This window comes from Oncorhynchus mykiss, chromosome 8 (assembly GCF_013265735.2).
Source record: "Oncorhynchus mykiss isolate Arlee chromosome 8, USDA_OmykA_1.1, whole genome shotgun sequence".
Lineage (NCBI taxonomy): Eukaryota > Metazoa > Chordata > Actinopteri > Salmoniformes > Salmonidae > Oncorhynchus > Oncorhynchus mykiss.
In genome coordinates this window covers 72,347,020-72,485,602 of record NC_048572.1, presented here as the reverse complement: position 1 = coordinate 72,485,602, position 138,583 = coordinate 72,347,020, and the positions used below count along the sequence as shown (strand labels likewise).

At 40.1% G+C, this 138,583-nt stretch overlaps 1 protein-coding gene across 2 annotated transcripts; it reads left to right on the top strand.

Moving 5' to 3' along the window:
• The first annotated feature begins 69,077 nt into the window (after window positions 1-69,077).
• Window positions 69,078-135,468, top strand: LOC110530497 (corticotropin-releasing factor receptor 2). Of its 2 annotated transcripts, XM_021613636.2 has the most exons (13): window positions 69,078-69,533; window positions 72,766-72,859; window positions 77,784-77,903; window positions 113,207-113,292; window positions 115,342-115,448; window positions 115,767-115,884; window positions 115,983-116,136; window positions 122,995-123,055; window positions 125,750-125,822; window positions 126,134-126,219; window positions 130,616-130,751; window positions 131,594-131,635; window positions 132,270-135,468. In XM_021613636.2, the coding sequence occupies exons 1-13, from the start codon at window positions 69,492-69,494 to the stop codon at window positions 132,408-132,410; spliced, it is 1,260 nt and encodes a 419-aa protein (XP_021469311.1). In that variant the 5' UTR covers window positions 69,078-69,491; the 3' UTR covers window positions 132,411-135,468. The 2 variants fall into 2 exon arrangements, with proteins under 2 accessions (XP_021469311.1, XP_021469312.1); XM_021613637.2 differs by lacking the exons at window positions 69,078-69,533; window positions 72,766-72,859 and adding an exon at window positions 77,326-77,677.
• Window positions 135,469-138,583: the final 3,115 nt, after the last annotated feature.

Here is a 138,583-nt window from a genome sequence, read left to right as displayed (position 1 = left end):
ACATTCTTTTGATCCTTTATGATCCTGATATCACTATTACAAAAACAACTACACTATTTAAAATAATAAAAGGCTAATGATAAAGGTTTGCTATAATTAACTGTCTGTTCTATCCTGCCTTTGCATAATGTCTTAGTATGAAATAAGTGTAAAATAGGTATTGTCTTATTGGTCTGCCCATCTTCATATTCATCTATCTCAGTGGAGGCTGCTGAGGGGAGGACATAATAATGGCTGGAATGGAGTCAGTGGAATGGTATCAAACACATCAAGGTTTCCATGTGGTTGATGCCACTCTATTCCATTGACTCCATTCCAGCCATTATCGCGAGCCGTCCTCCCCTCAGCAGCCTCCACTGATCTATCTGCTGTATTGGCCCATCCGTTCGTCTGTCTGCAAAAACATACAATTTCACATTTACTTGCGATTAACCAGGCACCATACACTCCATGCTTCCCTGGTAAGTTTCAGTTCTAAGTTTCGGTTCTAACTGGAGTTATGGTCCATCTCAGCTCTCCTTTGTTATGCATGAAGTGTGTGAGGTTCTCCATGCAGGATGGAGTGCTGGGTAGTGTTACTGTTACCACCTCTGTCAGGTCCCTCTGTCAGGTCCCACATGTGAAAACGTGTTTTTTGGCGTTTCATATTATCACGTTGAAATTTTGCATCCCCATGTTGTCACTTGGTTTTTCCGTATGGGGTGATTGTTTGTCTGCCTACAATGGAATAGAGAGCGCCATGCTCCAACCTAATTCTCCTTAATTTAACAGAGCACCACTTAGGGTTATTTATAGTGATCATTCTGACTGGAGTGAGGCAGAGGTGGTGTCTTGGCATTTGACAATATTAGAAGCAGAGACAATTTGAAGAGTTTATTTCCAAAACGCTATATATGCATTTTCAAAAATGTTGGTAAATAAGCTTTTGTTGTTTAAGTAACTTCTGAATGAGATGGATATGCTTTTTCATGGCACATGAGGTTGTTTAATGACAGACATGTATTTGTTTAAAGTAATGGTTTTTTTTAGCAAAAGCTATATATCTGCCTCACTCTTAGAGAAATAAGTAGTACTGCTAGGTTTTACACATCCAAATGTAACTACATTTTTTATAAAGAACTGTACAAATGGTACATTTGTGACATCAATGTTTTTTTTTTGTTTGTTGAATAATACAGTAATATGAGAACTGTATGTAAAAGATTGTTTTGTACACTGCTGCTACTCGGTGTTTATTATCTATGCATAGTCACTTCACTCCTACCTACATATACAAATGACCTCTAACCTCTACCCCCGCACACTGAATTGGTACCAGTAACCCGTGTAAATAGCCTCGTTATTGTTATGTTATTGTGTTATTGTTATTGTGTTTTATTATTTTTTACTTTATTTGGTAAATATTTTCTTAACTCTTCTTGAACTGCACTGTTGGTTAAGGGCTTGTAAGGAAGCATTTCACGGTAAGGTCTACACTTGTTGTATTTGGCGAATGTGACAAACAAAGTTAAATTTGATTTACATTTGACATTTTAGTCATTTAACAGATGCTCTTATCCAGAGCGACTTACAGTTAGTGGATCTTAAAAATAGCTAGGTGAGACAATCACAGTCAAATATGCAGGATATGAACATTCCATATCAGATAAGCAATGGCATTTTGCACATATACACTACCGTTCAAAGGTTTGGGGTAATTTAGAAATGTATTGTTTTTGAAAGAAAAGCACATTTTCTATCCATTAAAATAACATCAAATTGATCAGAAATACAGTGTAGACATTGTTAATGTTGTAAATGACTATAGTAGCTGGAAACGGCTGGTTTTTCATGGAATATCTAAATAGGCGTACAGAGGCCCATCACAACCATCACTCCTGTTGTTGGATTACCACTTGATTTTAAGATTGTTAAATGTCAGAATAATAGTAGAGAGAATTATTTATTTCAGTTGTTATTTCTTTCATCACATTCCCAGTGGGTCAGAAGTTTACATACACTCAATTAGTATTTGGTAGCATTGCCTTTAAATTGTTTAACTTGGGTCAAACGTTTCAAGTAGTATTCCACAAGCGTCCCACAATAAGTTGGTTGAATTTTGCCCATTCCTCCTGACAGAGCTGGTGTAACTGAGTCAGGTTTGTAGGCCTCTTTGCTTGCACATGTTTTTTCAGTTCTGCCCACACATTTTCTATAGGATTGAGGTCAGGGCTTTGTGATGGCCACTCCAATGCCTTGACTTTGTTGTCCTTAAGCCATTTAAAATAAAATTTTATTTGTCACATACACATGGTTAGCAGATGTTTATGCGAGTGTAGCGAAATGCTTGTGCTTCTAGTTCCGACAACGCAGTAATAACCAACGAGTAATCTAACCTAACAATTCCACAACAGCTACCTTATTCACACAAGTGTAAAGGGATGAAGTATATGTACATAAAGATACATGAATGAGTGAGGGTACAGAATGGCATAGGCAATATGCAGTAGATGGTATCGAGTACAGTATATACAGTGCCTTGCGAAAGTATTCGGCCCCCTTGAACTTTGCGACCTTTTGCCACATTTCAGGCTTCAAACATAAAGATATAAAACTGTATTTTTTTGTGAAGAATCAACAACAAGTGGGACACAATCATGAAGTAATAACACATTAAGTGGTTGTATAAATAAATACAAATCTGAAGTTGTTTCCCATTTGAAATGTGTTGTGCTTTTAAATGGTTGAAAGCGCAGTGATAACATATTTAGATGACAAACCAAAAATTAGACATTGTTTTTCCATTGGAATTTGGTTGTGCTTTTAGATGACTGAAAGCACAGTGATAACACATTGTGAATTCAACAAACTTCTCGTTTTTTTTTAAGTGGGTGAATAAAGATAAAAAATGTCATTGATCAACATTTCAACCAAATATTACCAAAATGTTCACGTTGAAATGACATGGTGGACCCAGTCGGTAGTTACCTGTCCAAAATTGTAATCAGTAACGGAACTTTTGGATTAGCCAAACTCAGAAAAACGGAATCTGATTTACGTTCAGTACATTTTGGATTACTTTCCCTTTAAGATGCATTAGAAGAAGAAAAAAAGGATCCATCAGACATTTGATGTGTCATCATAGTTATCTCTGAAAACGGAAAGATGGCCTGAACTTAGTCACTGCCACTAGCCGGCTACCTCCCAGTTACTCATCTCTGCACCTTAGAGGCTTCTGCCCTATGCACATGCAGTGCCTTGCGAAAGTATTCGGCCCCCTTGAACTTTGCGACCTTTTGCCACAATTCAGGCTTCAAACATAAAGATATAAAACTGTATTTTTTTTGTGAAGAATCAACAACAAGTGGGACACAATCATGAAGTGGAACGACATTTATTGGATATTTCAAACTTTTTTAACAAATCAAAAACTGAAAAATTGGGCGTGCAAAATTATTCAGCCCCCTTAAGTTAATACTTTTTAGCGCCACCTTTTGCTGCGATTACAGCTGTAAGTCGCTTGGGGTATGTCTCTATCAGTTTTGTACATCGAGAGACTGACATTTTTTCCCATTCCTCCTTGCAAAACAGCTCGAGCTCAGTGAGGTTGGATGAAGAGCATTTGTGAACAGCAGTTTTCAGTTCTTTCCACAGATTCTCGATTGGATTCAGGTCTGGACTTTGACTTGGCCATTCTAACACCTGGATATGTTTATTTTTGAACCATTCCATTGTAGATTTTGCTTTATGTTTTGGATCATTGTCTTGTTGGAAGACAAATCTCCGTCCCAGTCTCAGGTCTTTTGCAGACTCCATCAGGTTTTCTTCCAGAATGGTCCTGTATTTGGCTCCATCCATCTTCCCATCAATTTTAACCATCTTCCCTGTCCCTGCTGAAGAAAAGCAGGCCCAAACCATGATGCTGCCACCACCATGTTTGACAGTGGGGATGGTGTGTTCAGGGTGATGAGCTGTGTTGCTTTTACGCCAAACATAACGTCTTGCATTGTTGCCAAAAAGTTCAATTTTGGTTTCATCTGACCAGAGCACCTTCTTCCACATGTTTGGTGTGTCTCCCAGGTGGCTTGTGGCAAACTTTAAATGACACTTTTTATGGATATCTTTAAGAAATGGCTTTCTTCTTGCCACTCTTCCATAAAGGCCAGATTTGTGCAATATACGACTGATTGTTGTCCTATGGACAGAGTCTCCCACCTCAGCTGTAGATCTCTGCAGTTCATCCAGAGTGATCATGGGCCTCTTGGCTGCATCTCTGATCAGTCTTCTCCTTGTATGAGCTGAAAGTTTAGAGGGACGGCCAGGTCTTGGTAGATTTGCAGTGGTCTGATACTCCTTCCATTTCAATATTATCGCTTGCACAGTGCTCCTTGGGATGTTTAAAGCTTGGGAATTTTTTTTGTATCCAAATCCGGCTTTAAACTTCTTCACAACAGTATCTCGGACCTGCCTGGTGTGTTCCTTGTTCTTCATGATGCTCTCTGCGCTTTTAACGGACCTCTGAGACTATCACAGTGCAGGTGCATTTATACGGAGACTTGATTACACACAGGTGGATTGTATTTATCATCATTAGTCATTTAGGTCAACATTGGATCATTCAGAGATCCTCACTGAACTTCTGGAGAGAGTTTGCTGCACTGAAAGTAAAGGGGCTGAATAACTTTGCACGCCCAATTTTTCAGTTTTTGGTTTGTTAAAAAAGTTTGAAATATCCAATAAATGTCGTTCCACTTCATGATTGTGTCCCACTTGTTGTGGATTCTTCACAAAAAAATACAGTTTTATATCTTTATGTTTGAAGCCTGAAATGTGGCAAAAGGTCGCAAAGTTCAAGGGGGCCGAATACTTTCGCAAGGCACTGTATATGTATTTTCTTCTTCTGAAGTTAGAATAGATAGGATTGCCAAAAGCACATTATATGGAGGAAATATCTCCTCATAACACTTTGGGTTAATTACTTGTCTATCAAATAAATCCTGTCAGACTATTTCTGGAAAGAATTTATATCAAAAGGTATGCAATCAAGAGTAAAAAAAACATGTGTTTGTGTGAGAATGTATTGTATAGCAACATACTGTATGTCTCCATGGGCATGTCATGCGTAACGTTGATGGCTAATTCCCTCTGTCACATGCGTGTACTAAATGTGTTGACAGAATGACAAGGGAAACAACATGGCCACACCAGAGACAGAGGTCACTTAACAGCCATAAAACTTGACTCCTCATTGTCTAACTGCTAATAATACATTCCCAAACGTCATCCAGTATATGTCTTACACATCCTCTTTCGTCACCGCACACGTTAATGCTTTAATCAAAGAGGAATACACTGATCCCAGTAGTCCCAACCTTGGCCTCCTCTTGTACATGCTCCTCTGACACTGGCTTTGATTTCCTAGAGTAGATAGTGAGACAGGAAAGACAACAATAGTTGAGCACAGAGGTTCTCTTTTTTTTGTTGCTTCTGATTACACAAAGAAACTCTGGATTTCTGCTCGGAAGCACACCCAGGGCCAAGGGGCTGTCAATTAAATCCCATAGAGTTCCCAGGGTAAAAATAACTTTTCACACCGGGCACATCTTTCTGACAACAGTGGTCTTTGTATGGGACTCCCTATTTAATTTTTCCCTGTTCCATCCCATTCTACAACCAATCCCATTGGGCCCAGATGTCAGTTCAATGTCTAGATTTGATTTACATTTGGTTGACTTGTCAACTAACATGAATTCAATGTGAAATCAACAAAAAATTTCACCATGTCATTGGATTTATGTTAAAAGTTGGGAGGAAAAGACTAAATGCCCTTATGTTTATGACTTTTTGCAAATTCAATCAGTTTTTCACATTGATTCAATGTCATCGCATCGATTTTTTTTTAATTGAAATGTTGTGGAAACAACATTGGTTCAACCAGTTTTTGCCCAGTGGGATTCTACGGGCTCCTTCAGACGGAAGGAGCTTCCACACTATGTGTTTAGATAACTTCTGGAAAATATTTCCCTGAACATTTCTTCAATAGTGTATATGGCATTCACACTCCTCATGTGTTGTCAAAAACCACATGTTTCTCCCACAATGTATCTCCTCAACTCCCTGCTCTACAACAGTATAGGCTACCGGTGAAGGAAATATGATCCACACGTGTTTCTACATGTGTTTAGATATCTTCTGGACAATATTTGTCCTGAACGTCCATCCTATGATATCTTTTCAACATATGGTTTTCACACTCTGTCACTACTTCTGCCGAAGTCAAAGCCTCTCCTTGTTCGGGCGGTGCTCAGCGGTTGACGTCACCGGTCTTCTAGCCATCATTGATCCATTTTTAAGTTTCCAGTGGTTTTGTCTTGTCTTCCTACAAACCTGGTTTCAATCCCATTCATTACCTGTTGTGTATTTAACCCTCTGTTTCCCCTCATGTCTTTGTCAGAGATTGTTTGTTATTTCAGTGTTGTGTTGGTGCGCGTCGGGTCCTCGTACCCACTTTGTTTTATTTGTTACATTTGGTGTTGGAGTTATGTTTTCGTCTGTTGTTATTAAATAACTCCATTACACTCAGTTTGATTCTCCTGCGCATGACTTCCCTGCCACCTATACACACACACGACTCTGACACACTCTTTCATGTGTTGTCAAAAACAACATGTTTATGAAAAAAAAGTTGTGGGAAAAACGTTCACAGAAACAGAAATGCATGCATGAAACATTGTAAAGCATTTGTGACATTATGAGAAGCATAGCATCAGATACAGTGGAACTCGATCAGTTGGATTCTAAGATTGAATGGATTCTTAGTCAAGAGAATTCTCTTTAATGGCCACACAAGCTGACAGAATACTCTAACCACACAAAACCACACAATGTTAGGATTCTTATCTGCAACAAAAAGGAATATGGATTGACACACTTCAAAATGCTTGTCAGACAAGCAAAGAGACATTTGGGATTCCTTAGTAGGTACAGACTCACAAGGGATTTGGTTTAAGATGAGGGTTGTGGTTTCTCATGGAAATTGTTGTAATATTGAAACTCATCTCAAGGAATTGGCATCCCCTCCTTTTCCTAAAACCATCCCCATCCGCTCTGCAGTCATATAATATTATGAGACTTGGCAGATAGTGTCCTTCCATACACCCACAGAGAACGGAGGCCGCCAGCCATATGAGAGCCCATTGGCTTCCCTTCCCATGCCCATGAGGAACAGCCTCCTTAGAAACCATGGCTGGATGTGAGGTGTTCGGTGGTGATCAAACACTTTGATGTGGCCACCCTGTCCAGGAGCTACTGTAACAATGTGGAGAGAGAAACACTAGATGAGTGTTGGGAAGGCCGACAATGAAACATGTCTACCACCTATGGCTTGTGATCAATGGGAAAGCTATGGACGAACTGAAAACAGTGTGAAAGGCAATTTGGAACGCTTGCATCAAATGTCACAAAGTCTCACATGCTCTACACTATCTCATAAAAATGGCCATGAATACCTTGGTGTTCTAAATCAATTTACTCATGCACTTCACAGTTGACGGTTACTCTCAAAGATCTGAGCTATTGATAAAATGGATGACATTTTAATGATGGTGTTTACAGTGAGGGAAAAAAGTATTTGATCCCCTGCTGATTTTGTATGTTTGCCCACTGACAAAGAAATGATCAGTCTAATAATTTTAATGGTAGGTTTATTTGAACAGTGAAAGACAGAATAACAACAACAAAATCCAGATAAATGCATGTCAAAAATGTTATAAATTGATTTGCATTTAATGAGGGAAATAAGTATTTGACCCTTCTGCAAAACATGACTTAGTACTTGGTGGCAAAACCCTTGTTGGCAATCACAGATGTCAGACTTTTCTTGTAGTTGGCCACCAGGTTTGCACACATCTCAGGAGGGATTTTGTCCCACTCCTCTTTGCGGATCTTCTCCAAGTCATTAAGGTTTCGAGGCTGATGTTTGGCAACTTGAACCTTCAGCTCCCTCCACAGATTTTCTATGGGATTAAGGTCTGGAGACTGGCTAGGCCACTCCAGGACCTTAATGTGCTTCTTCTTGAGCCACTCCTTTGTTGCCTTGGCCGTGTGTTTGGGTCATTGTCATGCTGGAATACCCATCCACGACCCATCTTCAATGCCCTGGCTGAGGGAAGGAGGTTCCACCCAAGATTTGACGGTACATGGCCCCTTCCATCGTCCCTTTGATGCGATGAAATTGTCCTGTCCCCTTAGCAGAAAAACTCCCCCAAAGCATAATGTTTCCACCTCCATGTTTGACGGTGGGGATGGTGTTCTTGGGGTCATAGGCAGCATTCCTCCTCCTCAAAACACGGCGAGTTGAGTTGATGCCAAAGAGCTCCATTTTGGTCTCATCTGACCACAACACTTTCAACCAGTTGTCCTCTGAATCATTCAGATGTTCATTGGCAAACTTCAGACGGGCATGTATATGTGCTTTCTTGAGTAGGGGGACCTTGCGGGCGCTACAGGATTTCAGTCCTTCACGGCGTAGTGTGTTACCAATTGTTTTCTTGGTGACTATGGTCCCAACTGCCTTGAGATCATTGACAAGATCCTCCTGTGTAGTTCTGGGCTGATTCCTCACCATTCTCATGATCATTGCAACTCTACAAGGGGAGATCTTGCATGGAGCCCCATGTCGAGGGATATTGACAGTTCTTTTGTGTTTCTTCCATTTGTGTTTCTTTCAATAATCGCACCAACTGTTGTCACCTCCTCACCAAGCTGCTTGGAGATGGTCTTGTAGCTCATTCCAGCCTTGTGTACGTCTACAATCTTGTCCCTGACATCCTTGGAGAGCTCTTTGGTCTTGGCCATGGTGGAGAGTTTGGAATCTGATTGATTGCTTCTGTGGACAGGTGTCTTTTATACAGGTAACAAGCGGAGATTAGGAGCACTCCCTTTAAGAGTGTGCTTCTAATCTCAGCCTGTTACCTGTATAAAAGACACCTGGGAGCCATAAATCTTTCTGATTGAGAAGGGGTCAAATACTTATAGTCCATATACTCCATACAGGTATGGTTTCTGAGTTAATTGAGAAATGATCATCCCGTCGGGTTTAGGGTAATCCATTATTTTGGCTACCATGGCTATGCCCTCATCCACAAGGCATGAGTGGTCACTGAATGAGCATGAAAACTATGTAAAACAGATGCCATGGCCGTCTCAGTCACCAGATCTCAACCCAATTTAACACTTATGGGAGATTCTGAAGCCGCGCCTGAGACAGCGTTTTCCACCACCATCCACAAGACACAAGATTATGGAATTTCTCGTTGAAGAATGGGGTTGCATCTCTCCAATGGGGTTCCAGACACTTGTAGAATCTATGCCAAGGTGCATTGAAGCTGCCCAAGCATTAAAATAGTATATTTTAATATATTTACAAGTGTACTAAAGTATACTTAAATATATGATCAAATAATATACTTTAAATACGAGATGTACTTTTCTAGTATTTTTGAAGTATGCTATGAATATGATATCATCACACTTCAGTACACTTATTAAAAATGTAGTTTAAAATAATAGTTTCAGTCTTTTAGCTAGTATACATTTAATACGCTATCATTACACTTCAATACACTTATTAAAAGTTTACTTTAAATTCATATATTTATTTCAGTCTTTTAGTATACTATAAATATAATATAGTCAACCTTCTATACACTTGTTAAAAGTGTGCTTTAAATTAATAGTTTTTTTGTCTTTTAGTATACCATAAATATACTATCATCAACCTTCAATATACTTATTAAAAGTGTATAACTTTAAAAGTAATTGTTTTTCAGTCTTTAAGTATACTATATGCATACTAGGAATATACAAAAAAAAGTGTCCCAATTTAGATAATTTTAATTGTATTTAATATACTTAAATGCTAATAAAATACAAATAAATTCACATTAAATGCATTAAATGTATTTCAAATTCTTCCAATTTAGATAAATATACTAAATTATATTTAAATTTATCACAGACCTATTTAAACATATTAAAATATATTAATGAAGCATGATTTAAGTATATTTAAATATATTTATTTGTGCTCATGTTGGCCCAACGCCCTATTAAGACACTTTATTTTGTCAGTGACCTGTAGTTTACATTACTGAAGCCAATACCACCTCATTAATCTGAAGTACAAAGCAAAGAACACAGAGTGCACATCCTGAGAAGGACCGTGTTGGAAAGGTTACTGAGTAATCGTCGGGGGAGTGGATTGGGGGGAAATAGTTGTTCAGTAAAAGGCGATGTGATGTATTCGACTCTACCGCCGATGGTGGTGTTGGCTGAGAAAGTACAGGATCTTCTCACACGGATCATCACCACAGGGAAACAGAGACTCATGTCTGTGTCCCTCCTCTGGTGATCACTGCCTTTCCTTATGTTAGGAAGGAAGCAATCTGGGAGCTGCTTCCTTTCATTGTGTGTATTTTTCCTTAAGTGAGAACAGGTCTACATCACTCACTGGTACTGAGACATGGGAATATGCTCCAGTAAGGTAAGCTCAAGGTAAGGCTGTGTCAGTGCCCTGAGGGATATAATCTGTAGAATGAGCGCTGGACTTCTGGAGGTGTTCTTATGGATAAGTTAAGTAACAACTCATACGGATATTTTCATATGGAAACTGAGAGTAAAAAATAGGATTCAATTTCCTAAATGAACCATTGCAATAAAAAACCTACTTGTTGTACCTTAAAGAGCTGCTTTACGTTGACTGACCTTATAACAAATCCATAATGGCAGCGAAAGACAGCTTCAATGCATTTTGGTCTACAGTTGCTAGAGTTGGTGCCAAGGTAATTCTCTTGGTGGCTTCGGCAAGCATTAGTACCAGCCCTGTGTCCTTCTACATGAAACCCATTGAATGGTTGAGTTGTGCATGCGCATAGTAAAAGTCCTGCCCTTTCACTCGACTTGGCAATGGGTTGTGCTAATGCCACCCACTGACAACTTTGCAATAGAACAGAGCACAGCCTTTTAGAGAGTCTTAGCCTGTTTCAACCGTTTTTATACATATACAATACACATTACAATGTCAATCTGAATTAATACTATAAGCCTATCTATCTATTACATTATTATCCTATACATATCCTCCTTATCGTGATATCATCCACAGCTGTGTGGATAAATAGACCTTTATGAAACGGTTAACAATGAGGTATTGAGGTGGTTAGTAAGCTTGCAGCACAATGTCTCTGTATGGTGGCTGCTATGGCAGCTTCTTTATAGTGGCCCCCTCTAATGACACCCTGAGCCACTGTTCTGTTTGGCTGCCTGGCCCTGAATGGGGGCCTAGCTACTGTCTCACAAAACAGACCTGGAGCGCTGTCAAGCCAACACTCACTTCACAAACACTTCCTTGGAAAGCAGCACTACAACATTACTCAGCCTCCCTCCCTCCCTCCCTAATCAAATTAAATCAAATGTAATTTGTCACACGCTTTATAAACAACAGGTGTACTGCTTACTTATGGCGGCCTTTCCCAACAATGCAGAGATATAACATATACATAACAATAGAAATAGTGACACGAGGAATAAATACACAGTGAATAACAAATAACAACAATGAGTAAAAATAACATGGCTATATACAGGGAGTAACAATACCGAGTCGATGTACAGGGGTATGAGGTAATAACATGGCTATATACAGGGAGTAACAATACCGAGTCGATGTACAGGGGTATGAGGTAATAACATGGCTATATACAGGGAGTAACAGTACCGAGTTGATGTACAGGGGTATGAGGTAATTGAGGTAGCTATGTACATATAGGCAGGGGTAAAGTGAATATGCAACAGGATAGATAATAGGCTGATCATTAGTAGCATTGTATGTGGAGCAGTAGCAGCAGCGTATGTGGTGAGTGTGTGTTGGGTTGTCAGTGTATGTATGTATGAGTGTGTGGGCAGAGTCCAGTGTATGTTGGGTTGTCAGTGTATGTATGTGTGAGTGTGTGGGCAGAGTCCAGTGTGTGTTGGGTTGTCAGTGTATGTATGTGTGAGTGTGTGGGCAGAGTCCAGTGTGTGTTGGGTTGTCAGTGTATGTATGTGTGAGTGTGTGGGCAGAGTCCAGTGTGTGTTGGGTTGTCAGTGTATGTATGTGTGAGTGTGTGGGCAGAGTCCAGTGTGTGTTGGGTTGTCAGTGTATGTATGTGTGAGTGTGTGGGCAGAGTCCAGTGTGTGTTGGGTTGTCAGTGTATGTATGTGTGAGTGTGTGGGCAGAGTCCAGTGTGTGTTGGGTTGTCAGTGTATGTATGTATGTGTGAGTGTGTGGGCAGAGTCCAGTGTGTGTTGGGTTGTCAGTGTATGCATGTGTGAGTGTGTGGGTAGAGTCCAGTGTGTGTTGGGTTGTCAGTGTATTTATGTGTGAGTGTGTGGGTAGAGTCCAGTGTGTGTGCATGAAGTCAGTCCTGGGGAGATAGTTCAAAAAGGGACAATGCAGGTAGTCAGGTCAGGGTAGCAATTTAGCAGGCTTGTTTAGCAGTCTTATTGCTTGGGAGAAAAAGCTGTTCAGGGTCCTGTTGGTTCCAGACTTTGTGGACTGATACCGCTTGCCGTGCGGTAGCAGAGAGAACAGTCTATGACTTGAGAGGCTGGAGTCTTTGACAATTTCTTGGGCCTTCCTCCCATCACACGCCTTGTATAGAGGTCCTGCATTACAGGACTCTGTTGGCGTGTGTACCATGTTAATTCCTTAGTGATGTGGACACCAAGGAACATGAAGCTCTCGACCTGCTTCACTACAGCTCCATCGATGTGATTGGGGGAGTATTCTGCCCTCCGTTTCCTATAGTCCACAATCAGCTCCTTTATTTTACTGACGTTGAGGCAGCGGTTGTTGTCCTTGCACCACACCGCCAGGTCTCTGACCTCCTCTCTATAGGATGCCTCATTCGTCGTCAGTGATCAGTCCTACCAGCACCGTGTCGTCAACAAACCTGAAGAAAGTCATGCACGCCCACACGGTCCCTCCGTCTGTGTGTTTGTCTGTCTGCGTTTATCAATCAGTCCCTGGGCCTGGGGACACTGTGATGCAGAGTAAACGTCTCTCTCTCCTCTTACAAGCTCTTTGGCCAAAAAGACAAAGTACCCCATCAGGGATATCCACACAGAGAGCTCCATATGGTCAAAGAAATTAGAAATTCATATTTTAAACCACCCTCAACTGATTTTTGTTGACACCTTTATCAATTGGGTCAGGGAGGTATCTATGTGGTGCCATCTCCATAATTGTCTGCCAAATCTGTCACCAAGCAAATTCGTCTTGATTTAGTCTCAGCGAACATAGCACCTCTAACTCTGTTCAGAATTGTTATCATTGGCAGATACTATTGTAGAGCTAGCATTACGTACCTCACACCCCACATATTCCATTTAGAGAAATCTTTAATGCATGATAGATATAATTTATACCCATATGGACAAATATTTTGACAGTTTTGCAGGAGGGGGGAATACTCTTCTGAGCCAAAAATCTGATATACTGTATCACATTTCTGAATTAGTGTCTCCTTTCAACGGTATATTATCTCAAGGTTTTAGGAATTTCCCTCCGGCGTAGCATAATCTATCTTATTGGTAATGCAATTTGGAGTTCAGAGCAACATCTGGAAATCAGGACCAGATGATCATAACATATTAATACATGTCCTGCTTAATGTAAAGAGGATCTATAGCCACACAAGCTATGGGAGGCAGGTAGCCTACCAGTTAGAATGTTGGGCCAGTAACCTAAAGGTTGCTAGTTCAAAAACCTGAGTCGACAAGGTGAAAAATCTGACGATGTGCCCTTGAGCAAGGTACTTAACCCTTATTTGCTCCAGGGGTGCCGTACTGCTATGTCTGACCCCGTAAAAAAAACACATTTCACTGCACCTATATGGTGGTTGATAATAAAACACATCTATCTATGTATTCTGCTGCATGTTGGGATAGGATAGGAAAATCAAATAAACCTGGTTGCAGTCAATCATACATATGATTGATACATATTATCTTTAGATTTTTATTCAGTTGAAAATGTATCTATCTTATTTCTGTAGTTTAATACAAGTAAATGCTTTATTGGTAACACACACATGCTTGACAAATGCTTGACCTACTTGAAAAGTAAGACTAGAGCATTACTGTAAATATGTTCAACATGTGCACCATAATATAAAGACATAATGATTGATGGACTGACAAGCCTTTTAGAAACCTTTTAAAATACTAACATTTCCAAGTTGAACCTAAATTTAAATTTTGTATCTTCAACCTAGCCACAGATGTTCCTATACTCTACCAGATAACATCCATCATCTAGATATCATGTCTCCAGCTGCTGCTACATACAGTTGTAGGATCTTAATTTGATCACTATGTTGCAGGAGAACATTCCTGAAATTTGTAGAGTATTTGAGGTATAAAAAGGCTTCTGTAGTTTTTTAATTTCCAGTTTAAAATTTCAGACTTGATTTTATGAAAACATTTCCCAAAAATGAATCAACCCCTACAAAAATGTCCATTAATTATAATCTCCATGATAATTCACATTTCCCGTTGCCGCAGGATTATTTTCCTGCTGTAGCAAACTGTCTCAAACTAAGATTCTATGTCTGTAATCCCCTTTCAAAACACAGACCCACTAAAAGTATCTATCAACGTATCACTAAGCAACGTATCACAAAGGCAGGGACATATTGAAAATGTTGAAAATGTCAGTGAAGACACCTGCCATGTTCCAGTCTGTGATAACAAAACAGTCCTGTAGTTTAGCATCTGCTTCATCTGACCACTTTTTTATAGACTGAGTCACTGGTGCTTCCTACTTTAATTTTTGCTTGTAAGCAGGAATCAGGAGGATAGAGTTGTGGTCGGATTTACCAAATGGAGGGCGAGGGAGAGCTTTGTTCACGTCTCTGTGTGTGGAGTACAGGTGATCTAGAATTATTTTCCCTCTGGTTGCACATTTAACATGTTGATGGAAATTTGGTAGAACTGTTTTAAGTTTCTCTGCATTAAAGTCTCCGGCCACTAGGAGCGCCACCTCTGGGTGAGTGGTTTCCTGTTTGCTTATTTCCTTATACAGCTGACTGAGTGCGGTCTTAGTGCCAGCGTCTGTCTGTGGTGGTAAATAAACAGCCATGAAAAGTATATCTGAAAAATCTCTAGGCAAGTAATGTGGCTTGCAGTATATCACAATATGCTCTACTTCAGGCGAGCAAAATCTAGAGACTTCCTTAGGTTTCGTGCACCAGCTTTTGTTTACAAATATGCACAGACCCCCCCACCCTGTGCTGTTCTATCTTGCCGGTGCAGCATATATTCCGCTAGTTGAATAGTCATGTCTTCATTCAGCCACAATTCCGTGAAACATGGGATATTACAGATATTACAGATGTCCCGTTGGTAGGATATTCGTGATCGTACCTCATCTAATTTATTGTCTAATGATTGCATGTTGGCGAGTAATATTGATGGTAACGGCAGCTTTTCCACTCGCCTTCTCCGGGTCATGACCAGGCATCCGGCTCTTTGTCCTCTGTACCTGCGTCGCTTCCTCTTGCAAATAACGGGGATGTTGGCCCTGTCGGATGTTTGGAGAATGACCTGTGCGTCTTGCTTGTTGAAGAAAAAATCTTTGTCTAATCCGAGGTGAGTGATCGTTGTCCTGATATTCAGAAGCTCTTCTTTTGCCGTTAGATATGGCTGCAGAAACATTATGTACAAAATAAGTTACAAATAACGCAAAAACCCCCACAAAATAGCACAATTGGTTGGGCTATCATGGAAGTATCATTTAATTGACATGTTGCATGTAAATACACTGCCTGCCCTCTAGGACACCTACAGCACCCGATGTCACAGGAATGTCAAAAAGATCATCAAGGACATCAACCAGCCGAGCCACGGCCTGTTCACAGCGCTATCATCCAGAAGGCGAGGTCAGTGCAGGTGCATCAAAGCTGGGACAGAGACTGAAAAACAGCTACTATCTCAAGGCCATCAGACTATTAAATAGCCATCACTAGCCAGCTACCACTCAGTTACTCAACCCTGAACCTTAGAGGCTGCTACTTTATTTACATAGACACGGAATCACTGACCACTTTAATAATGGAACACTGGTCACTTTAATAATGTTTACATACAGTTTTACCCATTTCAAATGTACTGTATGAACTGTATTCTAGTCAAGGCCAACCTCTTCAACTATTTCTGTACATACACTATTCTATCCACATGTGTTTCAGATATACTATTTAATCTATCAATATACTGTCTATAATGTCAATACATCCCATCACACATACATTGCATTCGGAAATGTATTCAGACCCCCTGACTTTTTCCACATTTTGATATGTTACAGCCTTATTCTAAATTGGATTAAGTAAAAACATGTCCTTATCAATCTACACACAATGCCCCATAATGACAAAGTAAATGTTTGCACATTTATTACAAACAATAAACAAATACAAAATAAAAAACAATATTCTGGGGAATAAGGACTGACTGACCTTCATGTCTTAAAGTAATGATGGACTGTTGTTTCTCTTTGCTTATTTGAGCTGTTCTTGACATAATATGGACTTGGTTTTTTACCAAATAGGGCTATCTTCTGTATACCACCCCTACCTTGTCACAACACAATTGATTGGCTCAAACACATTAAGAAGTAAAGAAATTCCACAGCAAACTTTTAACAAGGCACATCTGTTAATTGAAATGCATTCCAGGTGACTACCTCATGAAGCTGGTTGAGAGAATGCCAAGAGTGCAAAGCTGTCATCAAGGCAAAGGGCGGCTACTTTAAAGAATCTAAAATATATTTGGATTTGTTTAATACTTTTTTTGGTTACTACATATTATATTATGTATTCTATTCTACTGTATTTTAGTCAATGCCACTCCGACATTGCTCGTCCAAATATTTATACATTTCTTAATTCCATTATTTTACTTTTGGATTTGTGTGTATTGTTTTGAATTGTTACTAGTGCACTGTTGGAGCTAGGAAGATAAGCATTTCGATACACCCGTAATAACATCTGCTAAATATGTGTATGTGACCAATAAAACGTGATTTGAATTTTAAAAAAAATGTGTTAATTAATTAATATAAAGTGTGACTGTTCATGTGTATCATGTCACCAGCCAGAGACTGTAGGGTTGGAATGACATATACATATTTCTGAAGCACCTCCCGGCTAAAGCAACCCTCAGATGTGCGAGTGCTTTTAATTTATAAGAGATAGTTGGAAAACAAAGACAAATCAGTAAAAAAAATAATTGACATTCAGTTGACATTCTGGCAGTCAACAGGGTTATGACAGTGTCATATGAGGTGGACATGTCAACACACTGTACTTATAGTAGATGTCATGGTTCTGTAATGTGTTTAAGACAGATAAGGGCTTCTCAAGCTTTCTACACAACTCTGGAAAGTTCTCTAACTAAAGTACAGTCTGAGCAAACATCCATTCACCAGAACAAACCAGGCAAACAAAGAAATGTATGCATTAGAGAAGTGAAATATCAGGGGCATATTTATTTAGCCAATGACTGAAAGAGTTAAAGGGGCAATCTGCAGTTGCTATATCAATTTCCTGACTTTTAAATGTATTGTATATACTCATTGGTTCTTGATGAATATAACGTATAGATGTCTCATGAGCTTAGTTCAACTGTCTCACCCCATCAGACCACAAAATATATGCTTATTTTACCTCTTTGTTTGTAAAATGTGTAAATGTAATTAAACACTGTATAGTGTTTAATTAAGGGAGACACTCAAGTGTTTTAGTACTATATCTCTTGACACAATGATGAAAATAATCATGGCCTCTAAACCTTCAAGCTGCATACTGGACCCTATTCCAACTAAACTACTGTAAGAGCTGCTTCCTGTGCTTGGCCCTCCTATGTTGAACATAATAAATGGCTCTCTATCCACCGGATGTGTACCAAACTCACAAAAGTGGCAGTAATAAAGCCTTTCCTGAAAGAGCCAAACCTTGACCCAGAAAAAAAAAAAAAACAGCTATTGGCCTATATCGAATCTTCCATTCCCCTCAAAAATGTTAGAAAAAGCTGTTGCGCAGCAACTCACTGCCTTTCTGAAGACAAACAATGTATACGAAATGCTTCAGTCTGGATTTAGACCCCATCATAGCACTGAGACTGCACTTGTGAAGGTGGTAAATTACCTTTTAATGGCGTCAGACCGAGGCTCTGCATCTGTCCTTGTGCTCCTAGACCTTAATGCTGCTTTTGATCGCCACATTCTTTTGGAGAGATTGTAAACCCAAATTGGTCAACACAGACAAGCTCTGGCCTGGTTTAGATCTTATCTGTCGGAAAGATATCAATTTGTCTCTGTGAATGGTTTGTCCTCTGACAAATCAAATGTACATTTCGGTGTTCCTCAAGGTTCCGTTTTAGGACCACTATTGTTTTCACTATATATTTTACCTCTTGGGGATGTCATTCGAAAAGATAATGTTAACTTTCACTGCTATGCTGATGACAAACAGCTGTACATTTCAATGAAACATGGTGAAGCCCCAAAATTGCCCTTGCTAGAAGCCTGTTTTTCAGACATAAGGAAGTGGATGGCTGCAAACTTTCTACTTTTAAACTTGGACAAAACAGAGATGCTTGTTCTAGGTCCCAAGAAACAAAGAGATCTTCTGTTGAATTTGACAATTAATCTTGATGGTTGTACAGTCGTCTCAAATAAAACTGTGAAGGACCTGGTCGTTACTCTGGACCCTGATCTCTCTTTTGACGAACATATCAGGACCGTTTCAAGGACAGCTTTTTTCCATCTACGTAACATTGCAAAAATCTGAAAATTTCTGTCCAAAAATGATGCAGAAAAATGAATCCATGCTTTTGTTACTTCTAGGTTAGACTACCGCAATGCTCTATTTTCCGGCTACCCGGATAAAGCACTAAATAAACTTCAGTTTACAAAACATTTTGATCATATTACTCCAGTGCTAGCCTCCCTACACTGGCTTCCTGTTAAGGCAAGGGCTGATTTCAAGGTTTTACTGCTAACCTACAAAGCATTACATGGGCTTGCTCCTACATATCTTTCCGATTTGGTCCTGCCGTACATACCTACGCTACTGTCACAAGATGCAGGCCTCCTAATTGGCCCTATAATTTCTAAGCAAACAGCTGGAGGCAGGGCTTTCCCCTATAGAGCTCCATTTTTATGGAATGGTCTGCCTACCCATGTGAGAGACGCAGACGCAGACTCGGTCTCAACCTTTAAGTCTTTACTGAAGACTCATCTCTTCAGTAGGTTGAGTGTAGTCTGGCCCAGGAGTGTGAAGGTGAACAGAAAGGCTCTGGAGCAACGAACCGCCCTTGCTGTCTCTGCCTGGCCGGTTCCCCTCTCTCCACTGGGATTCAATGCCTCTAACCCTATTACAGGGGCTGAGTCACTGGCTTACTGTTGCTCTTCCATGCCGTCCCTAGGAGGGGTGTGTCACTTGAGTGGGTTGAGTCACTGACATGATCTTCCTGTCCGTGGGTTGTGCCGTGGCGGAGATCTTCGTGGGCTCGGCCTTGTCTCAGGATGATAAGTTGGTTGTTGAAGATATCCCTCTAGTGGTGTGGGGGATGTGCTTTGGCAAAGTGGGTGGAGTTATATTCTGCCTGTAGGGCCCTGTCCGGGGGTATCATCGGGTGGGGCCACAGTGTCTCCTGACCCCTCCTGTCTCTGCCGCCAGTATTTATGCTGCAGTATTTTGTGTCGGGGCGGCTAGGGATAGTCTGTTATATCTGGAGTATTTCTCCTGTCTTATCCAGTGTCCTGTGTGAATTTAAGGATGCTCTCTCTAATTCTCTCTTTCTCTCTCTCGGAGGACCTGAGCCTTAGGACCATGCCTCAGGACTACCTGGCATGATGACTCCTTGCTTTCCCCAGTCCACCTGGTCGTGCTGCTGCTCCAGTTTCAACTGTTTTGCATACGGCTATGGAACCCTGACCTGTTCACCGGACGTGCTACCTGTCCCAGACCTGCTGTTTTCAACTCTCTAGAGACAGCAGGAGCGGTAGAGATACTCTCAATGATCGGCTATGAAAGCCAACTGACATTTACTCCTGAGGTGCTGACTTGTTGCACCCTCGACAACTACTGTGATTATTATTATTTGACCATGCTGGTCATTTATGAACATTTGAACATCTTGGCCATGTTCTGTTATAATCTCCACCCGGCCACCCCTCATAGCCTGGTTCCTCTCTAGGTTTCTTCCTAGTTTTTGGCCTTTCTAGGGAGTTTTTCCTAGCCACCGTGCTTCTACACCTGCATTGCTTGCTGTTTGGGGTTTTAGGCTGGGATCCTGTACAGCACTTTGATATATCAGCTGATGTAAGAAGGGCTATATAAATACATTTGATTTGATTTTAGTGTAGCCTAAAAACATGGTCACAACTGTAATTATATTATCATGGATGGTCAGTCCTTTTATCCATTGCTTTGTCCATGAGTTTAAGAGTGATTACATTTCTCCAGCCCCATCCCTCAGTGGTGGGGTTGAACAGTTTGTTATTGTTGGAACTGCATAGTTCCCCTTTAAGTACTGCACATGTAATATTTTACTTATTCAAGATGGTTTAGATCCCAAATGTTTAGGTGCAATTAGTCTATAGAATCTGTATGATTTAGAGATGTGTGTATAATCGCAGATTATGGGGAATAACGTTATACTGTAAGGGCTTGATTTCTCCTTCTGTGATGGTTGAACGGCTCAGCATGTCTTTGGTCAAAAATGTAAATATATGGAGTAGCACTTCTTTTAACAGAATCATCTTATAACCTCCTGTGGGGACTGGTGGGAAACACAGCAATATAGTAATCCATCATGCGACATCTCACTATTATTGTCTATGTAAAGACAATTGCTCCTTATCATATTTCAAAGAGAGGCCGGTTCATCTATAGAGCTGCTTCTCCTTTAGAAGTGGTTAACAAGCTGCTTGGGTGGTGGCGTTCTGGTGAAAACGGATGATGGAGGAAACGAGGCTTAAAGGAAACATGACTATTGACAAAAGCTTTCGCATAAACGTTAACATAACACTGAGTCTGAACTCAAAATATGGAAAGTGTACTGGCGGAGTGTTGTTTCAACACGGCATCCTGTCATTGTAAGACTGGACTTGATGGAAGAAAATAGGAAAAGCAAACGGGCCATCCGAATCAGGCTCTAGTTTGGTATCTTCTTACAAAAATACATTCCATATGTTTGTCTTTATTTTCATGTTATAAAACATCACATTCCTATGGGTCATATGCACATACAGTACAATAGCAAAGAAACAACTGTTGCTTAGCGAAACTCTGCTGTTAAAATTGAAATATTATTGAATGTTGAATAAACGTTCCCCTTTAGTCATTCTAGTAATGAATGACCTTGAACTTATCATGCTCATATCAGCAATCAGACATATAGGATATTTATGTCTTTATTTTCATGGAATTAAAAAATGTCACATTCTGGAAACTGTTCAATGGTGAAGAAACACTTAGCAAAGCTTTGTTAAATGTTGTTGAATATATCTTAACCTTTAGTCAGTTTAGGAAAGACGGACCGCCTTGTACTCATCACACTCAGAGCAGCCAATCAGTCAGACAGCTTCATGTGGTTCCAGCGACTGGTTTTTGAAGTAAGAATTCATATAGATATCAGTTTATCTTTCTGGTACCAGGGCATACCTCACATTCATAAGAGGCCACACATGAAGACCTTCATTTATGTATGTTTTGGTATACGTGGTTGGGGGGTGAACTTAAATCCGGTGCACAATACATATATATAGTACCAGTCAAAAGTTTGGACACCCCTCATTCAAGGGTTTTCTTAATTTGTACTATTTTTTACATTGTATAGGAATAGTGAAGTCATCAACATTATGAAATAACACATATGTAATCACGTAGTAACCAAAAAAGTGTGCAAAGCTGCCTTGATGACAGCTTTGCACACTCTTAGCATTATCTCTACCAGCTTCTTAAGTAGCTTCCTGGTAGGCATTTCAATTAACAGGTGTTAAAAGCCTTGTTAAATGTTAATTTATGGAATTTCTTTCCTTCTTAATGCATTTGAGCCAATCAGTTGTGCTGTGACAAGGTAGGGGTGGGATACAGAAGACAGCCCTATTTGGTAAAAGACCAAGGTCATATTATGGCAAGAACAGCTCAAATAAGTAAAGAGAAACAACCTTCATTAAGACATGAATGTCAGTCAATCCGGAACATTTCAAGAACTTTGAACATTTCTTCAAGTACAGTTGCAAAAACCATCAAGCGCTGTGATGAAACTGGCTCTCATGAGGACCAGAACAGGAAAGGAAGACCCAGAGTTACCTCTGCTGCAGAGGACAAGTTCATTAGAGTTACCAGCTTCCGAGATTGCAGCCCAAATAAATGCTTCACAGAGTTCAAGTAACAGACACATCTCAGCATCAACTGTTCAGAAGAGACTGAGTGAATCAGGCCTTCAAGGTCTAATTGCTGCAAAGAAACCACTACTAAAGGACACCAATAATAAGAAGAGACTTGCTTGGGCCAAGAAACCAGAGCAATGGACATTAGACCCGTGGAAATCTGTCCTTTGTTCTGGTGAGTCTAAATGAGAGATTTCTGGTTCCAATCGCCATGTCTTTGTGAACCGCAGAGTAGGGGAATGAATGATCTCCACATGTGTGGTCCCCACCGTGAAGCATGTGTGATGGTGTGGGTGTGCTTTGCTGGTGACACTGTCAGTGATTTATTTAGAATTCAAAGCACACTTAACCAGCATGGCTACCACAGCATTCTGCAGCGATGCTGCATCCCATCTGGTTTGCACTTAGTGGGACTATCATTTGTCTTTGAACAGGACAATGACCGAACACACCTCCAGGCTGTGTGAGGGCTATTTGACTAAGAAGGAGAGTGATGGAGTTCTGCAACAGATGACCTGGCCTACACAATCACCCGACCTCAACCCAATTGAGATGGTTTGGGATGAGTTGGACTGCAGAGTGAAGGAAAAGCAGCCAACAAGTGCTCAGCATATGTGGGAACTCCTTTAAGACTGTTGGAAAAGCATTACAGGTTGAGAGTATGCCAAGAGCATGCAAAGCTGTCATCAATGCAAAGGGTAGCTTCTTTGAAGAATATAAGTTTAACACCTTTTTGGTTACTACATGACTACATGTATGTGTCATTTTATAGTTTTGATGTCTTCACTATTATCCTACAATGTAGAAAATAGTCAAAATAAAGAAAAACCCTTGAATGTGTAGGTGTGGCCAAACTTTTGGCTGATACTGTATATATTTGTTTTTATTTATTTAAAGTTTTTTAAACTAGGCAAGTCAGTTAAGAACAAATTCTTATTTACAATGACGGCCTACCCAAAAAGCAAAAGGCCTCCTGCGGGGATGGGGGCTGGGATTAAAAATAAAAAATGAAATACAAATTTAGGACGTAACACACATCACGACAAGAGAGAAACCACAACACTACATAAAGAGAGACCTAAGACAGCATAGCATGTCAGCAACACATGGTAACACAGCATGGTTTCAACACAAGATGACAACAACATGGTAGCAACACAACATGGCAGCACAACATGGTAGCAGCACAAAACATGGTACAGTACAAACAACAATACAACATGGTGGAGACAACAATACACCACGCAAAGCAGCCACAACTGTCAGTAAGAGTGTTCATGATTGAGTCTTTGAATGAACAGATGGACTGTCCAGTTTGAGTGTTTTTTGCAGTTTGGTCCAGTCGCTAGCTGCAGCAAACTGAAAAGAGGAGCGACCCAGGGATGTGTATGCTTTGAGGACCTTTAACAGAATGTGATTGGAAGAACGGTTGTTGTATATTGAGGTTGAGGGCTGTAGTAGGTATCTCAGATAGGGGGGAGTGAGGCCTAAGAGGGTTTTATAAATAAGCATCAACCAGTGGGTCTTGCGTCCAGCCATACTCCCAAGTAATTGTATAAGGTGCTAAACCCTCAGAGGTAGTAATCACACCGGTGGGGAGAGGGACATTCTTCTTACCAAACCACATGACCTTTGTTTTGGAGGTGTTCAGAACATGGTTAAGGGCAGAGAAAGCTTGTTTTACACTAAGAAAGCTTTGTTGTAGAGCGTAAAATAAATATATATATATATATATTATTTTATCAATTTTACTGAGAAAACCCAGTAATCGCCCTTTTGACACATTTGGGCCTACACTGCAAAATAAACTAAAGGTTACGGACTTCACCTGTCGGCGTGTCTATGGTGATGGACTGGTTTATTCCCATGATACCTGAAATGAACGCAAACTGCACTAAAACTAACAATGCACTTGTGGTTCAGTGTATGTGAATAATCACTGTCTACTTTAATGATAAACCCTGAACCTGGAGAATGTGAAAAAGGTGAAAAGGTCCAATTGTATTCTATTTTTCAACTCCTTTAGTTATCCAGGTGGGTAGGGTTGCACATTCTTGTGACTTAATCAAAATGTACTTGTTTTCGAGAAATCCCGGTTGAATCATTAACCAAATCAGGAGGGACCAAGCGGGAAATCTGGATTCCTCCAAAAAGCATTTCCAATTCCTGGAATTTTGCAACCCTAATGCTGACTGAGATAATCATGTATTTTTCTAGAAAGCCCTGACCAAGAAGTAGCAGTTTAATCATATCTCGGGCCAAAGAAGAATCACAGAAAATGTCCTAGGCTGGATTCTTTGTACAGTAAATAGGAAGTAGAGATCAATTACTGTAAACGTATAATGTCTGGTCAATGTTAAATGCACATATTTTGAAAATTGTTCATCATGGTTTGTGTGCTCCTTAATTCCTATTTTTTTTGTTACTGTGGCTTGGCCTGATCGAACTCAGTGCGTTCTGGGGGAGTTTCATTCGACCAACAAATTAACCATATTCTCAGTGCAGGTTTTTCTTTACCTCAGCAGTTTTATGGACATGGTCAAACACCGGTCACTTTGGCAAGCCAGTATTGACATAAGAACCTTTCCCAGTACAAAACAAGGTTGGTTAATGGTAACATACCCCATTCCTTTCCTGTAGTTTGTGAAAACCCCTGGCACGAATTGATCAACTTGACGCATATTATTATTTTAACAAGAACACAGCTTTTACAGGACGAACCTCATAACCATCCTCTGCTAGAGTCGTAAGAAAGATGATAAGGATGGGACATATTCAATGAAAAAATTCAAGTATATTTGTTGTTTTAATCAAAAAACCTCCTAACAGAAACAGCATCCAGTGCCCAGTGCTAGATGTCTTTGCCAAGAACACCGTCAGAAAGAGTGGGGATCACTGGTCAATTAAAGAGCCAGAGAGACTAGGAGTGTCCGATAGTTATCTGACTGACTGGATGGGAACAGACTCCCTCACTCCTCCCTCCTCACAAACAGGGAGCATGCATAACAAACAGGAGCAATGCACGGAATCCTTCCACCTTTTTTCTTTCTCTGCTTCCCTCCACAAGGAAACGCATAGGAAAGAGCCTTGACCTTCTAAAATGGCACATTTGGGAATAAGCAGAGGGGACTTCCTTTCCAACTAGGTTACAATAGATGGTTCATCCATTTGGGTCCTGAGGGACATTTATAGCAACATGGGTGGGTCGTCTAATGTTTGACCGAGGTGCGAGACGTTGGGTTAAAAAACAATGTGTAGTACAATAAGGGATGGAATCACATGTCTTCTCCACACAACACAGGTCATTCTGACCTTATCACTCTTGTTGTTAACATGCCGTTAAATCTCTTTATTCTGATGTTCTTTCACTCAGATCTGGTCAGTCATGTTACTTTTGCTCTTTGTACACTAGTATGTTGTCGTTGCATCAGTGAATACTGATTTTGTCTGTTTGATGGTTTCTTGGATGAGAGATTGATGTAGAAACAATGATAATTTTTGGTGATTGTAGAATTCTGAAAGAAACAATTTTCAGGTATTTAATTACATGTTACTTTCTTCATAAATTCTACAAACAATCACCAGAAATGACCAATCATCACAATTTGATTTCTACAGGAAATTACTCATTATGTTCTTCAAAACTTACGAGAAGGCTGGGCTGGACATGTCCCCCCCCCCACATTCTGAGATTGCACCACCCCCCCACACAGTTTTATCATTGGAATGTGAAACCGAGACAACTGTGTTGACATGGTGAGTGGGGGAGGGATTTTTTTCTCCGCTCATACAGTAGTAATACAGGCCTAGTGTATCACAGGCTGTATCAGAACCGGCTGTGATTGGGAGTCCCATAGGGCGGCGCACGGCCCAGCGTTGTCCGGGTTTGGCCGGTGTAGACTGTCATTGTAAATAAGAATTTGTTCTTAACTGACCTTCCTAGTTAAATAAAGGTTAAATAAAAATGTTAAAAATAAAATAGCGCACTAATTTGGGGGGGGGGGGGATTTTACAAATTTTGATTCATCAGGCAGCACCGAGGCAGCACCCTCAGCATCCCTATTTCCCCATGCTATGGCTTCATAGGATACATTTCTGCACTTGATCTATGAGTCGCTCAGCTTCCCAAACTTTACACGTCGCTCATGCCCCCTAGTGAATGCAATGTGGAAAAAGTTATACTCAAAAATATGCTCTCATTTGTACTGTCGTAGCCTGAAGTAAGCTGTTTTATGCTTTATGAAGGAGCAGTCGATTGGAAATCAGCACCATCATTGTGAACCTCTTCTCGCCTCTTGTCCACTGGACAGAAGAAGATGTTTTATTCTTATTTTCTGCTGAGATGGGACTGCTATATAGTTTCCTTTTATTCTCAATCTAGCAAGAAGTGTTAGAGATGGCCTGACAGGCTGAGGAACAGATCTAATTTGAATTGGAAGTGAAGTGTTCTGCATTTTTCTTACTATTACTATTTTCTTATTATTCTCTACAGCGTCAGATCCAGCCGAGCTTTGAAAGGTGCTTAAAGAGAGATGATTTACCAGCACAGGAGAGACCTTGTATAATCTCGCCATGTATTATTTTTTTCATGCAAATTGCATGCACTGCAATTTGAGCACTTCTCTTCCCAAACTAAAAGATTAATCAAATCATTCAAACTATATTTTGTAGTGCACCAGTGCTGAATTTAATGAATTACCCTTTCCCTTCCCTTCCTTTCTGGATCCACTTGGAATAATTATTGAGACTTGACATCAATGAGGATTATAATAGTTAACATGTATTGCTGAGTGGAAATCCCTTTCTCAGATTTGTTTAATCCCTTTCTGACTGCCAACCGAGAAACACGAGAAAAACAGAGATAACTAAGACAACTACAAAGATGACCAAATTTGAGGAACAATACGGTTTGATACCGACTAAGGACTACTGATTTCCTTGAACATTCAGACCATGGGATTATGCCCCACCCTCCTGCATTCTCTGTCTGAAAAGCTTTTAATAAAATGCCATCACACACACTTTTCAGTTTGTTACTTCACTTTGCAGATGAGTTGACAGAGGCGCCGTGTTCTTCGAACACAACAGCATCCCTAATCAAAAGAATTCAGAGCATTGCAGCGACAATAAAGCCTGGATCCCCAACACATCACCAGATGCAATATGCATAGGTTTGTATACAGTAAAGGTGTTTGTTTATGTACGACTCTCTGTATTGTATTGATTTTACTTTACCGTAGGAAATCACACAAACTAGTTTGTAACTGTGACTGGTAGTTTCACCTGTCTCTGACTTTGAAGCCCAGTCTTCAATCCAATTTTATGTAACAGATTAGTATTATGCTTCCACTTGCCATAGTTGACTGCATTCCAATTGTCTGTCTTTTCTCCTGAAGCATGCACTTGTTAACTTCTAGAGGAATGTCACGACTTCTCCCGAAGTCGATGCCTCTCCTTGTTCGGGCGGTGCTCTGCAGTCGATGTCACTGGTCTTCTAGCCATCACTGATCCATTTTTCATTTTCCATTAGTTTTGTCTTGTCTTCCTACACACCTGGTTCCAATCCCATTCATTATCCTGTTGTGTATTTAACCCTCTGTTTCCTCTCATGTCCTTGTCAGTGATAGTTTGTTTGTTCATGATCGTGTAGTTTGTATTGGTGCACGACAGGTCCTCGTACCCACTTTGATTATGGTTTTGGAGCTGTGTTTTAAGTTATTAAACTACTCCATTATACCAAGTTTGATTCTCCTGCACCTGACTTTCCTGCCACCTATACACACGTCGATGACAAGGAAACTTTCTAGTCCAGGCTTACATCAATCCAATGCCTTTACTTGGGGAGTCAGCCCCGTTAAAATCTTCCCAACATACCGATTCTGCCCCACCAATAGGTCATGTTATGAACAGGGCTGGATTAATTAAGGGTACAGAGGCTGAAGTCCAAGAGGCAAAATAAACAAATTAAAAAAGAAATATACAGTGTTCAGTGTTTCCCAAACTTGGTCCTCAGACTGAGTTTGGGAAACCCTGGATATTGTATATACACAGAGTCCATCAGCCAGCAGAGGGTGATGATGGACTGAACGTGGCCTGGCTAATGAAAGGCCTGAGCCATCCATGCCAATTTGTTATTGATAGGTTCACAGTATTAGTACACTGCCATTTAGAACATGTTACTTAGTCATTTGTGTTAATGACAGTCATCTTATTCTGGATTTAAAAACAGTAAATTACTTGGCTACATATCATTTCCCGGGAAGTCTAAAGGAAATTTAAATACAACCACAAGTCACTGTAGCATCGCAATAATAATCCATTTGCACATAAATACGGGGATTTGTCTGTGTAGAGGAAGTCTCAAGGATGTCCTTAAACCATCTCAAGTGGTGTTGGTGTTGATGCGTTGGTGAACTATATTCAAAACGTTGACCTCTGTGTGAGTTCATAATGCTGTGTGGTTGCTAATACCTCTTCTGCCTCCACCCTCTTCACAACCCTCCAAGCTGCCTGCCTGCTTGTATGTAGATATCAGACACCAGTCAACCCACAGGAAGTACTGCAGGATGGAGATGAAAATGATTCCAGTCTGACTAGCTGCTCAGGTGTCAGGTTTCGGCAGCTCATCAAAGCGTTAGCAGATCATAAGAAAGGAAGCAGCCAACAGACTGCCTACATTTCCCTACTTTCAAAATGCAGAAGCAGCAGCTTCCCCCAACGGGTCCGGGGATTGGAGGGAGAGAGAAAGTGAGAGAAATAATAGAGAGAGAACATTGTTTAAATGCAGCTTTTCTTCAACCTCTTGAAATGCAGATGACAAAAACAATTTCACAGGTTGTGATGCTTTTTCTGTTACATTTAATGTGGATCCAACATCACAATGTTGGTGTTAATATGGGGCATTGGTGAGGCATAGTTCTCTAATAGGGTAACCATCACCATAAGGGTGTAAAATACAAAATGCTAGAATATTATTAACATTGATTCAGCTCACTTAGAAGGAACCCCAAGACTCTTAATTGCAATTAAAACCATGATTAGAATATTAAATATCCTTGGGAAGGAATCCTTTTTTCTTATTTTAGCCTTGCAGCACATAAAAGCTGTACTGTAACATGTGGGGAAAATAATAATGAGAGAGGAAAAGTTCTCTAATCGAATACTTCCTCTCGATTAGACCCAGAGACACAGAACATTCCATAAGAGAAGGCTGTTTTCTCTCCGTTCAGGAGCCACCTGACTTCTTTGTTTACTCTCTAGAATCCCACCAGGGGAGACCGATAGCTCCTTGACATGCCTCTGTTCCTCCAAGGTGACAATCCTAGCTGTCACCATACAGTATCTCATCTTGTACCCCGCATTTACAGTACATCGCCTGCCAATATGGATGATAGTGATTTAACTTTGAATAGGTTATTCCTGATACTGAGTGAATGCCTTGGAACAGTAATTAAGGTTGTGAATAATAGGGGCCGTTAGGTTAATAATATTTGAACTTGCTTTGAAGGGGCATGGAGGTTCTGACAGGCTTTATAGTGGGGTGATTATTTTGCAAGGAGGGGTCATGATCACCAAAGCCTTTTAATTGCAGTGGTTGGATATGTTTCGGTCGAAACATAGGCTAATACTTAGACGTGCATGTGTGACTCCAGGACAGTCAGAGACTGAAAAAGGTTAGCCTTGAGGCTACTGCTCAATCTCAGAGAAATAGTTGTTTATCAATCTGGAAAAACAGTGGGCTAATCTAGGCTAATCAGTTAAAAATAGGATTCAGTCCCTCCAGCACTAGTAGCCCACAGCTGTGTTCCATACAGTTCCTTTAACACGCTTACAGTTGACATGCTCACTGCATTGTATTGGTTACCCACGTTCTTTCCAACTCATTACATTTAATGTGATTCACTAGATTGGGAACTCCTGACCTGGAACAGGCTGGACAAAGCCACAAATGGACCGTTGGTCATCCGAGGCATGTGCTTGGTTTCACAGAGGTAGCATTGACAATGCAGTATTTGCAGCTTCGATCCTTTTATTTGCAGAGCTCCAGGGTTCTAGTGGGGGACAATTCCACGCTAACAGAGTGATGCTGAGACTCACTTTTTCACTTTGAAATGTATGCCAACCAAAAAACATTGATTCCAAAGTTTGACAATCCATACACCTATATGCAGCAGTCTACGTTTAACAACTGCCCCAGAAGAAAACTGTGGTCACATTTTGGTTATTGAACTACAGTAAGTAAAGTGGATCAATACCCGGTAACAGCTGGTTAACGTGGTCTCAGAGCATTTCGTATTATTCTGTACGTAAATCCGAGACACTCCATTTGTATGATATATTACGTTTCGTATGGTAGATATTAACTTGTGGATGTCCATCATTCATTTCGTATGAATTACAATTCGTATGATATGTTAAGGAATTTTATTATACGTTAGGAATTTGCTATATGTATGATATGTTACAAATTCCAATATGTTAGGTGGCTAACACTAAAGTTAGCTAGCTCTCGGGTTAGGGGTTAGGGTTAATGTTACGGTTAAGATTAGGAATTAGGTAAAAGGGTTAAGGTTAGGGTTAGGGGAAGGGTTAGCTAAAATGTTTAAGGTTAGGGTCAGCAAAGTAGATAAAAAGTAGTAGTAGTTGCAAAGTTGCTAATGAGATGAAATACTAAGTTGTCCGTGATGGAATTCAAATATTCAACCTTTGGATTGTTAGATGTTCACATTATATGACAACCCACCAACCCACCCACCCACCCACACCAACCAACCTCCCTAAGTAGCCTTCTATCTCATGTAAACATACCAAATGTAACAAATCATACTAATTTGAGTGTCCTGGACTTATGTTTGCCATGTTACATCTAGTCTATGAGACCAGTCTGGGTAACATTAAGGTAACAGAATGACATCATGGGTCCTTGATCTGATCTGCTAACTCTTCCCCTAATCCTAACCCTATGTCATTCTCTTCATGGTGATGTATCCTGAATAGGTTCACAATTGTATGAAAATGTAATATCCTCCTTTGCATGTTTAGTATTATTCTACACACTGTTTTTATTCTAATGAGCTCCGCCCCCAAACAAGACCAAATTTGGTTGGTCCGGACCGGACCAAATCTGTATCAATCATAGATGTCTATGTTTCACATGTTTGGACATCACAGTACAGCACAGTAGAGCACAGTACAGTACAGTAAAGTAGAGGAGAGTTCAGCATAGAACAGTAGCGTACAGTACAGTAAAGTAAATGACAAGCAGTATATATTACATTATACTGTACTCTACTCATGTGTGCTCCACTGTACTGTACTGAATTCTACTCCACTGTACTGAACTATACTCTACTCTACTTTTATTTTAATGTACTGTGCTCTACTGTACTGTAATGTACTGTACTCTACTGTGTTTTAATGTACTGTACTGTGCTGTACTGTGTTCTACTATACTATGCTTTCAACTGTGGTTTGTGACTACTGTGATTTCCTATTTCCCATTGTCATTCTGTTACTGATTGTTTGGTAACATAGTGACACAGTGATTGGTAACAGAGTGACACATTTGAATTACTTAATTATTCATACACAAAATTGTTACCAGTAAAAACACTATAACTAATTGGAAGGGCTACCTTTACTTGTTTCTTCTGTGAACTTCCATAATCCTCCCTCCTCATGAGGGAAAGAAATTATACAATATCTAAAGATATGCAAGTTTTGGTAACAACAAGACACAATGCAATATTTCTTAAACGTATAGAAGGCAAATAATTTATGCAAAACTAAATATAAATGTTAATATTAGTTGGCATGGGCCATTATTTCAACAATATTGTGCTTCTATATTTTTTTTTTTATACCTTTAAAGACTTTTTCTAGTAGGTGTTTTTTAACTTCTGTGTGACCAGAAATTCCACATTTTTAGGATGAAATGGTTAAAAAACATATCTGTTCCTTAATTTCCTAAAAATAAAGACTGTTGGCTTTCATTTGACTCCAATTTTGATATGCTCCTATACAATTCACATGTTGGTGCTCATGGGTCACTTACACTTACCCCGGCCAATAAGTTTCTGATACGTTCACAACCACAAAAAAATACACAGAGACAAACACAAAGCAAGACAGCCTGAAGGCGCTTTAGCATTTGTCTGGGTATGTAAATAGCCCCTCAAATACGGATACATTCATGCAACAACCTAAAGGCATCATTGAGGACAACCAAAGCAGGTAGCCTAGTATTTAGAGTGCTTGGCCAGTAACCGAAAGGTCACTAGTTCAAAGCCCTGAGCTGACAAGGTGAAAAATCAGTCGATGTGCCCTTGAGCAAAGCACTTAACCCTAGTTTCTCAAGGTTTGCCGTTAATAATGGCTGACCCTGGCCGGGACAGCACTCTCCAGGGGTGTTTCAGGGGGAATTGGGATATGCAAAAAGCCTATTTCCATTTCACACGTGTATGAAACAGGACAGATTTAAGCACCCACCTTATTATTACATGAATCATACTATGATGTACAGAGTAACTGCTCAGACTCATATTTATTTTATAAAAATAACAGGAGGAGGTTTGGTTCAACCATGTATCAGAGTTTGACCCAAATGGGATTTATTAAGCATGTTTTCATGATGAGCTTTGATGATTAAAGAGCCACTCCACTGTCCAGAGGAGGTTGCAGGGGCACTGTAATGATGTAGAGGTGATGATAGGCCGATTGAATGGTTCTTGAGCTTCACAGAGTGTATGGGTAGAAAAATATCCATCTGATGTTGATGGCACAAGTGGATGCTGCAGTATGGTGATGATGGGTCGTGCTATTGTAAGTAGGTGGACTATGTTTTGAAATGAGAAGGTACTACAGTATCTGGACTTTCTTGTTGCAAAACGCTGTGCACACTGAACATGTCTGCAGCAACCCACATCCCTCACCCACCTGAGAATATGTATTTTTCAGCCATCTATTTCCTGTGTTTGAGGGGTGCAAAATTCACTTGTCACTTAATTCTCGCTGGACTGATTTTACTCCTCTGACTCTTTCATATTCTTGCTTGTTGTGTCTGCCATTTTATCTGTTAACGTTACCACTGCAGAAATGTTTGTAATAACCTGTCAAACACCCCCTGGCTGAAATAGGCTCAATGGGATACATGGGCTTTCCATTGAATCTATACGAACTCTAACGCCATATGTCTAGCAGATGTACATGCGCTTTGCCATATGTTGTTTTTGCTGGGTGTCTAGCCCGCATTTAATTTTCGTACTTGATGCACATGTGCTTAGCAAGGCTGGAGAACGGTTTGCAGCCTGGAGAAGATCATTTTAACCCTGTTTCACCAAAGCTAATATTTAGAACAGATTAAAGTTATTCTCCTATCCATATACTGGTTTCATAAGCTGGCAGAGCAACCAACAGACTGGCGTGCACAAGGGTGCATTTCAATAATTCATCCAGTTTGTTACCATTCTTCTGTCACCCATCTCTAGCTACATCAACAAATTGATCTGGCTGTTTCCAACTGGCTGTTCTCATGCATAATTTAGCATGCCATCATGCAGGGCAAGCTAATGATTTGAAGATTTGAAATCAGTACTCAATTGGGTACTGATTTCAAATCACTAGCTTGCCTGCATGTTGGCAGTTCTGTGCGTAGGAATTTTGCACGGCATACTAGCCAACAGGGCCCACTACCCAAGTGTAGCGGACTGCAGTAATGCAAAGAGTTTGACGCATCTGGTGGACATGAAGCTGACGCCTCGATCTTTGAAGGGTTGGTCATGGCTCACAACACCATTATCCAAGAAACCCTAGACCCACTCCAATTTTCATACTGCCCCAACAGATCCACAGATGATGCAATCTCCATTGCACTCCACAGTGCTCTTTCCCACCTGGACAAAAGGAACACCTATGTGAGAATGCTATTCATTGACTACAGCTCAGCGCTCAACACCATAGTGCCCTCAAAGCTCATCACTAAGCTAAGGACCCTGGGACTAAACACCTCCCTTTGCAACTGAATCCTGGACTTCCTGACGGGCCATCCCCAGGTGTTAAGGGTAGGTACCAACACACCTGCCACGCTGATCCTCAACACCTGGCCGTGTGGTGCCAGGATAACAACCTCTCCCTCAATGTGATCAAGACAATTGAGATGATTGTGCACTACAGGAAAAGGAGGACTGGGCATGCACTCATTCTCATTAACAGGAGCAGGCTGTAGTGGAGCAGGTTGAAAGCTTCAAGTTCCTTGGTGTCCACATCACCAACAAACTACCATGGTCCAAACACACCAAGACAGCCGTGAAGAGGGCACGACAAAGCCTATTCCCCCTCAGGAAACTGAAAAGATTTGCCATGGGTCCTCAGATCCTCAAAAAGTTTGACAGCTGCACCATCGAGAGCATGACTGGTTGCATCACTGCCTGGTACGGCAACTGCTTGGCCTCCGACCGCAAGGCACTATAGAGGGTAGTCCGTACGGCCCAGTACATCACTGGGGCCAAGCTTCCTGCAATCCAGGACCTCTAACCAGGCGGTGTCAGAGGTGTCATAGACTGTTCTCTCTGCTACCACACAGCAAGCGCTGCCGGAGAGCCAAGTCTAGGTCTAAAAGGCTTCTTAACAGCTTCTACCCCCAAGCCATAATTCTCCTGAACAGCTAATCAAATCAAATACCCAGACTATTTGCCTCTCCCCACCCCCTCTTTTACACTGCCGCTACTCGATGTTTATTATCTATTATCTATGTCTTTTTTACTTATCTATTTTTTACATAACATTTATTTTTCTTAAAACTGCATTGTTGGTTAAGGGCTTATACGTAAGCGTTTCACCAATATGTTGGATTTATCGAACGTTAAATTAAACTGTATGCATAGATGGCTTGACAAAATAAATGGTTACAGAAGGTGAATGTTAAACTTTTGATGCACACAGATGAACTTGCACACAGATGAATGCATGTAGGGTATACAGAGCATGTAGGGTATACAGAGCATGTAGGGTATACAGAGCATGTAGGGTAGACAGAGCATGTAGGGTAGACAGAGCATGTAGAGTAAACAGAGCATGTAGGGTTGACATAGCATGTAGGGTAGACAGAGCATGTAGGGTAGACAGAGCATGTAGGGTAGACAGAGCATGTAAGGTAGACAAAGCAAGTGGTTGGTGGTTGCAGCCCTGTTCCTCATCTTTACATTAATGTATTAATATATGCAAATGCACTTGGTGTATTTATGCAAATGGTACCATATAAATGTATTTATTTTAAGACCAAATACATTTAAAAAATGCCTGGTACAATAAGAACATGTATATATGAGTCTGTTCTATGAAAATAATAAGTTACATTTTACAATAAATTAAATACATGAATTCCCACCAAAATCATTGAACTATTTGTCCATGCCAGTAAAATATTTTGCGTGCTATAATTCAATCAATATCTGATGGATTATACAAATTCCAAATGTTTGAATGTATTGTCCAACTGTTGCATTTATTAGAATTGTTTTTAAAACCTTTTATCAATTTTGATGGCCGTTGCTAGAACAAGTGCATTATGGTGGTGATGGGACTTGTTAAGTAGGAGGACATTTTTTTGAAACTTGTCCAATTACATTTCTGTTGCGATTTTTTTTTTGCTACAGTGTATCCACTGAACATGTCTGTGATATCTCTGGTGCATATTTTTTTTTTTTACCTTTATTTATCTAGGCAAGTCTGTAAAGAACAAATTCTCTTTTGCAATGGCCCACCAGGGAACAGTGGGTTAACTGCCTTGTTGAGGTCCAGAACAACAGATTTTTACCTTGTCAGCACAGGGATTCAATCCAGCAACCTTTCGGTTACTAGCCCAATACTCTAACCACTAGGCAACCTGCTGCCCCACAATGATGCCACTGGATGTAAATTACACATTTGTGGAATGGTTAATGATATGTTACTCTTTCTATATGCTGACTGGCCTTAAAGCAAATCACAACAGACTATACACGGAAACAAATATCAGAATGAAAAATGACAACAACTCAGGGTAATATTATTCATTAAATGACTCTGATAGCAACACCTGAAATGAGGTGGGATGAAGAAAATATATTGACATCTCAGACAATCACTGAAACAGGCCTATTAATTCTCTTAAGGCCATTAAGAATCTCCCTCCCTTGTGAATTTTATGAGGATAAACAGTTTGAGAATTTTAGCTTTCCTCTGTGGGTTCTACAACTAAAAATGACCACGATGCAAGTTAAATTGATTTTCGGGCAGCTTTACAGATCATCAAACAAGTCTATGGTATAATCACACAGTTTTTATAGAGATAATGGAAATAGAGCACCATTAAAAACATACACTAGTGGTTAGAAGAGTTCCACTGTTAAATGTCAGGTATTGTCATCCAGTCCTTGGCCTGGTTAGTTGTATTTATTATTATTCGTAATTGTTCATGTCATTGATCGGGAAACGTTGTTTGGGCAAGACAAACTCCACCATTCCATAATGAAAAAGCAATTCCTACACATCACCAGCATCCACCAATCCATACAGGGAACACCAATGAGCACAACATGACATTAATCTGGATGCACACAAATAACAACCATTGGCTTTTTGAAGCAGACTAGTGCGGATTTCTACCCTTCCTCACAAAATAGCAACAACAGTATTCAAATTCCTGTAATGAATACATGATGAATCTGGATATACAAAACATCTTCTTAAAAAATGTGTAGTAGGCTGGAAATGTCCCACTGTGATAAAAATCTAGGCCTATTGGCTATGAATTTAACTTCTGTGACTTCACACCCCAGGAGCTCTTTCGTGACGATTATAAAAATACCTTACTCATACAATTTGCAGAAAGAGGAGTGCTATGACAACAGAGTACACTCTGCTTGTCAATAATTCAACCCACTTACTCTGTCTTGTTCCCCTTTGGAAGTGGGACTGCAAAACTACACTACTAAGCTAATTATCTCAGTGTTGGAGTCGACTGAAGCTGTCTCTGTGTCTCCCTCTAGCTATGCCACTGATCGTTCTCATCAAAGGAAGAGATGTTTCAGAGTGGAAGGTAAAAAATTCATTATCTGACTGACATGGCAGCCTGGCCTCAGACCCATACGAAATATGCTTTACCTACTAATGGTCTAGTTACTTGAGACAGAAACGAGAGTAGGGAGGTTAGTCGGGCATAATCCGCTACAGTCTAGCAATGCAAAGGTTGCATGTTTGAGTTGCATAAGAGACAATTGTAGGGACAATTGTAGCATTTTAGCTAACCCTTCCCCTAATCCTTATTCTAAACTTAACCCAGTTCGACTAACCTGCTACGTAAATTCACCTAATCTTTTGTTGTTTTAGTTTTTCTAACCTTTGTCGTGAATTCCCCTAACCACCAGTGAAAATTCTCCCTGTAATTGTCTTTGTTCTGACTGTGCAACAAGCAACCTGGAATCAGATAAAGACGTGCAATACTATACGTCCTCCAAGTAGTATGATAAGTTTGAAATTCCAATTCGCATGCTATTCCATTCATATTGTCACCAAACGTAATGTAACTTAACATACTAAATGGAGTGGCACAAATTTACATACAGAATAATACGAATTGCCCTGAGACCACATTGGACATGGGGAGGGTGGAGGGTGGGTTGCTTCAGAGGACTGCATGGTGAACTGCAGGCAGTGCATCTGCCTTTGAAGAGAGTTAGAGTCACTGTACAGCAAATCACAATCTACTAGGCCTACATGACAGACAAAAGACAATTAATAGTGATAGTGAATAATTCAAGAATTCTAATAATGGAATGCATAATAATGTGAAATGTGGTTAAATCAGTGCCTTCGGAAAGTATTCAGACCTTTTGACCCAAGAAGACTTGAGGCGGAAATTGCTGCCAAAGGTGCTTCAACAAAGTACGGAGTAAAGGGTCTTAATACTTACTGTATGTAAATATGATATTTCAATTTTAGATTTGTTTATAAATTAGCAAACATTTCTAAAAAACGTTTTTGTTCTGTCATTATGGGGTATTGTGAGCCAAATTGATGAGGAAAAAATTCAAGGGGTCTGAATTCTTTACAAAGGCACTGTATATGCGGTAGAGGTCAATTGAACTGGACCAAAACAATGAAATTGCCATGGAAACGTGTGGGGGAAAGGGCCGTAGGAAAATATCCTGAATTTCCTCATTGCCCCCCAGCAAAATTAGCCTACATTTAGGCTATTGTTTATATGTGTTTTTCACACTATGTTGAGGTAAAAATCTGAGTATAATGCTTGTACTGTATGGATGTCAACCCCTACACATGTCATCTTAACCAATGTCATCTTAACCAAGCAATTGCATTATGGTTAAATCAACTTTGACTACCACCACCGATTTCTGTATGCTAGCTATGCTAACCATCTTATAAAAACAGGAGTTAACATTTAGTAGTCACTTCTTCTAAACATGAAAAGGGACAACTTTTAATTGTTATGCAGTAAAAACAGCCAAATATATCAAAATTGGACCTAAGTAACCACATTGTGGTCCTGTTACAATACGTAAATAATGACACATTTGACTAATATCTACTTTGTTAGGTCAGATTGGTTGAATGTGCACCAGTTCGGTCAATGGAACAGTCTGTACTCCAGTTACCCCTTTACTGCATCTATGTTTGGGATAGTTTCAATGATGGATAGGTCTAGGGATACATGTAGTTTAAATGATATATTGGACCTAACATGGTTGAGAGGAAAGGAGCTTAGAGAGTGATGATAGCAGGTCACGGTTGGTTGATGGCCTACGGTGGCCCATTTGGCAGGAGAGATAATTGGATCGTAAAACAGACACTTAAGGCCAAACATCTTCCTACCAGAGATGCTAATAACACTGGACAAATACAAAGAGGCGCAATGGCTCTCGACCAACCAATCTGTGACCCTTGATAAATCAACAGCTAGTGCTCGTTTCCATAGACACAGGAATTACAAATTCAGACGATATTTACAAATTATAAAAGTAATTACATATTTTCATTGTAGACACTATTTTATTCATATCACACCACTACACAGCAAAATATGAATACATAAATTAATATATTCATAATCTGTCCAGTGCCCAGTGCCCACACAGATCCGGATTTCCAATATCCATTAGCGCACCTGGTTTGCAGGTATTGGCATCTCACTTAGGTATGTATAAAGGTTTGAACATTGATATGAACAATCACTGAGAGTAAACTATAGTTGTAGTTGCTAAGATTTTGAATAGCATGTTAATTAAACATTTTAAAATCACATTGATATGGTTAAACTCAGCTCGTATAAAATAGATAAGTATGACAAATGCATCCTCTACCTTGGATGTGACTTAATGCAGTTCCTTCACAGCCACCTAGGCTAGGCGGGTCTGGTGTTACCAAACAATTTGGTAAGGGTGAGAGTTTCGTTGAGATTATCGAAAAATAAATCATTAGCATGTCATTATCTAGTCTCCAGAGATAGAGGAGAGAAGGAAGATCACTAGAAAATAAAGCATAAAAGAAAGTAAGAGGCACAAGAGAGAACCTGGAAAAAATATGTGTACAGCAACACGGCCCAGAATTCAAATGCTTCATTTACATCTGAGAAACATGCTATGTGCAAAACTGACATTTTGTAATGAGCAAACTACTGAGGATTAGAAGCACATTATGCCTACATGTTGTTAGAAGGGAAATCCAACCCTTTTGTGTGCAAAATACCTACTTATGTTTTTCAAAGTGTTTTTTTCTCTCGATCATCTAAGCCAGTTTGATGAAAGTTTCGTCCATATGTCTAACCTTTCGTTTTCTATTCAACTTACAAAAATAAATAACCCAATTGACACATGATCCCCTGGGGGCAGGAAATCTGTTTAGTGAGTCTCTAGCCATTGCTGGATGCCTCAATTATGGATTTAGCATATTTGAGGATAAGCTTTTAATTTAATTGCCTATCTGGAGCCATTGCCATGCATACCAGATGTTGTCTTGAGATTTCAAGGGCATCGATGATAAAATAATCAGTTGATGACAAAGGATCTGCGATACTATTGATTTAGTAATGCACTGCATTATTTACAGACATCTAGATCTTCTTAATCGAAATGTTCAAAGGATGGAACTCTGAACAATAACTGCTGACATAATTCAATATTATTTTATACATGTGTATTGACACTGTAATTTGCTGTTATATAGTATTTACATTTCCTCCACTGCAGATGTAAGACTACACTGGCTTCATCAGGATTGGAGGCATCCTCTCCTCCTACCTCCATCAGACCACTCTCTCCATCCCTCTTTACTATGCACTGTTGCTTCTATGATCTGCTGCTGACACATGGCACCGCAGGGGGAATACTATTAAGTGCGTCCAATGAGTTCATACAGGTTTGAGCACTTAAAATTCTCCACACACAGTTGCTAATGCAACAAAGCACACGTGGATATCCAACGTTTTACAAAAAAAAGACTACTAGGAAATTAAGTGCTGAGTGAATGACATCCCATCTAAGTGTGCATGAATTGGTAATGATGACCAAATCATCACATTTTTCTGATGATCTTGTAATGACGTTTTTCAACATTTATTGTCATATAATTGGATTCATGCTACTAGTTACAGCATCTGCTATTCTATTTATTTTCAGATCCCATTTGAGAGTTGTTGTTTTTTTTGGGGGGGGAGGGTGTGTAAAATATGGTTATTCAAGATACAGTATATCAGCAATCTCCCTGAGATACAGTAAAGTGAATGAATGTTGACAATGCTGTCTGAGTTTGGATGCAGACTCTATTTCTACTTGTATATGTGGTGTCACAGTGAGATGTACCCTTTAGATTCCTGTCGCTCTGCTTCCTTATTCTCAGGATACAGCACAGAGCTTTTTCCCAAATCAACCCCACAGATGAACATTCCTCTTGCTTCTCCTTTGGTGGACCCAGTTACTCAGACACTTCCCATTATAGAATAAAACATATCTGACATTGTAATTGATAAACTTTTACAGAATCAGAATAGCTTTTGTCATAGTAAAGGAATGTCAACAAATAGTAATTTATGGGGACATTAGTGAACTACTGTCCCCAAAAATTGTGAAACAATGTCACCACTGTGTCAATATATTGTTGCTGTCACGATGACAAAACAGTTTTATGAAGGTACACTTCAAATTGGAGATACAGCAGTTGGTGACAACTGTAAGGGCTTTCAAAAATGCATTTGATTGTAAAAAAAAAAAGGTTTTGATATTCAAATGATGCATGGTTTTGTAATATATTTCAGCTTCTATATACTGTAATGTTTTTGGGATGGCTTATTTTTTGCTGTTTCATGATGGATGCATTTTAAATCAAACCAGCAGTTTCCTGGAGCATGGAGTAAGAGGAATTAGCTGTGAAACTACCCTATTCCAAGTGGCTGTATACATTGTATTATGAGTATGAAAACCAAATCAATTTTGAAAGCATTTTCTAATATTTCCCTTTCAAATATAATATGCATGATGTTATTTTTTTCATGTCCAGACACATTGTCATTAGGCCATGTTAAAACCAGAGACAGATTACACTATTTCTAGGAAAATAACAAAGGTCCAATTTGTAGATGCTTTCAAATCTGTTCCAGGGTTATGGTGAAATATTGAGATTACAGGTGGCAAGGTCAGAAAGAGTTTAACCACTGTACCATGTTAACACAGTTTATTCCCATATAATAACCATTCCTCCTCTCTGTCAATATTAGTTCCCTACATCCTTGTGTTAGCTTTCCCATTTTGTTTGTGCTGGTTCTATCCTTTCAGATCGTCAGTGCCGAGAAGGTAGTGTAAAACGGTTGATTTGGATTTGGGAAAGTGACACTTAAGAGTTGGCGATGTCCCACACACCTGTATAGCTCTGAGATACAGTGTCTTCAGAAAAGTATTCATACCCCTTCACTTATTCCACATTTTGTTGTGTTACAGCCCGAATTCAAAATATTTGTTTTTCTCTAAGCCATCTACACAAAATGTGAATGACAATGTGAATGAAAAAGTGAAAACATGTTTTTATAAATGTTTGCTAATTTACTGAAAATGAAATACAGAAATATCTAATTTACATAAGTATTTACACCCCTGAGTCAGTACATGTTAGAATCACCTTTGGCAGCAATTACAGCTGTGAGTCTTTCTGGGTAAGTTGCTAAGAGCTTTGCACACCTGGATTGTACAATATTTGCACGTTATTCGTAAAAACATTCTTCAAGGTCTATCAAGTTGGTTATTGATCATTGCTAGACAGCTATTTAAAAGTCTTGCCATGGATTTCAAGCAGATTTAAGTTAAAACTGTAACTAGACCACTCAAGAACCTTTAATGTCATCTTGGTAAGCAACACTACTGCATATTTGTCCTTGTGTTTTAGGTTATTGTCCTGCTGAAAAGTGACTTTGTCTCCCTGTGTCTGTTGGAAAGGAGACTGAACCAGGTTTTCCTCTATGATTTTGCCTGTGCTTAGCTCTATTCAGTTACTTTTTATCCTAAAAAAAACTCCCTGGTCCTTGCCGATGGCAAGCATACCCATAACATGATGCAGTCACCACAATGCTTGAAATATGAAGAGTGGTACTCAATGATGTGTTGTGTTGGATCTGACCCAAACATAACGCTTCATTTTTTTCATCCTCAGTTTTCTCCTATCATAGCCATTCAACTCTGTAACTGTTTGAAAGTCACCATTGGAAACTGAGATTGGAAGGATGCCTGTATCTTTGTAGTGACTGGGTGTATTGATACACCATCCAAAGTGTAGTTAATAACTTCATCATGCTCAAAGGGAGATTCAATGTCTGCTTTGTTATTTTTTTTTACCCCTCTATAAACAGGTGCCCTTCTTTGCATGACATTGGAAAACCTCCCTGGTCTTTGTGGTTAAATATGTGTTTGAAATTCACTACTCAACAAAGGGACGTTACAGATAATTGTATGTGTGGGGTACAGAGATGAGGTAGTCATTCAAAAATCACGTTAAACATCCATGCAACTTAATAAGTGACCAGTTAAGCATATTTTCACTCCTTAACTTACTGAGACTTTCCATAAGAAAGGGGTTGAATACTTATTGACTCATTTGACTGATTTTTATTTTGTATTAATTTGTAAACAGTCCTAAAAACATAATTCCACTTTGACTTTATGGGGTAGTGTGTAGGCCAGTGACACAAAATCTCAATGTAATCAATTACATTAAGGCTGTAACACAACAAAATGTGGAACAAGTCAAGATGTGTGAATACTTTCTAATGGCATGGTATAAGCAATAATTATTATAGTAGTGTTTCCACAGTTGTCCTCAAGTTGGAGAGGGAGAAAAAGGCCTGGGGGAGCAGCAAACAGAAATCACCTCCATTTGCACATTTGTAACTGCAGTTCCAGTTTGCCCAACAGTCTTTTTAAATTAGATGACAATTCTTTATTTTTGCATAAAAACAACACCCCTCGGGATATTAAATTCGTCATCTCTTCTTTAAAGATGAATGTACTAAAACATAAGTCTGCAGTATGCGTCCATCTGGTGCATCCTGATCCTGTCTCTGCTACTCTAACATACTGTATGACCAAGCTTTTTTCTGTCCTTACCCTACGTACGTTGTTCCCATTGTTGCCAATTCCATTGCAGTCATTCTGTTACAGATTTTTGCTGTTTGTCCGGGGACCAGCTCTATGAAGAGTGTTGATGGTTCCAAGCTTCTTCCATTTAAGAATGATGAAGGCCACTGTGTTCTTGGGGACCTTCAATGCTGCATAATTATTTGGTACCATTTCCCAGATCTGTGCCACGACACAATCCTGTCTCCATGGACAATTCCTTCGACCCCATGGCTTGGTTTTTGCTCTGACATGCACTATCAACTGTGGGACCTTATATAAACAGGTGTGTGCCTTTCAAAATCATGTTCTATTGTCACGTTCTGACCTTAGTTCCTTTTTTATGTCTTTATTTTAGTTGGTCAGGGCGTGAGTTGGGGTGGGCATTCTATGTTGTTTTTCTATGTTTTGTTCTGTTGTTATATTTCTATGTGTTTGGCATAGTATGGTTTTCAATCAGAAGCAGGTGTCAGTCGTTGTTTCTGATTGGGAGCCATATTTAGGTAGCCTGTTTTCTATTGTGTTTTGTGAGTGGTTGTATCCTGTGTTAGGGTTTTCACCATACGGGACTGTTTCGGTTGTTTGTTGGTACTTTTGTTATTTTTTTCAGTGTTCTGTTGATTTGATTAAATACACTGCTCAAAAAAATAAAGGGAACACTTAAACAACACAATGTAACTCCAAGTTAATCACACTTCTGTGAAATCAAACTGTACACTTAGGAAGCAACACTGATTGACAATAAATTCCACATGCTGTTGTGCAAATGGAATAGACAACAGGTGGAAATTATTGGCAATTAGCAAGACACCCCCAATAAAGGAGTGGTTCTGCAGGTGGGGACCACAGACCACTTTTCAGTTCCTATGCTTCCTGGCTGATGTTTTGGTCGCTTTTGAATGCTGGCGGTGCTTTCACTCTAGTGGTAGCATGAGACGTAGTCTACAACCCACACAAGTGGCTCAGGTAGTGCAGCTCATCCAGGATGCATGTGTCTGCTCAAACGGTCAGAAACAGACTCCATGAGGGTGGTATGAGGGCCCAACGTCCATTTCTTTGGGGGGGGCCGCACAGCCCTCCATGTGCTCGCCAGAGGTAGCCTGACTGCCATTAGGTACTGAGATGAGATCCTCAGACCCCTTGTGAGACCATATGCTGGTGCGGTTGGCCCTGGGTTCCTCCTAATGCAAGACAATGCTAGACCTCATGTGGCTGGAGTGTGTCAGCAGTTCCTGCAAGAGGAAGGCATTGATGCTATGGACTGGCCCGCCCGTTCCCCAGACCTGAATCCAATTGAGCACATCTGGGACATCATGTCTCGCTGCATCCACCAACACCACGTTGCACCACAGACTGTCCAGGAGTTGGCGGATGCTTTAGTCCAGGTCTGGGAGGAGATCCCTCAGGAGACCATCCGCCACCTCATCAGGAGCATGCCCAGGCGTTGTAGGGAGGTCATACAGGCACGTGGAGGCCACACACACTACTGAGCCTCATTTTGACTTGTTTTAAGGACATTGGATCATCCTGTAGTGTGGTTTTCCACTTTAATTTTGAGTGTGACTCCAAATCCAGACCTCCATGGGTTGATACATTTGATTTCCATTGATAATTTTTGTGTGATTTTGTTGTCAGCACATTCAACTATGTAAAGAAAAAAGTATTTAATGAGAACATTTCATTCATTCAGATCTAGGATGTGTTATTTTAATGTTCCCTTTATTTTTTTGAGCAGTGTACATCATTATGGACACTTACCACGCTGCACATTGGTCTGATCCTTGCTACTCCTCTGAAGAAGAGGAATTCCGTTACACCTATCAATTGAATTTACCACAGGTGGACTCCAGGCATCTAGAAACATCTCAAGGATGATCAATGGAAACAGGATGCACCTGAGCTCAACTTAGTCTCATAGGAAAGTGTTATTAAGGTATTTATATTGTTTCTTAATTTTAATACATTTGCAAAAATGTCTAAACTTTTTTTTTTTTGTCATTATGGGGTATTGTGTCTTGATTGATGATGAGAAAAAAATATTTTAATCCATTTTATAATGAGGCTATAACATAAAATGTAGGAAATGTCAAGGGGTCTGAATACTTTCCGAATGCACTGTATCTATGCCTTTATTTCCACAAAATATAGACTCTTAGCTTTCATTTGACACAAATGTTGATATGCTCCTATACATTTCACATGTTGGTGCTCATGGATCCTTTAACATGGAAATGACCTGGGAGAACACTTACACCGGCCAATAAGTTTCTGATATGTTTACAACCACAATAAAATACACAGAGACAAACACAAAGCAAGATAGCCTGGGTATGTACAGTAAATAGCCCCTCAAATACAGATACATTCTTGCATCATTGAGGACAACCACAGCAACGTTTTGAGCGTTTGTTCAGTAACAAAGGTCACTAGCTAGAAGCCCTGCGGCCACAAGGTGACAAATCTGTTGAAGTGCCTTGTGCAAGGCACTTAACCTTAATTGCTCCAGGAATGCTGTTGATAATGGCTGGCTGTGACACTCTCCAACGGTGTCTCAAGGGGAATTTGGATATGCAAAAAGCACATTTCCATTTCACACATGCATATAATACATACTTGCACATGTGTGAAACAGGACAAATATAAGCACCAGACTTATTATTACATGAAGTATGCTAAGATCTAAAGAGCAACAGTTTAGACAACAGTTTACCCCCCCCCCCCCCCTCCCAATGTGGTTGGTTCACCAGTCAGAGCTCTCACTCTCTCTTTTTTTTCCCTCTCGCTCCCCCCTCTCTCTTTCTCCCACTCTCCAGTCCAGCCACCACTTCTCCTAATATCCAGTATGATTCCCCTCCCTGTAGCCTAGGCAACAGATGCCTCCAAGGTGGTGACATTAATCTGGATATTCCTCTGTCTCGCCATGACATTGTACCCCCCCTTACTCCATCATCAACCCACTCCTCTCCCAAACCCTGTTTAGACTGACAATTTGTAATTCTAATTCTCTCTTGTCCTCTTTGCCAGATTGTACCGTTTCATTCTAAATTGTCTCAATTTAGTTATTTTGCGAAAGCCATTTGGTGTTCCTCCCTCAGCTGCACTTTGGGTTTGGCCAAGGACAGTATAAGTAATGCAGAGGATAATGACTTCTGAGTCCTGTCATTGGCTTTTTCCAGCGCCAGGGGAACTGACTGTCAAGAATCAGGCAGTTGAGGTAGGAAAATCACTCTCAGAGGGGAGTGCCAGTTCAACTAATCGACTTTGAGGATTACTGAGCAACAATGAATTTGTTTACAACACCTCAATAGCAGAATGAATTTGCTTGCAACACAACAGCAAAGCACATAAGCAGAATAAAAGTGCTGTGCATCCATAGATGTAATAAAATGTATTAACAACCAAACAAAACCAGCCTACCGAGGATTCAAAACTGCAACCTGGAGTTAGGAACTTTTTGCTTACGCAGAGCAATGATAAACCAGGAGTGACATACCATATATAATATCAATAGGGACATACTGTATAACTAATATTGACATATTCTAATGAGACCATGTTTGCAGTATTACAAAACTCTTTATGTACATACCACAACAATGGAATGAAAGAGAAGAACACTTAAAGGTTAGCTTTGTACTCTTTACAGAGGCCTCAGGCTCTCTCAGGCATCAGTGTTTGGCCTTTGACCTATATCACATCCTCATAGAGTTTAAATACGGGAATGGTCAGAGTGGAAATGTAGAAAAGAAAAGAACCACTGTCATTTTCTTTCTCCCTTGATGGTAAAGGTGGAATGTGGTTTGATTTAAGAACTGTTGTTTGATGAGTCATCTTCTTTGACGGATGGTATTTTTATTGACAGAGTACTCGGGCCAATGCTGCTTATTTGCAGAAGTAATCTATCCTCCGTTCCCCAAGTCAGTCAACCCTTCAATTCTATATAGAGGTTTTGGATTGGAGGCAATTTTCTGAGATTTTATCTTGTTCAGTTCTGATGCCACCCAGACAGACAGCACACACAAATACAGTAGTAGGCGAGTCTTGGATACAATTATATTCTAGAAAATTCTGTGCTTCCAAATTTGTGGCAACAGTTTGGGGAAGGTCCTTTCCTGTTTTAGCATGACAATGCCCCTGTGTACAAAGCGAGGTCCATACAGAAATGGTTAGTAGAGATCTGTGTGGAAGAACTCGACTGGCCTGCACAGAGCCCTGACCTCAACCCCATCGAACACCTTTGGGATGAATTGGAACGCCGGCTGCAAGCCTAATCACTCATCAGTGCTCGACCTCACTAATGCTCGTGGCTGAATGGAAGCAAGTCCCCCCAGCAATGTTCTAGTGGAAAGCCTTCCCAGAAGAGTGGAGGTTGTTGTAGCTGCAAAGGGGGACCAACTCCAAAAATGATGCAGAAAGAGTATCCATGCTTTTGTCACTTCTATATTAGACTACTGCAATGCTCTACTTTCTGGCTACCCGGATAAAGCAATAAACAAACTTCAGTTAGTGCTAAACACGGCTGCTAGAGTCTAGAACTAGAACCAAAAAATGGTATGAAATTACTCCAGTGCTAGCCTCCCTACACAGGCTTCCTGTTAAGGCTAGGGCTGATTTCAAGGTTTTATTGATAACCAACAAAGCATTACATGGGCTTGCTCCTACTTATCTTTCCGATTTGGTCCTGCCATACATACCTACACGTACGCTACGGTCACAAGACGCAGGCCTCCTTACTGTCCCTAGAATTTCTAAGCAAACAGCTGGAGGCAGGGCTTTCTTTAAGTCTTTGCTGAAGACTCATCTATTCAGTAGGTCCTATGATTGAGTGTAGTCTGGCCCAGGGGTGTGAAGGTGGATGGAAAGGCACTGGAGCGACGAACCGCCCTTACTGTCTCTGCCTAACCGGTTCCGCTCTCTCTGCCTCTAACCCTATTACAGGGGCTGATTCACTGGCTTACTGATGCTCTTCCATGCCGTCCCTAGGAGGGGTGCATCACTTGAGTGGGTTGAGTCACTGACGTGATCTTCCTGTCCGGGTTGGCGCCCCCCTCGTGGTCGTGCCGTGGGGGAGATCTTCGTGTGCTATACTCGGCCTTGTCTCAGGGTAGTAGCTTGATGGTTGAAGATATCCCTCTAGTGGTGTGGGGGCTGTGCTTCGGCAAAGTGGGTGAGGTTATATCCTGCCTGTTTTGCCCTGTCCGGGGGTATCATCAGACAGGGCCACAGTGTAGCCCTGTCTCAGCCTCCAGTATTTATGCAGCAATAGTTTGTGTCGGGGGGCTAGGGTCAGTCTATTATATCTGGAGTATTTCTCCTGTCTCATCCGGTGTCCTGTGTGAATTAAAGTATGCTCCCTCTAATTCTCTCTCTCTCTCTCTCTCTTTCCTCTCTCCTCTTGGAGGACCTGAGCCCTAGGACCATGCCTCAGGACTACCTGGCCTGATGACTCGCTGCTGTCCCCAGTCCACCTGGTCATGCTGCTGCTCCAGTTTCAACTGTTCTGCCTGCGGCTATGGAACCCTGACCTGTTCACTGGACGTGCTACCTTGTCCCGGGCCTGCTGTTTTGGACCTTCTCTTTACCACACCTGATGTCTCTAACTCTGAATGATCGGCCATGAAAGCCAACTGACATTTACTCCTGAGGTGCTGACCTGTTGCACCCTCTACAACCACTGTGATTATTATTATTAGACCCTGCTGGTCATCTATAAACATTTGAACATCTTGGCCATGTTCTGTTATAATTTCCACCCGGCACAGCCAGAAGAGGACTGGCCACCCCTTAGAGCCTGGTTCCTCTCTAGGTTTCTTCCTAGGTTCTGGCCTTTCTAGGGAGTTTTTCCCTAGCCATTGTGCTTCTACGTCTGCATTGCTTGCTGTTTGTGCTTTTAGGCTGGGTTTCTGTACAGCACTTTGTGACATTGGCTGATATAAAAAAGGGCTTTATAAATACAATTGATTGATTGACTTGCAGGTGCACAAAATACCACCCAAGGTATTTTCAAGAGAAAACAACTTAAGTTCATAATCACAAACTGACAGGAAAACTGCAAAACCATGAAGCTTTTAAGACAAGGCATTTGTTCAATTGTCAATCATTTGTATCTGAAAAATAACTTTTTTTAGGATTCCTGAAATAGTATTTTAAATCTGAGTTGGGATATGATTCACTAGAGTCACACTACGCCACACAGCATGGTGAACTCACTCACACAGCAAATGTACAGTACAGTTGAGTATATGCATGCGATAAACAAGTAGCAGTACTTCCATTCAATTTAAGTGTTTGCCCCACTCAAATAAGTCCAAAGAAACCCCTCAATGGCTATACTAGCTCAGAATGTTCCATCTGTATATATATTTAAAAAATACCTGCAAAGGAAATGGATTACAGTGAGAATCCAATCGTGATGCAAGGACAAAAACATTCAATTGAAGGAAATTGCAAATACAATTCATCAGGGTCTTGGAGATCGTGGGAAAGTATTTTGCTGAACTGAAAGCTATTTGTTGTTGTTATTTTCAATCAAAAGATCCTCTGTTCCACTGTGTTTTTCACCAATACAGCACCTGAGTGCACATGACCAGACAAAGGTGATAAAACAATCATGTTCCTACAAAATGTCAAATTTCGTCCATCCATATTTGCTTAAGAAAAATAGCCAAATGGGTTCAGCCGCCTTCCACTGACTTACAGAAGTGTTCTCAGAGCAAATCAGATGTTTTTCTTCTGATGAAGAAAGTGTCAGGGTTTTTCTTTGTAGCAGAGGGAGACAAGACACCTCATGAATAATGATGTGTGGGCATGCAGGGAAAGAAAGGTGACATTTAATTGCGTCACTCAGCCCAATGGCCAATGCATCACCTTCCTTACACATGACAAAGGAGAGTTCACTGAGTTCACAGACATTATTATGAGTGATAAAGATAGACCACTTGTTGCATACAGATTTCATCAAACATTTGATGTGGTGTACTGTATTTCTGATATAGGCAATATTCATTTATATATTAATATTAACTGGCTGCTGAGCTTACAGGTACGTGGACTGAAATGTAATTGAGTGATAATCAACAAAAAACTATTATCATCCCATCCCCAAGAGGAAGGAAAGGAAGGATGTCCATTTCAGGATTCCTAGCAGCAAGTCAGACATTTCTGTACATCATCCATCACTGCACAAAAAAGCAATTAAATGAGTGCATCATCAGGTCTTTCTCATAGTTGGCCGTCATAAGCGCATTCAGCTGCATTAGTTCACTCAGCCATGTCAAGTAGATGTTTTTCCACCAGAGACACCCCATTATAGAGTGTGACAGTCACTGCAATCAATCACTATATACTGTACACGTCAATCATAATGCATTAATGTACACAGCTACCACCACATATAGAATCACTGCTGAAAGAGACTGTGACACACATCATACAATGTATAGCCTAGTGCACAAGCACACATTTCTGGTTCATTTGGACGATTCACATAATTGTAGCTCTGTGTCTCCTTAATGTTTTCATGTGTCTTTCAGTTTTCCAATTATCCAAGAAAGTTGCTTTCCCACTTGTAGGTTACTTTGCTTGTCTACCTTCTGATTAAACTGTTGTCATGCATATGCAATGTTGTTTTTTCTCAACATAATTTTCAGAGTGGCTACGGATCTGACTTTCCCTTTCTTCCTGACAATTAAAGGCCTGAGAGGGCCTGCACATGTGCAAGATTCTCTGTAGATTTTGCACATAGCTGCTGCTCACACTGCTGCTGCTTCCCCCTCCTTCCTTTCCGCAGCGATGATCGGACGTCTTTGCTTGGTGTAGTTTACAAACTTCGACATGTAAAACAGACATTATCGATATGTTGTACAACAAACTTCTTTGTCTGTTGTTGTAACAGTAGGCGGTTGACAGTACTGCATGTATTCTTGGCTATCGTGCCATGGCTGTGTCAGAGTAAGTTGTATGTTAAACTTTGGTATTCCTTTATGGGTAAGACACATTTTTACTTGCAGTCATTAGCGGCCGTAAGAATCTGTTACTTTTTCCTTTATCCCTTCTTTGTCGGAATAAAACAGGCTATAATGAGGACTACATTAAATGTGTCTTGCATGCAATTGTCACGACTTCCGCCGAGGTCGGTCCCTCTCCTTGTTCGGGTGGCGTTCTCGGTCGAAGTCACCGGTCTTCTAGCCATTGCTGATCCAGCTTTCATTTTCCATTGGTTTTTTCTTTATTTTCTATACATCTGATTTTCATTATCCAATTACATGTTCATGTATTCAACCCTCTGTTTCCCCCATGTTTGTTGTGCGTGATTATTTCTATGTTCAGTTTGGTTATGATGGCTGTTTTTTTGACGTTTTTTTTGACGTTTTTCACCCGTGCGTAATATTTACCGTTGGTTATTGGTCAAGTGTATTTCCTTACCGTGTGCCTTTATTTTTTGAGTAAAGTACGTTGCTCACTCATTTTGCTCTCCTGCGCCTGACTTAATTCACCAGCTACACACATTCTGACAGCAATGGACATAAACAACTGGTCTTGCGACCAGTTATATATATATTATATATATAGGTTGTTATCTTTTAATTTTTTCAAAAATGTTTGAACAATTGAATCCAATGAATTGAGCAGGTTGGGTTGAGATGCTTATAGCCTTGCTAGGACTTTCTAAATATTAATTTATAAGATAGCGCTGTTATTATTTCTATTAATATGATATATTATTGTTACTATAAAAAATGTAATTAGGTTAGTCCTCTTAAAAAAGCACCATTATAGATATTTATGTTATCATGGGACTGCTCATATTTCCCTCTGACCTACATCAATTGGCGGCCAAGGGTTTTTTCTTAGGCACCTTGCCAAAGGTGCGTCATGAGTCAGGGAGATGGTCTGATGGTCTTAGTGGGGGGAGGTTTTAAGGGGTGGAATAGTAGAACAAATGGAGGTTTACAAATTTGTAGCTACAGTATGCTTAACAGTGCAAATATTATGGTACAGCTACAGTATATGGACACTTAATCATTATGGTGCTTTTTAATGGTAAGTTGACAAACATTGGTTGTGGTAAGTATAATTGAAACGTGGGTATTATTATGGTATGTGGGGAAATAAGTATAGTCAGTTATAATTGTAATGGCTTAGCCGAACACAAAAAAAGAAGATCAATTTTTACCTGGCTAAAAGATAATGAATATAATATATATTGTTTACAGGAAACTCATTCTACAAATATAGATGAGGTTGGGTGGAAAAAGGATAGGGCGGGATAATTATATTTTTGTTATGGGCCAAAAAACTCAAAAGGGGTGCTTTATTTTATTAATACACATTTTTATCCGATTGTGCAAACAGATCCGCAAGGAAGATGGATTATATTAAATATGCTATTAGATCAAAAACAGATCTGGCTAAATAATGATGATCCACTCTTCTTCGAAAATATATATAATAATCTATTGCGCTCACAAGCAATGAATTAATCTATTATTATGGTGGGAGATTATAATACGTTTTTAAGTACCGCAATGGATCGTAAAAGATATCCCCCTCAAGCACTTAAGGAGATCACAAAGATCATGGATACATTAGAACTATGACCTAGTGAGATATACGTGGAGGAGGCTTTAACAAGCTAGCCGTCTTGATTACTTCCCAGTCTCATTCTTGCTGGCATCAAAAGTTTAAAAAACTATTAATAAGGGAAAGGAAAGGGGATACCGAGTCAGTTGTACAACTGAATGCATCTTACACATTTAACCCAACCCCTTTGAATCAGAGAGGTCCATAATCAACATCCACATTTTCAGCGCCCGGGGAACAGTGAGTTAACTGCCTTGCTCAGGGGCAGAACAGCAGATTTAAACCTTGTCAGCTCAGGGATTCAATCCAGCAACCTTTCAGTTACTGGCCCAACGCTCTAACCATTAGGCTACCTGCATAGGAGACTGAATGTGATCGGACCACCATCTAATTGGCCTCCATATAACTCTCTAAATTTTATCAAAGCCTATTGGATGAAAATGTGTTGTTAACTAAGACAAAATAATTAATTATTGACTTTATTTTGCACAACATACAGTAGGTATAGCAGATCCCCTTATTGTATGGGACACTTTTTACCTGTCTAGGACTGGGGTTCCGCTCGCCAATAGCCAATAAAATTGCAGGGCGCCAAGTACAAATCAACAGAAATCTCCTAAATCAAATTTCTCAAACATACAAGTATTAGGCACAATTTTAAAGATACAATTCTCGTTAATCCAGCCAGTGTCTGATTTAAAAAATGCTTTACAGCGAAAGCTCCACAATCAATTATGTTAGGTCACCACCAAGTCACAGAAAAACCCGGCCATTTTTCCAGCCAAAGAGAGGAGTCACAAAATGCACAAATAGAGATAAAATTAATCACTAACCTTTGATGATCTTCTTCAGATGACACTCATAAGACGTCATGTTACACAATACCTGTATGTTTTGTTTGATAAGGTGCATATTTATAGCCAGAAATCTCATTTTACATTGGCGTCTTATGTTCAGTAGTTCCAAAACATGCTGTGATTTTGCAGCGAGCCACATCAATTCACAGAAATACTCATTATAAATGTTGATGAAAATTAAAGTGTTATGCATGGGACTTTAGATACACTTCTCCTTAATTAACCTTTTTGGGATAGGGGGCAGCCTTTTCACTTTTGGATGAATAGCATGCCCAGAGTGAACTGCCTCCTACTCTGTCTCAGATGCTAATATATGCATATTATTATTAGTATTGGATAGAAAACACTCTGAAGTTTCTAAAACTGTTTGAATGATGTCTGTGAGTATAACAGAACTCATATGGCAGGCGAAAACCTGAGAAAAATCCAACCAGGAAGTGGGACATCTGATGTTTGTAGATTTTCAAAGCTTGCCCTACCAAATACACATTGAGATATGGATAAAGTTGCACTTCCTACGGCTTCCACTAGATGTCAACCGTCTTTAGAAATTTGAATGAGGTTTCTACTATAAAGGAGGGGCTCATGAGACCTCTTTGAGTCAGTGGTCTGGCAGAGAGCGTTGGTCTCATGACGCGCGCCTCCGACAGAGTTACCTCTCGTTACAGTGCTTTTCTGAAGACAAACGAATTCTCCGGTTGGCAAATTATTGATGTTAAAAACATCCTAAAGATTGATTCCATACATCGTTTGACATCGTTTGAATTTTTTGAGTTTTTGTCTGGATGAAGTGCCTGCGCCTCATGAAGATGGACTACTGGGCTGAACACACTAACAACAAGTGGCTATTTGGATATAAATTATGGAACTTTATGGAACAAATCAGTCATTTATTGTCAAACTGGGATTCCTGGGAGTGCCTTCTGATGAAGATCATCAAAGGTAAGTGAACATTTATGGTGTTGTTTCTAACTTTGTTGATTCCAAAATGGCGGATATTCCTCTGGCTGTTTTGGGTTCTGAGCGCCGTTCTCAGATGATGCTTTTTCCGTAAAGTTTTTTTGAAATCTGACACAGCGGTTACATTAAGAAGTCTATCTTTATTTCTGTGAAAAACACTTTTATTATGATGTTTATTATGAGTATTCCTGCAAAATCACTGGATGTTTTGGAATCAAAACATTACTAATGTAAGGCGCCAATGTAAACTGAGATTTTTGGATATAAATATGCACATTATCGAAACAAAACATACATGGGGGCGTATGCTTCATGGTTAACGAGACGTGGTGTGGTCACAACAACATACAGGAACTCAAGTCCTTCTGTTCACCTGATTTAGAATTCCTCACAATCAAATGTCGACCGCATTATCTACCAAGGGAATTCTCTTAGATTATAATCACAGACGTATATATTCTCCCCCAAGCAGACACATCGATGGCTCTGAACTAACTTTATTTGACTCTTTGCAAACTGGAATCCATATATCCTGAGGCTGCATTTATTGTAGCTGGGGATTTTAACAAGGCTAATCTGAAAACAAGACTCCCTAAATTGTATCAGCATATTGATTGTGCAACCAGGGCTGGAAAAACCTTGGATCATTGCTATTCTAACTTCCGCGACGCATATAAGGCCCTGCCCCGCTCTCCTTTCGGAAAAGCTGACCACGACTCCATTTTGTTGATCCCTGCCTACAGACAGAAACTAAAACAAGAAGCTCCCGCGCTGAGGTCTGTTCAACGCTGGTCCGACCAATCTGATTCCACACTCCAAGACTGCTTCCATCACGTGGACTGGGATATGTTTCGTATTGCATCAAACAACAACATTGACGAATACGTTGATTCGGTGAGCGACTTCATTAGAACGTGCGTTGAAGATTCCCATAGCAACGATTAAAACATTCCCAAACCAGAAACCGTGGATTGATGGCAGCATTCGTGTGAAACTGAAAGCGCGAACCCCTGCTTTTAATCAGGGCAAGGTGACCGGAAACATGACCGAATACAAACAGTGCAGCTATTCCCTCCGCAAGGCAATCAAACAAGCTAAGCGTCAGTATAGAGACAAAGTAGAATCTCAATTCAACTTAAGAGGAGTAAAACAAGGCTCTCCGTTGTCTCCATATCTATTTATTAAGGCCACTGAGTCTGCAATCTGGATCCCTGCACAGTCTTATTGAAGATATTGATCACTTTTCTAGCCTGTCTGGACTAAAACCTAATTATGAAAAGTGTACCATATTACGTATTGGATCGTTAAAAAACATAGTGTTTACACTACCTTGTAGTTTATCAATAAAATGGACGGATGGTGAAGTAGACATACTTAGTATTTTTTTTTTTTTTTTTTTTTTTTTTTTTTACCTTTATTTAACCAGGCAAGTCAGTTAAGAACAAATTCTTATTTTCAATGACGGCCTGGGAACAGTGGGTTAACTGCCTGTTCAGGGGCAGAACGACAGATTTGTACCTTGTCAGCTCGGGGGTTTGAACTCACAACCTTCCGGTTACTAGTCCAACGCTCTAACCACTAGGCTACCCTGCCGCCCCTGATGTTATGTTAACATATTCACATATCAAAAAATATAAATTAACTTACCGCAATCAATTTCTATAGAAAGTTAGCAAAAATAGATACGATTCTAAAACCATGGAGAGGTAAATGCTTGTCTATTAATGGAAAAATCACATTGGTTAACTCTTTGGTCCTATCACAGTTTACTTACTTAATAATGACACTGCCTACACCAGATGACTCGTTTTTTAAATCATATGAGCAAAACATATTTCATTTTATTTGGAATGCTAAGTAAGACAAAAATAAACATGGTATTTGTATAATGAATATGAGTTTGAGGGGGCTAAATTTATTAAACATTAAAGCTTTAAATTGCTCACTAAAAGCTTCACTCATACAAATGGTTCTCCAGTAGAATATTAAGAAAGGCTCATCCTTTGTTAAAAAAAAATGCCTTTTTGCCTTCATACAGATTAAATCAAAACAAATGTTATTAGTCACATGCGCCGAATACAACAGGACCTTACAGTGAAATGCTAACTTATGAGCCGCTAACCAAAAATGCAGTTAAAAAAATAAAATAAAATATGGATAAGAATAAGAAATAAAAGTAATAAGTAATTAAAGAGCAGCAGTAAAATAACAATAGCGAGATTATGTACAGGGTACCAGTACAGAATCATTATGAGGGGGCACCGGTTAGTTGAGGTAATACGCAATTAAATAAAAATATATATAATAATATTTCACCATTATAAATCCTCTTTAGGGATCCCTTAAAGCGCCAATCCCGTTAGCAGGATAGATTTGACAACATCCGGTGAAATTGCAGAGCGCCAAATTCAAACTACAGAAAAATCTATATTCAACATTCACGAAAATATAAGTGCAATACATCAAAATAAAGCTTAACTTCTTGTTAATCCAGCCGCTGTGTCAGATTTCAAAAAGGCTTTACGGCGAAAGCACACCATGTGATTACCTGAGGACAGCGCCCCACATACAAACACATGAAAATCATTTTTCAACCAGGCAGGTGCGACACAAAAGTCAGAAATAATGATACAATAAATGCCTTACCTTTGAAGATCTTCTTTTTGCAAACCCAAAAGTCTCAGTGACACAATGAATGGTCGTTTTGTTCGATACATTCCTTTTTTATATCCCCAAAATGTCAATTTATTTGACGCGTTTGATTCAGAAATACACCGGTTCCAACACACCCAACATGACTACAAAGTATCTAATAAGTTACCTGTAAACTTGGTCCAAACACTTCAAACAACGTTTTTAATCCAACCTCAGATACCCTAAAATGTAAATAATCGATACTATTTAAGACGGGACAAACAGTTTCCAATACTGAAGAAAAACAACACGGAGCGCACTCTTGTTCACGTGCACCAAAATACTAGATACCTTCTGAGTGACACGTAGAAAGAATAGCACTACTTCTTCATTTCTCAAAAGAAAAACATCGAAAAAATTCTCAAGACTGTTGACATCTAGTGGAAGACATAGAAACTGCAATCTGGGCCCTAATAAATCAGGGTTCCCATAGAAATGCATTGGAAAACACAATGACCCCCAAATATTTTTTCCCTGGATGGATTGTGCTCGGGTTCCACCTGCCAAATAAGTTCTGTTATACTCAGAGACATTATTGTAACCATTTTCGAAATTTTAGAGGGTTTTCTATCCAATACTACCATACATATGCATATCCTAGCTTCTGAGCCTGAGTAACAGGCAGTTTACTTTGGGCACGCTTTTCATCTGGACGTGAAAATAGTGCCCCCTATCCCGAAGAAGGACAGTTGAGAACAAGTTCTCATTTACAACTGTGACCTGGCCAAGATAAAGCAAAGAAGTGATATAAAAACAACACAGAGTTACACATGGGATAAACAAAGGTACAGTCAGTAATACAATAGAAAACCTGTATACAGTGTGTGCAAATTAAGTAAGAAGGTAAGGCAATAAATAGGTCATAGTGGAGAAGTAATTACAATTTAGCAATTAACACTGGGGTGATAGATGTGCAGGATGTGCAAGTAGAAATACTGGTGTGCAAAAGAGCAGAAAAACAAATAAGGGATGAGGTAGGTAGTTGGTAGGATGGGCTATTTACAGATGGGCTGTGTACAGCTGCAGCGATCGGTAAGCTGCTCTAACAGCTGATGCTTAAAGTTAGTGAGGGAGATATAAGTCTCCAACTTCAGTGAATTTTGCAATTCGTTCCAGTCATTGGCAGCAGAGAACTGGAAGGAAAGGCGGCCAAAGGGGATGTTGGCTTTGGGGATGATCAGTGAAATATACCTGCTGGAGTGTGTGCTATTGGTGGGTGTTGCTATGGTGACCAGTGAGCTGAGATAAGGTGGAGCTTTACCTAGCAAAGACTTATACAGTATGCAGCTATTGAAAAGATATGGGAATATCTGCTCAATCCAAATGTACAACCAACTGATTGAGGCATTACCACATAAATGGAGGAGGCAAGATGAAAAGAGAGAAGGTAGGGAACTTGTTTGCCTGCCATATATTAAAGATACAAATTGGCTGAACGGAATTGGCATAAATGGAAAAATATACCAGCTTCATTTGAGGTCAAAAATGTTGAAAGCTGCACCATACAGGTTGCAAAAAAAATGGGAATAGATTTTAGACGTACCGATTCCATGGCACATGGTTTATGAACTGGTACAAAAAACAATACTTGATTCATCACCTGTAAAAGTATTCACCCCCCTTGGCATTTTCCCTATTTTGTTGCATTACAACCTGTAATTTAAATAGATTTTTTATTTGGATTTCATGGAATGGACATACACAAAATAGTCCAAATTGATGAAGTGAAATGAAAAAAATTACTTATTCAAGAAATTATTATTTTTTTAAATGGAAAAGTGGTGCGAGTATACGTATTCACCCCTTTGCTATGAAGCCCCTAACAAGATCTGGTGCAACCAATTACCTCCAGAAGTCACATAATTAGTTAAATAAAATCCACCTGTGTGCAATTTAAGTGTCACATGATCTGTCACATGATCTCAGTATATATACACCTGTTCTGAAGGCCCCAGAGTCTGCAACACCACCAAGCAAGCGGCACCATGAAGACCAAGGAGCTCTCCAAACAGGTCAGGAACAAAGTTGTGGAGAAGTACAGATCAGGGTGGGTTATAAAAAAATATCTGAAACTTTGAACATCCCACACAGCACCATTAAATCCATTATTAATAAAAAATTGAAAGAATATGGCAACACAACAAACCTGCCAAGAGAGGGCCGCCCACCAAAACTCATGGACCAGGCAAGGACGGCATTAATCAGAGAGGCAACACAGAGACCAAAGATAACCCTGAAGGAGCTGCAAAGCTCCACAGCGGAGATTGGAGTATCTGTCCATAGGACCACTTTAAGCCGTGCACTCCACAGAGCTGGGCTTTACGGAAAAGTGGCCAGGGAAAAAAGCCATTGCTTAAATAAGAAAATAAGCAAACACGTTTGGTGATTGCCAAAAGGCATGTGGGAGACTCCCCAAACATATGGAAGAAGGTAGTCTGGTCAGATGAGACTAAAATTTAGCGTTTTGGCCATCAAGGAAAATGCTATGTCTGGCGCAAACTCAACATCTAGCATCACCCCGAGAACACCATACCCACCGTGAAACATAGTAGTATCATGCTGTGGGGATGTTTTTCATCAGCAGGGACTGGCGCCAAATACAGGGAAATTCTTGAGGGAAACCTGTTTCAGTCTTCCAGAGATTTGAGACTGGGATGGCGGTTCACCTTCAAGCAGGACAATGACCCTAAGCATACCGCTAAAGCAACAAGTGTTTTTTATGGGAAACATGTAAATGTCTTGGAATGGCCTAGTCAAAGCCCAGATCTCAATACAATTGAGAATCTATGGTATGACTTAAAGATTTCTGTACACCAGCGGAACCCATCCAACTTGAACAGTTTTGCCTTGAAGAATGGGCAAAAATCCCAGTAGCTAGATGTGCCAAGCTTACAGAGACATACCCCAAGAGACTTGCAGCTTTAATTGCTGCAAAAGGTGGCTCTACAAAGTATTGACTTTGGGGGGTGAATAGTTATGCACGTTCAAGTTCAGTTTTTTGTCTTATTTCTTGTTTGTTTCACAATGAAAAATAATTGTCATTTTCAAAGCATGTTGTTAAAATCAAATTATACAAACACCCCAAAAATCTAAAACAAAACAATATTCGTCCTTCGAAGAGGGGGGTGGATGGGTTCATAATAAAATAAATAACAATAATGATAATAATATAAAGAATATAATAAAACATTTGGAAAATGAAATGAGGCTATTCCAAACATTAGCATGACATAATCAGGGAGTCTAAGTAGCTATTTAATTATTGGCTAAGCAGGAGGAAGACATGCCGTTTAAAGTGGAACGTGGGCATACAGCTACTCTGGCAAATTTCAATCATCTGCTGTATATCAAATTGTGTGGTACTGTATGATCATTAAGAAGCGAAATAACTTAAGGTTACTTGCGTAACCCAGGTCCTCTGATATTATGAGTGAGACATCTCTCTTGTGAATTCACCACAATCTCCTAAGTAGCTCAAAGAACCAATCATACACGTCTATCGGAGTGTCTTGCTAATGTTGTCATTTGGTGTTCAGTTTTCCAATTAGTCAAGAAAGTTTCTTGAATGCTTGCAGGTCATTTTGTTTGTCTACCTTCTGATTAAACTGTTGTCATGCATATGCAATTGGATGCTTCTTATACATATAATTTTTAATTACAACACCTTTCGTTTCCTTCTTCTGTAGTAAATGGTGTAATGAAGTCATGTGACCATGCCAGTGAGTCAACATGAACGGCAGGTCTTGTGTACACTATGTTCCAACATAAATAGAATGGCACAATGCCTATCCTTCTTCAGCCCTCAGTATCTTGTGCATGACTAAACAGTATCAATACCACAACAGTGGGCATGTGTTTGTTGCCCAAATACCAGGGGTGAACTCTTAAACCTCTGATTTGTCTGCCAAACAGAGGTTGCATGCTCACTGAAACGTTATAGAAGATACACATGATTATTGCAAATATACGGAATTTGTCCATCACTGCCCCATTTAAAACATTTCTTGGTACATGACCCTACTGCCTCCAAAATAGGCTCAAATGGGCTGTGGTTGGCAGGATTTCAAAACGCAAGTACCGCTATAGTTCTGGTCAACCAGAGTTAAACCCTAACATGATATACAGTAACTGTCTTCCCGAGGAGAGTTAGGACAATGTTGTTCAACCTGGACAGAGCCACCGTACTCAGAGGTTAACCTCAGTCCCAGAGGTGGAACTCTTTTTGTGACTTGATAAGGAAAACTAGAAGTAAAATACCTCCTTGGCTAGCCCTGAAGTTGCCTCACGCTAACTAGCTCCTTTGACCATGAACTCCAGGTGTCAGATGTCTTGGGAGCAGCTGAGTTAGAGGGCTGTTGTGGTCTGGATGAATATGTTAGACATTGTGGAATGGACTTACCCAGATAGGAAGACTGAGAGCAGCAGCTGATGCCTGTCCTACTCGAAAGACTTGATGAATAACCTGCCAACTTCCTGTTCCAACATAATCTTCTGTTTCATGGTCCAGCTAGCACACTGGTCCTTAACAGTATTTCTGTTTACATCCGAATGAAATTATGTGACTTATGTGTGACATGCTTCAACTGAGCGACACATTTGGAATCTTACATTGATTGTGGTTGTTGTACAGCTGACTTCACATAAAGTCTTGTTCCTGGAGCTGTCATGAAGCATGTTGTCAACAACAAACAGCCTAATGGATCACTTCTAAATACATTAGCTACCCACATTTCTAAGAGGTAGCCTGCAGCACCCGGCCTTGAACGTAGTCACTGTTACTAGCTGGCTACCACCCAGTACCCTACCCTGCACCTGAGACTGCTACCAAATGTACATAGCTATTGAACACTGGTCACTTTAATAATGAAAATTGTGTTTTTTGACCTTTTTATAAATGAATAAAAATTAAAAGTTGAAATGTCTTGAATGTCACATAATAATAAGCAATAATAGTGTTTAACATGATTTTACCTCATCTCTGTATCCCACACATACAATTATCAGTAAGGTCCCTCAGTCGAGCAGTGAATTTCAAACACAGATTCAACCACAAACACCAGGGAGGTTTTTGGGAAAGAGAAAGGGGGATACCTAGTCAGTTGTACAATTGAATGCATTCAACTGAAATGTGTCTTCCTTCCGTATTTAACCAAACCCCTGTGAATTAAAGGTGCGGAGGGCTGCCTTAATCAACATCCACACCGTCTACGCCCAGGGAACAGTGGGTTAACCGCCTTGCTCAGGGGCAGAGCGACAGACTATTAGCTTGTCATCTCGGGGATTCGAGGCCCAACACTCCTACCCGCCAGGCCACAATGCCTCGCAAAGAAGGGCACCTATTGGTAGATGGGTAAAAATGAAAAAGCACACATTGAATATCCCCCTGATCATTGTGAAGTCATTAATTACACTTTGGACGATGTATCAATACACCCAGTCACTAGAAAGATACAGGTGTCCTGCTTCTTTTATTGCTTCTTTAATTAGCACAACAGTTTTCAGCTGTGCTAAATAATTGCAAAAGGGTTTTCTAATGATCAATTAGCCTTTTAAAATGATAAACTTGGATTAGCTAACACAACGTGCCATTGGAACACAGGAGTGAGGGTTGCCGATAATGGGCCTCTGTAATATGTAGATATTCCATAAAAAAAAATCAGCCATTTCCAGCTACAAAAGTAATTTACATAATTAACATTGTCTACACTGTATTTCTGATACATGTTATGTTATATTAATGGACAAAAAAATGTGCTTTTCTTTCAAAAACAAGGACATTTCTAAGTGACCCCAAACGTTTGAACGGTAGTGTATGTAAATTGGATATTTATTTTAAATCATTTGAAAACATGTCTGAAACCCTGTTTTCACTTTCTCATTATTGGATATTCTGTGTGGATGGTTAAGATTAAAAAAATACTTAATCCATTTTGAATTCATGCCGTAAATAGGGGTGGACAATACCATTCCTCAAGGGACTGATTGGTGTCACAGTTTGGCCCCAGCCCCAGCTTACAAACCTGACTCCAATAATTACCTAATCATGATCTTCAGTTTAGAATGCAATTTGACTAATCAGCTGTATTTGCTAGGGATGGAGAAAACGCGTGACACCAATCAGGCCTTCGAGGACTGGAGTTGCACACCCTTGCAAGTAACACAACAAAATATGGAATAAGTTAAAGGGTATGAATATTTTCTGAAGGCGCGGTATATACTGTATTCTAATCATGGCTCATCCTATATAACTACTGCTGAACACATCTTTTCTATTCGTATACTGTCTATACTGCCCATACACAACATAATATAACTAACTAACTATTTTGGGGATTTGTGTGTATTGTTAGGTATTACTGCACTGTCTGAGCTAGAAACATAAGTATTTTACTGCACATGCGAGAACAACTGCAAAATATGTGTACGCGACATGACCAATAACATACTATTTTATTTGACATGCATTTAGTGCATCTGTAGTCGGATCTGTGTGTAGCTGGTGTAGAGGAGTCAGGCACAGGACAGCAGATATGAGTAAATAAACATACTTTACCCAACATATACAAATGTAATACAAAAAGATAACCCACATTAATGGACCGTACTACATACAAACAATTACTCACAAACAGACATGGGGGAACAGAGGGTTAAATAATGAACAAGAAATTGGGGAATTGAAACCAGGTGTGTAAGACAAAGACAAAACAAATGGAAAATGAAAAGTGGATCGGCAATGGCTAGAAGGCCAGTGACGTCGACCGCCGAACGTCGCCCGAACAAGGAGAGGGACCGACTTCGGCGAAAGTCATGACAGCATCATTTTATGAGAATGCATAAGAATCACTACTGTATATGATTGCATTTCACAGAAGGTTAAACTGAGGCATGTTATATATGCCATCCATCCTCTGAAGCAAAACACAGGCCTTCAGTCTAGTGACATCTGAATGTCACACAGGACAGATCACTCTAACAAACCATAATGTGATGAAAAAGGGGGGATGAAAAGGGAGATGAGATCATCAGCCTTATTTTTCTTTGCTTGAGAGAGCGTGATGTGGTCAGGTCAGTGCCTAGCCAGCTCAATGTAAGCTGCAGCAGTAGCTTGGTCTGTCAGAGCCAGATGTAAACAGAGGAGAGATGCCAGGGAGAGTTAGCATTACCTTTAGATCCCCAACAACTCAGTAGTTCACACTACTGCTGCACGATCATCAACATCAGCCTCGGTGAGAGAGAGAGAGAGAGAGATCTTTGTTTTCTTCAAAGAGTTTGATAACTGGCTTAGTGACAAAACATGAAAACATTACTCAGGATGAATAGAACAGAAACTAATTAGACACATTACTTCACAACTCACAACCACAGATGCAGCAGAATCACATCCACAGATATTTTGTCTGTAATAAATAGAAACAATTTAGGAATTGATGCAATAGTATGACCCAGCAGCTCCCTGATCATTGTGTAATTAGAATACATTGTGAAGATAAGATAGAATAGCTATTCTGCTATCATTGTGTCTTTGTGTCTTTGGATAAGAACCTGTCAACTAACAGTAGCTCATTTTACAGTAATTTGACCTGGGTGATAAAGAAGTGTTGAACTGTCATGAGCGCTCTCAAGGTATGACCAAAAATTTGCTTCGGTTTATCCGGAGGGGAAGAAGAAACCACTAAAATGGAGAAGCATGACGTTTCCCCCCATATTTCCTTAACTATGGTTTCTTTGTGTCAACAGACGGCTCAGACATTAGTCTCTTCTCTTCCAGACCTTCAGACAAAAGAGCTCAGTGAAAATGAAGTGAGCACAAAAAAAGTCTTATGATTTCAGTACCAAGTCTGAGCACGGTCATTGATCAGTTATCTCAAATATCTCATAATCGTTGCAGTTAATATGTCACAGCCATTAACTCGCTATCCCCTCAGGTGCTGATAATTACACCCCATCACAGCTCTTCATGCATGATCATCATGCACTGTGCCGTATTTGCCCAAAGGAGCTAACAATTGTTTGCCTAGTTTTTTAGGTTAGGAAACGCAACAGTTGAGACAGTTGATTCTTCGATCAGGTACAAATATGGTGGAAGAAGACTGGATCCATGCAGAGTATTTACAAAAAAAATTGAAATGGCAAAAATGACTTGAGAAACATAATAGTAACATAATAAACTTGAATAATAGCATTTGATTAGGCCTAACAATAGCAATAGACAACTGTGTGTAGAGGTTAGGCTTGGAAAGGTTTTTTCACCTGGTCACATATAGCCAAACCGCTACACACAGCCTACATCGTTGTCACCATATTAGCTAAAGTAATGTCATAGTCACCATAGCTAATAGAATTAACATGTTAGTGAACCCGCTAAAATCATGCAGTAACATTAGTTTACAATCAGTAAGCAGTTACACCAGCAAGCCCCTCAATAAATAAGTAATACCAAAAGTGTGCCTTGACTTGGAAGACTTCCAGTGTTGTGTTGAAAAGTCATAGCCAGCTAGCTAACATAGCATCCCTCTGTTTTGAGCGGGGTGTTTCAGTAGGCTAAGCTAGCTAGCTGCATTTGCTAGCTAAGTAAGTCAAACTGAAAAAAATGGCACTCTGTCTTTCTATTTATCTCTTGCTTCTCCTTCAAACTGTTCAACTATTGTCTTTCTCTCTCTTTGAGTCAACTACTCACCACATTGTATACACTGCAGTAAGTCTATGGAAGGGGTGAGAACAATGAGCCTCCTAGGTTTTGTATTGAAGTCAATGTACCCAGGAGGACAGAGCTAGCTGTCCTTCGGCTACACCATGGTGCTACCCCACAGAGTAGTGTTGAGGCTATTGTAGACCTTCTTTGCAAAATAGTGTGTTTTAATCAGTTATTTGGTGACGTGATTATATTTAGTGTAGTTTTATCTAAAAAGTGTAACTTTTTAAATGTTTTACGATTAAACATTTGATGAAATTCCCTGGGGAGAGATGGTCCTCCCCTTCCTCCTCCGAGGAGCCTCCACTGGTATCAATGCACCCAGTCACTACAAAGATATAGGAAATCAATCAGGGATATCACCATGAGGCCAATGGTGACTTTAAAACAGTTACGGAGTTTAATGGCTGTAATAGGAGAAAACTGAAGATGGCGTCACTCCCTGACCATAGAGAGCTGTTTATTCTCTATGTTGGTTGGGTCAGGGTGTGATTTAGGGTGGATTATCTAGGGGAATTGTATTTCTATGGTGGCCTGATATGGTTCCCAATCAGAGGCAGCTGTTTATCGTTGTCTCTGATTGGGGATAATATTTAGGTAGCCATTTTCCCATTGTGCTTTGTGGGATCTTGTCTAGATATAGTTGCCAGTGAGCATTACCGCACGGTTAGTTTTGTTTTTTAAGTTTTCATTTCCAAAATAAAGGATGGAAACCTACCACGCTGCATCTTGGTCTACTCCTTATGACGAACGTGACAGATGGATCAAAAACATTGCAGTAACTCCACAATATTAACCTAAATGATAGACTGAATAGAAGGAAGCATGTATAGAATAAACATTTCAAAAATATGCATCCTGTTGGAAATAAGACACTTAAGCAAAACTGCAACAAATGTGGCAAAGAAATGTACTTTATGTTGGGCTCCCGAGTGGTGCAGCGGTCTAAGGCACTGCATCTCAGTGCAAGAGGCACTACAGTCCCAGGTTTGAATCCAAGCTGCATCACATCTGGCTGTGATTGGGAGTCCCATAGGGTGGCGCACAACTGGCCCAGCGCTGTCTAGGTTTGGCCGGGGTAGGCCATCATTGTAAATAAGAATTTGTTCTTAACTGACTTGCCTAGTTAAATAAAGGTTACATATAAAATAAAAATTATGTCCTGATTACAAAGCATCATTTTTGGGGCAAATCCAACACAACACATCACTGAGTACCACTCTTCATATGTTCAAGCATGGTGGTGGCTACATCATGTTATGTGTATGCTTTTCATTGGCAAGGACAAGGGAGTTTTGTTTTTGTTGGATAAAAGGAAACAATACAGAGTTAAGCACAGGCAAAATCATGAAGGAAAAACCTGCTTCAGTCTGCTTTCCAACAGACACAAATTCACCTTTCAGCAGGACAACAACCTAAAACACTAGGCCAAATACACACTGGAGTTGCATAGACGACATTAAATGTTCCTGATTGCCTAGTTACAGTTTAGACTTAAATTGGCTTGAAAATCTATGGCAAGACTTGAAAATGTCTGTCTAGCAATGATCAACAATCAATTTGACAGAGCTTGAATAATTACAAAAATGTGAATCCAGTTGTGCAAAACTCTTAGAGACTTACCCAGAAAGACTCATAGCTGTAATCATTGCCAAAGGTGATTCTAACATGTATTGACTCAGGGGGATGAGTACTTATCTAATCAAAATATATTAGTGTTTTACCTTACCCTCGTTTTTTTTTTTTACAAATGTTATTTTTCTTCCAGTTTGACATCTGAGAATTTTTTGTAGCTCGTTGACAGAATTATCACCATGTGTTATTACTTTTCTATTATTTCTCTATTTTATTTTTCTCTGCACTGTTGGGAAGGGCAAACCTTTCACTGTTAGTCTACACCTGTTGTTTACGAAGCATGTGATAAATACAATTCGATTTGACACACACACACACCACACACACACACACACACACACACACACACACTGGAAGTTACAAAAAATAGAGGCCTGAACTTTAGAATGTAATCTATGGCAGAAGGTCCCAAGACCAGCTGATCACTGAGTGGGAGGTGAAAGCTTGGAGAAATGGGAGAGAAATATTTGGCCTCACCAGTTGATCTGATGGTCTCATTACACTAGAGTTGCTTTTCCCCACAATGATTTACTCTCTCTGCTATTGCTTTCTGCTAGCTCTGCTCTGCTCCACATCTGACATGGCAATGTTTATTTTTGTTTTTTAGAAACCAGTTAGATCAGATTCTGATTCCTGGCAGAGAATACATGGCGGCATGAGGACATTCAGTCATTCACAGTTAATGAGGAGAAGTTTTATATTGCAGTCTTTTAAGAGTTGACCTCACCCATGTTAGTGCATGGATGATTGTCATCTCTTTTCTAATGCTTTATTGGTCCGTCTCTGTCTATGTAAAACTGAGCAGAATGTTTTCTTTCATTCATAAGTATGTGATTCCGTCTTGATGACAGTTTGAGATATGGGATGTGACACAGACCGTGAAAGAGCTGTCGTTTTTGTGGATCTGTCTCTCCTAACATGATTTCAGCATCAACATGAACGCTGCAAATATTTTGTTACTTCTGTTACTGTTGTATGTGAGTATTTAATACTTTACCTTTCCTGACAGTTTAGAAATATTATGTTTTTTATATATGTACACTTCAACTGCAATGCCGTTTTTACCTTGACTGAAGGCAGAAATGCCTTGAAACTATGTCAATCTTCTTTAATGTATTCTATTCCTCTTGAGATTATAAATGGCTATACACATACAGTACTTGAAAACTAACCAGGCACATGTTGAGGGGCTACATGGTTTGCTTTGAGTCAATTCACTGCCACTTCAGTGAGATCTACTTCAGAATGTGACTTTATTTTCGATGTCCTTAGTTGATCTATTCTACACTCAAGGCATGCAATTCTGTTTGAGTGTACATTTGTGAGACAGCATGCAGTCCAGATAATGCTAATCAAATCTGTACTTGATATTTGGATAAGATCGGAATTGAATATACAGTATGTTATAGGCCTACATGTGTGGGGGTTTAATGCTTACCAATTATGAATGGTTTTAAATAATTCTTGACTAGTAACATATTGAGACCTCACCATGAGTGACCTAGACGCGGACATGTGCAGATACACACACACAAACACACGTAATGGAAAAGCAAATGTGATCCCTTAGGAACTGTGTGGGAATGTTTTCTAAAATGTATTGAACGAACCGTGGACATTTCCTACATAGTTTTACAGGTAGACTAGTATCTTTCTTTTAAAGGGAACATTTTCTCGATGCAGTTATACAGTACAGGTCAATGGATACCTTGTTCAATTATTTTGAGGGCTATAGCAGTGAAGTGAAAACTGTACATGGCTAACTAGTCGTTAACAGTTTGTTCCAGATCCCAGTAACCATTTAAAAATTAGGCTACCATTATGAAGCCGTTGTAAAACTGTTAGTGCAGATTCCAATTTGTTACATAAGTATTCACACCCCTGAGTCAATACATGTTAGAATCCCCTTTGACAGCGATTACAGCTGTGAGTCTTTCTGGGTAAGTCTTCTAGGAGCTTTGCACACCTGGATTGTACAATATTTGCTAGACAGCCATTTTCAAGTCTTACCATGGATTTTCAAGTCAATGTAAGTCAACTGTAGCTAGGCCACTCAGAAGCATTCAATGTCATCTTGGTAAGCAACTGAAATGTATATTTGGCCTTGTGTTTTAGGTTATTGTCCTGCAGAAAGGTGAATTTGTCTCCCAGTGTCTGTTGGAAAGCAGACTGAACAAGGTTTTCCTCTTGGATTTTGCCTGTGGTTAGCTTTATTCTGTTTATTTAGTCCCTGCCAATGACAAGCATACCTCTAACATGATGAGGCACCACCATGCCTGAAAATATGAAGGGTGGTACTCGGTGATGTGTTAGCAAACCTCCCTGGTCTTTGTGGTTGAATCTGTGTTTGAAATTCCCTGCTCGAATGAGGGACCATACCGATAATTGTATGTGTGGGTACAGAAATTAGGTAGTCATTCAAAAATCAGGTTAAACAATATTATTGCACACAGAGTGAGTCCATGCAACTTATTATGTGACTTACTAAGTATATTTCTACTCCTGAACTTATTTCGGCTTGCCATAATAAAAGGGTTGAATACTTATCGACTCAAGACATTTCAGCTTTTCATTTTTAATACATTTTTACACATTTCCTAAAACATAATTCCACTTTGACATTATGGGGTTTTGTGTGTAAACCAGTGAAACAAAATCTAAATTTAAAACATTTTAAATTCAGACTGAAACATAGCAAAATGCAGAAAAAGTCAGGGGTGTGATGAATACTTTCTGAAGGTGCTGTATGTATAGACTAGAGGGGAGGGAGGTCTGTGACAGCAGCAGCAGTCAGCTGAGCATTCTAATTAGGCTTGCTGTGCTGTTATGCAATTCCTCAAGTCCAGAGCTACAGTTGTGAGTGAGGTTGCAAAATTCCGTGACTTTCAATAAATTCCCTGGTTTTCCAGAAATCCTGTTTGGAGGTTTATGGATTTCCTGCTTATTCCCTGCTGATTCCCGGAATCCTCCAACCGGGATTTCGGGTAAACCAGGGAATTTATTAAATGTTCCCAGAATTCTGCAACCCAATATTAGGGAGCATTAATATGTTGCATTTTTTAAATATCTTTGTTGCTGCAGCGGTACATCATTAATGTGACAAACTCTCTTGCAGGGTGAAAGATTGTAAGTTAGTATGACTACGCCACATGTGAAACAGCCCTGACCTGCCCTGTAATAGACCCTTTAGACAGCGTCCTTAGAACGACTTCGTCCACCACAACCCCCAGAACCCCCCAGAGAGCTCAGTCCAACCCCAGAGGAGACCTTAATGCTGCAGCTGCCCTTCTACCCTCAGCTTCCTTTGTGCTCCAGCCTGTTCTTGTCCCCCACTTCCTCCAAAAAAGGACATTCATCTTACAGAACACAGCTGGCCCCCCAGCTATAAAATGAGGGCTTACCTTGCCCACTATCTAATCTGACCACCAGTCAGTGCCCGTCAAAAAGGGAGGGATAGAGGAGGAGTGGATGTTGCTTTGGCACAAACACAAACATCTGTAACCTCTTGTTGCCACATTTGCCACACTGTCATATCTGACCACCAGTGGAGGTAGAGGTGGTTAGAGAGCAGAGGGGGAGAGAAGGAGAGAGGAGAGGACAGGATAGGGGAGGAGAGTAGGGAACGGTAGAGAAGAGGTATGGATAAAGATGAGGCTTATATTTTGGCCCACACCCAAACTCAGCCATGTGGGAGCTCACGTTGCTACCTTGTTATTGTGCTCTGCCATGCCTTCACATCACCCAGAGGAGCAAGTCATGGGGTCAGGCCAGCCACCCTGTCTGGGAGGGGAGGGTCACTCTGATAAGCTGCACACATGCTTCTGTAGAGTCCTCCTGCCTGCCAAATGAACTTAGTCAGGTGGGTACATTACATTAGCAGGAGTCATTGCATTACCTGAGGACAGGAGGGACACACTGTCGACTGCCTCTGATTAGAACCACAGCTAAATTAACCTTCAGATCTACCTACTGTCTGTTTGGTTATTCATCATAGCTAGGTAATACCACCATGACTAATATTATGTTTTTTAATCCTTAATGCAATGCATTTGTTGCCAGATTTGAACCAATTGTCAAAATTATTCAGATGATTAAAAAAGCCTATTTGCATCCCTAATCATAGAACACTTACAGAGTAAATTAATATTTACATTCATTCATCAAATTGCTCACATGCACTTCATTTTTCTTCTTCTCCTGCCTTTCCAGCCCAGTACATTGTGTGAGCAGCTCTCCCAGCTCTCCCTGCTTGCCCTGCTACAGAAATACTGTGAGGCTCTCTCCGCACTCTACAATGTCACAGGTAATGTAAAATATTAATGAAAGTGGGGAACACAATGAGTGTTTGTTCTTTACAGCATGTTAATGACTACTTTATTTATTGACTGAAGAATTAGAGTGATGCTCAGTCAGAGCACATACCCCAAAGTAGCTTTGTCACGCAACAAGACTGAGGTAACACTCATTGGTGAGCACAACAGGCTGATTGAATGACAAGCACTGCTTAAGCCAAGGCAGATCATTTAACTAGAGGATGTTTATTGGCATAATTAGCTAGTATTAATAATCACATCCACCTTCAGTGTTCTCAGTCATACCAATTAATATGCTTGAGCAGCACTTATGAGTGTTGGATGTCTGGGGTTTTACACAGACTTGGTTGTTCGTTTGCGAGCGTGAAATTAACCTAGCTTCATAATACGTGAGGAATGAGTCAGTGTTGCTGTAGCCAACTATTTTTGGGACATGGAAACATGTAAATACCAACAGCTCTATTGTGTCATAAACATTTTTTTCCCCGGAATATCGTAAATGAAGGAATACGGGAATAGTCTGACCTCCTAGCACAACATGTCAAATTATTTTCCAATGTATTTAGCCTGTTGGATGTGGATAAACATTTCAGCAAGATTTGGAGATGACAAAATAATGAATTACACGTGTGTTATGAGAGAAAATTCTTATTTTCTCTCCTCCACATGTAACCGGTGTGAAATGGCTAGCTAGTGTTGTGCTCTATCTGTGATGTCACTCGCTCTGAGACCTTGAAGTAATTGTTTGCCTTGCTCTGCAAGAGCTGATGCTTTTGTGGAGCGATAGGTAACAATGCTTTGTGGGAGGGAGTTGTTGATGTGTTAAGAGGATCCCTGGTTCAAGCCCAGGTTGGGGCGAGGAGAGGGACGGAAGTAACACTGTTACACACAGAGAGCATTAATCATCATTCCTGTTGACAGGATTATTTGAAAAAGGCATCTTCTGCTCCTGTATTCTCACTAGCATGTCAAACTAAAAGCTCCCTCTCCCTGCTTATTTTAGATCAAGTCTAAAACACAAGTTAGATGCATCGTGAAAAAACTAAACTTTGTCAGAGAGATTCTACAATCATGTATCTATTACAATAGAGACTTTTGTATTGGTCTGTATCCCCCCCACCCCACTAATTCTGCCACCGCTGCAAAAAAAAAATCCTAAGGGAAATATTATGTAGTATCTGACATGAAGCCAATTGATACAGAACAATGGCAATAACTCTTTCAGCTGCTTCTTCCTCATTCGTGCTGTGTTTCCTACCTGCATGATTCCGCAATCTGTTTTTCCAGCACATTTTGCCCTTGCTCTGGGCAACACCTTACTGAGTGAGAATCTGCAGATTCTCTCTCTGTCCGCCGGGCCTAGAAGACTCAGTCTTTGTCAATCAGACAACTGAAGCAAATGTGTCTCTTTGAACCAGCACAAAGAACGTCAGGAACTGGGCTTGCAGATAAAGTATGACAGTCAGTGTTTAAAATTAGGTCAGACAAGTTGACTCCAGAAGGAAGAACATATTATTAAATTGCTGGTTTCTTTTGTTATCCTCAAATGGTCCACACTTCTCACTGTTATGATGACATATAAAGAGTTACCAGGAAGACCTGTTATGATGATAAACTATATAAAGTTACCAGAAACTCAACACATTCAATTCACCTGGTTTAGATGGTCCATGGCGCCAGTAGATGAAATCTAGGTCTTCTCTCATCTGTTAAGGATCGGACCCTTTTTTCCCCAAATTGACATACCCAAATCTAAATTCCTGTAGCAAGGATATGCATATTCTTGATACCATTTGAAAGTAAACACTTTGTAGTTTGTGGAAATGTGAAATTAATGTAGGATAATATAACACACTAGATCTGGTGTTTTTTTTGTTTTGTTTTTCCATCATGTTTGAAATGCAAGAGAAAGGCTACAATGTATTATTCCAGTTTAGGCGCAATTTAGATTTTGTTCACTGACTGATCCAATGAATCATTGCATTTCTGTTCAAAGTTTTGTATCAAGTCTGCCCAAATGAGTCTAATTGGTTTCCTAACAAGAATTTAAGCTTACTGCCCATATCAGATATGTCTACGTTCTTGGAAATGTTATTGTTACTGTTACTTACAACTTCATGCTAATCACATTAGTGCACGTTAGCTCAACTGTCCCATTGGGAAGGGGGGGGGGGGGGGGGGGGTGGCACCGATCCCGTAGAGGTTCCTTAATTTACCAGACATTATGGGCCAATGCATTCTTCATCTAAAATATATGATGAGAGGTGAAAGCTGTGCAGGACTGATTCACAACCTTACGGTCTCAAGGCGGCTCTGGGATCCATCGGTCTCCTATATTTGCAAGTATTTTTATCCAACTTTGCAACCCTGATGTAATGTCTCTCATCTTCACTTCAAGGCTTTTGAAGCATAAAACCCAGAAGGGTTTACCTTTACCTTTCCTCAGCAGAGAGAATGCGTATTTTATTGGACATGCACAGACTACACTAAGATGCACAGAGTTGATGACTGCAGGTCTAGCCTATTGTCCCAAAGTATACAGAGCACCACAGGCTATTTGTTTAAAATCCTTTTTAGGCGAAAGATATTAAAAACAAATTATTGTTCCTTCAACATGCTCTTAGAAAAGCAATCAAAGGCATTGCTATTAGTTTTATTCAAACTGAAATATAAATGTCTTATACCACAGCCACTTTATTTTTATAAAGCCATATCAGTCAATATTCATAAACCTTTACGGTTCTGCATTCAGGGAATAACCCTGAAAAACTCTAATTAATGATCACTTGGCAGTTTTGTTAAATCAGTTATTAATACATTTTCAAGTTCATAACTGTGCACTCTCCTCAAACAATAGCATGGTATTCTTGGTATTGTAAATTGCTACTGCATGCTACTGTAAATTGGACAGTGCAGTTAGATTAAAGACTTACTTTCAACCAGTCTGAACATTTCACAGCAGAACCACAGGCGATATAGCATGACAGCCAATATGTGAATACTGTGCCTAAGGCCTATAAATTGGATGTGCAGGGACGACAATCAATGTTATTTACAGACTTGTTTACTTATCTGCTTCCCCCATTAGCCTAATGGAATATGGAGCATAACAAGTAAATTAATAATGATCATCATCATCATGATGGTGATAATGATATCTAGTCTAATTCCATAGCTGGTAGCCTGCTCTGGGGGAATACATTAACATTTAGGTGGTGCTATTAATAGACATGGGCAATTAAAACTTCCTCCACTAGGCTACTCTGTGCTGAAGTTGACACTCACAGAGCTGGGTTGGGGGACGAATGGACGTGTATGTTTCAGATCTCCTAATACGTGTCTAGACTGCATATTACAGTAAATGAGATGGAACAGTAATTGTATGTGCGAGTCCAGTGCAAAACTGAGAGAACTCTCTCATTTAGATAAAGGTCATGAGTCTAATTGAACAAATAAACAGATAGATCATCAGTCTGTGATGACATGATGGTGATACATATGTAATACAGAAAGCATTGGAGAAAGTGTTCCTACAGGACATTTATCATAAGCTTCATCAAAAGCTATATAAACATTTATTTCAAACGTGACATCTTCAAAAGTTTGTTTGACACATTTTCCATGCAATTTCACAACCGTTTAATGTTAATTTCTTTATCAACCTAACAGGTTCTTTTCACCCACACAAAATAGATAGGTCGACTTAAAAATACATTGAAATAAACACTTTTGCCTGCAGTCAGAACTTTAGATGGATAACGCAAATTATATTAGGGAATTCTGAATCTCACAACGGTGCTTGGCATAACTCAGAGGTATGGAAAACCTAATCTGATAGTAATCTGACTAACTGTTACAAAAATGATCTTATCTTTAAATAAAATAAGAGATTAGTCAGAAAGGGTCCCTTTGGGGGGATTCTGAGAGGAAAACAGACTGTAGTTAGTTTAAAACCATTTTCTTGAATGAATCTGTGTTTTGGATTTAAACATATAAATAGAATATAGATATTTATATATTCTCTAGGCTACATGCCACTGAAAACTATTTAAGGTAACATTTATGTCACCCACATCATGTCTGGGATGTATCCATAACCTGTTTCAATGCCCCCTTTTCCCTCCCTCCTGCTCCTTCCCTCTCCCCCCCTCATATTTACCTAAAGAAAATACCTTTAATCTTTTTACTAAAAGGTTTATGAAAAAAAACTATAAAATATCGTTTCCAACAGTGCTTCCATCAGAACATTGGATCAGCCACTGCTAACAGATTGGTATTTTCAAAGTTGGACGCATTTGTCTCAATAGCTCACTGACACCGGCTGTCATGAGACATAGCAGATGGGTAGTGTGTAAAAGACATCGTCTTTCGGTATTAATTTAACAAACTTTTATAATTTGTGCATAATTCCATAGAAAGATTATGAATTTGTGCTAGTAGGCTGAAGCTCACTGCATCGATCGGATTGTACAGGGAGAGGAGGAGATAGAAGGAAACTCTCGAGTAGCCTAAGTGGAGTCAGAATTCTGAGTGCGTCAATTGGACGAGCAGCTTTCCACGGGTTTGAAACGGGCGCACTATTTCTTGGCATTCTATTTTGGATGAAACACATGCACGTAGTAGGCAACGTGTTAGGAGCCTTTCGGACTTCAAGCCTAGCTCTTTGATTTAACGTATCAATTGAACCATGGATGCTACGATTTACCAAATCATCTTTGGGGAGTTTGGGGACCCAAACTGTAGTTTGATGGATGCCTTTCAAGACACTTTCTACGAAAACGCATCGTTCTCTTTGATGGATTTTGACGGTACGAGTTGGGGGGATTTTGACACTGTCATCAATGGTTAATGCTTTCCCTTGAAGTCTTGGGCAATTAATTATCATTATTTAAACGCCTTTTTGTTTATTTAAAGGTTTGTATTGCAATGCCACAACTGATGAGATTGGAACATGTTGGCCAAGGAGCAACACCGGACGGATGATGGAGAGACCCTGTCCAGAGTACATCAACGGGGTAAAGTACAACACCACAAGTAAGATATTAAACCATTTAAATATTTTTTTTATTTTTTCACCGTGCATCTTTACACTGTTAACATTGGCTACATAGTGGTGATTGTCCCTGTCCATGCGTAATTGGTTGGCAATACTTATTTAGCCGTAATGTTCTGATTATTAATTGAAGGGGAAACTGTAAACTGTGCAATCGGAGCCAATCTTCTAATATTGGATACAGTAATAATATCATATTCAGTTTGCGGGTGGGTTGCTGTAATGGAGCCAAAGACTCAAGTGCCATTTTTAAACTCGAATAAATTATTAATTAATGCAGTGTTTGCAGCCACTTGCTCTCAAATATTAGCTGAAATGTGTTTCTTCTACCAAGATGTGTGACGATACAATACATTTTTATTTGAGCGAATATTTTTTTTTCGAATATTGAACACTGTTTGTAAGCAATTTGTCCAGTTATGTAAGAACCATTCTGTTATGACACATGATCATCAATGTCAAAATAAGACACACTATCTCTCCTGTCTGTTTTGGCCTTGTGTCCTTCCCTGTGCTGTTGGTGGACTCACTCACTCTTCATCACCATACCTCTCCAGATGAATTAGACCACATTGGTGAGCAGCAACACCCTGCTGATTGATAATATAGAGAAACACCTGTGTCACCCAATGCATCAGTCAGCATCCAGGAAAGTAGTTGATGAGATTATACAATAACAACCTCTGATTAATAAATACTAACAGGTGTCAATATGAAAACAATAGATCACAGATGATGGTTGACCAGCCAACTCTTTTGAGAAATTTTAACATACAATTAATTGTCCAGTAGATCTTGTGCTAGCTCAGCAATCTAATGCCTAAGCTTGAACCCAGCAGGTTCACACAGGAGACAGAGGTTTGAATCCAGTCGGCCATTTAGCATAAATAAAAATACAGGGTATTAAACTGATCCAAAGTGAAATGTTTAGCTTTTTGTTAGTAATTGGCACTGATATGGAAATTCAATATGTTGGCTATCATAGCGGGATAGGTTGACTGATTTGATAATTTCAGGATATACACAGACAATGAGTTTGCCTCTCACATTCAAATGTGATTTAACAGAAGCCCTATGTCCACACTAAATCAAATTAAATGTTATTTGTCACATACACATGGTTAGAAGATGTTAATGCGAGTGTAGCGAAATGCTTGTGCTTCTAGTTCCGACAATGCAGTAATAACCAACAAGTAATCTAAACTAACAATTTCACAACAGCTACCTTATACACACAAGTGTAAGGGGATGAAGAATATGTACATAAAGATATATGAATGAGTGATGGTACCGAACGGCATAGGCAAGATGCGGTAAATGGTATCGAGTACAGTATATACATATGAGATGAGTAATGTAGGGTATGTAAACATTATATTAAGTGGCATTGTTTAAAGTGGCTAGTGATACATTTTGTACATGTATGGCAGCAGCCACTCAATGTTAGTGGTGGCTGTTGAACAGTCTGATGGCCTTGAGATAGAAGCTGTTTTTCAGTCTCTCGGTCACTGCTTTGATGCACCTGTACTGACCTCGCCTTCTGGATGATAGCGGGGTGAACAGGCAGTGTGTAACGGCTTTCTTCCGTCGAAGGAGAGGAGGACCAAAATGCAGTGTAGTTCGTGTTCAACATGTGTAATAAAAGACGATAACGCGAACACTACACAAATACAAAATAACAAACGTGGCAAAACCCGAAACAGTCCTATCTGGTGCAGAGAACACAAAGACAGGAAACAACCACCCACAAACCCCAACACAAAACAAGCTACCTAAATATGGTTCCCAATCAGAGACAATGACTAACACCTGCCTCTGATTGAGATCCATATCAGGCCATACATAGAAACGGACAAACTAGACACACAACATAGAATGCCCACCCAGTTCACGTCCTGACCAACACTAAAACAAGGAAAACACAAAAGAACTATGGTTAGAACCTGACCCAGTGGCTCGGGAGGTTGTTGTCCTTGATGATCTTTATGGCCTTCCTGTGACATCGGGTGGTGTAGGTGTCCTGGAGGGCAGGTAGTTTGCCCCCGGTGGGGGAGTGGAGAGTTTGCAGGTTTTGGTAGCGGGCTGTGTCAGTGGCACTGTATTGTCCTCAAAGCGAGCAAAGAAGTTGTTTAGTTTGTCTGGGAGCAAGACATCCTGGTTCGCGACGGGGCTGGTTTTCTTTATGTAATCCGTGATTGACTGTAGACCCTGCCACATACCTCTTGTGTCTGAGCCGTTGAATTGCGACTCTACTTTGTCTCTATACTGACGCTTAGCTTGTTTGATTGCCTTGCGGAGGGAATAGCTACACTGTTTGTATTCGGTCATGTTTCCGGTCACCTTGCCCTGGTTAAAAGCATTGGTTGGCACTTTTAGTTTCAGGGCCGTTGATGTGTCTGCTTGGGGGGATATGCACGACTGTGATTATAGTCAAAGAGAATTCTCTTGGTAGATAATTCGGTCAACATTTGATTGTGAGGAATTCTAAGTCAGGTGAACAGAAGGACTTGAGTTCCTGTATGTTATGATCACACTACCACTTCGTAACCGTGTTATGGGTTCAAACAAGGTTGTGTGAACATTCAAACCCTGTTTGTGTTCAATTATAAAGTGCTTATTAACTGTATTATTAACATTGTTTTAGAACACTGTGTTCAATCATAGGTTTTTCCAAACAATCTAATCATCCCAATCCTTCTCTGGGTAAACTATGAACACAGACTTCCCATGCACTCTCATGTACTGTATATTGTACCCTAAAAAGCTGGATGTCAAAGCCAGCACTATAATGTTAGCCCAAGTTAAAGGGACAAGACACTGGTTAGCAATGAAACAATTGCTAAAGCAGCTAAATGAACAACATGGAAACAAGAGATCAGCTAAAATGACAAATCGATGGTCAGAAACGTCTCAAGTCCGTGGAATAAACTGTTTGTTATTGTTGAAAGTTTGTGCAGTGTTGCTTGCATCATTTGCATTATATCTGCTCAGTGCCAACTGAGTTTCAATACGCCAACATCCAAGGCAGCACATTATTCACTCCCATAGCGCTCACATATAAGGTACTTTAGATAAGCATGATAGGGACATTGCGTTTGCTGAAAGCTTGGTTTCACATGAATGGTTTAAAAAGTAGCAGTTAGGTAGGACAACACATTAATCTGCTGTAAATGGTTTGGAATAATTGTGCTATCAACTTTGCCATAAATATTTTAAAAAGTTCCTATTTTCAATGCTTTGAAAAACAGGCAGTATAATGTAATTCACTCATTTACACCATGTAATGACCTGAACATTTCAGTAAGGATAATCAATAGATCTTTTGCTCGTCACTGAGATATTATGAGTTATGTTTAGTTATGAGGAATATATGTGTGGAATCCCAGTGGTCTGGATAAGAAGTGTTTCTTCCACAATTCTTCAGGGCTTATTTAAAAATGTTATGTTCGAAAAAGCAGCAAACTCTGCAAAATGTAAAATACTAGTCAAATTTTACATGAAATCTCTGGTAATATTGAGAGAGTTCATGTCTTAACATTTGTTAGGCCTTTAAAAGCTTCTGGGCAGGGAGAGATGTGGTGTGTTAGGATTTTTTTTTTAAATGAAAAAACAGCCAGTGAAGGACATAGGGGTGAATGAAATGTACTCCTCAGCCTGAAGCGTCCCCACTTGGTGTCGACTGATAAAATGCTTCAGGAGGGTGGTCACGTGTGCTTGTGTGCTTGTGAACTCACTACTGAGTTCCAAACTGCCTCTGGAAGCAACTTCAGCACAATAACTGTTAATCGGGAGCTTCATGAAATGGGTTTCCATGGCCTGAGCAGCCGCACACAAGCCTAACGCGTTGATCACACCGACAGCGTCATTGCGCAAAATGTTACGGAGCATAATCTGGATATGTGTGCAACAAAATTTTAACATTCAACTGCTATCATTTCTATCAAGCCATTTACACATACAGTTTGGCGCATACATTCGATAAATCCAAAGTATGCATCACACAAAGCGCACTGCAACTGCCTCTGCCTCTGCAACGCAAGAGGCAGAGGCAAGGCTCCAAGGCAAATGCAGTGTTCCGTTGGAAATGAATGAATTCCTGGTGTACCAAAATGCAATGACGCTGTTGGTGTGATTGAGGTGTGGGATCACAATGCGCAATGCCAAGCATCAGCTGGAGTGGTGTAAATCTCGCCGCCAATGGACTCTGGAGCAGTGGAACACGTTCTCTGGAGTGATGAATCACGCTTCATCCTCTGGTAGTCCGAAGGATGAATCTGTGTTTGGCAGATGCTAGAAGAACGCTACCTGCCCATATGCATAGTACCAACTATAACGTTTGGTGGAGGAGGAATAATGGTCCGGGGCTGTTTTTCATGGTTCGGGCTAGGCCCCTTAGTTTCAGTGACGAGAAATCTTAATGCTACAGCATACAATGACATTCTAGACGGTTCTGTGCTTCCAACTTTGTGGCAATAGTTTGGGGAAGGCCCTTTCCTGTTTCAGCATGACAATGCCCCCATGTACAAAGCAAGGTCCATACAGAAAGGAAGAACTTGACTGGCCTGCACAGAGCCCTGACCTCAACCCCATCGAACACCTTTGAGATGAATTGGAACACCGACTGCGAGCCAAGCCTAATCGCCCAACATCAGTTCCCGACCTCCTCAATTCTCTTGTGGCTGAATGGAAGCAAGTCCCCACAGTAATGTTCCATCATCTAGTGGAAAGCCTTCCCAGAAGAGTGGAGGCTGTTATGGCAGCAAAGGGGGAACAACTCCATATTAATGCCCATGATTTCAAATCAAAGTCAAATCAAATTGCATTTGTCACATATTCTGAATACAACAGGCATTACCGTGAAATGCTTATTTACAAGCCCTTAACCAACAATGCAGTTCAAGAAACAGAGTTAAGAAAATATTTACTAAATAAACTAAAGTAAAAAATAAAATGTAACACAATAGAATACCAATAGCGAGGCTATATAAAGGGTACCGAGTCAATGTGTGGGGGTACAGGTTAGTCAAGGTAATTAGGGGAAGGTAGGGTTAAAGTGACTATGCATTTTGGAATGAGATGTTCAGAGAGCAGGTGTCCACATACTTTTGGTCATTTAGTGTATCTTGAGAGTCCTAGCAATACAGACAGTCAAGCTCAGAGACGATGGGGAACGAAATCAGCATGTGTAGATCAATGTATTTCACAGATTCATGTTAAGCGTGCTAGACAGGCCGTTATACTCAGTGAACCCAGCAGGATGTTACAGCATGGGGTTATATCGGCCCTGAGCCAACTGAGCTGCCATAATGTGGTTATCCTGACCACACGGTGTCATACAATTTTTCATACAGGGGTCATACCTCTTTCCAGTATCTACAACCACTTACTTCTCTGGAATACACCCTAGAGACTTACACCAGAAGTGTAGTGGAAGGCAAATGCAAATCCACCTTTTGCAGAAAAATGTATTAAAAATGAATATAGAGAGCGTTTGTAATGGGTGCGTGTTGGTGGCAGGGAAATCAAGCGCAGGAGAACGAACTTGGTATAAACAGAGTCGTTTAATAAGTGCTCATAAAACGAAAAAAAATATATACAAAAAATAATAAAAATGGGTACAAAACCCGTCGCACACCGACACATGACTTGCACAAAACATACAATCAAACAATCTCCGACAAGAACATGAGGGGAAACAGAGGGTTAAATACACAACATGTAATTGATGGGATTGGAACCAGGTGTGAAGGAAGACAAGACAAAATCAATGGAAAATGAAAAATGGATCAGTGATGGCTAGAAGGTCGGTGACGTCGACCGCCGAACACCGCCCGAAAGGAGGGGGCGGAAGTCGTGACAGCGTTACTTTACTCAACACGAACGGTGGTCAGCATTTACCCACCAATCTTTTTTTTTACTATTACATCACCGCTTACAACAGTACATCTAATATGACACAACATTGAACATAAATACCGCTATCTATAATCCATGATAAGGACGTACAATATAGTTATTTTGATATGCCTTACCTATAGACTTTGGATCTGTAAATATTTACTTTAACATAACTTTGTGACTGCTAATTTATGCTTAGTATTTCTGTTATTTCAGGAGAATTTGTCATGCAGATCAAGAACAACTTCCACACTCTTATGTGAATTCACCTTATTAAGACACTTCTAAAGCTGTACAACCTTAGGTCAAGATTATGTAAAATTTTATTTTACGTAAAAGCAACATATTCTGTGACAGGTGACTCTTTAGACACAAATATTGCCTACAGATGTAGGATCTTAATTTGATCACCCTGTTGCAGGAGAACTTTCTTACAATGTAGGATATTTAAAACGTGTAGTGTTTTTGAGGTTTAAAAATGCTTCTGAGATTGTAATTTCCACTGACTTGATTTTCCCTTACAAAAAATCTAATCAACCTCTACAAAAATGTCCATTAATTATAATCCACTTAATAATGAACTTTTCCTGTTGCTATAGGATAATTTTCCTGCTGTAGCAAACTGGGTCAAATTTAGATCCTACATCTGTATGATAGTCAGAATGATTTCTATTCACTGAATGATTGTCTCCTTGGGATTACAGTACAATGAACAAAATTGGACATGCAGTTGTAGGCCTGCATATTAGAATAAGGGTTCAAATTCAGGTCACTGAATTGTTACTGGGAGGGTTGAAGATACTGTATGCCTGGACTCATAATAGTCTCAGTATTTTGACTTTGCGGTTCTAAAGATACCACTGTGACTGTCAAGTCTCTCAAATTTCACCTAGTTGTCCGACAGTGCACTAAAATGAACAGTTTAGTGGGCACCATGCCAGGGTTACATTAGTTGGTTTTGGAGACAATTGAACAGAAATCAGAGGTTTCAAACGGCAACGGACCCTCTCAGATAGGGTGCCACACAGTAAATTGATTATTTCCTTTCCTTTCAAAACGTCTAAATGTTAATGTCAACGGAGTGGCTCTTTAAGAGGTTTATACATTTTTAAACCGCCTCTGTGTGCCTTTTTTGTATGAGTGTTCATCTAATTCCATGGTTTATTTAAAACATGCTTTACCAGGCTGTTTGGAAAGAGGTCCATCATTGTCTGTCCCTTCGATGTCATAACCGTGTCATTCAATAACTGGCCAGCCTCTAGGTCACTGGATCTTCCCAAGACCTCTAGAGAGACAAATACTGTATATTAACACTTTGGTGTCACAATTGTGTGACCTCCCTCAGGAGCCTCATCTAATTTCAAGCCACTTCTCTGTTGCCTCAAGTGCTCGTCCAATTCAGTTAAATCAAAATTGGAGTGTGTAACTCTGATTAGTCAGACTGAATCATTTTTCCTTTCCACTGTCAACCCATCATTCTGCATGACCCTGTGTCCAGTAAAGCAACGAGTCTGACTTATAGTGTTTATAGTTTTATAGCTTCTTAAAGAGCAAATCCAATATCACACCAATCAAATGCTACTGATTGCTTAAACTGCTCGCAATTAAGAGTCAGCTGGAACAAAGCACTGACACCTGCCTGCCCCGCAGGTCTAGAGAGAACAACAAATTTTTTGCAGTATTGTGGGGATAGCACTTGTCACTTCCACTAAATCAGAGAGAAAGAAAACAGAGTCCCACCACAGGGATTAGCCGTGGCTTGACGATCCAACGGAAAGCAAGCTGGAGCAGCGGAAAGCAAGCTGGTCTTTAACATACTAAATAGTTGGTGATATTACAATAATAGAATGTCAAGCTTTTTCACGTAATGTGTTGGAAAGAGTTGAGTAGTAGGACCAATACCGTAGGTGACGATTGGGATTTGATACTGCAATTTCATTCCGTTTTGAAGGTCCAAACAATTTTGCTCAGTCATGAAAATAAAAGTTCTGAAAACATGTTTCCTTGCCATTTGAAAAGAAAAAGGAGAACAGAGTTTTGGCGCAGGAACAGATAACTTGCGCTACCTATAAAAAAACGTTTTTGGGTCTGAAGGGTTCTACATAGTCTACGCAAACGGAGCCGACGGAGGTCCATTTGCATCAGGTAAAAAAAAATCGCCCTCACAAATAAATGTACGTAGAACTACATAGAGAGCGACACAAACGGACCTCTGTCGGCTCTGTTTGCGTAGACAGTGTGGAAACCTTTAGACCCAAAAACGTATTTTTATAGGTAGCGCAAGTTATCTGTTCCTGCGCCAAAACTCTGTTCTCCTTTTTCTTTTCAAATGGCAAGGAAACATGTTTTTTTTCACATTTTGTTATGTTACAGTCTTATTCTAAAATGTATAAAATTGATTCCCCCCTCCCCCTCATCAATACCCCAAAATGACAAAGCAAAAAAATTGTTTTTAGAAATCTTTGCAAATTTTTGCAAATGTAAAAAAACTGAAATGTCACATTTACATAAGTATTCAGACCCTTCACTCAGTACTTTGTTGAAAGACCTTTGGCAGCGATACAGCCTAGAATCTTCTTGGGTATGATGCTACAAGCTTGGCACACCTGTATTTGGGGAGTTTCTCCCATTCTTCTCTGCAGATCTTCTCAAGCTCTGTCAGGTTGGATGGGGAGCATCGCTGCACAGCTATTTACATGTCTCTCCAGAGATGTTCGATCGGGTTCAAGTCCGGGCTCTTGCTGGGCCACTCAAGGACATTCAGAGACGTATCCCAAAGCCACTCCTGCATTGTCTTGGCTGTGTGCTTAGTGTTGTTGTCCTGTTAGAAAGTGAACCTTCGCCCTTATTTGAGGTCGAAGCGTTCTGGAGCAGATTTTCACCAAGGATCTCTCTGTACTTTGCTCCGTACTTTGCTCCATTCACTGTACTTTGCTCAACAATGCTCCTTATAGGACACATCACCACACTCTATACTCCTCTGTAAACTGGTCATCTCTGTATACCCGTCTCAAGACCAACTGGTTGATGCTTATTTATAAAACCCTGTTAGTCCTCACTCCCCTCTATCTGAGATATCTACTGCAGCCCTCATCCTCCACATACAACACCTGTTCTGCCAGTCACATTCTGTTAAAGGTCCCCAAAGCACACATATCCCTGGGTTGCTCCTCTTTTCAGTTCACTGCAACTAGCGACTGGACCGAGCTGCAAAAAACACTCCAACTGGACAGGTTTTTCTCCATCTCTTCATTCAAAGATGGACACTCTTACTGACAGTTGTGGCTGCTTCTCGTGATGTATAGTTGTATCTACCGTCTTGCCCTTTGTGCTGTTGTCTGTGCCCAATAATGTTTGTATTATGATTTGTGCTGCTACCATGTTATGCCACAGCCATGTTGTGTTGCTACCATGTTGTTGTCATGTTGTGTTGCTACCATGTTGTGTTGTCATGTGTTGCTGCCTTGCTATGTTGTTGTCTAAGGTCTCTCTTAATGTAGCATTGTGGTGTCTCTCTTGTCGTGATGTGTGTTTTGTCATATATATATATAGATATTTTTATCCCAGCTCCCATCCCCACAGGAGGATCTTTGCCTTTTGGTAGGTCGTAATTGTAAATAAGAATTTGTTCTTAATTAAGTGACTTGCTTAGTTAAATTACATTAAAAACAGTTTGCACCTGAGCTCAATTTCGAATCTCACAGTAAAGGGTCTGAATATTTAAATAATGAATCCGATTTGTATTTTTAATAAATGTACAAAATTTCTGCAAACCTGTTTTCACTTTGCCATTATGGGGTGTTGTGTGTAGATTGATGAGCATAAGGCTGTAACGTTTCAAGATGTGGAAAAAGTCATGGGGTCTGAATACTTTCCGAATGCACTGTATATAGTCTACCATGCATTACATTTGAATGAATGTGAATTCATGTAAACCCACTGCTGTGACATTGAACCATTATACCTCTTAGGTACCAAAAATGCATTTCTCACTTGGGTGGCTGAGTAATCTTTTGCCACTTGAGCAAATTAGTTACTTTAATTGACACTTAATGGGACAGCACTTAAATGAACATTACTCCTCTCTCTCTCTCTCTCTCTCTCTCTCTCTCTCTCTCTCTCTCTCTCTCTCTCTCTCTCTCTCTCTCTCTCTCTCTCTCTCTCTCTCTCTCTCGCTCTCTCCCTCCCCTTGTCCCCTTGTCAGTGAATAAATCCTGGTCAGGATGTTTTGTGAACACTTCACTGGCTTCATTGGACACACAATCGACCTTAAGGGATTGGCTGTCTAATCAGCACCAGTCTCCCCATGCTGAACACTGAATACTGAACACTGCCACAGTTTCACTGCACTTTAAAAGTAAACACTGATTTTTAAACAATGCCACATTCTCCCTGTACACTGCCAGTCACCCTCCACTTCAACACTGGACACTGACATGGTGAGTGCTGACTATTCTCCATATAGAATCAGGACTCCAGAGGCTCATGAGATTTACATCCTCCTCCAGTACTCAGCAAACATGAAGATCTCCCAAATAATATTATTACTCCTGGAGGAATGAACTGTCATATTTTTTTTTACTATTTTCTACATTGTTTTAGGATGATGTGGGGATAATGTTGATCATGCCAGCTATTGGTGTTTAAAAAATATGTTGTCTGCCTGTTTCCTTGAATTAGAGGTTGCAACAAAATCAACTATTGTTTAGTTTGGGTAGAATTCAGTAACATATGTAGGCCCTGTTCAGAAAAAGAATCCCTAACCCCTAGAGACCCTCGCCAGTTTCGGATATCTGAGAGGATTTGATAGGTTTGAGCAATAAGCTAATAGCTCCACCTTGCCCTCTGATAGGCTATAGGGGCAGTTTTTGCACAGGGCCCTTAGTGTTTTCAGTACACATGGCAGAAAGAGACTACCCTACTGTCCTCATAACAGCTGGTGTCACTTATTTTTTGTTTCTAAATCTACTGTTGAGTAAAGTAATGCCAACATAATTATTGTTTAAAAGGACATGTGCCATCTCCATTCTCCAAATCGATCTGCTAGTTTAAGAAGTCTGACAGGGTTTACCTTGATAAGTTCAACCGTACAGTACAGGACAATTAAACTAAGTTTAGTATGAGGATTTGGCCTCCTTTGCTGCATTGTTCTCAAAGGGCATTTCAATCTTATTAATTTAATTAAATATTACCTGTCAGGTAATGTTTTCAAACAATTGTGTTTCACATTATTGAATTTTGACCTTCTGTGCCTTCCAGCTTTCCATGTTTTTGACTACTGTCTTAGATGTATGTGAAAGTGTGGAGGCTTCTCTGAGACTGCTGCTCTCTGACTCTGAGGCTTCAATGGATCCTGGTGATACTTTGAGGACATGATTTATTCAGTTCATTAACATCTTGTTCATAATAAAGTAATCCACCACTGATTCAAATTGCTCTCGGAGTATAAATGAAAGAATTCGACAAAGAGACTACACAAATAATAAGGAAAATTATTTACAAAGAGAATTCGGGGGGGGGGGGGGGGGGGTATTTCTCAAGTGAATGCTCTGGTGAATAGATGGCACAGAATCTTAGCAGCTATAGGTGCAAAAGTGAGAATATTATTTGAAGATAACTGAATTTCGAAAGTTATGGTAGAAACTGTTTATTTCTGTTTTAACTGTTGTTAACTTGGAACATCTCAAGTTTTGAATGGTAGCTTGAGGCCTGGTGAACCTTCTAAAAAGTCTGACCCAGATACGGACATAATCTCAGCTGCAGCCAACCCTTGTTTGCTTCCCCGAGGTGGAAGCTTTAGACAAAGCAGATGATGACGTTTGAATCCTTGTCCAAGTGTACTAATCTTTTTTAATATGCTTTGGGAGCATGAAGGGGAAGCTTCAAAGACACAGCTGTGAATTAAGAAAAGCGTTTTCCACAACACCCTTCTCCAGGTTCTCACGGTTTGTCCCTTTCAGTGGCCGTCGCACAAAACAGGCCTTTTTTAAGGGCCATTTGTGAAAAGAAGTTGTTGTTTTTGGAATAATTAAATTGGAGTTCCTAAATCGACAGTATGGTTGAAAGTACACTACATGACCAAAGGTATGTGGACACCTGCTCATCGAACATCTTATTCCAAAATCAAGGGCATTAATATGGAGTTGGTCCCCTATACTTTTCTGGGAAGGCTTTCCACTAGATGTTGGAACATTGCTGCGGGGACTAGCTTTCATTCAGCCACAAGAGCATTAGTGAGGTCAGGCACATATGTTGGGTGATTAGGCCTGGCTCGCAGTTGATGTTCCAATTAATCCCAAAGGTGTTTGATGGGGTTGATGTCAGGGCTCTGTGCTGGCCAGTCAAGTTCTTCCACACCATTCTCGACAAACCATTTCTGTATGGACCTCGCTTTGTGCACAGTAGCATTGCCATGCTGAAACAGGAAAGGGCCTTCCCCAAACTGTTGCCACAAAGTTAGATGCACAGAATCGTCTAGAATGTCTTTGTATGCTGTGAGCTTGTGTGGCCTACCACTTCTCGGCTGAGCCGTTGTTGCTCCTAGACCTTCCCACTTTACAATAGCAGCACTTTTATTTACATTTTTTAATTTCACCTTTATTTAACCAGGTAGGCAAGTTGAGAACAAGTTCTCATTTACAATTGCGACCACTTACTAGGGCAGCTCTAGCATGATGAACTGACTTGTTAGAAAGGTGGCATCCTATGACGGTTGAAAGTTGAAAGTCACTTCAGTAAGGCCATTCTACTGTCAATGTTTGTCTATGGAGATTGCATGGCGGTGTGCTCAATTTTATACACCTGTTAGCAACGGATATGGCTGAAATCGCCGAATCCACTAATTTGAAGGGGTGTCCACATACTTTTATATATAGAGTATGTCTATTGTGGTGTTGTCTGCTGGAGGTTGAGTTTCAAATGGACAATTACATGACATGGGCTTTCTAACACCTTCACATTTCTATTTCTCTAGACCAGTGGTCCCCAAACTTTTCATAGTACTCCCTCTATAGCACCAGGGTCAGCGCACTCTCAAATGTTTTTTTTTCTCCATCATTGTAAGCCTGCCACACACAAACTATACGATACATTTATTCACACTTCATCCTTAATTATTATAACGTTAACATCATAACGTACACGCTTAAACTTTTACGAACTACACCTGATGACATGAAAATTTTGCTAACACAGCGCGGGATTGCCTTCCCTCCAAAGGTGTGTTGCTACAATACTGTCCCCGTTAAACAGGTATTAGCTATATAGTTCCGCTTGTTTTATCATTTCCCCCACTTGGCGAACACGTAAACAATTCAAACAAAAAACGACATAGACTTACAGGTTACTTGTCAGTTACATCCTTAGCATCACCCCTACTACCTGTACCACTACTATTTGGAATAATAATCACAACAACAATAATAATAGTAATAACTACAATAGTTCTAACAATAATACCACTAATAGTAATAACAATAATACTAATAATAACTAAATTACTGTTTACTATGCAGATGTTATTATTCAGTGTCCCTCAGGCTATGGCAGGCAAATACATATTTGGCTGCAAGAGTAGCCATTACTCCTTCGCCCTTGAGTATTTTTTGTTTGTCCTCTGGGTTTAATAAGTTAACATTTGGAATAAATGTAGTAATTTCTGTGAATAATGAATCTTTTGTAAGAAATATGTATCACAGTAAAGGAGAAAGTGCATCTCTGTTTCTACCTCCCATGTTGTGCAGTGACCACATAAACGCTCCTCTTTGGGTAGCCATGTCTTTTTATGTCTACCAATTTCTGTTGCCAACTAGTGGTCACTCAGCCTGTTCTTGGTAAGGATCTGCTTCGTATCTCTGACAGAGTAGAGATAATCAGCCAATTCCTATTCTCTGTTTAGGGCCAGACAGCAATTTAGTCGGCTTTGATATTTTATTTCATTTTTACAATGTTGTAAATATGATTCCTTTGATTGGTTCATGATTTTGTCTATTTTAATTATTTCTTTTGAAGCAGTGCTGGTGCAGCTTAGTTGGTTAGGTCCAACACCAGCTGACTGAGAGGGCTCGTTTCTCGGCTCAGTTTATTGAGTAGCCCCCAAACCTAACTTCGTAAAGAGCTAGTATTACTCTGTCAAATATTCTGGTCCAAATTCTAATTGGGATATTGATTTTGAATAATTTCATTGTTATTGCACACAATGCTCTGCAAGCTTCTTTGAGTGCATTCACTACCATATTAAAGTTTCCCGATGCAGATATGGTCAGACCAAGGTATGAGTCATTTTTAGTGTGTTCAATTATGTTTTTGTTCAGGTTTGTTTAGATTTGTGTTTCTGACATCTGGGGGGTTTCTGGAAAATCATTATTTTCGTTTTTTTAAATAAAATACTGCCAGGGCCCAATTATGGCAATATTGCTCTAGAATGTTAAGGTTCTGTTGAAGACCTTATTTGGTTGGTGATAGAATAACCAAACCATCAGCATGTAGCAGGTATTTTACCTCTGTGCAGAATAGTGTGAGTCCAAACCTTTCCTGTTGAAAAGGTGTGGACTCAAACTGCAGCCTTGTCTCACACCTCGAAATTCCCCTGTAATTATTGGGGTCTGATTTGTCTCCACTTTTGTGGGTAGGGGAAATTAGTCCCTGGTTCCATACATAAGGAAAGCAGCCAGAAGTTAGTACCAAGTTGTACCAAAATGTTCTACCTGAAGATCACTGACGCCATGATTTTTCAGAGTTTCCAGTTGTCTTGAAAGCACCATTACTATATCAGATTTCTCTTCTTCTTTCAAATAAATTCAAAGATAAACATATTGGACATTTGAGGGTGTGGGTTCACAAAATATTGTTCATGACAGGCAGGCAATATCAAAACCAAATATGAACCAACTATATTAATTTGGGGACAGGTCGAAACACACACGAAACATTCATGGACATGTAGCTAGCTTGCTGTTGCTAGCTAGTTTGTTCTGGGAGATAAACATCAAGCTGTTATTTTACCTGACATGCATGTGGTCTTTTGCTGGATCTTTGTAGAATTTGGACCTATTTTGAGTCTAACAAAATTATGTGTTCTCTGCTCCGACAATTAGTCCACATATAAAAGGGAAAACTTAGTTTGTTTTTAGTTTGTTTTCTTTGATTCATATCTTCTTGTTCATCTTTCAATCACCCACATGGGTTAGTTAGTATGCTTTTAAAACCAATGAGTAGATGGGAGAGGCTGAACTTGTAACGTGTCAAGCGTCTAAAATAGAACCAATTCAAAACAACTGGGAACTTGAAAATGTCCTACTTCTGACTTTTGAACGGTCATCCAACTCGGAATTCCAAGTTGGAAACTTTCTGACCTGAATTTCATTGACCTCATGATTTGACCTCGTTTTTTTCCCGAGTTCCCAGTTGTCTTGAAAGACCCACTATTTTAGCACCTGGCTAACCAAAAAAGTGTTAACCAAATCAAAATATATTTTATATTTGAGATTCTTCAAAGTAGCCATGTGTACATTTATTTTACAGCACTAGTCAGCATGTAAGCCTAGGTGTTAAATACAGTATCTTCCTGCTGTGATAGGCTGTGTTGTCCATGCTGTGAGCCCATTGTTGTTACAACTGTATGAAGAGTAGCATGTTGTCTGTGCATACACTGTCATGTGAAAAAGTAAGTACACCCCCTGGAAGGTGGTATTTTTTTATTTTCTTATAATTTTTCGATATATTTGGACACATGGATATTTGAGCTAAATTCCAACCACATTCATTGATAATGATAGCCCAATTTAAAAAAAACACCCCAACATTTTTTTTACTTTGAAAATGTTATGCAATTAAAATGAACAAAAATGCAATTTCCTTATGAAGAAACAGTTAGTACACCCTTACCTTTAACATCACCTAAAATGGCTAAAATTAGAATCAGGTGCACCAAAACAAGTTCAAATTATTAGAGAGTAACTTGGGGGGGTTCAGTCTTCCATAAAGATTCGAAATTGGTCTGGTGTGGTCTTAAACCATATGGCTCTCAAAAAAAAAAAAATGAAGACATGACTGATGTTTGCTGGACAACTCCTGGGTCAAGAACAACGTGCACTGGACAGATGAATCAAAGGTGGAGTTGTTTAGCTGCAATGCTAGACTCCATGTTTGAACAGAATAACCTCACACCAACTGTAAAGCATAGAGGCCGTGGCATTGTGGTTTGGGGCTGCTTTGCTACCTCGGTTCTGGGCCAACTTGCCATCATTGAGTCAACCATGAATTCCATATTGTACCAGAGAATTCTTGAGAAGAATATCAGACCACCTGTCTAAAAACTGAAGCTGAGGCCTCCAGAGTGGCGCGGTGGTCTAAGGCACTGCATTGCAGTTGCTAGCTGTGCTACTAGAGATCCTGGTTTGAGTCCAGGCTCTGTTGCAGCTGGCCTCGACCTGGAGACCCATGGGGCAGCGCACAATTGGCCCAGCGTTGTCCAGGTTAGGGATTGGCTGGCAGGGATGTCCTTGTCTCATTGCGCTCTAGCGACTCCTGTGACAGGCCAGGCGCATGCACGCTGACACAGTCGCCAGGTGTACAGTGTTTCCTCCGACACATTGGTGTGGCTGGCTTCCGGTTTAAGAGGGCATTGTGTCAAGAAGCAGTGCGGCTTGGTTTCGGAGGACGCATGGCTCTCGACCTTCGCCTCTCCCGAGTCCGTACGGGAGTTGCAGCGATGAGACAAGACTGTAACTACCAATTGGATAACACAAAATTGTGGAGAAAAAGGGGTAAAAGTGAAACATGTAAAAAGTGAAATGAACATGTATCTTACAACAGAACAATGATCCAAAACACACAATGATCCAAAACACACAAGCAAAGCTACAACAGACAGGCTCAAAAGGAAGAAACGCAGGGTTATGGAATGGCCGATGTCAGTTCTGTGCTGTGGGGGGACTTGAAGCGGGCCGTGCATGCAGGAAAGCCCTCAAACATGGTACAGTTGAAGCAGTACTGTAAAGAAGAGTGGGAAAAATTCCTCCCAGTCGATGTAAGAGATGGATAGACAGTTACAAAAAACTGCTACATGAAGTTATTTCAACAAAAGGGGGCAACATCAGCTATTGAAGCTAGGGGTGTACTTTTTTTTCTGCATTATGAAATTGCATGTTGATTTCAAAGTATAATCTTTCAGTGTCATTTGTTAAATTAGGTTACCTTGATCTGTCAGTAGTGTTGAAGGGAAGATTTCATATCCATCTGTACAAATATGTAAAAACGTTTATTTTTGTATTTTTTTTAAATTCCAGGTGGTATGCTTGCTTTTTCACATGACTGTTCATGACTTAGGCATGTTAACCTCAGTAATGGAAGGAGTACTCTTGTGTGCTACACTACACATAACTTGACTGTTTGCTGTGTTAACTGAGTGATAGCATGCTGTTTAGCTATCCTGACTGATCTGTCAGTTATTGATGGTCTGAGAAGTACAAACATTTTATTCATGTATTTTATTATGCCCACCTGTAGAGTGTGAGTGAATTTGCTGTAGAAAGTTCATTTTCATCCCCATAGTGAAATCTTCAGTCCCTGTCCTCTTTTGTTTGACCAAAGAAAGATTTGGTATTTTGTCAGCAGAACAATAATCTCACTCCACACCAGTTTGTAAACTCCCAAATTCCTTCTTGTCGACTTCCACATGGAGGGATTAGCATGTTTATGACACCCCCAGGAGCCTTACACTGTTCACAAAAGAAAAGTAGGTCAAAAAAAAGAGGTGTACTCGTATGCACTTCTTACTTTTCAGAAACGGTACCCCGCTGGCTTAAATGCCACTGTTCATGTAAATTGAACCTGACAACAGAGAGAAACAATGTCTCCAAATGCCATATTCATCCAACCAACTGTTCCTGGAATCTAAATGACTAGGGATTTAGGCTATTTATTTGTGATAATCTTCAACCCATAGTAATGAATAAGTGTTTTCTTACTAGACATGTAATGATTCACCAACATGCATCAGTCTCTGGTTCAAATGTTTAAAATATGAGTTCATCGGTCCACGTGATCCCAAACCAATCCAAATGAAGCATGCAACGTTCAGGAAAAGCTATTTAAATGCTTTTTAAACAATGCCCCACCTAACTGATAATGGGGTGGGAGATGTTTATCTTATGGCTCAGCTCAGGTGCCTACATACACTATACATCATTTACATCATTTACATACACACTCAGGTCAACACAGACAGATCCAGCTCAGAGGCCCAGCTCGTGAGCTCCATCAGCAGCAGGTTTAGAATGGAAAATTAATATTTTTATGCCATAAATGTTAGTGCATTGAACCAAATCGCATCGGTTTGTTTCTCTAATCAAACCGAATCGCTTCAAACTAAAACGTATTGTTCCTGTATCCAATGAATCTAGATATGGATCGAATCGTCTTGAGAGGGAAAGATGCACAGCCCTAATGCTTACAGATGAGTTCCTTGTCCTCTGCAATATAATCTGTCAAAATGACAGTGTTGACTCAGAGATCTTACCTTAGCCCCAAGTTCAATTGCAATTCACATTTCCATTGGGGGAGGTTTTTCTGCTTTCAAAACATGACCCTCGTCCCATCCACAAAGTTACAAACCATCAGAGATGACTGATATATTGAAGGGATGTGCAATGTGCATTTATATTAGTTTCATTTTTTTTTATTCCATGTTATTTCCCTCACATAAATCTACAGGGCGTCAGCCACCCAGCCAGACTAGCCTGAGTGATTGTTGGATTGTCCCCCAGCCGCCTCTCTACAGGAGGTAGACTGTACTTAGCACCTCAAATCAACCTCTCTAATTTATCACGATATGTTCATTAATTATAAATCCACTACTGCAAGATGAGAATGAAAATAACCTGATTTAATAATGTAATCGGTAGTCCAAGTCATTTCCATAGATCTTTATGTCGGTGTTGAATGTGGATCAACATGCAGCGACTCCAAGTGTTTGGCCTGAGCCCCAGAGGCATGTGTGGAAGTAGAATCCATCTGTCATCTTACAGTTGGAGACAGATGTTAAGCATAGCCGCTCAGCTCTCCTCCAATTAATTATACTGTCCATTTAATGGTGTTAATGTGTATATTAGATGTAAAGTCCCCTGTTTTTACAGGACCTGCGTGGTTCTGGTACCGGTTCCGACTGACGTTGTATATAAATTGATCTGTGGACACTGAAATGGCTTGCATTGAGCAATAGCCCTGGTTCCTACGGTCACAGTAGTCTTTTTTCTGAGCCTGTGTGATGTAGGATGTGAAATCTGAAACCACTTGAAGCTGGGATGTCCCCCCTGCCATTTTATTTTCTCTTCTGACTGTCTGAACTCCTGGCTGAACCCTATGTCACAGCCACGGACAAGCACGTGCCTGTAATCATTACATCTTTACGCAACAGGAGAGAGTGGTTTCATCACGGTAGCACATCGATTTATAGCCATTCATCTAAAATAATTCATAGATTTTAAACAAAAACACTGTTATAGATGGACAACGTTACAGTTTTTCCTAATTGTTAACACACCTTTGCTGAAACTGGTACTCTGGTGCGCAAAACTCTAAGCACAAAACTGTAAGCCAATTTCCCCAAACCCTACAGACATCTTTCAAAATGAAACACAGCAATCAAAATCATGTACTCCCTGCTCAAAATGAAACTGCATACAGACACCCATCAAATTAATCTAACTTAGTGACAACTGACCTATTCAAAACACTACTATAAGAACCTATTTCAGACTAAGATTTTGTTGTTATACTGTATAGCAAGATGGCGCCAGAGAAGAAGGCTGACGTTTTACGTGTTACTAACCAATTGTGTTTTTTTTGTTTGTTTCTTTGCGTTGTTTGTAACTTAAAAAAACAAACATATTTTGTACATAATGTTGCTGCTACCGTTTCTTAAGACCAAAAATAACTTCTGGACATCAGAACTGCGATTACTCACCACGAACTGGCAGAATCCTATTCCTTTAACGAGTCTGACGAGCACGTCGTGAATGACATACTGCTTTCCCGGGAACAGGCCCAGATCCTCGTCATTTGCGTGAAGAGAAGGCAGAGAAAAAGGGTCCGGAGGGTGGGCTGCCTTCTGAGAATTCGTAGGTGATCGAATAAACCCAAACTGCCTTCCATTCTGCTATCAAACATGCAATCTTTGGAAAATACAACTGTGAAACTACAAACGGGACATTCAAAACTGTAATATCTTATGCTTCACGGAGTCGTGGCTGAACAGCGACATTTTTTATTTTTATTTATTTCACCTTTATTTAACCAGGTAGGCAAGTTGAGAACAAGTTCTCATTTACAATTGCGACCTGGCCAAGATAAAGCAAAGCAGTTCGACACATACAACGACACAGAGTTACACATGGAGTAAAACAAACATACAGTCAATAATACAGTTTTATATCTTCATGTTTGAAGCCTGAAATGTGGCAAAAGGTCGCAAAGTTCAAGGGGGCCGAATACTTTCGCAAGGCACTGTATTTTGTGAAGTGCACCAGTCCCTCCTGCAGCGAATCACCCCCACATCATGATGCTGCCAACCCTGTACTTCATGGTTTTGATGGTGTTCTTCGGCTTGCAAGCCTCCCCCTTTTCCTCCAAACATAATGTGGTCATTATGGCCCAAAAGTTATATTTTTGTTTCATCAGACCAGAGGACATTTCTCCAAAATGTACGATATTTGTTCCTGTGTGCAGTTGCAAACCGTAGTCTGGCTTTTTTATGGCGGTTTTGGAGCAGTGGCTTCTTCCTTGCTGAGCGGCCTTTCAGGTTATGACGATATGTGTCTAATTTTACTGTGGATATAGATACTTTTGTACCTGTTTCCTCCAGCATCTTCACAAGGTCCTTTGCTGTTGTTCTGGGATTGATTTGCACTTTTCGCACCAAAGTATGTACATCTCTAGGAGACGGAACGCATCTCCTTCCTGAGTGGTATGATGGCTGCGTGGTCCCATGGTGTTTATACTTGCGTACTATTGCTTGTACAGATGAACTTGGTACTTTCAGGCATTTGGAAATTGCTCCCAAGGATGAACCAGGTCTACCATTTTCTTTCTGTGGTCTTGGCTGATTTCTTTTTCATTAACCCATGATGTCAAGCAAAGAGGCACTGAGTTTGAAGGTAGGCCTTGAAATACATCCACAGGTACACCTCCAAATCACTCAAATTATTTCAATTTGCCCATCAGAAGCTTCTAAAGCCATGATATCCTTTTCTGGAATATTCCAAGCTGTTTAAAGGCACAGTCAACTTAGTGTATGTAAACTTCTGACCCACTGGAATTGTGATTAAGTGAAATAATCTGTCAGTAAACAATTGTTGGAAGAATTATTTGTGTCATGCACAAAGTAGATGTTCTAACCGACATGCCAAAACTATAGTTTGTTAACAAGAAATGTGTGTAGTGGTTGAAAAATGAGTTTTAATGACTCCAAACTAAGTATATGTTTACTTCTGACTTCAAATGTACACCTGTTGTATTCTGCGCATGCGACTAATACAATTTCATTTGATTTGATTTATTGCTTGTGTGTACTCAAACAAGAAAGGAACACAAATTCAACATGACACAAATTTCAACATGACTCAATACATGTCAAACAGCATACTGTAAGCACACATGCAGTACATATTTTCCATATGCAAAGGAAGAAAAATGTGCCTATTATTACTACTGTACTGTATGTTAAATAAATAGTATGGAACAGATAAGGAAACTCTCAAACAGTCAAATCTAAATCAGAAGTCAAGAAACAAATACTCCATTGTGAAAACAGAATAAGTCATGTCTGTTGTATTGGTCCGGCCACAGATTTTCATCAACACCACAGGCGATATTCTCCTTGGCCAGACAGCGGGGGAAATATCTTCTGTCATGACGCATCCACCCCTGACAGGACTCTGCTAGAATGTCACTACATGCCTCCTCCATTGCCTGGAGAAGGGCCATACGTTCGTTGAGTTTACGATCATACACCTTCCACCGCCATGCTGAAAACAACTCCTCAATGGGGTTGAGAAATTGGGATTATGGTGGGAGATAGAGAATTGTAAACCTAGGATTGTCATGGAACCAGTTGCGGACCTGAGCGGCCCGATGGAAACGCACATTGTCCCAAATTAGAACATACATTTGCTGCACAGGATCACCTGGCCTTCTCTGCTCTGGCTGAAAAATATTGTTATGTAAGGTGTTCAGGAAATGAAGGAGATGGGCAGTGTTGTATGGTCCAAGGGTAGCATGGCAGTGGAGGACCCCATTGTGGCTCATAGCTGCGCATATGCTGACATTTCACCCGCGCTGGCCAGGTACCTCAATGATGGCGCGTTTACCTATATTCCTTCCTCTTCTCCTTTTTGCTAAATTGAATCCAGCCTAATCTATAAATATGAGTTGCTGGGGGATGGGACTTGCATCCAACTCCATGATTCTCTGAAATGACAGTAAATACTGTAATTGCTGTATAGTAAAGTTCACTGGCAACATCAATGAGTCTCTAATGTTTCAAGAGTGTAATACTAGTACATTACTTACTTGCACATATTCATATTTATCCTTCACTCTTTGGGAATTCCTTTGAAATAGGACTCTGTAGATATGCTTCATCCGGAGATGGTGTTTCTTAAGGATGCTGTCTATGGTTGATAAGCTCACTCTGATGTTATGGAAGATGGCAGGGTTTTAAAAAAACTGTTGTTGGATTTCCCGCAATCTTATGCCATTATTTTCAACATCCATTTGCACAATGGCAGCCTCCTATTTGTCTATAAATAGCCGCGTTCTACCACCACGTACGTGGTGGTCGTCTTTCAGTTCTACAAAAACAAAATAGCTTACAGTTCATTTAACACTACAGTAGTACAGTATACAATATAAACATGTTACAAAGTAGTATAGCTCCCAATTTCATACATAACAGTAATACATTAAACATTTACTTTGTTTCCCCTTACTGTATGTATTGGAATCTACAGTCTTTACTGTGCTTTATGTTGTACTACTGTCAAGTAGTAAAAGTAGTAGATAGGTACAGTATGTACTGCAGACATAGGACCTATTCTCATTTAGGAATGTCCGGATGATGGATGCTACGGTGAAGTGGTTCAGATTGGGCTGCACTCTCTGTCCAGCCTCTCTCAAGGTCAAACCATGGTTGACCACAAGGTCCACCACCGTCGCCCAAATTTCATCCGAAATTACTCTCCCTGTTCTTCCACCACCTCCACCTCTACCCCGACCCCCACCTCTACCTCTCTCTCTGCCAAGTTTGCTTCCATTGATCTCCAAACACAGGAGTACTCACCTGTGGCCTTTTTTATTGCAAAGTGAACATTTGCGCAATTAGTGTTTGCCCATGTGAAGAGTGAAAGTGATCAGTTGGAAATTGAGTTTAGCTTGTTGAACAGGGTTGCTTTTCATTTGCACACAAAATATTTTAGTTGTGAAAGTTGTGCCAGAGGTAGAGAATTGTGTATTGTGTTTTGCCAAATGTTTGTTATAGAATTTCAAGTGTAAAGCAAAACGTGCCAGTAGTATTGCAGATTCGGTGTATGGTTCTGCTAAATGAGTTACAGGTCTGGGTCATTGTGCCTCATGGGCCAGTTTTAGTTTGTAAACAGTTGGGGAAAACTGTAATATGAGATGAAAGGCGAGTTCGTAAAGAGTTCAGAAAGCCAAGCTAGAGCTCTGTGATTTGTCCACAACGATGTGGGCAGACGTTTTGATCAAGAGAAACCTTAAGAAAATATGCACATTTTCTCTTAACGCTCAACATATTTTACAGTTATAAGAAAGGTGAAATCTTATAGTTCGTCATTTTATAACTTGATTATCCTATATTTAGAACACATATAGCCTACATCATAAAATATTTGTACTTGTGCTTGTGTCTACATCTCAACAATTTCTAAGTGACTACATCTCAACAATTTCTAACTATTTTAACCAGAAAGGTAGCATTTTAGCCTTTCTTTGAGTATGCAGCATTACTAGTTATTGATAAATAATAACTTTTGGGGATTACGTAGATTATATTTTTTATTACATATAGTTACATTTACTGGTTATGCTGTATATATTAGCATGTCTGGCGTCATTGTACAGTAGGGTTCACATTCCTTTAATTCCTCCAAGATCTCTCTTAAAAAATATATGTTTTACTTCCTGGCACAGTCTGGAATAGTAGATGTTTCTTAATGCCCACAGTGCTTTTATCTTTCCTGTATGCATGTATGTATACAGGCTTTCCTTACTTCTTTATTCTCATATAAATGTGTAAACCTAATATAATTCCACTCCATAATATATGTTTATTGTACCGTATCCTATGATATTTTACTATCATAGGTTTTACTCTACTAAATGAGAGCATTGCTCGATCACTGCTAGTCAAGAACCGCTGCTAGGCAGGCACAGTGAATGTGACTGTCTGTACTGTTTTCCATTGATGCATATGAAATTCTGTCACGTTCTGACTTGTATTTCCTTTGTTTTGTATTTATTTAGTATGGTCAGGGCGTGAGTTGGGTGGGCAGTCTATGTTTGTTTTTCTATGATTTGGGTTATTTCTATGTTTCGGCCTAGTATGGTTCTCAATCAGAGGCAGGTGTCATTAGGTGTCTCTGATTGAGAATCATACTTAGGTAGCCTGGGTTTCACTGTGTGTTTGTGGGTGATTGTTCCTGTCTCTGTGTTTTGCACCAGACAGGGCTGTTTTTGGTTTTCCACGTTTATTGTTTTGTAGTGTTCGTGTTTATCCTTTTTGTTATTAAACATGAATCAATACAACCATGCTGCGTTTTGGTCCGCCTCTACTTCACCACAAGAAGACCGTTACACATTCCTGCCTTGTTAATGCATGCTTCAGATATTAGCACAACAAGGTTAGGGATGAGTCATTGTTATTAAATGTTCTGTCTCATTTACAAACATTTTGAGGTGCCTTAATATTAGGATTTAGCATTTTGACTGGCCAGTATATGAGGTTTATTTCCATACCACTTTCTCAGGGCCAGAAACTGCTCATTGTACTGTATGTGTAGCAATAGTAAAAGCATGAGCACGTTGAGCTCATGGTAGTATAGTGGTTAGAAAGGTTGCTGTTAAGGGGGTAGGGCTAGCCAGTAGCCTATTTGAGGTTGACATCCATACCACTTGTAAAGCAGTAGTAAAGGCATGACAGCATTAGGCTCATGGTAGTATGAAGGTTAGAAAGGCTGCAGGCAAGGGGTTTGGGTTTCACCCCTAACGTCTAACTGATTGGGTCAGTGGCAAGGTGACTTGTGGCTGTTGCGGTAGTGGGCTAGGGTTGTGAATCAGGGAGTGCTTTCACTTGATCACTGCCAGCCTCTGATGGAGTGCTTTCACTTGTTCAGCTCCGTCCATATCTGATCTCTGACCAATCGATGGTCTGAGGAGAAGCAGCCTGCCAGATATGGTGGTGGAAAGGGACTAATACAACAGTATAGAACGGCAGTGTGTGCATCTTCTCAGGAAGCTGTTTGAGGGAACTTTTGTGGTAGATATGGTGCTGTAATTTAATGGCAACATTACTAGCCTTTGAAATAAATAACTCATTCTACTCCACTACTCTGTTTAGAATGCACTGATCCATTTACAAATTATATGCAACTATCTATCCAAATAAAAGTGCTATATTTCTCCAGAATTTGACAGCTACCCCTTTAAGAATCTCATTCATCATGTCATCACATTGAGTCTGGGTCAGAGGTGGAAGTAGTCAATTCAATTTGGTCACCAAATGCTCTCATTCTGGGGACTTTTCCAAAGAGACAAATGCTGTTTGTGTGTTGCTCAGTGAGCTTAGATAAAAAAAGGCCAATCATATTATATTGTGGCCTGAAAGATACTCTCCTAGTCTGTTTATGAGCCTGGGGTGTTGTAGTGGAATGGTTAGCCAGAATTGTTTTGTTTTTTTGGGGTGATTTTCTTTACATACAGTATGCTGAAATCAGTGTCTACTGTATTTCAGTAGATGTCTACTGTAATGAATCTACAAGAACATATAATGTTGAGAAAAAATACAGCATGGGAAAGCGTTCATATCCAGCCCTAGGTCTAATTTTGTCCTTAGGCTGTTCCTTTTTTAGAAGTCATGAGTCAATGTCAGAGATACTACTGCATTAGAGCAGGGTTTCACAAACTCGGTCCTGGGGCCTCCCCTGGGTGTACGTTTTGGTTTTGGCCCTAGCACTACACAGCTGATTCAAATAATCAAAGCGTGATGGGTTGATTATTTGAATCAGCTGATCTGAAACAGAGATTTGCCATACAGGGTCAGATTTCTCAAGGATAAGATTTAAGGTGGCCTGCCAGACAGGGATTGAAGACAACACACTATCAACACACTAGCTGTTGTTTTACATACCATTTTAAAATCATATAAACTGCATTCAGCCGAGCTGTCTAAACACCCTTTGACGTCATTTCCTCTTCCTCTTTTCAATATATTCAAGTGTACAGTATCTATCTGGAAACACTTTAACAATGGACAAAATGTATGATATTAGTAAACATTCCCTCTCGAAAATAATCAATTTACCCATTAGAGCAGGGGTATTCAGCTCTTACTCTGACGAGGTCCAGAGTCTGCTGGTTTTCTGATCTACCTGATAATAAATTGCACCCACCTGGTGTCCCAGGTCTAAATCAGACCCTAATTAGAGGGGAACAATGAAAAAACACAGTGGAACTGACTTTGAGGTCCAGAGTTGATTTTGAGGGATTTAGAGCAGCAAAATAAATATGAGTAAATATTTTTTGTAGACATGAAAATCAAAACCTTTTTTTCATTTTTCCCCTGGTAAGTGAATTTAAAAGCCTTTCCCTTGATGTTGTGTTTTTTTTTTTTTACATTTAAGAATTTCATCCTAGCCATGTTCAAATGGATAGGCTGTCACTCTTAAGGCTCGAAAAGGAACATCAAAGAAGCCATTGACATATTTAATTTGTGTCATTGTGTTTTGAAGCACTGCTGTTTTTCCTTAATCTGAGAATACTGTTTGACCCTCTTGACTTCTTTACTTTTAAAATTGAGGCAAACTACGCCCTAGCCTTACCCCGTATCTGATGTCTGTGTAGAAAACACCATCACAGTGACAGATATGCCTCGATTTGTTCTGTCTTAAAAAGACATGCCTAACTCTCTTAAGCAGGGAGGTATATCTACTGTACTTTGACATGCCTCAGGTCATACAATTTAATTTGAAATGTCTGGAAAGCGTGACTGACTTAACTGGCTCAGGTGGGTGACATGCATGCAATATAGAGTCAGTAATACATCCCTTTATAGGAGTTGTTTCATATGCAGAAGCCTGGAAACTCATCTAAATCTAGGAGAACATACAGTATATTAATATATCAAAAACCTAGGAATTATACCTTTTTATTAGATTTAATTGTGTTTTTGATTAGTTTTTTATCACTAGCATTGTGATAAAGTGGGTATGGAATTCTACAACCTGCTCAACCTGTACAACCAGCTGGATTCTCTTCAACCCTTGGGAAACCTCCTTCAATACTATAAACAACATACTGTACACTGAGTGTACAAAACATTAGGAACACCTTCCTAATATTGAGTTTCAGCCCTTTTGCCCTCAGAATAGCCTCAATTCGTCAGGGCATGGACTACAAGGTGTCAAACGCGTTCCCCAGGGATGCAGGTCCATGTTGACTCCAATGCTTTCCACAGTTGTGTCACGTTGGCTGGATGTCCTTTAGGTGGTGGACCATTCTTGATACACACGGGATACTGTTGAGGATGAAAAACCCAGCAGCATTGCAGTTCTTTACACACTCAAACCATTGTACCTGGCACCATACCCCATTCAAAGGCACTTAAATATTTTGTCTTGCCCATTCACCCTCTGAATGGCACACATACACAATCCATGTCTCAATTGCCTCAAGGCTTAATTTTTAATTTGTTTTACCTGTCTCCTCCCCTTCATTTACACTAATTTAAGTGGATTTAACAGGTGACATCAATAAGGAATCTTAGCTTTCACCTGGATTCACCTGGTCAGTCTATGTCATGGAAAGATGTTTTGTACACTCAGTGTATACTGTACACAGAAGCCTCAGTTTCTCCTTATCCAAGTCCAAAGTAAGAGTTGAAACTGACTCTAGAGTGTCATAGTTATGGAAAGAGAAACAAATATATGAATAAAGTGGCTTCATCATGCGTTTTGTACAGATGGTTAGTCAGAAACCTGTACTCCTCTCAACCTGCTCCCCAGACCTAAATTCTTGACTGAAAGTGTGTTCTTCACAAAGAAAGGATGATATGAACACAGAGAAAAATGAAGTATCTGGGAAAATCCTCCTCGTCTTAGAAGTGTAGAACTGGGGGTGTTTGAGCTACCGTACAAGGCTTTGCCTGCAGACAGGCACTGTTGGTGTGAAAGTATCTGAGTATTCCCGGAATGCCACCCAATTACTTTGGATTTACTTTGTCAACTCTGAAGTGGCTGAGTACAGAGGAGGATGAATCTTTAGGGAGTCAGAGGTACAAACCAGTTCTCTTTAATATCCTAAAAATACACTCAAAATGTATTTAGTACATCTCTCATCTGTTGTCCAGTTCAGCACTGCCTCTGGCATTGGATCAATGCACATGTCCAGTTAGTTTTGTTAAACAGGGTCAAATGAACAGACTCAATGTATTTGGTTGGGTAATGTCATTGATTGTTTTGCCTTGTCTCATGGGACTCATGCTGCCTGTTTGTTCCAAATGATTTAACTGAAGGTTGCATCCAATTCAACTGTATAGATTCTTCATGGTTAAATATCCATCCAGTGCAAATTAAAAACATTGATTATGAGCCGAGGTCTTACTGTTGATTAGGAAATACCATTGAACTCAGAACAATAAGATTTGACTCACGCTTAACTGATAGCGTGATACCTCGTTATGCACACATGTTAGCTTTATTCATAATCAGGTGTTGTCCTTTGTCTTGTGTCTCAGTAAATCCTCATGTGTTGAAAGGTAATAAAACAGATTGCATGGCCAGATCTGACCGTCTTTATTCAACTCACTGCCACCCCATCCACTAACTCAGCACACCCTGCTCCTCCAATCAATCATCAAGCCAATATTTAGCTAAAAAAGGTCAGTGAACATGCCCTAATGTTAATTGTATACATCAGGATTTTGTATATCTCATTATATAAAAGAGAGACAATCATACAGTATCAAAATGTTGAAAAGAAAATAGTGTGAGGCGTTGGAAAGGACTGATTCATTTGAAATGATCTGATTCTCTTTCATGAAGTGGACATAACATAATGCACAAAATTAAGAGGATTAAAAAGAAGTTTGAAGTGGTCTTCAAGAAGGAGATAAAAAAAAGTATACTGAAATGTAGAAAATGGGGATATTCAATTTTTTACAAATCTGTTCAAAGTTGATTACAATAAGAGGTTTTAAAAGATATGCAAATATATTAACTGGAGGACAAAGAGGCTTTGCAAATCCCCTTTCACAAATTAACATTTTTATTCCTAAAGTGTCTAGGGTGGCAGAAAAAAGATTAAACCGGTAAACTTTGAACCGAGGGGCAAAGTAACACTCTTGTCTCGACTCACAGGAGAGTGCTAAGTGAAAGACTCTTGTGTCACTACTATGGACTTAATAACTGCTACTGTAAGTTAAAAGTGTTACTGATTGTTGTGTAACTATTATTGACTTAATCCTACACATTAATGATTCTGTAACTATTATCGATGTATTATCTACTAGGACTACTACAAGGGAAAGATTGAAAGTGTTACTAACATTTATGTTACTATTATTGACTTAATCTTACACATTAATGAATCTGTAACTATTATCGATTTATTATCTACTAGGACTACTACAAGTGAATGATTGAAAGTGTTACTAATATTTCTGTTACTATTATTGACTTAATCTTACACATGAAGAATTGTGTAACTATTATTGACTTGCTACTATACTTGGCGTGATGCTATGTAATGATTATCAACTAAATGAATTAAGGATTATTTAAGCAATAAGGCCCTTGAACTGAGGGATTATTGTGTGATAACTCCCAACTAAGGGCTGTTCTTAGGCCTGAGGTGAAGCCGATTCTAATCATTCTACTCATTTGACTATGCAATGCTAAACAAATTATTGGCATGTAGCTATCTAGCAGAGATTCAATGATGATGGTCCTTAGTTATTTTTTCATGTTTTGACCCAGTTGTTAATTGTTAATCATTCTATTCATTCAACGTTTGTCATGCCCTGACCTGAGTATTCTTTGTTTTATTTGTATATTTTGGTTAGGTCAGGGTGTGACATGGGTGATGTATGTGTTTTTGTACTGTCTAGGGGTTTTGTAGGTTTATATGGTTGTTTACCATCTAGGTGTTTATGTATGTCTATGGTTGCCTAGATTGGTTCTCAATTAGAGGCAGCTGTTTATCGTTGTCTCTGATTGGGAACCATATTTAGGCAGCCATCTTCTTTGGGTATTTCGTGTGTAGATGTGTAGTTGCCTGTGTCTGCACTCGTTGTCATAGCGTCACATTAGTTTTGTTGTTTTTGTTTAAGTGTTATTCGTGTTTTTTCGTCATTCAATAAAATAATGGATTCACAGCATGCTGCGCTTTGGTCTACTCCATACGACGATCGTGACAGAATAACCCACCAACAATGGACCAAGCAGCGTGGTAATGGCCAGCAGCAGCAGCGGGCAAAGAACGCAGCATTCATGGACTTGGGAGAAGATTCTGGACGGCGAAGGATCCTGGACACAGCCAGGGGAATATCACCGCCCCAAAGCAGAGCTGGAGGCAGCGGAAGCAGAGAGGCACCGGTATGAGGAGGCAGCACAGCAGCGTGGCTGGAAGCCCAAGAGGCAGCCCCAAAAATGTATTCGGGGGGACAAAGGGGGGTGTGGTGAAGCCAGGTAGGAGACCTGCGCCAACTTCCCGTGCTTACCGGAGAGCGAGGGACCGGGCAGGCACCGTGTTATGTGGTGGAGCGCACAGTCTCCCCAGTGCGTGTGCATAGCCCAGTGCGGTACATTCCAGCTCCTCGTATCGGCCGGGCTAGAGTGGGCATCGAGCCAGGGGCCATGAAGCCAGCTTTACCCATCTGGTCTCCAGTGCGTCTCCTCGGGCCGGCGTACATGGTACCAGCCTTACGCATGGTGTCCCCGGTTCGCCAGCACAGCCCAGTGCGGGCTATTCCACCTCGCCGCACTGGCCTGGATACCGGGAGCATTCAACCAGGTAAGGTTGGGCAGGCTCGGTGCTCAAGAGCTCCAGTGTGCCTGCACGGTCCGGTCTATCCAGTGCCACCTCCACGCACCAGCCCTCGGGTGGCAGCCCCATGCACCAGGCTGTCTCGCCGTCTCATCCCTACAGGTGCTCCCGCCTGTCCAGTACTGCCAGAGCCTTCCTCCTGCCCAGTGCTGCTGAGTCTCCGATCTGTCCTGAGCTGCTAGAGTCTCCCGTCTGTCCAGAGCTGCTAGAGTCTCCCGTCTGTCCTGAGCTGCTAGAGTCTCCCGTCTGTCCTGAGCTGCTGGAGTCTCCCGTCTGTCCTGAGCTGCTAGAGTCTCCCGTCTGTCCTGAGCTGCTAGAGTCTCCCGTCTGTCCTGAGCTGCTAGAGTCTCCCATCTGTCCTGAGCCGCTAGAGTCTCCCGTCTGTCCTGAGCAGCTAGAGTCTCCCGTCTGTCCTGAGCTGCTAGAGTCTCCTGTCTGTCCTGAGCCGCTAGAGTCTCCCGTCTGTCATGAGCCGCTAGTCTCACGTCTGTCCTGAGCCGCTGGTGTCTCCCGTCTGTCCTGAGCCGCTAGAGCCGCCAGTCTGTCCTGAGCCGACAGAGCCGCCAGTCTGTCCTGAGCCGTCAGTCAGCCAGGAGCTCCCAGAGCCGTCATCAGCCAGGAGCTGCCAGAGCCGTCAGTCAGCCAGGACCTGCCAGAGCCGTCAGCCAGCCAGGAGCCGCCAGAGCCGCCAGCCAGCCAGGAAACGCCAGAGCCGTAGCCAACCAGGAGCCGCCAGAGCCGTCAGCCAGCCAGGAGCCGCCAGAGCCGCCAGCCAGCCAGGAAACGCCAGAGCCGTAGCCAGCCAGGAGCCGCCAGAGCCGTCAGCCAGCCAGGAGCCGCCAGAGCCGTCAGGTAGTCCAGAGGCGCCTTTCCGTCCAGTGGCGCTCTCTACGATGACCTTCAGTCCGGGGCCCGCTGCGATGGTCCCCGCTCCTGAGGTGCCACTTAAGTGGGCCAAGACTGAGGAAGAGCGGGGTCCACGTCCCGCACCCAAGCCGCCGCCGTCGTGAAAGAGGCCCACCCAGACCCTCCCCTTTAGATTAGGTTTTGCGGCCGGAGTCCGCACCTTTGTGGGGGGGTACTGTCACGCCCTGACCTGGGTTTCTTTGTTTTCTTTATATATTTTGGTTAGGTCAGGGTGTGACATGGGTGATGTATGTGTTTTTGTACTGTCTAGGGGTTTTGTAGGTTTATGGGGTTGTTTACCATCTAGGTGTTTATGAATGTCTATGGTTACCTAGATTGGTTCTCAATTAGAGGCAGCTGTTTATCGTTGTCTCTGATTGGGAACCGTATTTAGGCAGCCATCTTCTTTGGGTATTTCGTGGGTTATTGTCTATGTGTAGTTGCCTGTGTCTGCACTCGTTGTCATAGCATCACGTTTGTTTTGTTGTTTTTGTTTAAGTGTTCTTCGTGTTTTTTCGTCATTCAATAAAATAATGGATTCACAGCACGCTGCGCTTTGGTCTACTCCATACGACGATCGTGACAACGTTGCTATGCTAAACAAATCATTGGCATGTAGCTAGCTAGCAGAGATTCAATGATGAGGAGAGAAAATAACTTCAATGAATAATGATTTAATAAATATTCAATAGGCCTACATACAGAGAGTTCGCATTTGTAAAATGATACGTTGTTCCACAGGTCGTAGAGGCAGACAGGTATGTTTATACAACCCCCAACTATTGCAAACCAAATAGTAGCATGGTGTAACGTGTGAGCTGGGAGTCGGGAAGCAAGTTCAGGGAGTGAATACATTTAATGACTGAACGAAACATAATACAATACAACACAACACAAGAAACACGAACAACGCACAGACATGAAACAGAAACAATAACGCCTGGAGAAGGAACCAAAGGGAGTGACATAATTAGGGCAGGTAATCTAGGAGGTATTGGAGTCCAGGTGAGTGTCATTATGCGCTGATGGACGTAACGAGGGTGACAGGTGTGCGCCATAACGAGCAGCCTGGTGACCTAGAGGCCGGAGAGGGAGCACACGTGACAGGACCCCCTCCCTGATGCGCGGCGCCAGCCGCAGGACGCAGACCAAAATGACGATCCCGGGGATCAAGAGCGGACAGGTCACCTCTGCTGAGGCACAGGAACCTGTCGACCTGGCTGAGGCGTGGGAGCATGGCGACCTACACCTGCATTGCTTGCTGTTTGGGGTTTTAGGCTGGGTTTTTGTACAGCACTTTGAGATATCAGCTGATGTACGAAGGGCTATGTAAATACATTTGATTTGATTTGATTTGACCTAGAGCGCCGGAGAGAGAGCATACCTGACACATGGAAAAATAATGTGTAGATGCTTTTTCCCCAAAGCAGATGAAGTTTATGAATTTCCTGCCTGGGCTGTAGGCAGTGGAATTATGACATTAATACGTCATGGTATTTTGTAGGAGTTGTTGTCCCACAACTCCTGCATATCAACCAATCAGCATCCAGGATCCAAACAACCTGCTTTACAATGTTGTTTAACTATCATTGACTTAATTCTTAATTCACATGAATGATCTTGTAACTATTATTGAGTTACACTGAACAAAACTACACTGAACAAATCTATAAACGCAACATTCAAGAATTTCAAAGATTTTACTGAGTGAGTTACAGTTCATTCAAGGAAATCAGTCAGTTGAATTAAATTCATTAGGCTCTATGGATTTCACATGGCTTGGAATACAGATATGCATCTGTTGGTCACGTATAATGTTTAGTGATGTCAACATTGTGAACAGAGTGCCCCGTGGTGGCGGTGGGGTTATGGTATGGGCAGGCATAAGCTACGGACGACGAACACAATTGCATTTTATCGATGGCAATTTGAATGCACAGAGATACCATGACGGGATCCTGAGGCACATTGTCGTGTCATTCAACCGCCTCCATCACCTCATGTTTCAACATGATAATGCACAGCCCCATGTTGCAAGATTCTGTACCCAATTCCTGAAAGCTGAAAATGGCTCAGTTCTTCCATGGCCTGCAAACTCACCAGACAAGTCACCCATTGAGGATGTTTGGGATGCTCTGGATCGACATGTATGACAGCAATATCCAGAAACTTTGCACAGCCATTGAATAGGAGTGGGACATCATTCCACAGGCCACAATCAACAGCCTGATCAACTCTATGAGAACGACATGTGTGAGGCATGCAGCGCGACAAAAAATGTTTTCGCGTTTTTTTTTTTAAGGTATCTGTGACCAACAGATGCATATCTGTATCCCCAGTTATGTGAAATTCATAGAATAGGGCCTAATCATGTTTTGTTTGTTTATTAATTTGACCATATAGAAAAACAAGCACACATAAAACTTGAAAAATCCATACATGCACATGAATATAATAATTGAGGATAACACACAGTAAAGTTTGGGTCTTATTTCCATATTGGTCCTCTTCATTTATTTCAATTGACTGATTTCTTTATATGAACTGTAACTCAGTAAAATCTTTGAAATTGTTACATGTTGCATTTATATATTTGTTCAGTATATTATCGACTTACTTCATAACTGTTACTACAAATGAATGATTGTTGTTTTACTATTATCTTCTTATCTTAAATATAGCACAATCATATGTATTGTGTAATATTGAACTCAACATTGATGGCAAGACTAAATTCATACATTTGATTTTTGGCCAATAGGAGCAACCAGCTATGAGTACACATCTTAATTTAAACACTCTTTTGTTACTGAGAATTTTCCTGCATCACAGGAAATGCAGATGAGCTTTGTGATTTACATAAATTCACTGAAAATCCACACTAATACACAGTTATATTAACAGTATTGCACTTTTCATGTAGACTACTTTTAGCCAGCTGATAGCCTAACCACGGATCAAGCAATATTATGGACTAAACGTTCAAATCCTGTTGCTGAATGATTATTTTTCTGTGACAGTATAGTTCAAATTAAGATCCTACATCTGTATATTTCTGTTTACTCTATTGAATGTACCTGTACTTGAATTATAGCCCAAGTAATGTGACCATACATTTACAATCCTCTCACTCCTCTTTTCGCAGGGAGTGCTTACAGAGAATGCATGGATAATGGAACGTGGGCTCTGAAGAGCAACTACTCCAGTTGTGAACCCATTTTGGAGGAGAAGGTTGGTTTAACTATTGGTTATACAGCTCAAACCCTATGCCTTCTCCTTTATTATGCTCATTGCAAGTAACCTGTTAGAGACAACGTTAACAACCAGAACCACACACATCACATAACCAAAAGTATGTGAATACCTGCTCATCGAACATCTCATTCCAAAACCCTGGGCGTTAATATAGAGTTGGTCCCTCCTTTGCAGCCTTGACAGCCTCCACTCTTCTGAGAAGGCTTTCCACTAGATGTTGGAACATTGCTGCGGGAACTTGCTTCCATTCAGCCACAAGAGCATTAGTGAGGTCGAGCACTGATGTAGGGCACTTAGGCCTGGTTTGCCGGCTATCCAATTCATCCCAAAGGTGTTCCATGGAGTTGAGGTCAGGGCTCTGTGCTGGCCAGTCAAGTTCTTCCACACTGATCTCAACAAATCATTTCTGTAAAGACCTCGCTTTGTGCAAGGGGAAATTGTCATGCTGATACAGGAAAGGACCTTCCCAAACTTTTGCCACAAAGTTGGAAGCACAGAATTGTCTAGAATGTCATTGAATGCTGTAGTGTTAAAATGTATCTTCACTGGAACTAAGGGGCCTAGCCCGAACCATGAAAAACAGCCCCAGACCATTATTCTTCCTCCACCAAACTTTACAGTTGGTACTATGCATTAGGGCAGGTAGCATTCTCCTGGCATCCGCCAAACCCAGATTCGTCCGTCGGACTGCCAGATGGTGATGTGTGATTCATCACTCCAGAGAATGCGTTTTCACTGCTCCGGAGTCCAATGTTGGCCACGCCACTCCTGCTGATGCTTGGCATTGAGCATGGTGATCTCAGGCTTGTGTGCGGATCTTTAGCCATGGATACCCATTTCATGAAGCTCCCGACTAACAGTTCTTGTGCTGACGTTTCTTACAGAAGCAGCTCTAACAGGGCAGAAATTTGATGAACTGACTTGTTGGAAAGGTGCCATCCTATGACGGTGCCACATTGAAAGTCACTGGGCTCTCCAGTAAAGGCATTCTACTGCCTATGTTTGTATATGGACAATGCATGGCTGTATACTCAATTTTATATTCCTGTCAACAACGGGTGTGGCTGAAATAACCAAATCCATTTGAAGGGGTGTCCACATACTTTTGTGTATATAGTGTAATCAGATCAACCTGTTAGACACGATGATGTACAATATGTCCTAGATAACAACATTTAAAATGATATCTTTGGTGTAACGGTTTTCTTCCGTTGAAGGAGAGGAGGACCAAAATGCAGCGTGGTTAGAGTTCAACATGTTTAATAAAGACCATACACGAGAACACTACACAATACAAAACAACAAATGTGAAAACCGAAACAGTCCTATCTGGTGCAATGACACAAAGACAGAAGACAACCACCCACAAAGTACCCACAGAATATGGCTGCCTAAATATGGTTCCCAATCAGAGACAACGAAAGACACCTGCCTCTAATTGAGAACCAATCTAGGAACCATAGACCTACAAACTACCTAGAAAGGAAACAGCCCCATAAACATACAAAAAACCCTGACCAGACAAAACACATAAATCCCCCATGTCACACCCTGACCTAAACAAAATAATAAAGAAAACAAAGATAACTAAGGCCAGGGTGTGACATTTGGAATGATTGTGTAACATGATTAGTGGATTATTTTCATGCATACTTTAGGACATTCAAAATGATGATATTTATGTTTGCTGCTTTACTAATGTCACAAATACGGAAAGATTTTCACAAATAGTGCAGAATTAGTTGTGGCATACTTACCTTACTTGTCTGATTAGGGCATATTCATGGCACATTTACTATATAATAACAGTTTATTTATTCTTACTAATCCAGTCAGCTAAAGTATGTAATTTATCATCAGAATGTTTCACATTTCCATTTGTATGTATTATCAATATCTTTTGAAGGTGAATTGTGCATTGCAAATGTATGTCTCTGTCAATGTGTATATAACCCCTTTATTTTTAGTTTAACATTTTGTGTCTAGCGAGATTTTGAAGTAGATCTTGTGATATTCTCTCCACAGAGGAAATACCCAATGCACTATAAGATTGCTCTGATCATCAACTACCTCGGCCACTGTATTTCTGTGGGAGCTCTTGTCATAGCCTTCATTCTCTTCTTATGCTTAAGGCAAGTACAGAAATAGTACCCTTCTAAATGTATCTGCAGAACATGTGACCTCTTACAAAATAATGACTGAAATGTATGTGAACTGCAGGACTGCCCTCCTATTAGGCTAACTCGCTTAATGTCTTTTAAGTGTCTTGATGCTTGTTAATATAACACTTTTAAAAAAAAATTTAAAAAAATTATCAAGTAAATTGCACCCAAGAGTAAAATGTGTTTAAATGTATACTTGTCGCCTACTATAGGAATATGTTTTTGACTGGAATTTTGTAACTTTAGGTATGTAGACTAAAACATTGTTTTCTTTATTTCCTTCTCTAGGAGCATAAGATGCCTTCGAAACATAATCCACTGGAACCTGATAACAACCTTCATTTTGAGGAACGTTATGTGGTTCCTACTTCAGTTGATTGATCACAATATACATGAGAGCAATGAGGTAACTGTCGTTAAAAATGATTATTTACAATTCACATGACTGTTAAGATTTTTATTGCACTAATAACTAACTACGATCGTTTTCCTATCTTTCTACAGCCTTGGTGTCGTCTTATAACGACTATATATAACTATTTTGTGGTGACCAATTTTTTCTGGATGTTTGTTGAAGGATGCTACCTTCACACAGCCATTGTGATGACTTATTCAACAGACAAGCTAAAGAAATGGGTCTTCTTGTTCATTGGCTGGTGTAAGTGCATTCTAATTAATAATGTTCAGCATCAGCAAGTGTTTGAGTACCAATTTACTATGTCAGACTATGACAAGTGACTGGCTTCTATCATAAAACTGCATAAGGCAGAATTAACACCGCCTAAATATGAAACATGAAATGGCAGTTATTATGTTTACCCTCTTTTCAAAAATCATATTGTCACCTCCATGAGCCAATGTGACAGTCTGGTTAAAACAAATTGTTTCTAGAAATAGGAATATCATTTTACTGTAGCTGTAAGAGGTAAATCCCCACATATTACATAGAAGAGACCAGTGATTTTATTAATTCACCTCTGTCACAAAGGGTGAATGCTACAGAATGCTTGAGTATACGTATGTAGACAATGTAGTTAAATATAGCTGATTAGCAAAACAAAACCCCATTCCATTTCTCTCAAAGCACCTTGTGAGATGAAACCAAAAGCATGTATTTTCAAGAAAAGACCATATGCTATTGGATTGTGGGTAAATCAGAGTTGGTTGTGCATCATTTCAGGCCTGTGATTGAGCAAGTACTTGATGGGACGGGCAGCAGATGCATCCAGTCATCACCACATAAATGACCCAGGCTCACCTAGAGCTGAAGTGTTAGTGAAAGCACATTGCAGTCAGGAGAGACTAGCACTTATGTTAGAAGCTGACTCACACCATGGAGAGGCACCTGAAATGACACGAGTAGCCTTGAGTCATTCGGCTGAGCTGAGCTCACTGCTGAGCCATCTTGCCGTTTTCTTTATGTAACATGTACAGTAGTGTAGGACTTTATATGCACTGGAATAAAAACATTGATCTGAATGGATATGTATATAGCTCACATTTAAGTGAATCATCCCAAATAGCTCTTTGTACTTATTGTAGGCTAGGGTAAAGGCCAGGGTATAGTAAATACATCCAGTATAGTTATTAGAAATCTCATATTGGCCCCAAAATGTAATTAACTAAAGTGTGTTCACTCAATTCAGCTACGTGTAGTGGAGGTGTTGTGGAGTTGTTTCGTTTCAGCAGTGGGATGTGTTGGTGTCAGGAGTGGGATGACGGTCAGAATTAATTTTATACATTTACATTTAACAACATTTTTCAATTGATCTAGCAGTCTATCTGAACAGTTATGTCTTTGCTATGCACATTTATTCTGTAAGAAGTGAAAACCTTGCACAGTAGTGGATCATTTGTCTATATATATGTTAAAAGTTAAGATTGTAATCAGGTTTTATGTTTGTTTTATTGGGATGTCCTTGAGAAAACCCTTCAGTAATTTACTCAGTCTGCCACAGTTCCACTGATGATCAAGTGGTTTTCATGCGCAGGTCTCAGCTTTGAAGTGGAATCTTACAGTATTTGCAACATTGAATTATGATCTCTCATTTCAGGCATTACCGTGACAAGACTTGGTTCTTACTCTTGTGAATCATAATTTCTAATCAGTATGTCTGGCATGTGGGTTAATTTAACATAGACTTTCTTCTCTTTTTCTAGATTAGAACAACTATGCGTTGTCTAGGTATTATAAGGGCACAGGGCGAGACCCAGATGCAGACACGGGAGGCAGATGGTTCAAGTCTCTGATATTTATTATAATCCAAGGGGCAGGCAAGAGAATGGCAGTGGACAGGCAAAAGATCATAAACAAGGTCAGTCCAGGAGGTACAGAGTGGCAGGCAGGCTTGAGGTCAGCGCAGGCAGTATGGTCAGGCAGGCGGTTTCAGAGTCAAGGCAGGCAAGGGTCAAAACCCAGGAGGACTAGCAAAAGAGTGATAAGAACAAGACAATACAAACTGGCAACAGACAAACAGGGAATACTGCAATAAATACCCATGGACTAATGGGGAAAACGGGTGACACCTGGAGATGGGTGGAGACAGGTATTTGTATTTATTGTGGATCCCCATTAGCTACTCTTCCTGGGGTCCAGACACATTAAGGCACATGACAAAATAAACAGCAATTAATTAGGGGGTGGGAGGGCCAAAGGTGGTAGAACGTAGTACTCTGGTTGGGGTGTAGCATAGTCTGAAGGTAGAAAGGGGCAGTTCCTCTTGCTGCTTCATAGACATGTACCATGGTCTTGTAGTGGAAGCGAGATTTGACTGGAAGCCAGTGCAGTATGTGGAGGAACGGGTGAAATGGGAGAATTTATTATGGACAGACTTCTCCCCATCTTAGCTACCATTGCGTCAATATGTTTTGACTATGACAGTTTACAATCATGGGTTATAAATCTCCTCAACTTGCTCAATTTCCATATTATTCAGTACAATATTTTGTTGAGGTATAGGGCTTAGTGAATGGTTTATTCCAAATACAATGCTTTTAGTTAAAAAAATGGCACTAGCTTATTATTTGCCACACATTCTAAAACTAACTGCAGTACTTTGCTATCACTTACTGTGATAGCTGATGTGTATACATAGATACACTGGCTTTATTCAGTGCCAGTGACAGGTCATTAGTAAAGATGGAAAAAGCAAGGGGCCTAGACAACTGCCCTGGGGAATACCTGACTCTACCTGTATTCTGTTGGAGGCTTCCTTAAAGAACACCTGCCGTGTACTGTTAGACAGGTAACTCTCAATCCACAATATAACAGGGGATGTAAAGTCATAACACATATGTTTTTCCAGCAGCAGATTATTATTGATCATGTCAAAAGCTGCATTGCAGTCTAACAAAACAGCTCCCACAAGCTTCTTATTGTCATTTCTTTCAACCAATCATCAGTCATTTGTGGAAGTGATGTACATGTTTAGTGCACCTCCTTATAAGAATGCTGAAAGTCAGTTGTTAATTAATTTACTGTGAAATAGTATTGTATCTGGTCAAACACAATGTTTTCCAAAAGTGTACTAAGGGTTGGTAGCAGGCTGATTGGTTGGCTGTCTGAGCCAGTAAATGTTGCTTTTCTATTCTTGGGTAGCGGAATTACTTTTGCTTCCCTCCAAGCCTGAGGGCACACACTTTACTGTAGGCTTAGATTGAAGAGATGGCAAATAACAGTGGCAATATAGTCCGCTATCATCCTCAGTAATTTTCCATCCAAGTTGTCAGACCCAGGTGGCTTGTCATTGTTGATAGAAAATAATTTGTTCACCTCTTCCACACTCACTTTAGGGAATTCAAAATGACATTGCTTGGATTAACAGAGGCATTCAGTGGAGTTAGAGGAATATAAATTAGGTTACTTAAATGATGACTACCAACACCCTTGGGACAATATTTGAAGGGCAGCAGGTAGCCTAGCAACTAAGAGCGTTGGGCCAGTAGCGCTGGTTTGAATCCCTGAGACGTCTAGGTGAAACATCTGTTGATGTGCCCTTGAGCAAGGCACTTAACCCTAATTGCTCCTGTAAATTGCTCTGCATAAGTGTGTCTGGTAAATGTAAGATGACGTAGCCTAACATAGACAGAAGCATGTCTGTTCTATTAAATATATTCTCAAATACTTGTGTGCCTGAACTGACATGCATTATTGTTGCTGACACTGATGTTCAGATGAAGGGAATTAAATAGTCTAAAATGGGTACCATCTCAGTGCTAAACTCAAACAGCTGTGTAGCCTACTATAGCTGCTGGCAACCTAATTCAAAGCCTATACTTTATCACTCAGGTAACTTTCCAGTGCTACTATTTTTGTCATGTAATGTTGTTATTAAAACTGAATCAGACAACTCCATAGTAGAATAGTTGACCCATGTACCTAGTCATCTTTTTGTTGTGTGTTCTATGCAAGAGTAAATCAAATCAAATCCAAATCAAATTAAATGTATTTGTCACATACACATGGTTAGCAGATGTTAATGCAAGTGTAGCGAAATGCTTGTGCTTCTAGTTCCGACAATGCAGTAATAGCCAACGAGTAATCTAACCTAACAATTCCAAAATTACTACCTTATACACACAAGTGTAAAGGGATAAAGAATATGTACATAAAGATATATGAATGAGTGATGGTACAGAACGGCATATGCAAGATGCAGTAGATGGTATCGAGTACAGTATATACAAATGAGATGGGTAATGTAGGGTATGTAAACAAAGTGGCATAGTTTAAAGTGGCTAGTGATACATGTATTACATAAAGATGCAGTAGATGATATAGAGTACAGTATATACATATACATACTGTATTTGATGAGTAATGTAGGTTATGTAAACATTATATTAAGTAGCATTATTTAAAGTGGCTAGTGATATATTTTACCTCAATTTCCATCAATTCCCATTATTAAAGTGGCTGGAGTTGAGTCAGTGTGTTGGCAGCAGCCACTCAATGTTAGTGGTGGGTGTTTAACAGTCTGTTGGCCTTGAGATAGAAGCTGTTTTTCAGTCTCCCGGTCCCTGCTTTGATGCACCTGTACTGACCTCGCCTTCTGGATGATAGCGGCGTGAACAGGCAGTGGCTCGGGTGGTTGTTGTCCTTGATGATCTTTATGGCCTTTCTGTGACATCGTGTGGTGTAGGTGTCCTGGAGGGCAGGTAGTTTGTCCCCGGTGATACGTTGTGCAGACCTCACTACCCTCTGGAGAGCCTTACGGTTGTGAGTGGAGCAGTTGTCAGCCTGACAGGATGCTCTCGATTGTGCATCTGTAGAAGTTTGTGAGTGCTTTTGGTGACAAGCCGAATTTCTTCAGCCTCCTGAGGTTGAAGAGGCGCTGCTGCGCCTTCTTCACAATGCTGTCTGTGTGGGTGGACCAATTCAGTTTGTCTGTGATGTGTACGCCGAGGAACTTAAAACTTACTACCCTCTCCACTACTGTCCCATCGATGTGGATAGGGGGGTGCTCCCTCTGCTGTTTCCTGAAGTCCACAATCATCTCCTTAGTTTTGTTGACGTTGAGTGTGAGGTTATTTTCCTGACACCACACTCCGACGGCCCTCACCTCCTCCCTGTAGGTCGTCTCGTCGTTGTTGGTAATCAAGCCTACCACTGTAGTGTCGTCCGCAAACTTGATGATTGAGTTGGAGGCGTGCATGGCCACGCAGTCGTGGGTGAACAGGGAGTACAGGAGAGGGCTCAGAACGCACCCTTGTGGGGCCCCAGTGTTGAGGATCAGCGGGGTGGATATGTTGTTACCTACCCTCACCACCTGGGGGCGGCCCGTCAGGAAGTCCAGTACCCAGTTGCACAAGGCGGGGTCGAGACCCAGGGTCTCGAGCTTGATGACGAGTTTGGAGGGTACTATGGTGTTAAATGCTGAGCTGTAGTCGATGAACAGCATTCTCACATAGGTATTCCTCTTGTCCAGATGGGTTAGGGCAGTGTGCAGTGTGGTTGAGATTGCATCGTCTGTGGACCTATTTGGGCGGTAAGCAAATTGGAGTGGGTGTAGGGTGTCAGGTAGGGTGGAGGTGATATGGTCCTTGACTAGTCTCTCAAAGCACTTCATGATGACGGAAGTGAGTGCTATGGGGCGGTAGTCGTTTAGCGCAGTTACCTTAGCTTTCTTGGGAACAGGAACAATGGTGGCCATCTTGAAGCATGTGGGAACAGCAGACTTTGATAAGGATTGATTGAATATGTCCGTAAACACACCAGTCAGCTGGTCTGCGCATGCTCTGAGGACGCGGCTGGGGATGCCGTCTGGGCCTGCAGCCTTGCGAGGGTTAACACGTTTAAACGTTTTACTCACGTCGGCTGCAGTGAAGGAGAGTCCGCATATTTTGGTTGCAGGCCATGTCAGTGGCACTGTATTGTCCTCAAAGCGGGCAAAAAATGTATTTAGTCTGCCTGGGAGCAAGACATTCTTGTCCTCTCAGGGGCGCATTCAAGTTGGGAAAGACATATGAGGAAAACATGTATTCTGACAAGCAGTCAACGCACAACAATTCTTAATGGAATTACGGGGAAACACTTTTGAAAGCAGTTTTGGCAAACGTATTTTGCTAAAAAAGAGGGGGATCCCAGTTTTCCATCGCTACCACATTTATTTCTTTACTCCTTCAATTGCGCGTGTGACATCATTTTACAAATGCAGTTTTACAACTGAGTTTCAAGCATGGTTCAGGTCCAGCTGCACAATAGAGCTCTTAAAGGGGAAATGACATCTTAAAGGGACAATGACATACTTTGTAATAGAAACAAAAAAATGCCCCTATGCTGCAGCAGTTGGGCTATAGGACATAATGCTTATTGCTAATAACACATCTGATGATATGCATTGGCTACAAATAATTTTTACATACATTTTACCAATATGTTATTGGGCCCATTTCTGGAGGTGGAAATTATATATTAGATGGTTTCAGCATACTTTTTTTTATCATGAATTTTGAGTAGAATGTCCTTTTAAAAAGTCCCCAGAACTGAGCTTCTCCGTCCTACATATAAATTATCCCAGGGAAGACCCCGGACCCCCTAAGCAACGAGTCTGGAACGGGTCTGGAACTCACAGTTTAATAAATAAACAAAATAATCCACAATCCCTAAAAGCATGATGGCCATGACTTTCTTACATGAAAGGGGAGGTTAACTTGGCCCCAGACAATCGATCTGAGATCAACTTAAGATTCATTTCTGGCATCTTTTTTATTTTTCTTTAACCGCTGAATGTAAAAAGTGGAATAGCTTTAACTTCATTTGTCCAACACTAGAGACCAAGAAGATAAGAAGTTCTTAAGCCAGATCAAAGTAGAACTGGACGGATCCAACTGGCCTCAATGGATTCCCTTGATTTAATCTCTGTAATAGCTGCTAAACACAGCAGCCTGATTCTAATTTAGAGCATGTCCCTACTCCCTAATGATATTAACACTATCACTCAGACGTTGTAGTCTTCAATACTTTTAGATGTGATGTTTATTGCCAATAAGTTAAAAATATATATCTTTCTTTCAGGCATTCCATGTCCTATAATTGTTGCTTGGGCCATTGGGAAGCTTTACAATGAAAATGAACAGTAAGTGCACATTTCTAATTAACAACAACAGTGGAATCTCAAGCATTTTATAGTAAGTAGTTTGTGTTGTAGACATTTTGTTGTATTTGATGACCTTTGATGGAGTGCATAGAAACCTATACGTATCACGTTTCAGAATGATGATGTCTTATATCCTTTGTGGTACAGTGTAGTAATTACGACTTTCTGGTTTTTGGTAACAGTATTGGTAACACTATTCAAAATCACACCATGGCCAAAACTATTGTTAGCAAAAACAGTTCACGGCAGATGGAACTCAAAACAATTATTAACAAAGTTTTTTTTTTTTTTAAGAATTGGACCACAAGGTTCCTCTTTTTGAATGATGTCTTATATCCTTTGTGGTACAGTGTAGTAATTACGCCTTTCTGGCGTAGGTGTTCCGCTAGCAACCCACCTCGACAACATCCCCTGAAATTGCAGAGCGCCAAATATAAAAATAAACCCAATATTAAATATTCATGATAATACAAGTGTCATACATGATTCTTTAGCTTAGAATCTTGGCAATCTAAACGTCTCATCGGATTTCAAAAAGCCTTTACGGCGAAAGCACATCATTCAATTATCTGAGGTCAGCGCCCCACAACAGCATATTATCCTAACAATCACAGGCGTCACAAAATCCCAAATAGCGACAAAATAAGTCACTTACCTTTGAAGATCTTCCTCTGATCGCAATCACAAGAGTCCCAGGAACACAATGGATGGTTGTTTTGTTCAATAAATTCCTTCTTTATATCTCAAATAGTCCGTTTAGTGCCTCCAAACAAATCAAACGACATTTCCTATTCATTATTAGGTAGTCTAATATCTAAATAAATGATAATATTTCATACGGAGTGAACTATTTTCAATTGGAAAGGTAAAGAACTCAGCTTGCTCCCTCGGTCACGTGCGCAATGACACAAGTTTTGCCTTTGGACTTCCTGAGGATAAACAACTATTCCTCGTTGGTTTTTCAGAATACAAGCTTGAAACCATGTAAAAAGACTGTTGACTTCTAGTGGAAACCATAGGAACTGCAATTTGGGAGGCGGAAGTCTTTGTTTTCAATAGCTTAACCTTTGAATTGGCTGACAGGTCAACAGAAAAAAATGTGTCCTCGGGTTTCCACCTGCCAAATCAGTTCTGTTATACTCACAGACATAATTTTAACAGTTTTAGAAACTTTAGAGTGTTTTCTATCCAACACTACCATGTGCATATTCTAGCTTCTGGGCCTGAGTAGCAGGTAGTTTACTTTGGGCACCTCAGTCATCCAAACTTCCGAATACTGCCCCCTAACCCTAACGAGATTTATTTAAATCCTTTATGTATGGTGGGGAAACTACTAATACTGATTCATGGTGATTCAGCAATTTACTGTATTGTAGGTGTCACAGAGGCATTTGCTGTAGCATTTACAAGAGGATAATTCATATTATCTAAAGTTATTTGATAGATAAGTGTATTTGAAATGGTTATTTCTGTCCTTTTTAATACAAGAAAGTCAGATGTCAGTTCATTAGTTAGAGGTCCTGTTTTATAGTTTTGACTTTGAGGTCTATGCTGCTATTATAAAGGTACTTCTCGGAAAATGAAGAGTCAACATTCACTCTCCAATTCATTCAGATTAAATTTACTTTCATTCATAGTAGCATTTTCTGACTTGGGTACTCTGGAACAGAGGCGTCATGGCCAAAGGGGGCACATGGGCACGTCATTTTTATCCAAGCCAAACTTGGTGCAAAACCATGCCCACGAGTAACCTAGCCACATTTAAAGCCGAGCTGATTGGTCAGAGTTCCATGTGACAAAGTAAATGTGCGTGAGAGAGAGGAAGAATGCTTTTATACATAAGTATATAAAATAATGTTTCTATAATACTACAAGCCACCTAGCAATTTTATGAAGTTGGCTTTAGCTAGCCTAGATAGGTTCCCAATCTCCCAACCTCATAACTAGCCACCAAGAAGCCATTTCAGGTTATCAATCAAGTTAGATAGCTAGCTTGTCTAACTATCGTAGCCAGCTTGCCTGCTGGCAAGGTTAGTAGACTTTAGAAAAGCAAGCAATTACTATATGTACTGAATAAGACTCACATTCCTTTCAATCTTGTACCCAGATTTTAGCACCAGACAGCTCAAGAGTTATGCTTAGATATGCAGAATTAAGCATAATGATTATGGCTCTAGATTGTGTATATGAAGGGGAGGAGACAGGTTAAATAAGCATATTTAAGCCTTGAGACAATTGAGACATGGATTGTGTATGTGTGCCATTCAGAGGGTGAATGGACAAGACAAAAGATGTGTCTTTGAACAGGGTATTGTAGTAGGTGCCAGGCACACCGATTTGAGTGTCTCAAGAACTTCAACGCTGCTGGGTTTTTCATGGTCAACAGTTTCCCGTGTGTATCAAGAATGGTCCACCACCCAAAAGGCATCCAGCCAATTTGACACAACTGTGGGAGGCATTGGAGTCAACATGGGCCAGCAGCCTTGTGGAATGCTTTTGACACCTTGTCAAGTCAATGCCTCAACGAATTGGGGCTGTTCTGAGGACAAAGGGGGGTGCAACTCAATATTAGGAAGGTGTTCCTAACGTTTTGTACACTCAGGTTAGATTGATACAAATGGTTAATATGCTACATTTTGAAAGCAAAGCCATTTATTTAATGTTTGTCAACAGATGCTGGTTTGGGAAAGAACCTGGAAAGTATATTGACTACATTTATCAAGGGCCGGTCATCCTTGTTCTTTTGGTAAGTAACAAGTCACTGCAGTCCCTGGTTCAAATCCAGGCTGCCTCACATCTGGCTGTGATTGGGAGTCCCATAGAGTGGCGCACAATTGGCCCATGTTTGGCCGGGATAGGCCATCCTTGTAAATATGAATTTGTTCTTAACTGACTTGCCTAGTTAAATAAAGGTTAAATTAAAGATTTTTTTTTAAATAAGCTGCTCTAATGCAACAACACATTTCAGTTCCTCAGTTGTTGTTTTTTCATTACTAAAACATCATGTTCTACATAATGAATTCATAATTAAAGTTTTCCATCTGTATTCTCTGCTAGATAAACTTCGTTTTCCTCTTCAACATAGTAAGAATTCTCATGACCAAGCTGAGAGCTTCTACCACATCAGAAACCGTACAGTACAGGTGAGTCACTTCTCCCGTGGGGTTGTTATTTGGAATATCTCATGCCATATTATGCCACCTTTACTTGACCCCCATTTCCTATCTTTGATAAAAGATTTAGATGAGATTCTGCATACTTAAGTAAAAGTAAAGATACCTTAATGGAAAATGACTCAAGTAAAAGTGAGTCAACCAGTAAAATACTACTTGAGTAAAAGTCTAAAACTATTTGGTTTTAAATATACTTAAGTATCAAAAGTAAATGTAATTGCAAAAACATACTTAAGTATCAAAAGCAAAAGTATAAATTATTTCAAATTGCTTATATTTAGCAAACCAGACTGCACAATTTTCTTGTTTTATTTTTTTTTACGGATAGCCAGGGCTACACAACAACACACAAACATAGTTTACAAGCGTTTATGTTTAGTGAGTCCGCCAGTTCAGAGGCAGTAGGGATGTCAATGGGACGAACTGAAAGCACGTATATCCTACTAACGGGACATTCAAAACGGTAATATCTTATGTTTCACGGAGTCGTGGCTGAACAGCGATATTAAGAACATACAGCTGGCGGGTTATACACTCTATCGGCAGGATAGAGCAGCAGTCTCTGGTAAGACATTGGGCGGGGGCCTATATGTAAACAACAGCTGGTTCACGATATCTAACTCTTTTTGCTCGATGAGCTAATCATGAGTATCTCATGATAAGCTGTAGACCACGCTATCTACCTAGAGTTTTCATCTGTAATTGTTGTAGCTGTCTACAGACTACCACAGACCAATGCTAGCACTAAAACCGTACTCAATGAGCTGTATACCGGCATAAGCAAACAGGAAAACGTTCATCCAGAGGCGGCACTCCTAGTGGCCGGGGACTTTAATGCAGGGAAACTTAAATCCATTTTACCTAATTTCTATCAGCATGTTAAATGTGCAACCAGAGGGAAAACATCTACACCACCTTTACTCCACACACATAGACTCATACAAATCTCTCCCTCGCCCTCCATTTGGCAAATCTGAACATAATTCTATCCTCCTGATTCCTGCCTACAAGCGAAAATGAAAGCAGGAAGCGCCAGTGACTCGGTCTATAAAAAAGTGGTCAGATGAAGCAGATGCTAAACTACAGGACTGTTTTGCTAGCACAGACTGGAATATGTTCCGGGATTCTTCTGATGACATTGAGGAATACACCACATAAGTCACTGGATTTATCAATAAGTGCATCGAGGACGTCGTCCCCACAGTGACTGTACATACATACCTCAACCAGAAGCCATGGATTACAGGCAACATTAGCACTGAGCTAATGGGTAGAGCTGCCGCTTTCAAGGAGCGAGACTCTAACCCGGAAGCTTATAAGAAATCCCGCTCTGCTCTCCGACGAACCATCAAAAAGGCAAAGCGTCAATACAGGACTAAGATCGAATCACACTACACTGGCTCCGACGCTTGTCGGACGCTGCTCTTTAATGATTTGTTATTCTTATCTTTTACTTATTTTCTAAAAACTGCATTGTTGATTAAGGGCTTGTAAGCAAGCATTTCACTGTAAGGTAACCTGTTGTATTCGGTGCATTTGACAAATCAAATGTAATTTGCTTGGATTTGATGATCAGGGATGTTCTCTTGGTAAGTGCGTGAATTGGACCATTTTCCTGTCCTGCTAAGCATTCAAAATGTAACGAGTACTTTTGGGTGTCAGGGAAAATGTATGGAGTAAAAAGTACATTATTTTCTTTAGGAATGTAGTGAAGGGAAAGTAAAAGCTGGATATATGAATAGTAAAGTAATGTACAGATACCCAAAAAAAACTACTTAAGTAGTACTTAAGTAATTTACACCACTGCAAATTTCAAGCCATCCAGAAGTGAAATTTTGCTAAAAGGAACAGAATTTCCTATAATTTTGACAGACATGATATGTGACTGAATGGTAGAGAGTGGACTGTTTTTTCCAAGAATATTATCACCACATAACCTACTTGTCTAGGTTCCATTTTGTTTTTCCCTCTGATGCTGGTGCATTGAAGACCGTCAGGGGAGGATAAAAACACAACCTAATCCAATCACTTACAGGAAGTACACTACATGACCAAAAGTCTGTTCGTCAAACATCTCATTCCAAAATCATGGGCATTAATATGGAGTTGGTCCCCCCTTTGCTGCTACAACAGCCTCCACTCTTCTGGGAAGGCTTTCCACTATATGTTGGAACGTTGCTGCGGGGACTTGCTTCCATTCAGCCACAAGAGCATTGTGAGATCAGGCACTGATGTTGGGCTATTAGGCCTGGCTTGCAGTCGACATTCCAATTCATCCCAAAGGTGTTCGATGGGGCTGAGGTCAGGGCTCGGTGCAGGCCAGTCAAGTTCTTTCACGCCGATTTCGACAAACCATTTCTGTATGGACCTCGCTTTGTTCACAGGGGTATTGTCATTCTGAAACAGGAAAGGGCCTTCCCTAAACTGTTGCCACAAGGTTGGAACCACAGAATCGTCTAGAATGTCATTGTATGCTGTAGCTTTAAGATTTCCCTTCACTGGAAATAAGGGTCCTAGCCCGAACCATGAAAAACAGCCCTAGACCATTATTCTTCCTCCACCAAACTTGGCACTATGCATTCGGGCAGGTAGCATTCTCCTAGCATCCGCCAAACCCAGATCCGTCTGCCAGCTGCCAGTTGGTGAAGCGTAATTCCTCACTCCAGAGAATGCATTTCCACTGCTCCAGAGTCCAATGGTGACGAGCTTTACACCACTCCAGCCGATGCTTGGCATTGTGCATTGGTGATCTCAGGCTTGTGTGCAGCTGCTCGGTCATGAAAACACGTTTCAATGAAGCTTCCGACGAACAGTTCTTGTGCTGACATTGCTTCTAGAGACAGTTTGGAACTCCGTTTTCACTGTTGTATTCGGCGCACGTAACAAATAAACTGATTTGATTTGATTTAGTGAGTGTTGCAACCGAGGACAGACGACTTTTGCACACTACACTCAGCGGTCTTGTTCTGTCAGCTTGTGTGGCCTACCACTTCGTGGCTCCTAGATGTTTCCACTTCCACAAATTTGAAGTGGTGTCCACATAATTTTCTATATATGGTGTACCAATGGCTACTCTAATTCATAGTTAACATTGGAATGTCCACTCACTGTTTGTTTGCTCTATAGGTGGTCTGTAAAATAAGCTTTATCCTAATGTGCTCTTCCTCCTTACTCGTAATACATTGTATATATTGTGATGCGAGACTGCTCAACATTCACATTTTATGGAGAAATTGACGGAGCATTTAAACTCCCTTCTACTCAACAAAGTGATGAAACAGTCATCTGCTTTATTATGGATGAAGCCCTTCAATATGTACTTAACTTGCACACACCATTACATAACATTCCTATGAAAATATGGCCACACACACACACACACACACACACACACACACACACACACACACACACACACACACACACACACACACACACACACACACACACACACAATCACACACATTTTCAATAGAAATTAAGTGCTGATGTTGCACAGTGTCTAATAACCTTGCATATCATATTCATAGAACAACTTGCATCGTCCTCAAATTCACATTTAAGCTCTTTTTCATGGTGGATTATTTGAGAGCTAAAAGGGGGAAATCTCAAATCCCAGCAACATCTGCAGACCTCTGTCCTAAAGAAAAGGGTATGGCTTATTTTACTCCTATGCTGACATTGCTGTCATTGGGTTCCCAGTGGATTTATATCCTTAGATACAATATGTAATGTGCTATTTGAGGTGTAACCTGGGCCATCAACTGCTTCACTGCTTAGGTAGATTAGCTGAAATCCCATCATATTTTGATAAAATGAATAACGCCATTTGCAACCAGATACTCAAATGGGCTTATAATGTCCGACTTTTGTTCTGGTATCAAGTTGTTGACACCACGGCTTTTCACTTTTAAATGTATTTCTTCTCAATGCGGTTCTTTCATCTAGAATGGTAGAACAATCCTTGCATAATTTAATTCAGCTTTATTTTGATAAGTGCTTTTTGTTATGTAATATCTACCGCAAAACCCTAAGAAATAAGCTCCATTCCCTCCTCAACCTGCTGGAGGCAAGCCTTGGGCAACATTGTCAACAATGTCAGTAGTCTTGTGGGATGGGGTTCTAATCATACTTACTCAGAATGTGTATCTCTGACATTCATTATTTGGGGTCTTTTGTAAACAGATTGTGGTAATGATTAAAAGCAAGCAATCTACAAAAATAGATAGAAAGGAAACTTTTTGGGTCTTTCAATGCTTTTTTGTATTGACGTACATTGAAACAAGCAACCACTTTCCCCAGTTACTTTTGTAACTATTGTACAGCAAATGGGAGTACTGATGTTTTTCTGTTATTTCCTTCACAGAAAAGCAGTCAAAGCGACGTTAGTGTTACTGCCTCTGCTGGGGATCACCTACATGCTATTTTTTGTTAATCCCGGAGAGGACGACATCTCGCAAATAGTTTTTATTTATTTCAATTCATTTCTACAATCATTTCAGGTAAGATCATGGAGTCTGTTATTTTCCAAGTTGTGCCCCTCTTTTCCCAAGAACACAAAAACCCTGAACCTTTATAAATCTGTGTCATTATCTTTGTAGCTTTAATATACTGTTAATTGAAGGTGTTATAGGTTTTATAGCCTGTGGAAGAAGGACTATTTGTAGGCTACTATTGTAAGGCTTTGTGAACCTGGCCCTGGCTGCTTTAAGTGTTCTGAGCTGTCAGGAGAATGTTTGTAGAGACATGTATGTGGGCGTGAGTTGTGCACAGTGGGTATTTTCAGTGAAAATCTTCCCTCCACAATGCAAGGCTGAGGGGGTGTGGAGAAGGTACTTTGTTAATGGTGCTGAGTGAAGGGATGTGTATAGGATAGGATAAGGGTCCATTTTATAACAGTTTTAGACTATTCTTATACAAATGTTATGAGAGGTTGTTCAATCCTGATTTAATATTCCTATTATTGCTCTGTATACTGTATAATTGAAATGGGAAAGGTAAACAAGTTTGTGAATCATTCAATTACTTTGTTGTTATTTCTATGCACTTTGTAAAATTAACTCAATTGGGAAGAAAATGTAATCTTCCACTTCTCAGAAAGCAGCATTTTGTTTACATTAATCAAATTTTAATTCTGAAACAAATGCCTATTGCTAGCATACCTTGAGTGGAAGTCAGATTATCTGGACTCAGATTAAACACTATAAAATATCTGACCAATAGCTGATATTGTCCAATACTGTGCATCCTTATTTTAGTTAATTTATAAAGATAGCTCAATGAAAACAGATTGTAAATACATTATGTACTATACATTCTAACAGTGTCCTGTCTTGCTTTCCAGGGGTTCTTTGTTTCAGTATTCTACTGCTTTCTAAATGGCGAAGTGAGTCAACAATGATCTTATCATGTGTGGGCATTGCCGTGTGTCAGATCGCTATGTAAAGGTCTGAGAGGCAGTAGCCTTCTAGTCCTGAGACCCTTATTTCACCTCTATCATGGAACGCCATCCTTACCCTGCAGGCTATGTTTGAACATACATTACTGTAGATGCTCTTTATTTTTCTAGACCTATTTCCCCCATATTTCCCCCTTACTTTAGTGATGCATGATTGTTGAAAGTCATTAAGTGCCATAAAAAAGGTCATGAGTCATTCTGTAATCTGGAAAAATGTGACTCCCTCCTGCTGCTGCTGCTACTGTTGTTCTCCACTTCCTTTAAGAAGCTGTTATTGGTATACACACAAAACAAATACAAATTGTTTGAAGTCTACAGTGGCTACCTTGGAAACGATTTGACGTGAATCCTCATGTATCTGACATTTATTGTTCTGTACTGTTTTGTAAAGATTTTTTCTTGGCGGTTATTCAAATGTCAATTTAAGTTAAAGGGATTTCCTGTGTCCTACATATTGTGTGTCCTAGATGCTTTGTGTGGGGATAGATGTAGTATACTGTAGGAAGGACAAATAAACACTGGCTGCCCACCACTAATACAGTATTTCATTGTAATCTTCCAGGTGCGCTCAGCCGCCAGGAAAAGATGGCATCGTTGGCAGGACAACCATGCCCTGAGAGTGCGTGTGGCACGTGCCATGTCCATCCCCACGTCACCCACCAGGATCAGCTTCCACAGTATAAAACAGACAACAGCTGTTTGACCTAGATCACCAAGTTCAAAGGTCGCCTTTGGAAACGTCCCTTTTCTAGGGAAGACACTTGTCTTAAGGCATCTCTCCATAAATGTTGTCCATTTGCTTTATTTATTTTCCCTTCTGCATAAAGACAGAGACAGAGCACTTTGAGAAAGAGACCATTAGGATTTCCAGATTATAATACCGTAACATGACGTCCTAGGACGTAACACAGAAGTCAGGACCATTCAAAACAGATGGGCAAGGTTGCCTCTCCAAATGAACATTGTGAAGTAATTGCAGAGTCTAAGTTGTACTGCCATTGCATCAAGAGCTGTTATCATACTATAGTACATCAGGTTATATTTTAATAGGTCAGGAAGGTTGACCTTTCAAGGCCCCGTGCTGGATGCTGATGAGGCAAAACAAAATCAGTGTTAGTGTCAAAAGAGACCCTAATCACTCCCAGCACTGTACTGTACTAGTGGTATTTATATCCATAACCCTTCATTATTTGATATCTATGAGAGGGCAGAGATAATTTAAGCAGGATTGTGCTTTAACAGTGCAGGCACGGGATGCAATTGCATTCTGTGTCTGTTGCACACCAAGTTTGAGATGAGATTAGAAAGATGTAATAATTATACTGTTAAATAAGGAAGTGATACTCTTTGGTTTGTCATCAGCACTACTTTTATGAGTTGTCAAAATGTCACCCTAAGAGCTTTTCATTTGTATAAATGTCTTAAGGCTAATTTATTTTCAGATTGTTCCTTGCCAATCACTCTCAAACTCTTTTGAACAGCATAACGTCAATGATGTGTTTTTCTCACTTCTGTATAAAAAACCCTAAGGCTACTCTAAATAAATCAAAGCTATCTTTCACTGGGTTCGAGTTCAGATTATATCCATTATCTAATGCAAATAATGGAGATGGGACTGTGATTCAGATACATTTATATGACACTTATTTCAAAAACTAAACACAAACACTATTTTAGTGTCGCAGACCCTTATTTCAGTCCGCATAATGCCACAGCTGTCCCAAGTCAAGATACATTTTAAGGTACAGTACATTAAATCATTTTAATGTATTAAAATTATTGAATTATTTTCTCTCTTTCAAATCCCAATGTGCTGCACTTAATCATTGTCAATGCTAAGCTGTTGTGTCCAGGAGCCAGAGAGAGATAGAGCCTGATGAGTTAGAGTTCCATTTGGCTTCCTTAATGCTTTGCCCTGCTCAGGTCAACATGCCAAGACCTGCCCCGGTAGTGACTGACCGACCATCTGACCTGCATGGGTGTTATCCACCTCTCCCTCCAGGCCCATTGCAGTGCCATACAAGTTCCAGGCACTTAGGCAAGCCTGGTTATTCAAGCTTCAGTAAGCAGTTCTGGGAAATAGAACAGTAGAACTCATGCACCCATGGAATTAACTTGGGATTTGGAATTGTAGAAATTGTGTAAATAGATGGCATGTTGGGGACAAACTCACTAATCTGGTGTGGAGGTATTTCTCTGATTTGGGTTCAAAAGCAAACTTCTTTGGTATCAATGATACATGCTTGTTACCTGACTAGTTGCCATGAAGATAATGATTATGGCAACAATCTTTCTCATTATTTTTGTTATGTTTGGAGTAGTAAGGAAGACCGCTCCAATAAAACAATATCACATCTGTTGAGGTTTGCTGTTGTGAAAAGGGCTTAGATATGGCTGTGACTACATCAGAAGTAATTATTGCTTTACACATTCTCTTGCAATTGAAATTGTACTCTAACCACATTTATGTTGTACAAAGTTAATTAAAATTACTTGACAAATGGTCTAAAATTGCTTGTAGGGGAAGGTATCGTTTGATAATTGCTGTGAACATGATTGACCTGTCATGACCATTAGAGTTTACATCCCTTGATTGCTCTAGGCCTAATTTTCTGGAACAGTTGTCTATGTAGCAGTTCTCTGTGATATTTTCATACAAAATGTATATTTTCATAATTGTGACTAAGTCCATATGCACAAGAAATCTCTTGAATCAAAGTATTCAAGCAAACAGTCCCGAGATCTATATAAATACGTAAATAACGGTCAATATTTTGCTATTTTCTGGTCCTAAACCACTAAACACTGTTGGTTGAACATCATTTTGTTATTTATGTTTGGGAGGTGCCTCCAAGTTGAATGTTTATTTTGGAGAAGTTTTACTCAGATTTAGGGGTTCTAGTTTGAGAAGGTCTAAAAATAAGAATATATCATCAAAGAGTGCGATAAAACATGTATAACCAAAATGTTTCGTTGTAATGTACATAAACTCTTTTAAAGTTTGTTGTATATTGTAATTAGTAATTGTACAAATGTTATGACGTAAATATGTTTTTTTCTATTATACTATTGGAGTGAAAGTAATTCATTAAGAACATTCAGAGCATTCAGGTTACATGAATACCTAGGACCATCCAAAGCAATCATAGAAAGGTATGAATATTTTAATAACATTATACTTCATCATCTCACAATCTCTTCTTGTGCAGCTTAAATTGTACTTTCCATTATGTTTTTAGTCTATTGAATTCATTACAATTCTGCACATACAGTACATATTACAATACTCCTATGAAAGTTAAAACTCACCAAGCGAAATCACCCCCAACATTCTTCTTTGATTGAAACATGAAAATGGAGATTTTTTTGTTGCAATTTTTATATTATTTTATGAATATATAATGAATAGTTTATTCAAAATGACAAATTCACCAAAGATAACAGACACGTTTACCTGAATATGTTTACTTGTTGTCAGTGCACTTTCTCTGACCAAATCATTTATTTTTCATATTTTGTACAGCTTCACCATTCTCTGATGTATTCTCGATTTAATAACTTATAAATGTACAGGAATTTTGGCTGTATGTTGAAACACCAACGTTGCCTTTTAGAAAAACAGAAAAGTGTGTTTTTGTGGAAAGAAGAAAAACTGTGTTTCTACAGTAAATGTTGTACGGTGTATGATCGATATGCATTTATAAAAGTACATGTGATAAAATCAACCTTCAGATTTGAAATAAATATTCTATTCAACTCTCTCTGGTTTGTACTGTCTGCTACCTGCAATCTTGTCCAGAATTTCCAGACATATTCATACTTATTCAATAAACAGTATTCACTGAGGAGACAATGAGGAGAAGGGATTGCAAGTTGTACATTGTATTCATTCTATTTCATTATACCAATATCTGATTTGGATTAGGATATTTTGGATCCAATAAAGGCTTGATAAAGGCTTGCCATCTCTAACCGCAGACTGCCATTAAAATGACTGAATAGAATAAATATTTGACTGATGAAGGATGCTGGCTTTACCGCCAGTGTGGCATGCTAGCCTTACATGCAATGTTAGACCCATTGGGATTATCTTACAATGGCCTAAGGAAGTGGTAGGTTATATAATATGATTGTGGATTGGATTTTATATTATTCTGACTGTGGTTGGACTGAGTGAAGTGGAGCAGAATAGGCTGCCTATGCCCAGACCCCTCAACACTCAACAATTAGCTGTATCTCTTATTCAAGCCAATAAAGACTTGTTTTGAAAATAACTGCTCCTGTTGCTTGACAGGCGCATCAAAGGTGGATTGTGGATCTGATGTGCCCCCAAGGCTATAGGGCCAGATGCTACTGGGTCCTCCTCCATCAACTTGTAATATTTCCCTCAAGTGCACTGTGACTATTTTCAGTCGCATTTCACCAGTCGTAAATGTAGCTAATGATAAATGTCATAACTGCATGTAGAGTAGCTAGGTATCTTTTTAATGAAATATATACTTTACTTAGTCATCATAATCTGACATAACTCTCACAAACTGCACTACACGAATATGACCTGTGTCCTTGACCTCATTGAATCAGTGGAGCAAAGGGGCCTCAACTACGTGTCTCCATCAAAAGCGAACATGATAATTCCGGCTACAATGTATAAATGTATAAATATATATACAGTACCAGTCAAAAGTTTGGACACACCTACTCATTCAAGGGTTTTTCTTTATTTTTACTATTTTCTACATTGTAGAATGATAGTGAAGACATCAAAACGATGAAATAATGCATATGGAATCATGTAGTACCCAAAAAAGTGTTAAACAAATAAAAATATAATTTACATTTGAGATTCTTCAAAGTAGCCACCCTTTGTCTTGATGACAGCTTTGTACACACTTGGCATTCCTCAACCAGATTCATGAGGAATGCTTTTCCATCAGTCCATCAGGACTTCCCACATATGCTGAGCACTTGTTGGCTGCTTTTCCTTCACTCTATGTTCCAACTCATCCCAAACCATCTCAATTGGGTTGAGGTTGGGTGTTTGTGGAGGCCAGATCATCTGATGCAGCACTCCATCACTATCCTTGGTCAAATAGCCCTTACACAGCCTGGAGGTGTGTTTTGGGTCATTGTCCTGTTGAAAAAAAATTACAGTCCCACTGAGCGCAAACCAGATGGGAAGCATGGCAAGCGGTACCGGAGCGCCAAGTCTAGGTCCAAGAGGCTCCTAAACAGCTTCTACCCCCAAATCATAAGACTCCTGAACATCTAATCAAATGGCTACTCAGACTATTTGTTTTGCCCCTCCCCCCTCTTTTACACCGCTGCTACTCTCTGTTGTTATCATCTATGCATAGTCACTTTAATAACTCTACCCACATGTACATATGACCTATATGAACCGGTGGTCCCGCACATTGACTCTGTACCGGTACCCCCCTGTATATAGTCTCGCTATTGTTATTTTACTGCTGCTATTTAATTACTTGTTACTTTTATTTATTTTTCTTATACAGAATTTTTTTTAAAACTGCATTGTTGGTTAGGGGCTCATAAGTAAGCATTTTACTGTAAGGTCTACTACACCTGTTGTATTTGGCGCATGTGCCTAATACAATTTGATTTGATGGCATACTCATCAGACCAAAGGACAGATTTCCACCAGTTTAATGTCCATTGCTCGTGTTTCTTGGCCCAAGCAAGTCTCTTCTTCTTATTGGTGTCCTTTAGTAATGGTTTCTTTGCAGCAATTCGAAGGCCTGATTCACACAGTCTCTGAACAGTTGATGTTGAGATGTGTCTGTTACTTGAACTCTGTGAAGCATTTACTTGGGCTGCAATTTCTGATGTGCAGTTAACTCTAATGAACTTGTCCTCTGCAGCAGAGGTAACTCTGGGTCTTCCTTTCCTGTGGTGTTCCTCATGGAAGCCAGTTTCATCATAGCGCTTGATTATTTTTGTGACTGCACTTGAAGAAACTATCATTTCTGGATTTACTGACCTTTATATCTTTATGAAGGTCATTTGTCTTTACTTATTTGAGCTGTTCTTGCCATAATATGGCCTTGGTCTTTTACCAAATAGGGCTATCTTCTGTATACCACCCCTACCTTGTCACAACACAACTGATTGGCTCAAACGCATTAAGAAGGAAGAAATTTCACAAATTAACTTTTAACAACGCACGCACACCTGTTAATTGAAATGCATTCCATGTAGAAAATTGTAAAAAATAATAAAGAAAAACCCATGAAAGAGTAGGTGTGTCCAAACTTTTGACTGGTACTGTACATATAAACAACTAATTACCAATGAAAATTAAGTTAACCTCCCTGCGATTTCATAGATCAATTTAAAGGGATTGGCATGTCATAATTGCACATGGATTTTCTGCTCCAAATAACATCCACATAAATGTGACCACTCAGACCCCATTCATCCAAACGCTGTAGACACGCACAGCCACATGCATGCATTAACACACGCCTTCAAACTATAGTAGTTTATGATCATTATTCTGTGGTAGTGGAAGGAGATTTGATAGTGGCAATTGTAAAAGTAGGAGAGGTTGTGATGATGGTAGTATTTTAGCAGTACTATTGTAGTTATAGCTGTAAAAGTACAGTAGTACACTATACCTGCTATAGCGGTGTTTGTCATAGCACATTTCTTACAGAGGATGCATTCCAAAGTGCTTAAATAAAATGAAGAGACAAGAAGAGACAAAATGAAGAGACAAATTAAGATAGTAAAACAACAGTAAAATAACATTGCACATGAGAGACATGCTATATTGCAGTATTTGTCTCAGTGTGCCTCCAGAGAACGACTGACGGGAGCAGGTTTATTTATCAAGTCATTCAGGCTTATTGACCC

What these genes read in the sequence shown, in the direction of transcription:
- LOC110530497 (XM_021613636.2), top strand. Translation starts at nt 69,492, where the DNA reads ATGAACGCTGCAAATATTTTGTTACTTCTGTTACTGTTGTAT. An exon ending in CGCACTCTACAATGTCACAG is followed by an intron (nt 72,860 to 77,783) that starts GTAATGTAAAAT and finishes GTTTATTTAAAG; the next exon opens with GTTTGTATTGCAATGCCACA. An exon ending in CTTCTTGTTCATTGGCTGGT is followed by an intron (nt 116,137 to 122,994) that starts GTAAGTGCATTC and finishes TCTTTCTTTCAG; the next exon opens with GCATTCCATGTCCTATAATT.